This window comes from Sander lucioperca, chromosome 8 (assembly GCF_008315115.2).
Source record: "Sander lucioperca isolate FBNREF2018 chromosome 8, SLUC_FBN_1.2, whole genome shotgun sequence".
NCBI lineage: Eukaryota > Metazoa > Chordata > Actinopteri > Perciformes > Percidae > Sander > Sander lucioperca.
The window spans coordinates 32752128-32895545 of NC_050180.1; the positions used below are offsets into that span (position 1 = coordinate 32752128).

The window sequence follows — 143418 nt, forward strand, 5'->3', positions numbered from 1 at the left end:
CAGAAAAACAACCAGGCCCAAACTTTCGTGAAAAAAACTGCTCTCCGAGGATGATTTTACAGCAAACAGACTCTGAATCAGCACATATGCACGTAGTGCAAATGATGATTCAAATAGCAAATAAGTTAGAATTTTAAATATTAAAACCCACTGTGTAACGTTTTGGAGTAGAGACAAAAGTGTATCATAGCAATTTAAATTTGAATTACTCAATACAATTATGCTAACAAAAATTAAAACTGTTGCTGGCAGATTGTATCAGCTGCTGCTAGTTGCTAGCTAGATAATTAAGCTAACGTAGCCAGTGAGACGGATGGACACATAAAAAGCTAGCCGTTTTTGACCAACACACTGGCTATGTTAGCCTAATTAGCTAGCTAGCAACTAACTTCGACTTTTAAATGAAAAAAACTGCTATTTAATAACTTATTACTTTGGAGTATAAACAAAAGTGTATACAACACAACAGTTTAAATTTGATTCACTCGCTAAAGTTTTGCCAATGAAAATGATCAGCTTCTGCAAACTTGCTAATTAAGTAGACGTAGCCAGGCAGTCGGTTGGAAACAGAAAGTCAGCCAGAGAAAATGTTTTTAACCAACTCACTGGCTACGTTAACTTATTAGCTAGCTTGCAGCTAAGTTAGAATTTCAAATTTTTTTAAATACTTACTGTAAGCATTCATACTAAATATTATTTTGGAGTATAAAGAAAAGTGTATAACAGCAGTTTGAAACTTGACGCTATCAGGTAATCCAATAAAGTGCAGAGTTAGCCTACCTTTCATGACCGGCTTTAACATAGTGAGGAAATACTATACAATGTTTAGTGTTTAGCGTAACCTGTACCCCCACAAATTAGTGTAGAGAGTTAATGATATGCTTACTCTTGGCCATCGAAGTAGCGCTAAGTTTAGTTAAGGTCTAGTTAGGTGATAAGCTAGTTAGCCGGATATGCTAACGATTGCAGCTTACGTTAGCGCAGATAAACAGACTGTTAAATCTATTCGCTCTATGCAAAAGAAAAAAAGGCACCACACTCCAGAGAGGTGTTTCTGTTATTTAGCCTTTCCTCATATATTATATATAAATGGGGTGGACAAAATAATAGGAACACCTAAAGTTTAACAGCATAACAGCCTCCAAAATAATCATACAGTTGAATCAACACCTCTCTTAAACTTGAACATTATAACCTTCATTAAGGGAGGATTTATAGCAGGACAGTTGGATTAGGCTGCATTACTTTTAGCCAGGCGTACCAAATAAACTGGCAACTGTAGATGTCAGTACTCTTATCTCTCTAACAATGCAAAAGCTGCAGAACTCCTTATTCACAGCAAATTTAATAAGGAAACTAAATCTACTTTCTACTAGTTCACCTGAGGAGAGCAGCTTCCTGCAGCAGTCAGAGTGAGCGTTCAAGGCAGCCAGGTGGAGAGGGAACATGTCATGGACTCCTCGTCTTTAGAGAAAGATACAGAAAGGAAACAGTCTCTTTTAAATCGGTACCTTGTTGTTGTAATAATTTAGCACAAATGTCTCAACAGGTGAACAAACAAACTTTGTGCAGTCTGCTCCGCTGGTGATAAGCGTGTTGATGAGGAGTTCATGACCGTAACGGGCAGCAATGTGGAGAGGGGTGTTGCCGTCCTTGTCCACACTGTCAATCTCCCCACCTGAAATAAAATGTAAATTTATTTATAGGGAGAATATGCAACAAGGCGTAGCTTTAAGAGACAAAAACGAGCATTAGGGGTCTTACCATTCTGGATGAGGGTCTGGGAGCGAGTAAAGCGTCCGTGAACTGCCGTCATGTGAAGAGGACTCTTCCCGTCACGACTCTGAAGAAGGTGGAAAAAGAAATAAAAACAACAGACTTCAGGTTTTATGCGAAACATAGATTTAGTTTTTAAAAATACAAGCAACAATAATAACCCTTGTGAGGGATATCAATTCTCTCCAATATGGTCTTACTTCTTAACATATTACCTTACATAATTGCAAATGCATTGTAAAATGCTAATGTTTAGCAATTCAACAAGCTAGCATTATCATGTCGACATGCTTACCCTTAGCATGATAACACGCTAATGTGTAGCAATTTAAAAAGGTATTTAGCTTACAGTTAGCTACTATTTAGCTTGTTAGCATGCTGACGTTCTTATGTTATCTCCAAACCTGTATTGCTTTTTTTGGGCAAATTGGAGTTAGCACAACAAGCTGTAAACATATCTCCTTATAAAAATTTTAATAGCGAACATATTAGCAAACAGTTGCCTATTTACAAATGTAGCAAACAAAGCAAAATTAGTCCAATGTTCAAGTCCATTATTCACTCTTTTTTAGCTCTCTTTTGGTCTTTACCAACTCCAAAGTGGAGCATTTAGCAGCTACTGAGCCAGATATTTCCCTCAGGAGTTGGTGGAGACCAAAAATAGAGCTAATAAAGAGTGAATATTGGACTTATATTCATCAGGTCGACACAAACACAACTCTAAATGAATGATAATGTTGCTGACGTTCAGCCGGTGTACCTGTACATTGACATCCGCCCCGTTGTTGACCAGGAACTCCAGACAGAGTGCTCCATGTGTGGAGGCGGCGGCAAAGTGCAGCGGGGTGAAGCCCTTGTTGTTAGCCTGGCTGACGTTGGCGCCGTAATCGATTAGCTCACTGACGACGGCGTCCTGACCATTAAAACAGGCCACGTGGAGCGCCGTGTTCCCAAATGCATTGGACTCATCTATCTGTTGTCAGGGTGAAACAAGACCGCTTTTATTTGGCCGAGAAAAGGTGTGTGTGTCAGTGTTGTTTGTACAGTGTGTACGTGTGTGTGTTGAGTTTGTGAATAGGTCCATAATAAGCCTTGGTATGTGGAGTATGTGTTCCTTCAAGTGTAAAACATACTGAGGTAGTCTGTCTGTCTGTGTGTCTGTCTGTCTGTCTGTCTGTGTGAGAAGTAAGAATTAGGTTTTTGTTTGTTGGGAATGCATTATTTCAATGAGGGTCTTTACAAGTATAGAAAGACAAACGTGTGTCCTGACCTCCACAGCTAGGTTGAGCAGGTGTTTGACCACAGCTATCTGCCCACTGGAGGCCGCCGCGTGGAGGGGAGTGTATCCCCGTTTGTCCTTACAGCTGATCTCCGCCCCCTCACTCACCAGCAGACAAACCACATCCAAATGTCCTGCAGGGGGTGCAGACAAGAGCACACAAAACATGGGCAAAAAAAAAAAAGGAATCAGCTGTTTAATGAAGTTCTTTATGGACCAGAAGCAACACTAGAGCGATAAACCCATTTTGTTTTTTGTTTTACAAACTGCACCTATTCTTTATTTTTTGTAGTAATTGATTCGTCAGAAAGCAGTTTAAAGTTTCATTATGTTACAGTATTCCAGAGCCCATGGTGAAGTCTTCGGGCTGCTTGTTTATTCTGACCAAAAGTCCCAAAATCTAAGAATTTCATTGCCAACGACCGCTTCTCTGTAATTTTTGTGTGCAATAATAATAATAATAATTAACTTAAACTTAATTCATGCTGTTGGATTTGTGTGATTATTTAAAGTTATCACTGGCTGGGAAATGAAATGATTACAAAATGATGTTATCTGGTCTTTGATAGCAAGTTTATTGTTCAACTGTAAAATATCCTGCCTAAGGACATGTTTTTGTCACAATTACTATTTTAGGAATCATTTAAAAATATTGGGGTTTTTAAGAGCTTGTGTAAATACAAAAAATACAAAAAAACACCGGTTTCAACCTACAGTATACCTAACTTTGTTTGCTGTAGTGTTTATGTAAATGCATGTTTCGTTCTCTCGTGATAACTTTGTAAAATGATATGTTGTGTCTTGTTTCAAGCTCTAATTTAATAGCTTTTCGGCTATTAGGTGACTCAGCGACTAAGCCACTGATTCTTTTTTTACAATGATCTATTTCCAGGAAATAAAAGACATGACGTGTGATACATCTCTAACAAACTCCGTCTTTGTCTCTTACCCATAAAAGCTGCCCAGTGCAGAGCCCGGCCATCTTTCTTATCAAAGGCGTTGATGTTGGCGCCTTTTGCGAGGAGGAGGTTCACCATCTGACAGATGGAGGAGAAGTTAGTGGGAAATATAAGATATATATACGTGTTTGTATATTTATATGTGTCAGTGTGAGGATGTGGGTGTAGGTGATGGTCTTTATATAACAGTATTCATCACTTTCACGCTCAGTTGTTGCTTAAACACTCTGGAGAGTGTGTGTTGGTCAGAAATAGAAGAAGTCCTTCATTCAGTTTGGCTTCAGAAATGTGCCGCCTCTCATTGTTAATTTTAGATTCAGCATATTTGTGAAAGGTTTCCCTATGAGACGAGGCGTGTTTCAAAATGAACAACCCACTCAATACTGTAACCACAATGACACAGCTGCACTGGCCTACCTGTTTCCTTTGACCAAGCTACATCACAGCTTGTTTATTAGTGAACTACACCAATATGCTGTAGCAGGAAAATGGGTTCAGTGCTGCAGAAAATGATTACATTTAAATGACAAAACAAGAAGCCAGTTTGTGTCTGCAGTACCTCAGTGTGGCCGTTGAGGGCAGCGTGATGCAGGGCGGTACGTCCGCCGCGGTCCGACACGTTGACGCTACTCAGCAGCGGGATGATGACCTCAGCGCATCGCAGCGCATTATTGGCTGCAGCCACGTGCAGCGGCGTCTGCCAGTTCTTGTCCCGCGCGTTCACGTCGGCCGAGTGGCGGATCAAAACTCTCACTGCCTCCTGAGGAAGAAAGTCAATAATCGGTTGAGATTATTTTTTATAGCTAAAAAAAAAAAATAAAGAGTAATAATTCTCTGATTCCAGCTTCTTAAATGTGAATATGTTCTAGTTTCTTCTCTCCTCTGTGACAGTAAACTGAATATCTTTGAGTTGTCGACAAAACAAGACATTTGAGGACGTCATCTTGGGCTTTGGGAAACACTGATCCACATTTTTCACTACTTTCTTTTTTGAGATTAACAATTTTTTATTTTGTATTCTTTCAAAAAAACATACAAGTTGCACCATGAACAAAACCCCCCCCCCCCCCCGCCTTCCGTCATCACCACACAACCAGACAAAAATCCACTCAACAAACATAGACAACAAACCATAAACCAAATAAACATATGTATAAATGACAACACCATAAGCCCGTCATACACGTCTCTCCCCAGCACAAAGCTTCTTAGAAGCCCTCCAGAAAGTTCAGGTACTCCTGGATTGACGGCACCCCTTCATTCTTCCATCCCCTTAAAATAATCTGTCTGGCTATCATCAAACTAGTCTGGACCCTGTGGCCGGGTTGGCTCAGTGGGTAGAGCAGTAGGGCTGTAATCTCCCAGTCGACTAGTCGATTTATTGGTCGATACGTTCTGGCTCGACCAAAATTCTGATTGGTCGATTTTTTGCCGTGTTAATTTCTTTCTTTTTTTTTAGAATGTATTTTTATTATTATTTTTTGCCGTGTTAATTTCATCAGGTGGAACTGTTTCACAGGTAACAGTCTGTCTTCAGAACGCCCCCCTTGTTTTCACTTTTTGGATCAGCCCAACCCACTGGAGACAGAATGAAGAAAGTACTAGAAGGCCTTGGTCTGGTGGTTTGCTGAATATTTATTTAATCGTGAGCGTTTAATTTATAGTCAGTCCTCCTCTACCATGTCAAAGACATCGGCAGTGTGGCAGCATTTTACAAAAATAGATAATGGAAAAAAAGTCGAATGCAAAGTTTGCAAGCAACAGTTTGCATATCACAGCTCAACTACAAACATGGCGTATCACCTAAAAACGGTAAGCTAACTTGTCTGCGTTAGGTTGCCCCGTCTGTTTTGAGTAGGCTATATGAACATATCAGAATTGGCATATTTCAATGTTTTAGTCTAATAATCGTTTTATAACTGCAGGCACACCCGCCCCGCAACTACGGTAGCATCCCCCAGGGTTAGCCGCGAAGCTGAGCTCCTATGTTCAGCCTCGCTCTGTGCAAGGACATGCACAGAGCTACTGAAATGATAGTGTCTGTCAGTTATTATAACATATGACAAAAACAATTGTCTTATTGTATATTATTGTATAGTATTATGTTGCATATTCCTCAACAGTTCTTGTGCTGATATCACTAGTAGACATAGTACTATATTCGAAAATCATAGGCTATGATATTGCGCAGGTGCACGTGATGCAACGCTGTCAGAGCTGACAGACAGACTCGAGTGTGTCATTTCAGTGCAAAATAATTAGGTTAAAAAACGATTTAATATACTGCAAATAGCCTACTAGTTTTTTATGTTTATTTATAATTCATTTAGGCGGACAAGGCTACCAAGTACTGCGCAGCTAATTAATCTAATGCTTTTTTTTTTTCTCCCCCCCCGCAGTCGTTGAAATTTCAGGACTTCAGTCGACCAAGATTTTCTTTGGTTGATTACAGCCCTATAGAGCAGGCGTACATAAACATAGATTTATGCCTCGACGCAGAGGATCCGAAGCCAACCTGTGACGATTTCCTGCATGTCTTCCCCCTCTCTCACCTAGCTGTCCTATCCATTAAAAGGCGGAAAAGCCCAAAAAAATAATCTAAAAAAAAAAAACTCATCTGGACCCAGCTTCTTATGTGCGTATCCATCCCGCTTAGGATTGACTCATCTCCTTTTTCACCATTTTCTGACATTTTATAGACCAAACTACTAATCAGTTAATCAAGAAAATAATCAACAGATTAATCAACTATTAAATAATTGTTAGTTGCAGCCCTAAACTACAGTTGTGGGAATAAATGAATTAAGAATGAAAAATGATTTCAGACACAGACTTCAACTCTTTAAAATATTCCTACAATGCAAACGGCCCTGAATGTATATGAAACCTTGGCACCACTAAAGTTCATCCTCCAGCTATTTCAGCCATGTTGAATTACCTGTTTGGGCACTGGGAGTGATGGCGATTGATTTATTGCTTTGACCCAGATTCTTGATGCTTGCAAAGGTAAAGCTGCCCGATGTGTTCTGAGAACATTGTGTGAAATGTGCCGGGAGAGGCTGGAAAATGATGAGTGTGTGTCGGACTGTTTTGAGGTAAATATCAGTTCCCTACCAGTAAATACCAGCAGTTCTGCTGGAGGAGTTGTTGTTTTGGAAGTGTAAGTAAGTGCAAGTGCAAGTGCAAGTGCAAGTGTAAGTGTGAGTCTGTCTGTGTGTGTGTGTGTGTGTGTGTGTGTGTGTGTGTTCACCTCGCTCCGAGATGCCACAGCACGATGGAGGGGGGTGAGCCACATATTATCTTTGGCGTTGACCCGAGCCCCTGCAACAACAAAAAAAAAGGAGCACACAAGGCAGAAAGAGGAGGTGTAACGTCAACTTTACCAACCAAACACTCATAGCATAACAGTTGCAAATTGTATCTACTAACATTTAAGACCTTGAAAGAACTTTTTAATGTCAAATAGAAAAAAATGAAGAATTAGTGAAAAAGTATATGCTGACATAGTAAAAGGCCTGTGGGACTAGTTTAAATTTAAATAGCAAGAACAGCGCTCTAAGGGTTTAAACACTTTGAAATTTGAAAGACTTAATTTAAGATGCAAATCCATTCTTTAAAAGGAAAATATTTTTTTTTCAATATATCCCATGAAAAGACCAAAAACAAGTATTGTCTGTGTATTGAAACTCTGACAAAGCTTATTCTTTTGTGCCACAGAGCTGCATTGTTGTCCAGAAAATATGTAAATAATAAATCAATGAGACACAGTTGGCACTGGATGGCATGTTCTACGAACACACACTGTAGTTTATTTTAAGACAACCCTGCATACACCGCCCTGCTGCTGTAAAAACTCACTATTACACCAAGTGTGTATTAATCTGTGGCTGAAAATAGTCCCCAACAAATGCACTACCTACTTCTGTTTGAGTAATGTTTGCAAAGAACTACAGCCACCAGCTGTTTCAGAACCACTTTAAATCCAAGAACCATAACTGCACTTAATGCTACTTAAAGGAGAATTCCGGCCAATTTTTACGTTAATCCTGATCGCTATAAATATGCGTGTACTTTCGTTTGAAAAAAAACCGACCCGAATCGGTGCAGGCAACATGGAGTAGCTGCAGCTACATGTACAAGCTTCCACTGAGCTAAAATGTCAGTTGTCGGAGCAAGTTTTAGAGTGCCTTTGTGCCTCTTAACAGACACAAAATGCAATTAAAATGTCTGTGCAACATGAACAGGGCCCTTACATGACAACAATTATGTTTTCAACTCAGACATTGTTTTAATTCACCTACCCTGTCTTGATCCTGCTGGTAGCTAGCTGCTAGCTGTTAGCTGCTAGCTGCTAGCTGTTAGCAGGGCCCTGTTCATGTTGCACAGGCATTTTAATTGCATGTTGTGTCTGTTAAGAGGCACGATTCGTGTCGGGTTTTTTTTTTTCAAACTAAAGTACATGTATATTTATAGCGATCAAGATTAACGTAAAAATTGGCCGGAATTCTCCTTTAAGTTTTGAGTTTTAAGGATGAATCGTCTTGTTTGTGTGGTATGGCTGCGTTCTGTGTTTTTTCTTTTCTTTTTTAACAAAACACCTACCTCTTTTATCATTTTTAAAGTGACTTTAGAGGCTCTTTTTTATTTATTTATTCACCTGCTTTGCACTTTTGCTGATGTTTTGCACTGAAAGGACTGCATTCAATTTCATTGTACATGTACAATGACAATAAAGACTATTCTATTCTAAAGACTATATGTTTGTGAGACTACACGTTTTACTTCCTCTGGCCTTGAGGTTAAGTGCCACACACAAATTAGGGAAGTCAGAAAGTATTGAGTGACAGACTAACGCATTGATGAAGCTTTGGTAAAAGATGTGTTCTTAATTTCTGGACAAAACAAGACATTTGAGGACGTCATCTTGGGCTTTTGGAAACACTGATCCACATTTTTCACCATTTTCTGACATTTTATAGACCAAACAACTAACCGATTAATCCAGAAAAAAAATCAACAGATTAATCGACTATGAAAATAATCGTTAGTTGCAGCCCTAAAATGTTGTTATACACGCCCAACTGATTGCTCTTTATTGAAGTAATTCTCCAGCCTTCAACATTAAAAATCATCAAGATCTTGAATTTAGGCAATTTAACAGCAGACATGATACCCTTCTTGCAGATACACTATACTTTATATAATAGGTCATATATATCATTAAAAAGTAGCACATTTGCAGTTATTTTCAAAACAAGCCCTGCGTTCCAATACCCATACAACCTTGTTATTTAGTATGTCAGATAAAGATTAGTATGTATGTACCAAAAAAATAAAAACTATGTAATTTAGAACGCAACCAAGACCTTTGGAAACAAGAACAGCTGAAAGAAAGATGAACGTTTAAAACTCATAGAGACAGAAACAAAAGGAAGAAGGGAATATACTGTCTGTTACCAGAGAGGATGAGGAGCTCTGTGATTTCGGCATCGCCCAGGAAGGCCGCTGCATGCAGCGGGGTGCGCTTCTCTGCATCCTGAGGGAGGAAGACGGTCAGTTGGTACTTGTTGCTTGTAATATGAGAAAGGCACGGGGTGGTGAACATTAGGACATTTTTACACCTAATATGATGCAACACCTTTAGATTCCACAATTCCTAAATTAGAGCTGGAGCTCCCCTAGCCTGACAAGCCAGACCCACATCAAGATGTTGGGTGTGGGAACTCACCATTGACAGGGCTCAATCTGAGGGGCGGGATAAACAGTTGTCTTTCAAAATTCCCTCTGCACGCAGTAGGATAGAGCTACAACCAGGCAGAGCAACGAAGAAGGTAGCGAAGCTAGTTGATAGATTAAACTTTTGCCGTATCCGGTCTGCAAAACTCCGAACACATCTTCCTTTTTTTAAGAATGATTTCAGTGCCGTTCTTTGTTCTTTTCTCAAATAAAAGCTTAACTCCAAGTCTTCCAGAAGACCGCTGTTCCCAGCAGCAGCAGCCATAAGCCCGCCCACCGACTCTATACACGATGTGATTGGCCTGACTAGAGTTTGGTTTTTCCAGCTCGCAAGCCAACAGAGAGTTGCTAGACCCCCCTGGCTGCAAAATAAATTTGCTGCCGCTAGGGTGCGTCTAGATTTCTAGGCTAGAGCTCCTCTGCTCCTCAGACAGCCTGAGGGGCAGGGGCGAACATGCATGCAGCAAGTTTTATAGCATGTTGGGAAGCCAATAGGGCACTTTATTATGTTTCCTTGCACATTGGGCCACCTTGGAGGGCACTTTATCATTTTTTAGTTACCATAGGAGCATCTAAGAGGACACTTTTTCAAGTGGATTCTCACGATATCAAGAGAGAGCCGCAGGATTACATATGGCACGAAAATCAATCAGCGTCCGGTGAGGACCTAATGGCAGCTACGGGCGCGGTTAAGTTGTGTGTAATCTATATCCATGACGTTCCACTTCCGGGATTGATCCGTAGCCACCGAAAATTCCGCCGGATGCCCCTTATTTCGGCCGGATGTCCGTCACCTTCCTCTTTCTTTGTGTTGGCGGTGGATTTCTGAGGACTATGGTTAACTGCTCCTCAGATCTCTGCAGGGTAAATCCAGACAGCTAGCTAGACTACGTGACTGTGACGGCCGCGACGGTTTGTTCAAAACAGCAATGGCGGACGATGGTTCATCCAATCACCAGCTAGGTTTTTTGAAAGTACCGGCCCTTTCCCAAACAGTGTCCCAATGACGGCTTCTCAGATTTTGTGTTAACAAGCTATCTGGTGTGTCAGGTAAGGGCACCAGTGAGCTGGAATACATTTTTTCCTATAAAAGCCATACACACTCTTCAAAATCAGTTAATAACACAAGAAATCTGACCAAGCTTTCAGTAACTGAGTGTTTTTTTATATGTGGTGCTTGAAAATCAATTACAACAAAGTAGTTGTGTCTAGAGCTGCAAAGATTAATTGATTAGTTGTCAACTAGTACATTAATCGCCAACTATTTTGATAATCGATTTCTGTCATTTTTCTTTAGATTATTTTTTGGGGGCTTTTTTCCCTTTATTTCAGAGTGACAGTGGATAGACAGGAAAGGTGGGAGAGCGCTGGGGGATGACACGCAGCAAAGGGCTGCAGGTTGGATTCGAACCCGTGCCGCTGCAAAGGACTCAGCCTACATGGGGCGCACATTCTCACTGGGTGAGCTAGAGGTCGCCCCGATTTCTGTCATTTTTAATGAAAAACAAAGTAAGAATTCTCTGATTCCAGCTTCTTAAATGTGAATATGGTCTAGTTTCTTCTCTCCTTTGTGACAGTAAACTGAATATCTTTGAGTTGTGGACAAAACAAGACATTTGAGGACGTCATCTTGGGCTTTGGGAAACACTGAGCGACATTTTTCACATTTTATAGACCAAACAACTAATCGAATAATCGAGAAAATAATCAAAAGATTAATCAACTATGAAAATAATCGTTAGTTGCAGCCCTAGTCGTTCACAGCTAAATGTTTACAAGGCACCAAAAAAAAAAGTCCTGCCCTTTCACACATGCACTGCTGGCTGGAATGTTACATATTGGTGATCCATGAGTCCACCATGACACGGAACAGAGGAGGCTGTGATATCAGTTCACAGATGATGAGCTGAGGATCAGTGACAGGGAACATCAGTGTCAACACATCCATTGTTCCTCTCAGTCAGCCCAAGACCAGTCCAGACCACCACACATGTCCACGTGACTGGACCGAGTGCAGCCTCTCCAACAAAAACACACCTAAAGTGGACGACAATGACGGTGACGTGGGAATGACCATCGCCAGACACAGGAGACTAAATACAGCAGAGAGCCTACATCCTGTGCTGCTCGAGTACAAGCATGTGCTATGCATCTATACCCATATGATGTAAATAAACACAACACACGCTCTGAACCTTGGCTTCTCTCACTCCTGACCTGCGTCGCTCCTCCCCTCACCCTTGGGCGCATGCTCCAACAGGAAGTGGGGCCTGAAGACGACTTCCACTGAGCCAGGGTTTTATTTTAAAAACACATTTGTTTACAGTGCACAGTGGTGGAGGAAGTACCGAATCTCAGTACTTAAGTAAAAGTACAAATAACCACAAACATATTTACTTTAGTAAAAGTCGAAGTACCACAATGACAACCCTACTTAAGTAAAAGTAAAAAGTACCTGATTGTAAATGTACTTTAAGTATTGAAAGTAAAAGTACTTGCATAACGATTTATTCTCTTAATCTTATTTGCATATTACCATTTTAAAAATGGTAATATGCAAAAAAAAAGTATGCACAATTGATTCTACTTAAAAGGTGCAGTAGGTACGACTTATAAAACTAACTTTCTGTCATATTTGCTGAAACTGACCCTATGTTCCAGTAGAACTACATGAAGCAGGTCATTTAAAAAATAAATCCGGCTCCTCTGGCACCACCTACAGCCTGTAGTGAGATTTGCAAAAATCCACCGCTCCCTGTTCAGATGCACCAATCAGGGACGGGGTGTCTAACAGCGTGTCAATCCTACCTACGGCACCTTTAAGTAAAATACAGATACGTGAAAAATGTACTTAAGTACAGTACCACCACTGACAGTGCAGCAGTACAGTGGAAAAATCTGTCCACAAATCCGAAACTGAGCATTTCACTGAGCACGTTTAAAGTGGCCTTAAAGAAATGGTTACAAAGTATCATGTAGCATTTTCAATTTCAATTCTAGATGTTTTGACCTTTTATGAGCAAGAAAGAGAGAAGCACGTTGACATAGCTACCACACCACCTGATGTTATTTTGTTGATTGTATTGTCTGCAATTGTTGTCTGTTGTTGAGCGGTTTTGTCTTGTGGCGTGATAAGTGTTTTACTTACTACACAATGGAAATAAGCCTTCGGACTTTATTGCGTTTTTATGATCTGTGATTTTTAATATTGGCCTGTGCTGTGCAGTGCAGTGCAGTGCATTGGCCACTGCTGTGCAGTGCATGTGTTGCACGATGCATTGGTGAGTTGTGGCAGAAACATTATCTCGTAATATGACTTGTAATTTTGATTTAGCACAACCTGTCCAGTTCCGAGACGTGGATCAGGTAATTATGAGATATTTTCCCTCATCGTTCTATGTTACAGATACTGTAATTATGAGATGTTCAATTGAAATTACGAGGCAGAGACGTTGTGACTATGAGAAAACATTTAAAAAGGTACCCTGTGGAGTTTTTGACCACTAGTAGTACTATAGAGTATGTTCTTATTATGAGTGGGTTTTGTTTGTATTGTGCAAGGGGCTACAGATGTATGCATACAGCAAAGGAAGTGAAGAAGAGGAGCTACAATGCAGTATTTAAATCTCAGCTCTGCAGATGTTTTATAAGGAAGGAAGTGCACCCAGTACTTTTGTTAGACCTCGTTAACATAACTTTTGTGTGTTTACAGAATGCAGTGCACTTCTGTAAAAATCAAACAAGAGATTAAGAACTTTCTTGGGCTCATCTAAATATATTTTAACAAGATTTTAATAACAAACTGGAAGAAATTTGCAAGAGGAATAGTGAAAAACTGGTTGGCAAAACAAAAATTCTAAATGCATTTGAAGTACCGGCTGTTAGAGGAGGTTTGGTGGACAGATGAGGGAATGGGCTATAGTTTAAGTTTAAAAAGGTAAGGTTGCAGATAGAAACCAACTGAATACCCCTCCGCTCACCCCTCCCTTTCCCAAGCGTGTAGTAGAACTTGAATGGTTTATAAGGAAGTGCACCCAGTACGTTTGTTAGACCTCGTAAACATGACTTGTATGTGTTTACAGAATGCAGAAGAACTGTCTTGGGTTAATCTAAATATATTTTAACAAGATTTTTTTTTAGGATTGTAGGACCTCTTAAAGAAGCAGTGTGTAGGATTTTATGGCATATTGCAGTGAGGCTGCAGGTTGCCCTTTCCCAAGCGTGTAGCAGACCCTGCGGTGGCCTCCAGGTAAAAACAGGTAAAAACACGAATAGGCCCTCTCTAGAGCCGGTGTTTGTCCGTTCTGTGCTACTGTAGAAACATGATGGTGCAACATGGCGGGCTCCGTGGAAGAGCACCTGCTCCCTACAGTATGTAAATATGAAGAGTTCATTTTAAGCTAACGAAAACACAACAATTCTAGTTTCAGGTGTTTATACACCCATGATAAATTAGTTATGAGTAAGTTAGTTATTATATTTTGTTTCTGCCAATAGATCACACCTGTGTGTGTGTGTGTGTGTGTGTGTGTGTGTGTGTGTGTGTGTGTGTGTGTGTGTGTGTGTGTGTGTGTGTGTGTGTGTGTGTGTGTGTGTTTGTGTCCTCACCAGAGCATTGATATCTTCCGACTTATATATGAGCATACGAATCTCTTCAGGGTCTCCGCTGAAGATCGCCTGGATGAGAGGAGGCTGACAACAAGACAGAAGAAAGAAGATTCAACACATGACCAGAGCCAACATGTCAGACTCTAACAGATAAATACACAGGATCGATTTAAACAGCGATAGGGAATTCATCGGGAGTGAAGCGACATGACAAAATCACAAATATTTCCTGGACGTTACACAAGAGCATGATCCTTCCCACGGTATATAACTCTTTGTGTGTGTGTGTGTGTGTGTGTGTGTGTGTGTGTGTGTGTGTGTGTGTGTGTGTGTGTGTGTGTGTGTGTGTGTGTGCGTGTGAGCAGCTGCTTAACTTTAAGCTGCTGTGTTTATAAAAGCTGGAGCTACTACGAGACTGTAGCCTCTTATACACAGTATACAAAAATGTTCTTTAATACCAACAGGACGTTTCTTTTTCTTTTACAGTGAATCTCTAACTCTCTCTCTAACTATAAAAAAGACAGGAGCGGAATATTTATTTTCCTCCATACAGAGAAACTATTGTTGTAGAAGATTCTTTGTAGATGCAAATCATAAAAATAAAATGTCTGTGCAGAGAAAAGGCTTTAATGAAGGGCATCGTGTGGAGGTCATGTCTGTAAAGCCCTTATTTTCTTTACCAGATCACAGATATGAGGTAAATAGAGGCCGTAAAAACACACACACACACACACACACACACACACAGTGTCAATCAGCACTATACTGTGGATTTTAGAGTAAACAGAAGCAGGCGTGGGTAAAGAAAAAAGCCTGCCAACATGCCAGCAATGGTGGAATTTAACTAAGTACATTTACAGTACAAGTACTGTACTTAAGTAAAAAAAAAAAAAGGCAAAAGGTACAAGACTGTGTACAGAAACTCATCATCACAGACTTCAGTGGTAACAGCTCGCAAGCTGTTCACAGGTTTGCGGGTGCAGTAAACGTTTCCATGGTAACAACAAGCCCACCAATCAGAGATGGCGCTGTTACGCTTAGGTTTGTGGGTACTATAGTATTTCTCCGTGACATTGCGAATAAAAAAAAAAAAAAAACTTAAAACAAGGTTGATTTCATACAGACTTGTGGCTTCTACACAGGGACATAACCCTTTGTTTCACAACCTCACAGCTCGTGGTCAGTCCACCTTGAATGGTTTAGACATGATGGCTAATAATCAAAATCCTTACGGAGAAAATGAATAGGGGTTTTACTGTCAGAACCACACTGTTGAGCTCTATATGGAAATCTAATCTAGAAAGACCACACTGATCATTTAAAAACACTAAAAGTCGACGTGACGGCCTCTGCAGAGACAGAAACGTAAGCTGCAGGTTCAATGCGTTACTGATGAATCACGTCTAACAGAGGAAGGCCTCACTTCACTTCCTGTGTGTTTTTCTGCCGCCTCCTGCCTCACTTCCTGTTGCACAGTCTCTCCTTCTCAGAAACGAGAGCGAGAGGAACCACGGAGCAGCGTTTCACTTCTGCTTTAGAAAACTGAGCACACGTGTTCAAACAAAATGATACCACTTCCTCATCGGACCTGTTTTCTTTTTTGTTTTTGTTTTTCTCCCTTGAATTGAATTCTGGTGAAATGCCACATCATCATCATCATCATCATCATCATCATCATGACATCACAGGTTACCCAGGTAACCATTAGGCCAGGAAGGTGTTTGAAATGTTCCCCCACAGTGTGGACCTGGCGTTCTAATAATACGCCGTTTCTCTGAATGTTAAACTGATGTTTTCTTCTTTCAAGCCACCTTACAAACCAGAACGCAACTCGCCTTCCTCACTGTTTTTTCTCCTGGTGATAAGCCACATTTTCACACAAGCTCAAAGCTGTTAAGCACTGATTCAGGGTTTACTTGAGGCAGAGTGATAAGAGTTGGAGGGAGGAAGGACACATTTAGGGTCGAGAGACAGAGAGAGAGAGAGAGAGAGAGAGAGAGAGAAAGAGAGAGAGAGAAGTGTACGAGGCCCCAGCTGGAGAGCAGAAAAGTGGGGGGCTGTGCCTTTAAAGAAGCAGCCAACGCTTGGCAGCATATGGCCTCTTTAGCTATGCATTTCTTTCTAAGTGCTTCACATGCGCTCACACACACACACATTCCCGTCTTCAGCAGTAACACTCAGCTGGCAGCGGCCCCTTGTCACAGAGCTGTGATCGCTGTGGGGACTCGGGGAGACGGATGCTGGCACAAGAAAGGAAAAGCAGATTTAGGGAGTGTAAGCATGAATGAAAACATTTCCTTTAAAACGCATAACAGTGTTTTTAAGGTCTGTATGAATATTTTAGAATTATAAAAATTGGAATTCATCAGCCAGTATTGGTTTTGGCGTTAACATTTGACGAAGATCTATCAAAAGACTTTTAAGACATAATAAAAATATGCTTGGGGATCAAAACGTATGAAAATAAATTACAGTAATTGTTGAGCAATACTGTATTTGTAACTGACACTTAGCAACTTAACAAGAGATTACAACTACTATTGAAAAATATAAATGAAATTATTAAATCTAGATCAAGAAAATGGTCAAATATTCATACAAAATCCAGCCTATTAAAAGGTCCTATGACATGCTGCTTTTTGGATGCTTTTATATAGGCCTTAGTGGTCCTCTAATACTGTATCTGAAGTCTCTTTATATAGACCTTAGTGGTCCTCTAATACTGTATCTGAAGTCTCTTTATATAGGCCTTAGTGGTCCTCTAATACTGTATCTGAAGTCTCTTTATATAGACCTTAGTGGTCCCCTAATACTGTATCTGAAGTCTCTTTTATATAGACCTTAGTGGTCCCCTAATACTGTATCTGAAGTCTCTTTTATATAGACCTTAGTGGTCCCCTAATACTGTATCTGAAGTCTCTTTTATATAGGCCTTAGTGGTCCTCTAATACTGTATCTGAAGTCTCTTTATATAGACCTTAGTGGTCCCCTAATACTGTATCTGAAGTCTCTTTTATATAGACCTTAGTGGTCCTCTAATACTGTATCTGAAGTCTCTTTTATATAGACCTTAGTGGTCCCCTAATACTGTATCTGAAGTCTCTTTTATATAGACCTTAGTGGTCCCCTAATACTGTATCTGAAGTCTCTTTTATATAGACCTTAGTGGTCCCCTAATACTGTATCTGAAGTCTCTTTTATATAGGCCTTAGTGGTCCCCTAATACTGTATCTGAAGTCTCTTTCCTGAAATTCAGCCTTGGTGCAGAATTACAGCCACTAGAGCCAGTCCCACAATGAGCTTTCCTTAGGATGTGTCATTTCTGTGTCTGTAGCTTTAAATGCTATTGAGGAGGAGAGAGGGGGGGCAAGGTGGAGGGGGGGGGTGTGGCCTTCACCAACTGCCATGCTTCGCTCATTTTCAAGCCATGATGTCTCTCTCTTTCTCATGGGTGGGCCAAATTCTCTGGGCGGGCAAAGCAGAGAAAGGGGAGGTAACCTTTCCCCTTATGACATCATAAAGGGAAGATTCCAGATCGGCCCATCTGATCTTTCATTTTCTCAAAGGCAGAGCAGGATACCCAGGGCTCGGTTTACACCTATCACCATTTCTAGCCACTGGGGGACCAAAGGCAGGCTGGGGGAACTCATATTAATGTTAAAAAAAAACTCATAAAGTGACATTTTAACGCCATGGGACCTTTAAACCCACATTTCTGTGATAAGCAAATGCTAAAACCTACCCCCAAAACAGAGTGTGTACAATCATAGCTTAGCAACCGTAAATAGGCACGACAGGTCAGTCAAGATTTTTGTTCCTTATTATGAATGTGAATTTGGATGGTGGTATCCTTTTTTAGCCTTAACAAAACCAAAAACACACGAACAAAAGTGTGACAAAAATGTTAAACTGTAATTTGTCTGTTCTAAATGATTCTGTTAAGTAACCAAGCGTTACTTCTCTCCTCTTTTCTGTCATTTTCCTGCTCTTTCATAACCTGACTCCGCCAGATGGATTGCTTCACATTTGCTCGGCATATCCATCTGGGAACTTTCCGTTGGAGAACTTTTGGGAAGGGGCGAAAATACTGGTTAGCTGATTGGATAAACCATCTGTCTATCACCACCTATGTTGGTGATAGACGGGCCAAATCAACCAATCAGGACAACGATATATCAAACTCTTGCTGAAACCAGTCGGGAGAAGAGCAAAAACATTTTTTCCTCCGAGAAAAGCCTCCAGTGCTGTTTTTTGCTCTTCTTTCAATGAAGGAATACTTTCTAATTCGGATAAAACTTGCGCGATAGCTACGCTCATCCGTGGAAGCCCCCATGTTGTTTAGACTGAACATTCGCTTCTCGTTGCGTCACACCTAAACCCGTCTCAAAACCAACGCTGATTGGTCGGTCGTTTGGCGAACGGCTCCAAATTTTCTCTGTCTCAACATGCCAGACTGATCTGCGAGATGAAAACTGGAGCTCGCGAGATCAGGACGGTCTCACCAGGCTAGCTCTTTCATAAAAGCAATGAAAGCCCTAAAAAATATCTTTAAAAAAATCCCAAAACTCAAGTCAAGTACTGCAAAATTGTACCAAAGTACAATGGTAGTAGTTGTAGTGCTAGTGAAGGAAAACGTTGCCCAGGACCCCACTTTGAAAACCACTGCTCTAAGGAACTGATTCAGGGTCTCAAAAGAACATACAGTGATCTTTTCTTCTTATCCTACACAAACTTCCTCCATCACATAACCTCTATATTCATCTCACACACACACACACACACACACACACAGGCTAACCTGCAACACATAAACGTCATGTCCAACGCACAAACACATTGTGTACGTCCTGTCTTGTGTCTCCCTCCATCTCTTCCTCAGATGCCGGAGGCGACTGTGGGGCTGCCCTCGATTTAGTCGATTGGTCGACAAATCGGTCGTTTTGGTCTTTGCCAACTACGATTCATTTAGGAGATTAGTCTTTTTTTATGCTTTTTTCATGCTGAATAACTTATTTCCTACACACCTATGAGCCCATCTCTGGTAAACAGAAGATTTAAAGTGGCGCTTTTGCATGATTCTTTGAGGAGAAACTCAGTTTTACAGATCTGTCGATTAAATCAACTAATCTATTAGTCAACAAAATCGTCCGAGTGTTGGTCGACTAATAATTTATTTAGTCGAGGATAGCCTTAGTTGACTGAGGCCTCTAACGGGCTCATCTCCTTCCCCTCGGGGTCAACATCACATTTCGGATGTCCTAACAGTGAAGCGCCAAATCAAAACTCCACTATTTCTGCAAGTCATTATTCCCCTCAGTCCCTCTCTCAAACTCTGAACGTTTCACCTGCCTTAAACAGCCACAGGAGACAATAGAGGAAGCCAATGTCAAAAACCAGAAATAAGGAGAAAAAAACACAGGAAATCTGATAAGCGTACATGCGCACATCCACTACAGAGACACGCTCGCGTCCGGAAAGTCAAAAGTCAACAACTTCCTGTGCTTCCTTTGTATTCTGTTTGGTGGGAAGATGACGTCTCTCTGCATGCATACATTACTGACATAAAAATAGGAGAAAATAAAGAAGCGATCAGATATTTTACTTAAGTAAAAGTAGCAGCAATAGTGTAGAGATACTTTGTCCTTTCATTTAAGTAAAAGTACATAAGTATTAGCATCAAAATGTACTCAAAGTACTAAAAGAATATCAGGTCAGCTGAGTCAGCGGTCTCCTTTAAGTCCCTTCTTAAAAGATTATTATAAAAGTACTCATTATGCAGAATGATGTTTATATGTTACTGGATTATAATTATTGATGCTTTATTGTGTTCATCACTTTACAGCTGCAGTGGGTAGAAAGCAAAAAAATGCCACAGTTTAAAGTAGAGTGAGAGCTCTTCCTGCATCTCTCCCTCTCCCCTCTCTGTCGCACGGACAACACATGCGCAGAACAGCCAATAGGAACGCTCTCTCTCTCTCTCTCTGAAATGACCTGTGATTGGCCAAAAATCGGTTAAAAATCAATATGTGTAAAAATAACTTAAAGCTTTAGCACGTAACTTTTTGATATTAATAAACGTTCGCTACATTCAAGCCATTGCCAAATGAGTTGCTACAAAGCTAATTAAAGGCCCTGACGCATACCAACCCAACGGCCGACCGTCGGCAGAAAAGGCAGTCGGACTGATCAGTCGGCTCCCCGAGGTCCAAAAAGTGCCTCGGAACACACCGAAGCGGCGCGTACGTTCTGCGCGTGCGCGAGACGTAATACGTCTCCATAACAGCAGGTGGCGCTAATCTGTATTGTCGATCAAAAAAAATTAAAACCAGAAATGACGAACGCGTCACGTGGGTCTGGCTTCTCCAGCCGAACACCAACCCTTGTTCGAAATACGATCTCATATTTTACTAAAAGTTCCCTGAAACGTGTTTCTGAAAACATTTTAAGCGAGGAATAGGCCGCGCAGTTGCTGAATCCGTCTTCATTTCAGATCGACAAAGGTCAGTTTAAAAAGATTTTCGTCAGATTTTGAGAGGCGTCAGTCACTCATCCCGCTCGTCATTTCCAGGTAAGCACTCCACCAATCAGATTGGTCATTGAGTCCGACTGCCCGCCCACCAACCCAGCAAGTCAGGTCGGCCAAAACGAAGGCCGACGGCCCCTCCGACGGCACGTAACACAACAAACAGACTTGAGTCACTGACCTCGCCAGACTGTCCGACGGCCGATTATCGGGTAGGTGTGTCAGGGCCTTTAGACTATCAGCTCCACACAACTCTCTCTGTATTTCTCAGTATGACTATGTTCAGAAGATTGTGGCGTCCGGTGACTTTCCCGTGCAGAAACTTGAGTGAAGATAATGACCTCTTCTGAAGAGTCCATCATGTTTTTTTAATCCTCCGTGTCCTCCTTGGCTACTAGCAACTGTGTGGAGGGAGGGGGGGGGGGGGGGCAGTGTGCGATCACAGAAGGCTTGTATCATGTGTCATTACTTAGAATTCTTCATGGGGGAGACAGAAACTACGCACTATAGCTTTAACTAAAGTATTTTTTTATTTATTATGTCACATGACAAGTACGACGGGGCAACGAAGCATTTAACTGTACAACGTAGAGATATGTTGAGTATTTATTTATTAGCTGATGTATATTTTGTGCTGATAATCAAAATCTGCAAAGTAACTAAAAGCCTTAAAATAAATGTGGAGGAGTAAAAAGTACAATATTTGCACCCAAAATGAAGTGGAGTAGAAGTATAATCCAGTGTAGAAAAAAAAACTTCTATTGTCCCTCGAATAATTGTCCGAAATCTGCCATTTTAAGTTGGATATATCCATCCGTTTATTTTTTACATTATAACAAAACTATAATCTAAACAAAATAACTCAAACACATTCTCACGTTCGTTTCGACCTCGATGCGTGCAACACACCTGTCACAATTACTCCACACTTAAGTAAACTGGGCTACCCCCAGCGTCACACACTGGAGGCCAATGAAATAGCTCCAACAGAAATACTCAAGCATAGTACAAGAACCTCAGAATTGTACTTAAGTACAGTACTTGAGTAAATGCAGCTCAAGCAGCAACGTGTGCTTATTTAAAAAGACTGAAGACATCAGAGCTGCACAAAAAACCCACTTAGACCTTTACATCTATTTTTTACCAGATTGATCTCTGGAAAACATCTGTACCTGCAAAACGTCTCCCTGTACCAGGACAAACAAGCTGAGCATAATTTACTATCGTAGGTTAAATTCAAATTTTAAGATAAGATTTTCATTTCCATGTGACCCGCTCTTGATCAGCACATGATGAAAGACAGCGAGAGAAAAAAAAAAACTCTATACCATGCCTGCTGAGCTGTCTGCTGAGCTGAGGCATCCAGTTATCATCATCATCAGCGTGTTGTCTGAAAATAACAGGAAGTCCCACAGTTCTGAGTTACATAAAAAAAAAAAAAAACTGTTCTTCCCCTACTCGAAGTTAACGACAGATCTGATAAATACTGTATGGACTGAGGAGGCTGCGTCGGATCAGGGATTTCTACCAGTACGTCTTCTTTCTCTTCAGATGTCAGCTACAGTTCTGTACTAAAGTACAATTTTGAGGCATTTGTACTTTACTTGAGTTTTTTTTTCATTTTCTGCAACTTTATACATCTACTCCACTACATCTCAAAGGGAATGATTGTACTTTTTACTCCACTACATTTGTCTGACAGCTTTAGTTTCTTTACAGATGACAGTTTTTCATCCCCTTCCTGTCCAGTGAAAAACAAGTCCTCCAAACCATACGACGATATGAGTCGTTTGTTCCCTATCCTAGAGCTGAAGATCTTTGCTCGATTGATAGAAATTGAGATCTGTCGGGTTCGGGTCTTCATTTCTATCATTTTACACTTGCGCTCCGGGTTGCGCGGTAAATGAGCGGTCAGGTGATGCGTTTCGATTAGCGCGAAAATGGATGATGAGGAGGTGAAACGGAGGCTGGCCTCTGGAGGACTTATTTTATTTCTTTGTTCCAACTTCCAAGTGGCCTATAGCCTACGTTAGTCATGAATAAATGATGTTAAAAAATTTATAAATCTCATTCTTGAGAAAAGGCACAAAAAAAAAAGCTGTGTGCGTGCACACATTTGAAAAAAAACATTTAAAAAGCTGTCAATCAAAATTTACTTGTCGGGCTCGGGCCGAATTCTGTCGCTGCTACGTCACCCGGATCGTTGGTCTGATTGGTTGAAGGACTATCCAATTGCGTACAGAGTCATTTGAACTATGCCCGTTGATCACGCCTCTTGTGCAGTAGAAAATACAGAGCAGACTCCTCAGACTAATGTTCAATCTTAAAAGATTGAGCTTGGTCTGGTGATAGCCACTTCGTCACCTTACTTCCTCCTTTGCTCCCATCAGAACTACTACAGGCGCCAGAGGGCGCTGCCACTAGAAACGTAAATATAGGTCGTAATTGCTGCTTGAACAAACGACGTCTGGGAGCGTTTTTCAGGGGAGGACAGTCTTAAAACCATGTATCTCCAGATGTGTTGATGTTGAATGTTTGCGATAAACTGAGAAAATCCTCCGACTTCTTAAGCTAAATAAAGTCTTTAAAAAGCCTCTCGGATCAGCTGAAAAACGTGTCATCACAAAGCTGAAAACCTTCTACAAAAACATCTACAGCAGTAAAATGCAACATCCACATGAATGCAGCAGGAATATAAATTCAGAAACATCAGATAGACGAGGAAAACACTGACAGGGAACATTTTACTTTTGCGTTTAGTAAATTTTGCTAAAACATACTTTTACTTGAGTAAGGGTTTGAATGCTTTTACTTGTAATGAAGTCTATTCAGTTTGGTATTAGCAATTTTACTTCAGGAAAGGATCATAACCTTACCTAAAAAGTCATGGCATTGTAGAGCAAATTAAAGCTGCAACGATTAATCGGTTAGTCGATTTTTCACTATTTTCTGATATATTATACACCAAGCATTTCTTTGATTAATAGAAATGGGAATCTGTGAGTAGATGAAAAATGAAAAATGAGTTGCAGCTCTAGAACAAATCTAAACCCTTTCAGATATGTGAGCATGAAGGTTCACTCTTGACCTTGACTAAAGATCCATTTAGTAGCTGATCTGGAGCTTTCCACCAGCTTTCTTCCTCAGCATACACCAAAGATGTACATGTTCAAATCTCAATTTCTGTGCACACTTTAAAGACCATTTGTCTATGTTTAAGTGTAAAAGTGAGATTGAAACTCTGCTGAGGAGCTTTACTACCAAAAGCTCCAGAGCTGCAACTCAATAGACCTTGAGGTGAGATTGTTTCTCAAATATGTCTCCTTGGCATGAAATCTTATCAGAAATTGATTCTTTTTTTATGCATTTGTTGGTCCTTCACATGAAACACTAATTTGTGCACCACATTTCAGCCCTGATGGAGACATAAACCTGCATTTAGCTGCAGATAAATCTTGATTATTGAGGATATTTTGCGGTTTGCAGCGTTGATGCTTTGCGGAAAAAGACAGAGCAGGAAGTGTAAGTGAAGTGGGCTGTCCTAATTTTAACAGAGCACCGAAAATGATACCGACAAAATCAGGACATTAACGACGTGCAGTTTTGTGCAGCTTTATGAATGTGTTCTGTGCTCGGTTTGCAGGAGAGAAATGTGCTTTATGTTCTCTCAATTGTGCCTAAAGTGGCGACACAAAGACATTAAAAATAAATTTCTACCAAACAGCAGTGGGATGAAGCGTCAAATATGTTGCCTGTTTAGATGCTAAGCTAACAGCTAGCACGTCTACCTGGTCGGCCAGTTTGAGGACAGCCATCTCTGGGTCAGCTCCGGCTGTTCATCCACTCCCTCCGACACCGCAGCACCATGCACGGTGCGATGCTGCGCCCCGCTCCTCCTCCTTATCCTCCTCTCCTTCCTCCGGACTTCCTGCTGGACTTGTAGCTGTAGCAGATTGTAGCAGGCTTCTCGTAGCTCTGTAGCAGACACACAAGCGGCGGGTGATGGTGATGAAGGCCGGGTGCGAGCACCAGGGGCCAGCAGCCCGGCTCCACTCACGCTATCTGAGGCGACGCTGCGGAGCAGAGGCGGCCGCTCGGGAGTCGCAGGGAGGCGGGGAAGCAGGAACGGTTTGACCCAAAACAATCCACATGTATGGCCGCTGCTACTGCTGCTAACGTTTCTGCTGATGCTGGTGATGCACAGAGCTCCCAGGCGTTTCTCCGAGCCATACACTACCCACAGAAGCCTCCCTCCTGCCCGGTCAGTAAAGCCACAACCCTCCCGGAGAAGCAGCCAGGCTGAATTCAGCTGAACGGAGATCACACAGGAAGTCGGAGCCTGTCTCTCCTCCCGCCTCCTCCTCCTCCTCCTCTCAGATGCAGAAGTGGAGGAGCTGCTTCCTCAGCATCAACAACCAGCACCTCCTCGCTGCTGCCCTCCATTGGACACAGAGGGAACAACACATTTTCGACAGCAGCCTCCAAAAGTAATAAATCAAGGTGCATGAAATTCGACGGTGTTTCCCAACCCAGGGTACTTGTATTCCGGGGGTAACGTTACGTACGGTATTTTATTAGAGCTTTTATTGTGACTTCCTCTTAACCTTCAACTGAGAGGTTACACAATAAAATACCTTACACTTGGAAAGATTGTGGAGCAGAATTTGAAAGAATAATTCAATTCAATTTTTCAATTCAATTTTATTTATAGTATCAAATCATAACAATAGTTATCTCAGGACACTTTACAGATAGAGTAGGTCTAGACCACACTCTATAATTTACAAAGACCCAACAATTCCAGTGATTCCCCCAAGAGCATGCATAAGTGCGTAAATGCGACAGTGGCAAGGAAAAACTTCCTTTAGGAAGAAACCTCGGACAGACCCAGGCTCTTGGTAGGCGGTGTCTGATGGTGCCAGTTGGGGGTGTGATGGACAATGGCAATAGTAGTCACGATAAAGATAATGACTAGAAATAGTAGTTGTAGTAGTTCATGGTGTTGCAGGGCACTGCAGGGTGCTACAGGGCGTAGCAGGGCACAGCAGGGCGTGGCAGGATGTGGCAGAGCGTAGAAGGGTGTAATAGGGCACAGCAGGGCGTAGAGCAGGACCACAGCGACAGCTGCCACCATGATTTAGGTGCCATCCTGATCCAAGGAAACATACTGTGCGAAAAAAAAACATAAGGACTCCGGGGAATAAGCTCCCCAGAGCTAGGTTAGTAACAAGCATTGGGACATGGATACACACAGATGGAAAGAGAGAGGAGAGAGAAGCTCAGTGTGTCAAAGGAGGTACCCCGGCAGGCTAAAACTATAACCGCATAAGAGCTGCAGAGAAGCAGCTAGGGAGGCTGCGAGCCGTGACTGTGGCTACACACCCTCCCCCGCCAGTCTAGGCGAACGCTGCGACTCCTTACTCCCTAAATATACGTAAGCTTTCTATGGGGAGAAGCAGAGATAGGGAGGGGGAGCGCCATGACTGTGGATACACACCCTCCCCCGCCGGTCTAGGCGAACGCTGCAACTCCTCACTCCCTAACTATAAGCTTTATCGAAGAGGAGAGTTTTAAGTTTACTCTTAAAGTGGTGACAGTGTCTGCCCCCCCGAAACCAGATTGGGAGCTGGTTCCACAGGAGAGGAGCCTGATAGCTGAAAGCTAGAAATAATTATTTGAGTAAAATATCAGCTCTAGCACCTGGACACTGGCATTTTAAACAGGTAGCTAAGTATAATCAACTGAAATGGTTAGTTAAAATTATTGACTAAACGGTTCAAATAGTTAGCTAAAACTACTGACTAAACAGTTCTAATAGTTAGCTAAAACTACTGACTAAACAGTCCAAATAGTTAGCTAAAACTACTGACTAAACAGTCCAAATAGTTAGCTAAAACTACTGACTAAACAGTCCAAATAGTTAGCGAAAACTACTGACTAAACAGTCCAAATAGTTAGCTAAAACTACTGACTAAACAGTCCAAATAGTTAGCGAAAACTATTGACTAAACAGTCCAAATAGTTAACTAAAACTACTGACTAGATAAACAGTTCAAATATTTAACGTTAGCTAAAAGTAATGGAAAAATGGTTGAAACACTCAGCTTCACTCCCAAGTAGTAGTAGTACAATGTTGACCAAACCAACCTTAACATTGAATTGTATGAAAAAAGTAATAATATCCGCTTTTATATAGCTAATAGTGTTATTTGGAACACATTGGGAATCAATGAAGGGGTACAGGAGATCATCTAACAGGACTGGGGGGGTACATCAGACCAAAAAGGTTGGGAACCACTAATATAAGAGACTAGTGTGATGTAGGTTATATGAGGATTAGATCAGGGGCATATCACGGTTCAGGCCCTTAAAGGACAATTCCGGCGCAAAACGAATCTAGGGGTTATTAACAGATGTGTACCCACTCTGTCGCTCTCTGGGACATGTTTTCATGCTAATCGAATGAGTTTGGAGCTTGAAAGACGCTAGCGCGGACCGCTGATTAGCTTACAACGCTAGTATTCGGGGCACAGGGAACGTAAAAACAAATCGCTATTTATACCACTAAAAAGGCTCAAAATATCACCAAACTTCAACGGTAGCATAATGAGGGTCCCTAAATGTTAACCGAAGCACTGAGAACTTTGTAAGTGTACAGACAATTTATTGAACGAAGAGCTGCGGGAGCTCCGTGAAAGGGCTACGAGAGAGAGAGAGCTACCGGTAGTCAATGCAGCAACACAGCCTCATACTTCGGGAAACTGGTGGTGTACCTGCGGACATTGTGCTATGGCCACCGAACAGGAGTGTCTGTGTTGCAAGGAGTGGGACCTGTTGCGTCGCAACACCCAAGAGACGCAGTGTTTTGTACAGTCTGAAGATTTCCCCTCTCTGATAAACAGGGCTGTACTACCGGTCTGGCGACCCAGGCCGGAGGGACCAGATGGACAGTTATCCACTGAGTAAGTACACTAGACAAGTTATGCGAGTGCGATTATTTCAGATATATTGAGCAAATTGCTTTTGATTTTAGCTTGCATCGCCAGCTGTAAGTCATAATGTAAACATGAACGCGAGTGTCTTTATAATCTATCTTTTCAATAAACTGTCTGTACACTTTCAAAGTTCTCAATGCTTCGGTTAACATTTAGGGACCCTCATTATGCTACTGTTGAAGTTTGGTGATATTTTGAGCCTTTTTAGTGGTATAAATAGCGATTTGTTTTTACGTTCCCTGTGCCCCGAATACTAGCGTTGTAAGCTAATCAGCGGTCCGCGCTAGCGTCTTTCAAGCTCCAAACTCATTCGATTAGCATGAAAACATGTCCCAGAGAGCGACAGAGTGGGTACACATCTGTTAATAACCCCTAGGTTCGTTCTGCGCCGGAATTGTCCTTTAAAGGCTCAATCTGTTATTTTTGGAGTGATTTAATCTGCCCTCCATACATCTCCAGAGTCAAGAAATGTGCAGGGAAATCCCAAGTTCAGACCCATCACACATCAACTTCTACTCTCTGCTGGTACACTAAAACAACCAGCCACAGTTTCTTTTCACATGCCATCACCCTGATGAACAGTTAAATCAGTGATATAGTGTCAGAAAACAATCCCTGTGCAATGACACTAAAACTTTCACTAAAGCACTAAAGGATTTTCTTTTGTGACCCAAGTTGTTAATGAAATTATTTGTTTTTTGGGAGGTAATGAGAATTAATGCCATTGTATCCACCTCTCTTCAAAGTCACCAAACTCCTTTGACAAAAACAGTAATTTTAACTCGCAGAACACGAGAGTTGCTGGTCTACCGCTGCCTCCATCGGTTAGTTTGTTTGTGTTTTTGTGTGACTTTAGTGTTTTAAAGGGTTAGTTCAGATTTACCGAAGTAACACAATAACACAATAAAACAATACAGCAATAAAGCAAACGTCATCAAGGCAGTGGTAGACCAGCAACTCCCGTGTTCTGCGAGGTAAATTACTGTTGTCAAAAGAGTCTGGGGGCTTTGAAGACAGCAGAGATAACGGCTTCAGTTCCCTGCCGTAAAGGCTGTCTGACAGCAAGGTAAAGTGGTGAAAATATCCTAAATATAGCGTACACTTAAACTGATATTGTTTTTTTTTTTATCAGCTTCCGTCGGTACTCCTGTCTGTTTCTCCAAACTGGGGCGTGCCGACCGCCATCTTTTGTAGCTAATACACTATGAGAAGTAGCTACATACAAGCCAACTTCAAAACATCCAAACTATCCCTTTGAGCTACATGACAATAAGTCTTTGGAAACGTTCCACCATCACAAACCCACAACCTTCTTTTTATGAAATTATTGTTGTAAATGATCAAGATTTTCATACAGAACTTAATGGATGCTAAACGCTGCTGGTAAGGGAATGAAAACATGTAAAACAATAAGTTCTTACAAGTCATTCATAGTACAATATATTTATGAGATTTTGAGCAAATGGTTTAAAACCTGCAAAATCACAAGAATGGTCCTTAAAAAAAAGAAAACACAAACTTGTAAGCTTTTTAAAGTTTGTTGTTTTGCGTCTACAATCTCAGATTATTATCCTACTACATTACTGCTCGTGTCATTTCATGTACACAATGTTTCACTGGAAATATTTGTAATCACAGTCATCTCCCCCAGGGGCAGGTTACCTCCCAGTGTTGACACACACACACACACACACACACACACACACACACACACACACACACACACACACGAGACACCACCATCTATTCTTCATGGAGATGCATTCCAAAGGTTCTAAAGGGAAGGAAACTGAAGAGGCTCTTTATTGTGTCTCGAACATAATAAAAAAAGACATAAACTCCACCACCACAAGTCCACTGAAGTATATTTCTAGAATAAAGCCTGACATGTTTTGCCGTTCTCAAAATCACTTCACTTTGGCAAACAACAACCTTCAAGCTAGCAAGCCACACGCTGAAAATGGCAGGTTTTGAAGAAAATTTGGATCGTGCAACAGCGTAGGTCTGCTTGGTTCTTTCTGTGAATGATTGTAAAGATTTACAAAGAATATGTTTATGTCATTGAGAGCATGCTGACGTTAGCATTTAGAGCAGCCTTACAGGGCCACAATCATCACATGGTTTGATTTGATTTATTGGGATCTCCATTAGCTGGGGGCCATAGCCACAGCTATTCTTCCTAGAGTGCACCCAAAACTTGTGCAGCTATACATTGCCGTGCATAATTACATTAAAAACAACCACCAAACCAAACATTCAATACATCACAGAAAGAAAAACAACCAAAATAATAAGACATAACAACATTCAACTCAACACCACACAACACAAGACCTAGTTTAAATTATTCACAGAATGTAGAGATGAGATTATGACATTAATCACTTGAAACATGATAAATGATACATGATCAAATGCATGCATTCAACCAATTAGCCTCAAAGCAACCAACCACACAGCAGCAGGGGTATTTGACCTGGGTAAGATAAGCTGCTGCTCAACCAAATGTGAATGATTGTGAGCCATAAATAAGTACCAACTGTACAGGCCTTCTATTTATCAAATGGGCACACACATATATACACATTTGCCTCTAGTTTTCAAGGGATATCCCTCTGCTACAGCCTCTCTCTCTCTCACACACACACACACACAGGCTTCCGTCTCAGTCTGCCAGGGAATCTGGGTCAAAGCACATAAAACTGGCTGTGAGGGTGAGGGAGGGGGTGTTTTGTTTTTTTTTCCATTGTGTGTCTATGAGCTGTCATGCATACTTGTTTTTTTTTACTGCAAGTGAATTCCCAATTTGTACCTCAGCTATATGACTGTGGAGCGACACTGCCAGTGGCCCCTGCAATATTAAAGCTGGGGATGGCAGTCATTGGGCAAAACCCATAATAACCTTTCAGCATATTGTTACTCAAATGGTCTGAGAGAAAACTAAACTTCTGCACCTCATCTTGGCTCCGTTATTAGGCTTTAGAAAATCTTGCCGGTAACGGGAGACTTTGGCCAGTCACAGGTTATTTAAGAGAGAGAGCATTTCTACTGGCTGTTCTACAACTGCAGATGCTCGTGCACATCCCTTCAGATGGTGAAAGCCCGATTCAGTGGAGAAATATCCTGCAGAAGATGCTACACTGCCAGATATTTTCAGAATGGTATTTCAGAAAGAGATTAGTCTCTAAAGTCAACACATCAATAATATCTGATGTGATAGGATGTCGAATTCCTACTGACCCGATTGTTTTGTTACTTAATGACGACTCTAAATTAAACCTGCTTGGGAGACAGAAGAAAGTTTGGCTAGCCGGCTCAACCGCAACCAAGAAAATGATAGCTCAGCGCTAGCTCCACCCCACTCGCTTTGTATAAAACAGTGGTTGGCGTATTTTCTAGAGTTATGCTCGAGCTCTCTACAGCAAGGATTAACAAAGCCAGGTCATCGACTATAGACCTATGGAAAACCGCAGCAGCACAAGTACCAGTCCTAATGACCTCAGAATCAAACGCATTAGAAGTGTGACTAGGCAAGGTGTGATCTGTTTGGTTTTTGTATATTGGTATTTGTTTTCCTCGAGACCACAGGGGGGTGGGGGGTGGGAGAGGGTTTTGGTTCTTGCTCCGAGTGCATTTATTTGTTCTGTATGTTAAAAATATTTTAAAAAATTGATCATAAAAAAATAACATTGTATTTCAGCCACACCTTATGAAAGCCATTTTTGGCATAGGAGAGAACAATAATAATCCTTTAATTACTCTCAAAATTTGTCACTTTGTTATGGAGCGTAAAACTTATCCACTGGAAGAGACTTCCTCCACTGAGCTGGATGTTATTTATCTGCTCTAGCTTTTCCAACGTTTTAGACACAGATATAGTAATAATAATGGTTCAAATTGTGAAATTACATGTTTAATTGAAAAATTTTATATTTTCTTCAGTGCGGGCCCCTAACCCCCCCCCCCACCAAATACATGAACTTAAGTCATCCACAAACCTAGGGAAAACACTGGCTACAATTCGTGTGTATTAATGTCCATATTCACACACAGTTCAAGTTGTATGAAGAAAATAAAACAAAAAAAAAAACTCGATACACAGAAATTGGAGTTTTATACACAAAATTTTTTATTCGGTTAAATAAAGCAACAATCGAATAAGAACAGAGGTGGGAAACGTGGAGAAGGTGTGTAAAGGCAGCAGCCTGTACCGAGGCCTATCAATACACACAAACAAAAAAATAAACCAAATATTTAAAACATTGTGATGACTTGCTCAGCATTTTTCGTATCAAGGCTCTTCTGACCTCGGCCATTTCTTACAGGTTACACTCAGTAAAAATTAAAAAAAAAAAAAAATTACATACACACTCTACAATGTTCCTCTTATTTCTCCTAGTTACATGCTCATTTTTCAATTCAGTGTCAATAAAGTGGCACCAAACAGAGGCTCATTGTGGCCCGTGTTGGACTGTTTTACCCAGGGAAACATCACAGTTGCTAAATAAAAAGTTACTCAGTCCTAGACCGAGATTAGAGACGGCAATGTAGAGTGAAAGTTTAGGGGAGGAGAAAAGTGGCGAGCGCATGAATTCATATTTACAAGACGTAATCTAGTTCGTAGCGGACGTACATGTTTTTCTCGTCGTTGTAGACTTGTGGGTAGTGAGCGATGAGGGCGTCCTGTGAGCCAATGTAGATGGAGTTGTAAATCTTCCAGTAGACGTCTCGCACCTTCCTGGCCGGATGGAACAAGCCCTGGAGATACAAGCAACACAGTAATGAGAGGCTTATTCACAGTGACGTTGAACTTTAGTTATCCAACACATTCAATTAAAGAGTTTGCTCCCTGATAATCAAAAATGTTTCACTGTTGCAACACATTTCTTCCTCAGAGCATTATTCTATAAGTGGTACCAGTTGTGCCGTCGCCATCCTGTGTATTTCTTTATCCACAAAACTCAATTCCAAAAACGTGTTACCTACTTTAACAGTTATTGGACCAGAAGTACAATATCTGTACTCGTGCCAGCTGGTTTTTACGACCACAACTAAAATATCTATTAACGATAAGTCTGGATTATTTTTAACTAATCAATTGTTAATTTTATACCACAAATAATGACATAAGTGACCAGTGCTCGAAGTGACATCTACAAATTGGTTATTTTGTCCAATCAAGTAGCACAAAATGCTAATTTTATTGGCCAATTTTAATGATATGAAATGGAGAAAAAAAAATGCAAATTCTCAAATATCAGATCCCATGACAATAAAGTGTGTAGTATTTTAAAAAATAATCAGTTGTATGTTAAAAAATTGCTATCAAAAAAAAAAAAAAAAAAAAAAATCAACTTAATATTTTCATAAAATATACAGATACATTTGTTTGTATTTTTAAAAATGAATTCCTTCAAAATGTAAAAAGGTTTTTTGTCATCAGTCACTGACGAATTATCATTAACTTCAATTTCTGGCCTATTTATTCTTTGCAAACTTTTTCCATCTAAGCTCTATCAGGTGTCCCATCTTTACCACTGGAGCTGACCCCTTTCAATGTGCTGGTGGTCCTCACCTGTAAGCAGTACTGCAGCATGCGGCAGGGCCCGATGGCGACCCTCAGCCCCTCCAGGGCGCCCATAACCGCCTGGATCACGTGAGGTGACGTCTCAAACACGTTGGGCCACACGTAGTTCAGCAAGTGGTTGAGGGAGTCTTCACAGCCGAAACCGTAGACGCCCAGAGACATGTGCTGGACTACAGCGCTGGCCGTCTGTCGGTGGACCAGGTCTCTGCAGGAGGACACCAGCACACGGCCAACAGTTATTGGTGGAAATTATAAACCAGAAGTAACATGTTCATTTACGTCATACATTTTAACTATCACTCTCTTGTGTTTTTACAACGTCCATGTGACAAGTATAGAGTGAAAGCTAAAGCAGGACGGTCCCGCGGAGGCTCCACGCAGAGCTTTCGTCGTAGCCTACGTAAGTGGCCTGAAGTTTATACTTGTGCGTTGGTGTGTGCGTCGATCTCTTTAAGAATAGCAGGGCCTGTGTGTGTGTGTGTGTGTGTGTGTGTGTGTGTGTGTGTGTGTGTGTGTGATTAGCTTCAAAGTGAGTAGCGACTCTAGAGGCATAGTGAGAGAAACAAAGTGTCTCCCCTGTGCTTTCTGACCACGGTCAGTAATCTGTAGCAGGAAAAGTTAACCCTCTCCTTGATTTCATGTTTGTTTATATTTATGGAGAACAATAACCAGGAAATGAGTCGGGGCAAATGCAACGGTACCAAGCCACAGCCGAGCGGACCAATCACAGTTGTTGCGGTCTGCGTCGCCGTGACGTGTAGTTACATTTTTTTTTTTTTTGAGAGCTGCACGTCAGGCCACGGCGTAGGGTTCGTATCTCCACGTAGCTACGGACGTACCCACGGCGTCGACTTAACGCAGAAGCATAAATTGGCCTTTAAGGGAAACTGACGACACAAACCCTCGTCTTCAGAACTCACCTGTCCATGAGCGCGTCCTCCAGCAGCGGCGTGACGGCGTAGATGTAGTCCTTGCCCATCTCTCCGATGTACTCGAACAGGAAGGAGAGGGACTTGAGCACGCCGTTCTGCACATTGAGCTCAGGCACGCGGTATTCGTTCATGAGCGCCGGCAGCACAGTGAACGGTGAACAGGTCTCGGCGACGATGGCGATGGCCACAGTCGTGCAGACTCTGTTCTGACGCTCCTGGACCTTCAGGTTATTGAGCAGCGTGGCCAAGACATCGTGGGGGCTGAGAGGAAGGAGAAAGGAGGAGGAAAGTGGTGGTTAAGAATACATTTGTAAAAAGAAAGTAAAAAAAGGCTCCATTTAAAAAAAAATAATAATTTTATAAATAAATTAATATTATATATATATATATATATATATATATATATATATTAATATTATATATATTAATATTATATATATTAATATTATATATATATATATATATATATATATATATATATATATATATATATATATATATATATATATATATATATATATATATATATATATATATATATAAATAAAAACACTGACAATTAGAGGGTTTTTGAGAGCTTCACCAAGTTAAATTTAAGACATTTAATAGCACATAAAATGCACTTAAATAGAACTTTCACTCTCATACAAAGTATGAAAGTTTGATGGAATACCAGACCTAGAATCCCTTATTATTTAACTTTTTTCAGTACTTTTAAGCAGTATGCAGTAGGGCTGGGCGATATGGAGAAAATCAGATATCACGATATTTTTGACCAAATACCTCGATATCGATACCGCAACGATATTGTAGTGTTGACTATTGGTGCTTTCACAAAATATTTACACAATGAGATTTGTGATAAATAATCATCAGTAATGTGGATATAATGATTAAGTGGGTAAAGGCAAATAATAGAACAGTTACAACAGTCTGGTGAGTTCAGAAAATGACATCACTTTACTGTAATGCAGCCTTTAAAACCAGGAAAAGACAACACTTATGTCATATTACGATATCCGAAATCTAAGATGATATCTAGTCTCATATCACGATATCTCGATATATTGCCCAGCTCTAGTATGCAATGAATAATTCCTTTTAGACTTCTGAAAATGAGTGAATTTGTACATCAAATTAAGGAAATTAAATCCAATGCTGCACATTCCCTGAACAGAGAAAATGAAACGAACATAAATACAAACACGTTTGGTATTCATGAAGTTCTCGACGGCGCTCACCCGATGGCTTTGGCGATGTAGCCAAACGTGTTGACAGTAGCTCTGCGGATGGCCTTTTTGTGAGCCTTCAGCAGCTCCAGCAGTTCGAAACAAATCCTCATCCACTCCCTGGCCGACACATATTCAGCACCCCTAAAATACACACGACAAGTTAGGACACATGTACTAGCAATGCACCACAATCAGATCCATAGGGTGTCAGTCTGGAGGTTTTATTCGACCCACCTGTCAGCGATCCTGCCCACCAGGTCGATACAGTTCTCCTGCACTTTCTCGTGTCTGTTCTTCAGGATGGGAGTCAAACGAGGAAGCAGGTCTTTGATTGGCGGAGTCATCTTGTGCATACCTGAAATGAGAAGAAACATTATCCAACAGCTATCCAAAAGTTTCCTTCTCTAAACCCTGAATTAAAGCTAAAAAAAAAAAAAAATGGGGTTATCCTTGAAAATGCGCCGATCGTTGATGCAATGAGGAGACATACCGATGACGTTGACGATGGCCTTCAATGCTCCCAGGATGCTACCCAACACCTCCGGGTACTCCTCTCCCAGGTACTCGTACAGCACCACACCCAAGTGACCCATCAGCTTTTCCTGCAGTGACGGACAAACGGAACAGCCATTAGTTTCTAAAATACGTTTTCTGGTTGTGTCTCCGAGTCTGCGTGTGTCTTCGTAGTTTACCTCCTGGCAAGTCTTCATGACCACGGCTGTACGGGAGATCAGGTCGGCAGCCTGCTGACGGACTTTGGCGGACTTGTTGTTGAGACGCCACAGCACCGTACCACAGATCTGAGGCAGGTAGGGTTTCACGCGCTTCCCGAGGGCGTTCACCACTGTGCCGAAACCATTCAGCATCACGGAGTCCTGGAGGAAACCGAGAAGGGGTGAAATTAACAAAACAGAAACACTCCGAGAAGACAGGCTTCATCTTGTGCTCGAAAATTGCGACATTGTTTGTTTGTTTGTTTGTTTGTATCTATCTATCTATCTATCTATCTATCTATCTATCTATCTCCTCCCTCTCACCTCCGTTGTCTGTTCCTGGAAGGCATACAGGATACCGTCGATCAACTGCTCCTCCAGCTTGTGGTCGATGTCAGCTGCACCCAGGTTGCCCATGATCTTCTCGATGGTCTCCATCACCATCTTTCTGTACTGCTCTGCCTCGTCTTTCAGGTCATCAACGATGCGAGAAATGATCTCTGCTGCTCCCACTTTGTTGGCCAGCTCCACTGTGGTGTCCACCAACTGTTGGGGGGAGAGACGGTTGAAAATCATGTGTGGGAGGTGTGCAAACGCTATAGAAAATCCCATACACCCCACAAACACACAGAAAAAAAAGATCACAACATTTCTTGTTTAAAGAGCTCTGGTGAGGACAACGGTAAAATTCCTACAGTACGGTAAAACAATTTTTATACTTGCAAGTTTTGAGTTTAGGCAAAATATATAATGCCACACAACTGCACAAAACAGTTGATATTTTGTGTAGTTAGCTCAGGCTCTTGACATTAGGTGAAGCGGCACACATCAAACCACAACATTTTAAATGACATCATTTGCATCACGTTTTGGGACATGATGCAAATTCATACGAATGTCTGATTGTAACCAACGGGTGCAGGTTGAGAACAGACGAGGAATAAACATCAGGTCTGATAGCTCTCGTGTTGGTGTTCATCTAGCGAACGACTAGCCCTGATCTGAACCACGGACTGGTTGAACAGGCGAGAATAGTTCGCAGGAAGCAGCCTTCATCTTAATCTAATAAAGACAGGCAGTGGCATATAGTAAGTTCTGCTGAACGCAAGTTTTTTTTTCTTTTTTATTAAACATCTGTGAATATATACTTCAGGATTTAAAATCACATGTAAAAAGGTAATTATATTGACCTAGTGTCACAGACACAAATGTGTCATAGGAATGGATAGTTGAGTTAAACACAAACTTCTGTTTGCTAACCTGTCTGTAGTTGCGTCTGTCCAGAGCCATCCTGTGCTGCCAGAAGTGCTTGAAGAAGGGGGGCAGGATCTCCGTCTTAATGTAGTTGGCTTCTACACCGTCAGTGCCACAACACTGCTTCACCACCTATGAGACAAAAGCACAGATGCAGGTCAGAGAAGGACGCTGAGGACGTCAACAAGGTTGCAGTGTTTCTTTGGACCTCTTGCATTCGAGTTCAGACACAATGCCGATTAGTCCGGTGTAACCAACGGGTGCAGGGTGAGAACAGAGTAGACGCAGTTATCCGCTCTGCCAATTCTCATGCTGGTGTTCATCTAGCGACATACTAGCCCCGACGCAACCATGTAGTGGCTGAACAGGCGAGAATGAGTCGCAGGAAGTCAGCCAACGTTTATAGAAGCGTGTTTTTTTTGGGCTACAGAAGTATGCAAGACAAGTTATTCTTCCCCTCGCTTACCTTGAGTACAATCTTCTTCATCTCCTCGTCGGGGGACTGGAACTCTCTGATGAGGATCAGCATCACCTCTCTGGTGTAGTAGTTTGCATACTCGGCGTCCATCAGTGGGATCAGGTAACCGATAGCTTTCAGGAAAGCAGCCAGACCCTGGCGACAAAGAGTGACAAAAGTATTGTGAATACAAACTCCGCTTACGACTTGCATATTAATAAACAATGCATTTGTCTGATGCTCCCGATGAGACTTTATGGCAAGCAAATATCCACCCTGTTCTTCCCTCCAAAAACTTGACTTCTTACCTTTCCTCTGTGCTGTCTGATACCCTTCCAGAGCGGCTTGAGGACCGAGTCAAAGGATTCGATACCGTAGGGCGTAGCAGCTTCAGCGAGGGCAGCTATAGCCAGGGCACTGATGGTCCTCACCTTCTGCTGCTCGTCCACCAGACCTGTGGCGTCACACGGTGAAAAACAGTCAGAGGTTGAACACATTTAATTCGCGACATTATGACGATGTTTATGAAACTGTATCTGCAGGTTTCGCACAACTTAAAGTACTTTTTAAATCCATTTTAGGGTTCAGATTAGGGTTTATATTTTTAGTGAGTAGTTATAGTTAGCATTTATTAGGGCTGAACGATTAATTGCATTTGCAATTATATCGCGATATGTTAAAACGTGATTTCCTAATCGCGAAGGCTGCGATTTGATCACGTGACTCGCGAGAGCAAATCAGTCTGAACTCAGAGAAAGCATCAACTTAGCACGCTAACGCTACGCCGTACCTTGAGCAGATTGCAGCCATTCAAACATGGAGGAGAGGGGTAACAACCACACTCGGATAAATGACGTTGGGGGAGCTTTCACAGCAGCGTGGCTGCGTTGTTTCAACGGTTTTATTAGTGCAGTTAATGTCACAACAAGACCAGCAGCAACATGCTACTACTAACGTAAAGATAGCCTCTCTGAGAAAGTACAATGTTGTGACGCTGTCATGCACACTGGACGCAACTTCATGAGGGGAGGGAGGGGCTGGAGGCAGCTCCTCTGTGTGCACTGTAAAAAATACACCATTTCATATATATATTTTTTTACTTATTTAACTGTCTAGTTCAAAGACAGTATTTCAAATGTGCAATCAACTAAATACTAAGTGTGGTAAAGCCACATATTTGTTTTTATATTTCTGCAATCAGCACTTGAATGCGATTTGTTTCTGACTTTCATATGAATGTTTACACCAGGCTTGGTCAGTGCTCAATAAACTACTGTGACTGAAGTAGTTAAATAAAAGATGTCATTCATATAAATTCATGCATCACCTAATTTCATCATCACACCCAGGCCTGGCCTCCAGGAAAGAACAGTTTGATTAATCTATCTAATCTTGTGTTGTTCATACTACAATGATTTATTGCTCGTCTTTGTTGAATAATACAGAAGACAAAGAGCTTAAAAAACAATCGCATATTGAATCGCTATCGCAATATTTAAAAAAAAAAAAAAAAAACGATTATTTTTAGATTATTTTCAAAAATCGTTCAGCCCTAGTATTTATTCATGTAACAATTAAAAAAAACAAAAACAAAAAAACAACAACAAACAGTAAACTGGCATTAACAAAACAATTACATTACATATATTGTATATACATTTTGGATTCCACCTTATTAATATTTCACTTGCACTCTTTCTACTTTGTACTGCAACCTTTGCACAACAATTTCTGGGATAAATAAAGTTCTATACCAGAGGATCGTTTTAAAATACACAAATGTATCATGAATGGTAACAAACACGCCCTCATTTTAAAAGTAGACCAATGGACTTTGGGGAGGGGGGATCAAATTGAGATTTTCGAAATAATAATTTGTGAAAATAAAACCTAAAAAAAAGGCTGTAATGAACTGCATTTAAGACGTTAAAAAGGAAAAAAAAAAATAATCAAGTCTGCAAGGACCTGCAAACACCATTAAATGCAAACATGACTGACCGTGTTCGATGATCTCCACCAAGCTGCGCAGGTGGGGCAGAATGGCGCAGCCCATGAGGATGGCGATCTGCTGCACGATCTTGATGCCCGTGTGCCTGGCCTGCCAGGACTTCTTGCTTTTACACACAGCTTTGAGAAACGGCAGGAGAGAGGGAATACCAAGAGCTGAGGCCACCACGGCGAAGGCTCGGGCTGTGGTGTTTCTGACGTACTCGTCCATGTTGTCGATATCGGGTCGCATTGTGGAGATCATCGTGGCCAGACCGGCCGCCTGAGGCAGACAGAAGGAGACGAACGTCAAATATCTGACTCAGATCTCCAGACATTTAGTGACCAATTGAAATCAGAGACACAAAATGGCTTTCTTAAAAAAACAAACAAAAAAAAACTAGATATTTTCATAATAAAACTTCAATAATGTTTGGGGATGACACTTGGCTAAAGTGGCAATTAATATGAAAATAAAAAAAGTTCAGCTATCTTACGATTCACGTAAATTCTGCTGATCAGAAATGACAAAACACAGGAATAACTAATATAACCCATGACGGCACCAGTCAGCAGACTTACAACTTAAACAGAGTGAGTACTTGCTAAAATTAAAATTCAAAAAGTCTGCATAAATTCAACAGCGGCAACCAATAATAATAATAATAAAAATAAAAAAAAAAAAAAAATTCTGTCAATTGAATATCTGATTGTAACCAACGGGTGCAGGTTGAGAACAGACGAGGAATAAACATCAGGTCTGATAGCTCTCGTGTTGGTGTTCATCTAGCGAACGACTAGCCCTGATCTGAACCACGGACTGGTTGAACAGGCGAGAATAGTTCGCAGGAAGCAAGAGTGGGCATAAAAAAAATTAAATAAAAAAAAATAAAGTGCCCCACATTACCTTTGCCAAGTTGGAGATGATTTCTCGGCCTTCTACTCTGGCATAGTAGTCCTCATCAATCAGCAGGGGCTCAATCACCACCAGGATCTGGACACAAAGAGGACGGTTAGTGAAGTTGGTAAAGTTCCTCACGTACAATCTACAAAAAACAAGCGCACACCTTTTTCACACGGAGCCTACCTTGTGTACGTAGGGTCGAACCAGGTCATCCAGTTTGTAGAGAATGCGGTCAATGACTTTAACCAGCAGATGGCGCTCCTGGTCCTCCAGGGTGGGCGACATGAGTAATGGCAGGATCTGATTGAACAGGGGGCCTGCTCCAAATTCACGAGCTTTATCTGTGATCTGACGCAGAGCGGCCTGGAGACGAGAGAGGGAAGAGGATTAATCACGGACTTGACCGACCGACGGACTTCAGTCTTAACAGATCGGGTGATTTCTGTCCACAGCTCCCAGCAGCATGGTGGTCAACACTTAAACCTCTGCTGAAAGCTGCAGCTCCTCTGAGGGGAGATTCTTTAGCAAGCAAATATTCACACTGCAGCCACATACAGGCTCAGTGCTGGGTGTTGATCTTGCATAGGTGCCGTTGTTGTGCTTAGATTAGAAGTTCTGGAGGAACTCAAAGGAGAATAAAGGACATTTGGGGACCGTTTTTAATAAAAAGGGACACTGGAAATCACAGCGACAAACCTTTCTCATGGGCGGTGTTCCATTTTTAATTTTCAGCAGCAACTTCATGATCTTCCTCTCTTTCTGCTCCTCAGGGCTCAGCGTGGATTCGTCCACCTCAACCTAACACAAAACATGCAGAGCTAGCCATTAACACGTTTAAATTCAGACAGAACAAACATCCCAGCTGGGTTTTTTTTTTTTTTTTTTTTTAACACGTGTGCACAAATTTGATGCTCACCAGCAGTTTGTCAAAATACTGGATGTCATCCGGTTTGAGGAAGGGGAGGTTTCCGGAAGGCTGGTCATTCATCTGTTTTGTGGTGCGGTCCTCCACTTGCATGTGGAAGCCCGTCATGCCTCCAATGGGCGTGGGCGTGGCCGACAGCTTACGGGCCGGAGTTCGGATCGGCACGTAGCCTGCTGGTGGAGGCAAGACCTGTGGAGAAGATCAAGAATCTGTCAGTTACGTGACCACTTTGAAATTTATATTTACTCATGCTTTTGTCACTAGAGAATTTATAAAAGGGGGGGGGGACCTTGTATCCCTCTGGGAACATGGCATCAAGCTCGTCGTCTGTGAGAGGCCGGTTCCTCTCATCAATCTCCCTCTCCCACCTCCACGCCTGCAGCTGCTCTGGAGTCATGCTCATCAGGTGACCTGACGGAAACAGAAGAGGAAACGGATTTTAAAAACACAGTTAAACCATCAAGGGGCTTGAGGATCCTTGTCACTACAATATAGCTTCTGCAAATGTGGTTCCTTCTTTTTTTTAACTCTCTGAATACAAACAAAGACTACAAGGATGGTAGACATTAAAAGTTAGTCACGTACAAGAAATAAAGAAGCAAAACAGAAAATGATAATGCACCAAAAATGTTAAGGCTTACTTACCTGGTGTTGGGGTAGCCATGTTCATAGCTGGCGTGCCTATGGGCGTTTTTCCTGGGGTAAGTAGTGGTGTTGAGGATCCCATCTGACTGGCGGGGGTTTCATCCCACCGAGACTTCCTCTTACTGGCCCCTGGGGTCGGAGTCTCGCCCACGGACTCATCTCCTCTGTCGGTGCGAGGCGTTTCAGCCCAGCCACTCCCGTGTCCCGGGGTCTCCCTTTCTGTCTTCGGGGTTTCGTCCCAGCGGTTCTTGCGTACGCTTCCCGTGGCTCCACCGTGACCAGGCGTGGCATGGCCCGGCGTGTCCCTGCCAGGGGTGGCGGCGCCAGCAGGCGTGTGACTGGGAGTGGGGTCCCACATGCGGGTACTGGGAGTGGCTCCCGGGGTGTCGCTGCCTTTAGGGCGGCCGGGCGTTTCATCCCATCGGGTGCTTGAAGGCGTGTGTGCGGGGGTGTGTCCTGGGGTGTGTCCTGGAGTCTACGAAGGACCAGAAACAAAGAAAATATGAGATTTAAAAACGTGCGTGAGAGAATCTACAACTTGTCCTACATTACTGGATTCCCTCTTGTTACCAAGTTACGTTATACTGGAGTACGTATGAGGAATTAACTAGAATATCTTTAGCCACTACAAGGCGCCTATGGTATCCACCAAGCAGTAAGAGGCTGAAACTTGAGTGGCTCACCTCAGAAGAGGAGTCGGCCTGGTCCCAGGTGGAAATCTTTTTGGGTGTAGTATTACCGGTAGTTGGGGTTTGGTCAGCTGTCTGGTCCCAGCGGCGCTTACGCTTTGCGGCGGCGGCGGCAGCAGCTTGTGAGGCAGCAGACCCGTTGACAGCTTTCAGGTCCCCAGATTTGGCCTTCTCTGCCAGCTGCTGACGAATCTCTCTCTACAAGTAAAAATGCTCAAAACGTCAGAAAAATAAACGATAACTGTGCTGCAACAAACCACAGGACTCTATATCTGACAACTTTATTTATTTATTTATTTATTTATTTATTTATTTATTTATTTATTTATTTATTTATTTATATATATATATATATATATATAGAAAACTGAGTGGCTGCTCACCTCCTCTTTTGACAGGTTCTGCTCCAACATGACGTCCACGTACGACCTGACTTGCAGCTTGGGGTCCGGCGTTTTGCCCCCTGCGCGAAAGAGCACGAACAAGAACAAAGGACACTCATCAGTATACACTCTAGGGACCCAAGTTACTACAAACACAGCAAGCACAACACAGCCAGCTAACCCAGACTCTCTTTACCAACAGATTAACTTACGTTCCTGTTTTTTTTTTTTTTATAAACAGCTGATTCACAAATCATTCCTAGTGAATTACATACAAATTTACATACATTTGTTCTTTCTTACATACAGTCATATCATTCTAATGAAAAACAAGCAGATACATAGAGAGAAGAGCTGAAGTTGCGGTGCTTTCTTAAAGTGGATTAAGAAGTTATAGCCATCACTGATGCAGGGGGTCCTGGGCTGTGCTCTTCAGAATACGTACACTTTCAGTGCCAAGGGTCCCTCTGCAGTCTGACTTCAACCGGCAGAAAAGAAGCCTAGAAAATTTCTCTTTACCATTAGTAACACTTTGGAAAAGGGTTTGAACTCACACACAACAGTATACCACCTGTGTTGCATTGATTTACAGCACTCAAAAAAAACAAGGCATCTTCTTGGGGTATAACCACAAAACTAGAAAAAGAAATCATATGGCGAGCATGTGGCCCAGTTCCCAATTATTAATACTAGCATATAAAAACGAAGTAAAGAATTTGAGGCCACATCTAGGAATGACATTTGCACTCATCACACATCATTTTCAGGACAAAGGCGACTGATAAAATATGTAGTCAATTATTTGGGCGGTCGTTTTCCATCATGAATGCATGGGATTTCTTTTAAATCTAAATTTGTATGAAATTGATAAGCCAAATAATAAAAAACTGAAAAAAAGGCTCTTGGGGTGTGAGGTTTGTTGTAGCTGGGCTGGGATTCCCCTCAGAGGCCCCAAACAAGCAGCCAGTGGACCCTGACCAAACTGACAAGTGCACAGTTCTCTGTGTTCCCCATAACCTACACAGGATGAGTTGCTGCACCCTTAACAGAGTGCAGTACAGGACTGGCAAAGCAGTACTGCTGTAGGAGAGAAATTAAGGACAGTTAGTATGGGCCTGTGGTATTGTGGTACACAATTTTCTTGATAACATATTTCTATTTTACAGAGAGAGTTGTAAAATAAAAATATATTTACACAACAACTTTGCACAAAGAGCTCTCTCTACATGCAGGCTTCAGACAAGCCCTACCTAGACCAAACCTGAAGCACTCGGGCCATTTAAGCTCATATTGTCGGCGAATGTGAAGATGCAATAAAAATGGAAAGAAAGATTAACTAGCTGGGTCAGGCTCTTGCATGTGTCTACTCGCACAATGCTATTTCCACGCACAGTTTTTACGTCTATTTATTATAAACAATTATAAATTAATTAGCCTAAATCTTCAGGTCTATAAGAAAAGCTGGCTACACTTGGCTATAACTAACTTGTCGCCTTGCATATCTACCAAGTTTGACAAGCCAACAGAGGCGGTTACTGTAAGTAACCACAAGACTCTTAAATTACAGCCCAGACAAAGAGACACTGGGAAGACAAATTAGACCGGATTTTGACCCGATATATATGATCCTAAGTTGACTACGCCAAGGGACCAAGCATTTTTCTCTTCACTGCCTGCCTTGGGACCTAAAACGGTCTATGAGGGAGCAGGTTGTTGTCGTTTTTAAAGTTACAGAGCTTGGCATGGCATAGCACATGGCATGGCATTGGCAGGTTAATTACACCTTAGCTGACCCTCAAACTTAAAATTCCTCATCCTCATATGCTACGACAAAAAGGACACTGCCCTTTCCCATCATTATTTAGGCTGAAGCCAACACGGGATCGTTAACCCTTCGACTCACATACAACCTATCTGCGACCCACGTTTGTTAGGTGTGAATTAATTAATTGAACATTGAAGAACCTAACCACCTCTCCCACTGAAAATGCATGGTAACCCTACAGTCGGTTTCAATTTATTTTATTGCACGCACCAGGATAAAACTGATTTTTTTTTTTTTTTTTTTTTTGCACATCATGGAAATATTTTTCCAAACCAGAATACTTAAGAGAAACTCTGAGCCCACACTGACATTTGTTGCAAAGTTGAAAGTCGATACATATGTAGATCATATTAGGAAGAAAAACGTACAAGGAGACAAAATGTTCTTGGACCACAGAGGACGACCACGGGGAAGGCATCAAGTCTGGGAAGCAAGCTATTGCATTGTGGTCGAAGGGTTAAAAACAGCAAAACTATGGGTGTGAAACCATTGGTAGTCATGGGGGGCCACAAAAAAGTGAACCGTGAAAAAAGGGGAGAACAAATAGGGAAGATGTAATGAAGTCAAAAAATATAAAAATTTACCATCTGCAAAAGGGTCGAGACGCTCAGGTGAGATGATCATCTGTCTGCGCCGGGCTTTGTATTCATCTTCCCGCTCCGCGATCTTTGGTGGACGATGCTCTGCAAATGGGTCGTACTGCAAAACAAAGGCGGCGTATAGAGTGTAAGTATATTTCTAAACTGAAAAGTAAAAGACCCTTTTCAGGGACCAAAAAAGAAAAGAAAAAAAAGAAACTGCTTGAATTCTGCTTTATTCTATGATATCACATTCATAGCAAGAACACAGGGATGAAACCATGATGTTTAAGACACAACAAATCGACACATACTTGCTCGTCTGACTGAGGAATGGCATTGAGTATCGCCACTGGTGCATGGTACCCTGGCTTCTTCTGTCCCAACAAGCTTGTTGTTGAATCCTCTTCATCATCCTGAGGAAAGAAAGAGAAACAAGAGTCTAGTCAAATCTCACCAAAAAGGCAAGACTCTCCTAGCTCATATGCAACAAGCAAAGCGGAGCAGTCAAGCTCCACAAAAAAAAAAAAAAAAAAAAAAACTGTGGAATTGGGATAGAATAAGGTAACAGCCAAAAGTAACAGTATTATAACGGTATTTAGATACAAAGGAAGATCTGTAGTTTACATTAAAAGACTTTGCAACTACTGTGGATAAATATTTATATGAAATAGATATGAAAATACTTACTTCCTCCTGTTCATTGGCAGCGATTGAAGTGACATAACCGGCAAAACGGCTGTCGCTGCCTCCGTAGATCTCCTGGTCATAAAAGCCAGTGGAGTCCAGGCCCACCCCCTGATCTCCCTCCTCCAGCAGGGTAGCCTTCATCCCCTGGATCTCCAGGATCTGGGCCTCGATGTCTACAGGGAAATCAAGAAAACAAACGAGAGGGTGAGAAATTGCATAATTAACCAACAAATCTGACTCTGCGGTACAAACATGTTTAAGACCAATTACCTACGAGCAGTGGTGGAATGCAACTAAATTACAATTACTTAAGTACAAATGTGAGCTACTTTTGATTTTTTTTTTTTCCATTACACTTTCTACTTCTACACCACTACATCACAGAGGGAAACATTGTACTTTACTACTCCACTACATTTATCTGACAGTTTAGTTACTTTACATTATTAAAATTAAGATTTTTGAACACAAAGCAAATGAAGATACTGTAAAATATGTTTTGTTATAAATTAAACTACGCAACGGATTATACAAGTACACCTGAAACAATTAGCTGGTTAATCAATTAGTAGTACATTGGAAACTATTTTGATCATTAGGGTGGGTGGGTGTATGTATGTATGCATGCATGTATGTGTATATATGACCGCAGGTCAGAGTCGAACCCACAGCCGCTGCATCGAGGAGTAAACCTCTATGGGCGCCTGCTCTACCAGGTGAGCTACCCAGGCACCCATTTCTTTCTTTTTTTTTTAACAAAGCAACAATCAATCGATTAATGGATTAAAAAAAAAAAAAAAAAAAAAAAAAAAAAAATCAGCAAATTAATCCAAAATGAAAATCATTAGTTGCAGTCTGATTCAAAATGAGCTCAGCTCAACCAACTGCAACTGTAAAATCCTGCTTTTACATTATTAATGCATGAGTAACAATAATCTAATGATATAATATACAATAGTATAACAGTCACAGGGGACATTATTCTGCATCGAGTCATTCTTCATAATATTTCCCGATTATAATTATACTTTTACTAAAGTAAGGTCGGAGGACGTTTTTTGTAACAGTATTTTTCCAATGTAGTTTTGGTACTTTTACTTAAGTAAAAAAATCTTCCTCCACCATTTCTTTTACTGAAGTGTTTAAATTAAGTAATTGTACTTGTAGTGGAGTCTTTACCGAGTGTACTTTGTAGACCAACGTTACTTTACTAAAGTAAGGATCTGAAGGTCTTCCACCACTTCTTTTGTTTGAATGAAGTACTTTTACTTGTAACGTTAGTGGAGTATTCTCAGTGTGTATCAGTAACGTTACTTTTAACGAAGTAAAGGATCTGAATAGTTTTTCCATCGCTGATTACAAGATACAGAGGCAATAACAGTTAACGTGACGCAAATAGCTTACCACTTGGATGCATGTAACATTATGTCTAACGTGTGGTCGAGTGTTGTGGTTCTATGAAGCTATTGCTAACTGGGATAGCCAAACGAGACCCATATTCGCATTTAAACGACAATAATAGTGATTAGGTAATGTACTAGTCATACAATAAAACATGTGCTTGGATATTAATCTGATCACGTCGACGAGTCTGGTGGCGAAGTTGCATATAAATATCCATAAAGAGGCAACTCTTGCACATTGACGGTAACTAACTAGCTAGCTAGCTAGTAGCTAAGCTACAAAGCTATCAACCAGCGCCATTATCTCAGACGTCCGCGTTGCGTCCTTCCACGGCCTGCTGCTTATCGCGTTTGAAAACAACACATTCATACATGGAAATGTGCTCTAAACACTGCAACATTTACTACATCATTCCGTGACACATCATAGCATGAAAAGTAATCGGAAACTGAAGCTATTTAGTGTTATTTTGCAAATAATTTACCTTCGTGCGTTTTGGCGATCTTCGCCATTTTGGTGGTGGTTGTTCGAGTCTGAAACCGGAAGTGTGTTAATCCAGAGTTCCCGTTACCAAGAATAAACCATGCCCCCTTTTATAAAAGAAGGAAAATAAAACATATCTGTATATATCCTTCACATTTATATTTCTACAAATGTATAGATATTGAAAACGAATTTAATTTTTGCAATAATAAACCAGAATCTGCAACGCATTTATTTTACCATTGTATTCATTCAGTTAGGCTACTTTTTGGACACATAACATATATTATGTAAAATTAATCATAACAAAAATATATATAATTCTATATTTTTAACATGAGAAATATAACATTTTAATTCATTGAAAAACTATTGGTTTTATTTGGTAAATTTTACTACGGCCTGTTTTGTGAATATATTAAGACTCTCAAACTTATAAACACTAAAGTAACAAAATTGCATGCCTTACTATACATTCGTATTAACGAAGTTTATTTATCTCCATTATACGTTTTTATTAACACTATTTTTTTTAAATTTATTTTAACCCTTGTGTTGACTTCGGGTCACATGGGCCCGTTTTAAATGTTTGTTTTATATCAGAAAATTGGACATTGGACGAATATTGGACGTAGAAATAAGCGCTGAAAATGTGTAGAAGAAAATTTAAAAATTTAAAACGTTGGAAAAAGCAAAAACAAATTGTAAAAATAGGCGTCACAAATGTCAGAAAGGTTGAAAGTTGAAAGGAAGACAACACAAGGGTTAAGTCATATTCTTTTTTCTCTGGCTCATGATATTGAGCAATGAAATGTATCATTGAATGTTGTTTTTTTCAATAAAGATGTTTAAAAATAATAAGAGCTCAAATGAATACATCAGGAATTACATATACCAGCTTTAACTCACAGCCCACAGCAATATTCTTTGCTTTATGGAGAAATGAATTGGCAAGAAATCTGCCAAGGTCTTATAAACAAAGTTAAAAAGGTTTCCTCTAAACAATTTTAGATTTAGACTTGATATTGAATATTCTTGCACTTTCTCTGAACTGCAAGAAGAGACAACCTGTCATTTATTTTATCATTTTGTATACCAGAATATTTTTGGGTTGATGATCAACATTCAAGGAATGTTGTTTTGTCCAGAAAAACAGTCATGTGTCATCTACTCAAGTACTGTATACTTAAAATTCGAGGTAGCCCACTTAGGCCTACTTTACTTGAGTATCTCCATTTTATGTAACCTTATACTTTTACTCCACTACATGCAGTACCTAATATTGTACCTTTTAGCCCACTTCATTTGCCAGCTTTACGATTACAATTTTCATCCCCTCTCTGTCCAGTGAAACCAGACGCATTTTACTGCCCAACTTTTTAGTTTTGATACTTTAAGTCCATTTGCTGATGAATACCTTTACTTAACTAACATTTTGAATGCAGGACTGCATTTTCACAGTGAAGTGGGATCTGAATACTTCTTCCACTGATCCAAACGAATAAACTACGGTAAATTGAACTATAATACGTATATAATTAGCCTAATTCCCTAAATAATATCTGAAAAGACCACACAGTGGGCGTGTGTATGTGCGTGTGTAACCTTAAAAAGTACACTGAACTTAAGTGTAAAGGTAACACAGGGCAACAGAAGAGAAACATGAGCCCGCATCTCGTGACATTCCTGCAAAACACAAACGTCAGTAATGGCAGGTGACGAACAACAGAACTGGCCAATAAAAAACGCTCAGTGGATACGGGTCAGCCAATGGCATTCCGACATTCGCAGAGTGCGTGGCGTAAGGGGGCGGGGTATATCTGTGGTTGCTACTAGCCTTTCAGCCTGGAGAGAAATCCGTCAAAGACAGAGAAGATGGCGAGAGGTAGTCGTAGCCTGAGAAAAGTAGCTGAGTGTATGAAAAATATACCTTCGACAGCCAGCCGGGAAATACAAACTAGGAACAACGTAAGGTAAAGTATTTGATCTTGTAAATCTCGACTGAAACCGGAAAGTGAAAGGAAAAGATACACCTCTGACAATAACAAATAACGTTAGTTAGCTAGTAGCGTTAGCACCAAAGATAGTCGGTTACAAATTAATTTGTTGAGTGGTAACGTTAACGTTGTTGGCTTTAATGTTACGGCTTTAACGTTACAGCTTTAACTTGTAATTTTTAAGTGTGCAAACTAACTACCTTTTTGTCCTGCATCTGCACCCTTTTGGGGTATAATGTGGCCAGTACACTGTCCTTTACTCTTAAGTCCCAGTTTCTCAAACACCTCTCCATATCTGCACCCATACACATGCATACACTTGCATGGACTTGGCAGTTTAAAGTCAGTGCCATGTGTCAGCTGCATCACATTTCAGGTAGTAGTGAAAGGGATTTCTTCTAAGTGACCAGCAGGCCAGTAATGGAACAGAAATGCAAAGCAGCACGTCATGAGCAGCACAGAATAGGTTTCATTGGTTTAGGCTAATGATGACATTGATATTGTCACATCACATTAAGTGGTGACATAACATCTAAATGCATGCCCTGAGAGCTGTGCCAGGGACATTGTGGAACAGGCTGCCACAGGCATAGCTTCTGTGGAGGTTACAAGCCAGTTTTTTCCATCCAAGATTAGAGTCCTCCCATTCATGGTGTCAGCAGGGGCTCAGGGCCATTGTCCGCTTGATCCCACTGATCACATACTAATCAGTTTAGCATTGATGTGGAAAATGGATTAGAACTGCAACTAATTGTTATTTTGATGATGGATTAGTGGTTTTGTTGATGGAAATAGAGACACACAAGTAGGCCTTTTTTTACATTTATTTCTTACTTTTTCAAACTAAATGAATGTTTAGGATTGTTATATATCACTGTTATGTCACCCAGATACGAAGTAAGTAAACCACGCCTTATCATAAAACATTGTATTTTTTGCTTTAAATGAATGAAAAAAAATGAAAGAACATTTATTTCGTCAATTACAAACAAAGCATTAATTATAAACAAAAACTTTGTGTTTAATTTCTCTGGCTTTAGACGGCTAACCATAGATATAGAACTATATCTATGCGGCTAACAGCCCATGATGTTTGGAGTTGCTATGGCAACAAGTGAAAGCTGCCAACAGTCCCACCAATAATCACTTACATAATTACAATTTGGCACATCTAAACAAAATCAACAATTACTATCAATGGTCCCTTAGGACCTTAGCAGAAGTTAGCAAACAAGCTGTTCTGTACAGATTAGAAAAATAAAAGCACAAATCCCAGTGGCCTCTTCCCGACCAAGTAGTTACATTAATGTAGTTATAGGAATAGTCCACTTCTAAACAGTTCTACTAACTACTCTCCCCCAAAACCGGTTTTACCATTTGCATTCACACTGCCCAAGTGGCCATAGGAACTGACCTTTTGTTATTATAATCACAGCCATCTAACCACCACTATGCGGAAAAGGGAAAAGACCCTGCCCTGAAGTAGGAGCTGAAAGAGTTACAGGAACTGTGGTCAGAGGAACTTAATAATCCCCAAATTGGTTTACAGTTCCTTGGAACATTATGTTCTAGGAACTGTAAAAATCCCTCCGGTCGGAAAGCGGCTATTAGCTAAGTTAGTATAATGCTAATGAATGACGGCCATTTCCACTACAGCGTCGTCATTTATGGTAACGTTACTAATTTAACAAAGCACCGTAGTAGATTAAACACCACAGACGGACTAACTACATTACTTAAACACATGCTTTGGTGGATTTTTAACGTTTCGAAAGCCGACGGGTCTTGCAACTGCGGGTGGGGCTTCTTCTGGTAGGAATCATAGTATCATAGGCTAGCTAACGTTACTGTTAGGTGAGGCTACGCCGGTATTGCAAACGCATTTGATGGATCCAAACAATAGCGTGACCAATCTCATTTAAAAAAAATGCTCCAATGCTTTAATTGCGGTTATACAAAATAACTGCGATAATGTTAAAAAAAAAAAAAAGGTTGTGGTTAGACAATTATTTAATAATTGTTACAAGCCTACACACAGGTTCCCATCACCCAAGGTGTCCTCTTCAAATTGCTCATTTAGTCTGATCAACTGTACGAAATCCAAGTACCAAGTATTTTCACTTAACTAATATATCAAACAGAAATCCAAATCAGCAAATCTCTACATTTTAGAAGCTAGACCAAGAAAATGTTTGGCTGTTTTGTGTTTTAGGTCTCCAAAGCTAAAGTGAGTGCCCTTGACTTTGTTCCCGTGTTATGTACTGGCGTCTGTGAGCCATTTAATTTGAATGGCAAATTCTTGGCGTGTTGATGGAAGGCTTTCCATGTAAAGTATCCTGTTCTCCAGGAATAAAAGCTTCTGTTGCTTTTGTTCTTGATTTACAGGTATTCTGGGCTAATTAGCACCGGGCCTTTTGTTGATGTAATTCAAGAGAAATCAATGTTCTCTGGAGAGTTTCCTGTCACACTCATTCATCTGAGTCCAGAAAGAAAACAACAAGAAGGAAGAACAGACTTTTTAAATCAATTGTGGTACCATCAAAACAGAATTCAGAGTGTGTTGGCTCTGTCCTGTTTATAAAACTTGATTCGTACCCCTACCTTTTTTTTTTTTACCCGGTTTGTGTGAATTTTGTGCTCAGATACCTGTCGTCATGTGGGATCCTGATGACTCGTCTACCTCCCCTGCTGGGTGGAGCCATGCCGGGGCGTGGCGTCGTGTTACCAGCCCGCAGCTTCTTCAACCTGGCCGATTCCTTCTCCAAGAGGAAGGAGTACTCGGAGAGACGCATCATTGGGTGAGTTTTTTTAAGAGAGTTGTTCTATTATATGATCTTCACTGTCTTTTCTTTCCTCCCTTGTAGGGCTGCACGATATTAGGAAAATATCTAATTGCGATTATTTTGACTGATATTGCGATTGCGATATGATTCACGATATTGGATGGAATGATCGTTTTTGTATCCTTAGTCTCATTTCCATTGAAAAAAAAAAAAAATTAAAAAAAAATATATATATAAAAATGATTGAAGTGTGATTTTTTTTTTTTTTTTTTTTTTTTTTTTTTTTTTTGCGAGGATCTGTACCAAACAAAGATGTTTTTCTTTAGTCTGTAGGATAGGAGTTGTAGGCCGGGACATCTCTGCAGCACCACAATACTTTAATTTAGAATGGTTTGACACATATTTTGCCTTTTAACAAATATTGCGCCCCCCCCCCCCCCCCCCCGCGATTTGGATATTGCACTAGTCCATATTTTGATAAAATTGCGATTAATTGTGCAGCCCTACTCCCTTGGCATTTCATGAGACACACTCTGCACATATTTAGGTTTAATTTGAGCTCAAAATGTCCTTGTTACATTAATAATAACGATAGTCTCAATACACTTTACAGAAAGCATGTTACATCTTAGTGTTGTGTTCCCAATCACAGCCCTCATAAATCATATTTGTTTTAATGCCGGTGCCCTATCTGAGGCTCTACATATGGGTTTCTGTATGACGCACTAAATGTCCTCCTGTGTTCCGTAGGGAGGTCATAATCACTAAATCTGGTTGTATAAATAGACGCAGGCTGCTGCAGCTATTTTCCCTCAGCTGGGCTGAGGCAGTTAATACAACGGCGGTGTGTGGGGTAACCGTCTCCATCTGTGTCTCAGTCACTGCATCTTACCTTTTTATTTTGTTTATTTCATTACTTTTTAATCTCCTCTCTTGTGCTCTTTTTGCCTCTCGTTCTTCTCTCTCCCCTCCCCCCTCTCTCTCTCTGTTTCTCATTGACCTGCTGTATACTTAACTTGGGAGCGTGCCTATGTTCGCACAGCCCACAGTTCCCACCTTTCTAAGATTTTTTTTTTCCAAAATTAGGCCCTATGTTCCCACATTTCCTTTTTCATGTATTTGTATCATATTTGATCCCCCTTTCTCCCAATTTGGTTGCCAATTACACCCAACCTATTATCCAGTAGCAATGGACTACAGAGGAAATGTAACCCTAACCCTAGCATAGGGCCTAATTTTAAGACAAATCTTAGAAATGTGGGAACAATGGGCTGTGGGAACAATGGGCTGTGGGAACAATGGGCTGTGGGACCATTGGGCTGACCCTCTTGTACCGTGCAAGCCTTGTTTAGTGTGTATATTGTGACACAGTTGCTGAGCTTCACCTGCTTCCTGTGGTGCAGACTTCATGGCTCTTTCCCTCTCCATCCTTGACTTCAGGCATTCCATGCAGGAGATATATGAGGTGGTGGCCGGAGTGGAAAACTACTGCGTCTTTGTTCCCTGGTGTAAGAAGTCTGATGTGGTGTTCAAGCGAGCCGGATTCTGCAAGGCCAAACTAGGCGTGGGCTTCCCACCTGTGATGGAAAACTACACCTCTCTTGTTACTTCAGTACGCCCCCACCTGGTCAAGGTAAGGCACTGTTTGCTAACTGCAAGCTTGTATTCTTATCCTAAACTTATCTTACTTTTTTTTTCTCCTGTGGGGTTAGCTCGTATGAGTGTTTCAAGTCAGATTCCCCAAACTCTGTTAACTGCGCAGGCTTGTGGTGAATCGCATAATCTCCGTCCCTAAAATGACCATATAAACAACTAAAACAGGAAAGTATGAGGAATTTAGATTGATAAAATAATATAAAGAAGAACAGAAGCAGGGCCGGGTTGGGAAAGAAAATCATAACTAGACACGCATAGTTAAATGCACTTAAGAGGTATAAATATGCGCACGAACATACACACACATACGAATTATGAATTAACAATGGATTTAAATTGTAGATGTATACCAATTATTGTTATGTAAAAATATTTTGTTATTCATTCATGCACGGCCCTGCTTTTTCTTAGTGTTTTTGGTAGACTAACTGATAAATGAATGAATGAACTAAGTTATTGTGTGTTAAGCTATTGTGTGTATTAACTTATTTTTATATATATATATATATATATATATATATATATATATATATATATATATATATATATATATATATATATATATATATATATATATACATACATGCATACATGCATGCATACATGCATGCATGCATGCATGCATGCATGCATGCATACATACAAATCAACTTCTATGTTTCTTAGGTAAAAGTTTGGGAGTGTATGCATATATTGTATGTGTATATGTACATATGTGTATAGATGTATGTATGTGTGTGTGTATATATATGTGTATATGCTTATACATAGATATAGTTCCTATTTTTCTTTTGCTATGAGGGTTGCTTTTGTGATTTTATTATTATTATTATCAGCACTGGGTGGACTACATAGATATGTACATACATATAAAATATAAAAAGGAATTGCAATAAAAGTATAAAAAATAAAAAAGACCATATAAGCTGCCTGTTCCACTCAGTTTGTTTGTTTCATTCACACAAACGTTGAGCAAATGAGTAAACGCCGGGGAGCTTCACGTCCTGCTGTCGGAAATCAGCAGACAACAAGTTTAGCAGAGTCAGTAGTCGTATTAGGGGATCCAAAGCAGTTAGAAAATATTAGCAGTATAGTTGATAACAATGTGATTTATTTAATTTTTTTACACATTTCCCCCAAATTCAGCCTCAGATATTTGGTATCTTTGACTGATCCACCAAGTTTAACCCTCCTGTTGTCTTCGGGTCTAATTTGACCCATTTTCAAAAAGGTTTTTTTTTTTTTTTATTTGGGTTTCTTTCAACCAAATTGTCAAAGAAAATAACGTGGATGCTTCCATACGACGCTCTTCACAAGTAAGTACACTCTTCATTGAATTTGGGTGTTTTATTCTATTTTATAGCATTTGAAAAAGAAAAAAAAAAAAAAAAAGACAAAAGAACATTTAAAAAAGTGACAGAAATGTCAGAAAAAGCTTCAAAAATTGGAGGGGAAAAAATGGACAAAAACCATCGGGAAAAGTGACAAAAAAAATGTGGAAAAATGGACAAAACATCAGAAAAAGTGACAAATGTCGGAAGAAGTGTCGAAAACAAAAACAAACGTTTTTTTTATTTATTTAAACGACGGGAAGACAACACAAGGGTTAAAAAGGTTATACATGCTGATAAAGTAAAATCAGTTAGTACCTATTAGATTAGAAATTCATAAATGTTCCCCTAATTTTCTTTTGCAATTTTGTTGCAGCAAACTAATTGCAAATAATGTGTGTTATGTTGCTTGTCAGGCGTCCTGTTCAGACGGCAGGCTGTTCAACCACTTGGAGACGGTTTGGCGGTTCAGCCCTGGCCTCCCGGGATATCCTCGTACCTGCACTGTGGATTTTTCTGTAAGTAGACGCCAACTGTAGCAGTCCAACATGCTGAAACATGTTTATAAAAAAAAAAAAAAAGAAGAAAAAGAGTCAAAGATTGTGGTTTACCCTTTGCTCTGTATGTGTTTTTCCACACGTCTGAGCTTGAGTTATGTTTCTCATCAGATCAGTTCAAAACTCTGAGACTAATGTACAGGATGCAACTCAGCTGCTAACCTTCTCCTCTCTCCTCTCCTCAGATCTCCTTCGAGTTTCGCTCCCTCCTCCACTCGCATCTAGCCCACGTCTTCTTCGACGAGGTGGTGAAGCAAATGGTTTCGGCGTTTGAGCGTCGCGCCTCCAATGTATACGGCGCCGAGACGGCCATCCCTCGCGAGCTCATGTTCCACGAGGTTCACAGCACGTAGCGCTGCACCAACACCGATACACAAACAAACACAACGCCCACTGCTGATGTCAGAGGGAAAGATAAGATAAGATAAGAGAGGAGGAGTGTAGACAGGCTACCTTGTTCTAACTGAAAACTGCAGTGCCTTTCTCACAGCAACGACCAAGTTTATTCTCAACAGTTTCCAATCTCTTTTTTTTATTTTTATTTTGTATATACATACTATATGACTGATGTGGATCCACCAGCTCATTTTCATGTTGGTGCTAAAAAAAAAAAAAATGACTTCATTTCAATTCATTTCATTATCAGAACTGAACAAGCTGTTCCTGGTTGTGAAACTTGAGTTCACAGGTTAAAATGAGTGTGTTTGGCCTAGCAGGGCTGCCAGTCAGGCTTGGTTCAAGCAAGTATGTCATTTTTACGTTTTTGGTGGAGCTGTTTGTTTAATAGTCAACTCGGAAGAAAGCCAACGTTTTGACGATAAACTACATCAACGCAACAGTATGCAGAGTTCAACTGGACGGGCCCAATAACCTCTGAATAGTTCTACTTGTCATTAAATTGCAACACATTTTGTCGGCAGGATAATTTAAAAGGCAACCGCGACTACATTGTGCGTCTGACCTATTTCTGATACCGTGGCGGCAGAAATTTTGCCATGGCGGGCCGCCACGACAAAATCAACATAGAGGAAAACACTGTTAACAATAGCTTCACTCAATAGTTAACTACACTGCTTTGACTGCCATTTTTGCGACCACAGTTACAAACCGTAATTCAAAAAGCTGCTTTAGGAAGACACTTTACAACTACACGTCTTCCAAAAAAACAGATTTCAGGATGTAGAGTAGACAATATTGCAAATCACCTGTGTCAGAGTACACCCAACAAATAAGACAACAATGCAGATGAGGCTGTTCAAAGTTGTAGGAGAGAAAGGACCGTTTAAGATGTCGTTAGTGAGAATACCTTGTTTATTACAATGGGAATGAACACAGTTTGTGAAAAATTCAAGATGAAGAAAGGTTCCAGTTCCCAGTTGAAATGGGTCATTACTTGTTGATCATGTTACAGAGATTAGAGTTAAGGGCAACCCATCTTTTGTTAGCTACAGAGGATATAAGCCGCAGGGCCCAGATGGTTTTACAACCTTAATGCTTTTCTGGGATGAATTGAGCGTGAAGGGCACAAAGCAACTAAAGAAAGTAATGTTTAAACTCATGCAAAATGAACTCCAAGCCATGCAGCTGATGGACAGTAACCTATTAAACGTCCACCTCCACAACTGTATATTATAAGAATATATTTTAAGAATAAAGGGCTAGGCAGGCGAGACACTGTGTCACTGGAATCATGCAGTGAGGATTGTGTACAAAGGACTACATGTACAAAATGTACTGTAAACTATCAGGAACACATGCACCTTTCAAAGGGCGCTGAACTTTTATTTTTGCTTTAGTAGGTTTACGGCTGGGTGATAAGGCTGAAATATTCTATCGCGAAGTAGATCATTTCATATTTTCATAACGATATATATATCTCAAGATGGAGCATGTTTTCTGGTAATTGCATAAATAAATATTCCACACGGTAAAGCTTATTTTTGTATGCTCTTTGAATTAAATACTTTTAAACTTCTTTATTTTATCATTTATTCTTATCAAGTGTAAAATGAACCTAACGTGCAATGATCAGAACGTAAAGCGGCGTCCAAATGGTGTAAATATTGCCGTAACGCAGTTCGGCACCTTTTTTTTTTTTTTTTTTTGACATCGCGATAGAAATAATATAAAAATATAGAATTTTTTTTGAATATAACATTTTATATCGTTTTGACAATGTATATCGTCCTGTCGCCCAGCCCTAGTAGGAAACAGTGATTTTTTTTTTCTTCTCTTTATGTTACATATATTATGCTCTCGTCTTTATTAAGGGAGCTATGCTGGCCATAAGAGTTAAAGCTACATTATACAGCAAAGTGTGCAATATTGGCAGTATATAGGTGTTAACTTTTAACTCTTATTGAATGTGAAACTGTATGTTTGTCTTGTACGCCTACACTTTTCTTGGCCAGGTCGCCGTTGCAAATGAGAACCTGTTCTCAACGGCCTACCTGGTTAAATAAAGGTTAAATAAAAAAAAATAAAAAATCTTAAGCAAGCATGTATACACACCGTTGATACAAAGGGCCCAAACTGGCCGGTTAGGCAGAGGCCAGGTCACAAATGTTCAGTGGCGCCCTGGAACCGTCACGATTCCAACTGTCCGACCCGCACCGCTCACAGAGTGCCTCCTGAACAACTGGCAGCATATTTCTCTTTTTATTTTTGAAATATTATACTCATTCTTTAATATTTATTACTTGAGTTTAAGTGTAAATATTGGTTTGAAGATCATGTAAGAAAGACGTCTGTGCTGCTTTTAAAGAAAATGGTTGTGTGTTTCAAGGGATTGGGGAAAAGGACTTGTGTAAATGTTTTTGTTTAATGACTTTAGAAAGATGTATCCACTGCATGATTTATAAACTTATTTTTACAACAAAAAAAACCTGACTGATGTTCATTTATTTCATCAACACTGCTACAGAAGTGGCCACGGGTTGATTGGACAGAAATAGGGTCATCATGTGAGTGGTAAAAATAGACTGGTGTGAAGCATGGCAGCATCGGAACAGTCATAAGGTTTGGAAATGTCACTGCTGCCGAAGGGCAAAGTTAGTTTTTTTTGGGCTTTTATCGACAAGATAGCTTTAAGACAAGAAAGGGGGGGGACACACACACGACATGCAGGAAAGGGCCGCGGGTCGGATTCGAACCCGGGCCGCTGCCAATGACTCTACATGGGACGCACACGAGAGGTCACCCCAAAAAGGGGCAAAACCTACTCTGTCTAACTACTCCTGGGGCGTGAGTCCGATTAGCATGAAAACTGGCATATAGACTCGGAGGACCCTCGTGACAAAAATTTATGAAAAGAATTTTAATAGCTAAAACAATGCGCAAGTTACAGAGGACCAACTTCCTGTAGGTGGGTGTCGCAACAGGAACGGTTGTATCTTGCACACGGCTATTCCGATGGACACAAAACTTAAGAGATTTGTTCCTCGTGTGCCATTGAGGCTGTGTGCCAAATATGGCGTCAATCGGCCTTTAGATGGCGCTGTTTTCATTTTTTTTTTATTAATTAGCAAATTCGCTTTGAGCAAAACCTTTTTTTTTTTTTTTAACTCCTCCTACAGCGTGAGTTCCATCTGCACAAAAATGTACACGTAGACTTGGTGGACCCTCATGACAAAAAGTTATCAAAAGAATTTTGATAGCTAACACAATGAGCAAGTTACAGAGGACCAACTTCCTGTAGGGGGCTGTTGAAACAGGAAGTTGCGTATCTTACCAAGATTTATTCCGATTGACACCAAACATGACACAGTTGTTCGGTATAGGGGCTTGAGCATCCATGCCAAATTTAGAGTGAACCGGCCATTAGATGGCGCTGTTAGAATTGTTCTTATTAATTAGCCACATCGTGATATATGGGAAACATACTTTGTCTAACTCCTCCTGGGCCGTGAGTCCAATCTGCACGAAGTTTTATTTGAACTCTTAAGGCTTCTGTGACCTTTGACCTGCACCGCTGAAGCTACTCCATGAAGAGTTAAAGTCATGCATTCAAAGCCTTAAGTTACTATGAACAGTAAAAGTACTCGGTGCAGTAAAAGGTTACCTGTCAGTGTTATCCTGTTATATCTGATGTTTCTGGATTGATATTACGTTGAACTTTGGATCTCAGCTAATGAACACGTCAAAAAGTGTTCATTTAGCCTCAAGGCGCACAGATGTGATATGAACAGACTTAAACAGAGGGTAACACTTTACTTAAAGGTACAGTTGTGTTCAAAATAATTGCAGTCCAACATCACTACCCTGATAAATCAATTTTTTTGGTAGAAGTGATATTTCTACATGGCAAATAATTTACTAGTAAGTGTTGTAGAGTCAGAAAACCAACAGACCCAACAGTCATGACATGCATGCTGCTCATGCTGCTCAGAAAAAACCGCGTTTGGCCCTATAACTCCCAAACCGTACATCGCACATTCAAAAACCATATATCTTCGCGTTCCCTGGATCCAGCTGAATCTCCTGATATAGGTCACGCCCATTTCCGCCCAGACTTTTATGATTATAGATATTAGCATGAAAACTGGCATATAGACTCGGAGGACCCTCGTGACAAAAATTTATGAAAAGAATTTTAATAGCTAAAACAATGCGCAAGTTACAGAGGACCAACTTCCTGTAGGTGGGTGTCGAAACAGGAACGGTTGTATCTTGCACACGGCTATTCCGATGGACACAAAACTTAAGAGATTTGTTCCTCGTGTGCCATTGAGGCTGTGTGCCAAATATGGCGTCAATCGGCCTTTAGATGGCGCTGTTTTCATTTTTTTTATTAATTAGCAAATTCGCTTTGAGCAAAACCTTTTTTTTTTTTTTTTAACTCCTCCTACAGCGTGAGTTCCAAAAGCAGTTAATTAGCCACATCGTGATATATGGGAAACATACTTTGTCTAACTCTTCCTGGGCCGTGAGTCCAATCTGCACGAAAACTTGGATATAGACTCGGTGCACCCTCGTGACTGAAAGTTATCAAAAGAATTTTGATAGCTAAAACAATGCGCAAGTTATGGAGGAACAACTTCCTGTAGGTGGCTGTTAAAACATGAACGGTTGTATTTTGGCAAAAGTTATTCCGATTTACATGAAACTTACAATGTGTGGTCTACATGTGATGTTGTGTCTGCCAGTACCCCCAACTGCAAGAAGGCGAGGGCCTGTTCATCGCTGCTTGCAGCTTTAATTGAATCTGTAATTGAAAGGGGCATGTTCAAAACAATAGCAGTGTTGTGTTCAATCAGTGAGGTGATTGATTCTGTGAAGAAACAGGTATCAATTATGGCCCTTATTTAAGGAAGGAAGGAAGCAAATGTTGTGCATGCTGGTTATAGTGCATTTCACACTGAAATACTCAGCAAAATGGGTCGTTCCAGACATTGCTCTGAGGAACAGTGGACTTTGATTAAAAAGTTGATTGGAGAGGGGAAAACTATAAAAAAAAATGTATAGGCTGCTCAGCCAAAATGATTTAAAATGCCTTGAAATGGCATCCAAAGCATGAACGATGTGGGAGAAAACGGTCAACTACCATTCGAATGGATCGAAGAATAGCCAAAATGACAAAGGCTCAACCAATGATCAGCTCCAGGAAAATCAGAGAAGACTTAAAGGCCAAATGCATTTTTTCTGCTATAGCGCCACCAGGTGGTGGAAGTGGGTGAATTGTTGCGCCTGAGGTCCTATCACACTATGCTCAGGAAAGCAAATATTTGAGTTACAACATAATCTATATCCACGACGTTCCATTTCCAGGATTGCTTCGTTGCCGCCCGAAATTCCGCCGGATTTCACTTATTTAGGCCGGATATCCGTTGCTTTGGGCTTTCTTTGTGTTGGCGTTCTAACCTCTGGTGGATTTCTGAGGACTGGTTAACTGCTCCTCAGATCTCTGCAGGGTAAATCCAGACAGCTAGCTAGACTATCTGTCCAATCTGAGTTTTCTGTTGCACGACTAAAACAACCTTTGACCGTACACGTGTTCCACCAAAACAAGTTCCTTCTCCTGCTTTAACGTCATTATTGGCACTTCAGTGATGCTTGGAGACATCAGCGCAGTGACGTTATAGCACACCCTCCTGTGTAATAACACTTAATTATACACGTAAGTCAATACAGTACATTTTAATGAGACTCAAAAACTGTGGATGCAAGTCCAATATTCTCTCCCATTTAGCTCCGTTTTTGGTCTTCACCAACTCCTAATATGTCTCTTTAGCTCCTAAATTTTAAAACAAAATTTTAAAAAAGTTTTCACCAGCTAGTCTCTAACTGTGCCTGTCTGCTGTTTGCTGCTGAGTAGGTAGTGTACGGTGGCTTTAAAAAGCACTGTTTGCAAACAAGTTCAACTTAAAGATGATGATATGTCAATGTTGTGTTCACAACTTGATTCCGCTGCCCCCAAGTGGCCAGAAAAATTAGTTGTTGCAGGTTTAAGTTAAATCCTAACGTGTTGGTGCCTCAAAATTAAATGTCGTATAACTTAAATTCCTGCTGAGTGAGAGGTTACGTGACAAAGTCCTGATCTGACAACAAAATAGTAGACTTTACCTCGGAGGGTTCGTCCTGGTTTCGACTGGACACCACGCAGAGACCTCACAGGTTTTCCTCAACATGTCAAACTTCACACATGATCCTGTCGTAATCCCTGCAGAAAGAAAACAAACAGTCCTGCATTTAAACTCGCCTGATTCTGTCACAACTGAGTTTGAAAAGTCGCAGGTTTGATTTCTGCAGCAGCTGATGTGAGGTGACAACAGCGTCAACTGTAACTCAAATCTAGACTAGTAGCAGAGAGCTGAGAGCTTTTGGCTGAAGCTAAAACTGCAACACATGAATGACACATTCCTCTGCTTCTTGTGGAAACAGGTGTCAACTAACCCACTCAGGACAAGGTAGGTGTTGCTGTAGTGAGTCCATCCAAAACCGATAAACTGAAGAAGAAAAATACATTTTTAAAGATTTTTTTTTGGGCTTTTTTGCCTTTAATTCATAGGACAGCTATAGACAGGAAAGGGGGAAGAGAGAGGGGAGACGACTTGCAGCAAAGGGCTGCGGGTTGGAATTGAACTAGGGCCACTGCGGTAAGGACTGAGCCTTGGTACATGGGGCACACATTCAACCAGATGACCCGTATCACAATAAAGTCAGTAAAGCTTCCAAAAAAAGGCTTGAGGTATGGAAGTAATCTGGTTACAGATCTGCTGCGTACAGTATACAAGGATTTACAGTAACCAGGTAACTATAAATAGGACTACATGTAAACCTGGTTTCTTGTGTGCGTGTAAATGTACTGAAGGAGAAGTGAGCGTACCGTGGCTCTGCTGATCCCAGCCTCCTTTCTCACAGTCCTTAATCTGTGCGACACAATTTGCCTTTAAGGGGAACCTGGAATATAAACACTGCTGCATAATAACAAAGGTTTGCCAACTTTACATGTGAGTCAATGTACCATTAGCAGCACTGAAACATTATACCACTTTAATAGATAAACGAATATTAATAATGATGATGAAGGAGCACCTCTGGCCATTTCTTCTGCTTCTGATTCTTCATCACAATGACATTGGTCACCACAAAGAAGGAGTTTTTGTCCTGAAAACAAAATCACATCATTTTTTGTTGTCCTCTTGGCTAAATACCCAAAACCCAGAGGACTGAGGCTATCTGTGGGGGTCTGCTGTAGTCCACCACATCCCAGACCTCATCCCCGACCCCAGGCAGCTGGGTCTGAGCTATACCCTGGGACAGGCTATACAAGGGACCTTATTTATGATATTTAGTGTCCCAAAAATTGGTTTTAGTACAGAATACAATTCCCAGTTGTTGGTATAGTTACTTCAAAAAAGTTGCAGTTGACTTTTACCGTAGTAACAGAATTGTTGTCACGTTTCTTTGAGTAAAACACTGGTCCGTCTCTATATGTCAGTCAGGGCCAGACTTGGTGGATGGATACAGAACCTGGATGTTTTTAAGGATGATGTCAGGACTAATTATCTCTTTATCTTCTTCTCCAGCCTCGTCTTCTTCTCCTTCCTCTTCACCAGTGGTAGACTGAATATACTCAAATACTAAAGTATAATTTTGAGTTGTTGCACCTTAGTATTTTCATTTTATGACACTTTGTTCCTCCATTACATTGCATTTCAAAGTGACATATTGTCCTTTCTTTACTCAACTACAGCTTTAGTTATTAGTTACTCTCAGATTAAGAATTTTCATACAAAACAGGATAATTTTATAATACATTGTTGTAAATTAACACAATGAGCTGTCAGGAAGGAGGATCAGAACTCAGGCGCAGTCTGGAGTAGGTGGTAAAGAATCTTATTTTATTGAAGCTGTGAGTGTGGGCTGGCAGAGGGGGTGCTGGGTCTGAAGTTGGCTGGACTGGCAGAGGGGGTGCTGGGTCCGAAGTTGGCCGGACTGGCAGAGGGGGTGCTGGGTCCGAAGTTGGCCGGACTGGCAGAGGGGGTGCTGGGTCCGAAGTTGGCCGGACTGGCAGAGGGGGTGCTGGGTCCGAAGTTGGCCGGACTGGCAGAGGGGGTGCTGGGTCCGAAGTTGGCCGGACTGGCAGAGGGGGTGCTGGGTCCGAAGTTGGCCAGACTGGCAGAGGGGGTGCTGGGTCCGAAGTTGGCTGGACTGGCAGAGGGGGTGCTGGGTCCGAAGATGGCTGGACTGGCAGAGGGGGTGCTGGGTCCGAAGATGGCTGGACTGGCAGAGGGGGTGCTGGGTCCGAAGATGGCTGGACTGGCAGAGGGGGTGCTGGGTCCGAAGATGGCTGGACTGGCAGAGGGGGTGCTGGGTCCGAAGATGGCTGGACTGGCAGAGAGGGTGCTGGGTCCGAAGTTGGCCGGACTGGCAGAGGGGGTGCTGGGCTGTGTTCCTCAGTGGGGCTGCAGACTTGATGTTCCAGTGCGCTATTGGCAGCAGAGGATTCCAAAGGTGGGTTATTTCTGAGAACAGAGATCTTCCAGTTAGTAACATCAGGGAGCGGAGCAGACAGGTAGGTACAAAAACAAGAAACTAGACTAGATACAAATCTCAAAGGCTGGTGAAAAAGCATACTCAGTGGTAAGCAACAATCCGGCAGGGAGAGGAAAGTCCGACTGGCATTTGAAGGCAGATGATGGAGCAGGATGAGTAGCAGGTGCGCTGATTGGAGTTGGTACCAGGTGTGGGGAGAATCAACAGGGGGGGCGTGTCCTCACTCTGTGGAAAATGTAGGCGGGAACAGAAACACAGACAGACAGACAAAAAAAAACACACACACACACTCACACACACACACACACACACACACACACACCAAACACACGGCAGGCATAACAAAATGACACACACACACACACACACACACTAGACTGTCACCGTGCAGAAGTCACGGCAGGCGGGGGTGTGACATGAGCTGCCTCTCGACTAGCTACAACAATACAATGCTGCTTACTCACCATCTGCAATAATAATTCACTTTCATAATGTATCATATATTGTCAACTTTTTATGAGTACTTTTACTTTTAATGGAGTATTTTTACACTGTGGTATTGCTACTTTAAAGGCATACTATGTAACTTTTCCCTCTTCGGTCCTCCTACAGGTTGTCTCATTAGAACTACAGCTCACTCGGCTGTAGTTCTAATGAGACAACCTGTAGGAGGACTGAAGAGGGAGAAGTTACATAGTATGCCTTTAACTTAAAAGATAAGTATAAAAAGCTCAATCAATGCAATGAAACAATGAAATGGGTTAGGCTGTTTACCTGTTATCATCATCATCATGAAGCATGAACCAAAAAAAGGAACATTCAGCAGCAGCAGGTGGGCTGGAACAGAGGCTCCTGTAGCGCCTCCTGGAGGGCACTCACCTTAGCAGATGCTGAAAAACTGGTTCATGCCTTTGTCTCCTCCAGACTGGATTACTGTAACGCACTTCTCATCGGAATCCCTAACAAAAGCCTGCAGAGACTACACTATGTTCAGAATAGTGCTGCAAGGATCTAGCCTGGTCCTACCAGACTCTCTCAAGTGTTAACTTCCTTGAAGGCAGGTACTCTGTTGAAGTTTAAAACTATTGGATCTGCCCAGAGCCACTCTGGTAGCCTGGCCCCGCCCTCCTACGTACTGTCTGGGACCAGGCTAACAAGAGGGGAGACGACAACAACAATCGGCTTAGCATCGCTAGCGTTAGCCTTAGCCAACTCCTTCACCACTAACAGAGCGAGCTGGAAAATCAAACATTTCCCGAAACCCCGTGCAGAGGAGGGCCACAACGTCATGGCCACCAACAAAACTCAGCAAAGATTATTCTTGCTCGGGCTTTAACTTCTGGATATTCGGCAGCATTGCCACAACAAACTCGCCGAAGGTTACTGAACCTCAACGTCATCGTTCTCAGCCACTCCCTCTGTTCGCTGATTGGACCTGTTAAAATTTGATCGGAGAAAACCCAAAAATATACTGCAAACCCAGACGTAGTACTGAAGGAAAATGAAAATTGAGCGGAAGTCGTAGGAGGGCGGAGCCAGGCTAGCAAGGATCCTGGTGAGAGTGTGAAAATAAGACCACATCACACCCATTCTCCAGTCACTTCACTGGCTTCCTGGTTCTGCCAGGATTGAATATAATCCTTACCCTCCAGTGCATCTATGGAAATGCCCCCCCCCCCATCTGAAAGAACTACTCACCCCTCTAAATACAACTCGATCCCTCCGTTCAACAAACTCAAACCGCCTCCTTCTCCCCAAGACTGAGCTCAGCACCGTGGGTGATCGGGCTTTCTGTTCTGCCGCTCCTCGGATTTGGAACGCCCTCCCCGACCATCTGAGAGCACCTCAAACTATTGAGACTTTTAAAAAACGACTAAAAACATTTCTATTTAGCAGAACTTTTGAGTTTTAATTAACCCCGCAAGACGCTGCGCTGTCTATTTGTATTTTATATTGATGTTTTTACCATGCTTTTATGATCTTAACTGTAGCACTTTGAGATTTGCTCCAAAAGTAAAGTGTATTACAAATAAAATATATTATTAAATCTATTATTAAGTCTCCTCGGGACTCAGGAGCTAGTCCACCTGTGATCCACTACTCTAATCCAGTGTTTCTCAAATGGGGGTACTTTGGAGAACTGCAGGGGGCACGTGACATTTTTTGCAAAATGTTTTTCAGTTACAAGACTGTAGTTACTTCTACTGTCTTTTTTTTTTACAAGTTTGTCGCTTTTTTCTAAGTTTTTGTCGCTGTTTCTGAAGTTTGTCACCTTTTTTTTGAAGGTTTTGTCGCTTGTTTTGACCTATTCTTGCCTTTCTTCCTTTACTTTTTTCTACTGTCTTTTTTTCTTTGAAGTTATTTTTTAAAGATTATTTTTGGGTCATTTTCAGCCTTTATTTCTACAGGACAGCTGAAGACATGAAAGGGGAGAGAGAGGGGGAATGACATGCAGCAAAGGGCTGCAGGTCGGAGTCAAACCCAGGCCTGCCGCCTCTTTACTTCAGTTTTGTCAAATCTGAAATGTTTGCCGTCTCCCTCAATTACCTCTCTCTGTTTGATGCCATTTTTTTGATTGCTCTCATATTCTCTTAAATGATATATGTTAACAAATCTGAGTTTGGGTGACCTGACTGGCATTGGCCCGTAGCCAAGATTTAACATATCTGGGCTATCTGAGTTGCAGCATAACTCAGAGATATTCTCCATCTTCTTCACATCTATTTCCTTCCTCTCTACCTTCAGTCTTTGCTTCCTCACTTCCTTCTCCACCTTAAATTCTTGTCTGCGTTTGTACAAGATCAGGTCCCTCCTTTGGTCAAGCAGCTGTTCTTTTTCTGCCATTTCCTTTGGATTTATGAGGGGACCTGTAACCAACAGCATATGAAAGGTTAAGTCTGGAGTCCAGTTGTACACTCGCACCCCTCCCAAAAGGAAATAGGCAACATATTTGTTTTGTTGCAAGTTGTTAAAAATATATGTTGGCCTGGCGCCATAAGTGAGATAAGAGCTATCTTAGCTTAACTGAGTATGTTTCCTTTGTCCTCTGATGATAATTAAATAAGATAAATAAATTAGTTTTTACATAGTGGTGTTGGACCTTTTACTAGTGAAGAAATTCAATACTTGTTCCACCACTGATCTACTGTGATCAAAAGGAGGCTATACATATACCTGTATGACATTTTATGTGACAAAACGTAAGTTTACTTTCTTACCATGACGCAGGAGGTAGCACTCATCCACATGGGTTGATTGGATTTTCCTGGCAAGGCGATCTATCTTGCGATTGAGCCTCCAAATGTATATTCTTGAAAGCAGACCAAACGTTTTCGTCTCCTTCTCCTGGTTCTTTCTCTTCATCTTTTCACATCTCTCTCTTTCTCTTTTTAAACCATCCTTCTCCAAACGCTGCTTTTCTCTTTCAATGATCTTCCTCTCCTTTCTCACACTCAGATTGATAGATAAAGGGCTCTCAGCCCTTCTTTCTTGCTGCCGCCTTGGAGTAGAAGGCTGCTTGTCTTCAGAGGATGAAGACGGAGGGCTCTCAAACCTTCGTACTCGCTGTCTGGTGGAAGAAGGCTGGTCGTCTTCAGAAGATGAAGACGGAGGGCTCTCACCTCTCCATGCTTGCTTCCGCCTTGGAGTAGAAGGCTGCTTGTCTTCAGAGGATGAAGAGGAAGGGCTCTCACCCCTTCGTATTTGCTGCCTGGTGGTAGAGGGCTTGTTTTCTGCACAAGACAAAGGGCTCTCACCCTTTCGCCTGTGCTCCTTCCTGTTGGTGCCTACGTAGAACAAAGAGCTCACATCCTTTCGCTTGTGCTCCTTCATGTTGGTGCCTACGTAGAACAAAGAGCTCACATCCTTTCGTTCTTGCTGCCTGGTGGAAGAAGGCTGGTCGTCTTCAGAAGATGAAGACGGGAGGCTCTCACCTCTCCATGCTTGCTTCCGCCTTGGAGTAGAAGGCTGCTTGTCTTCAGAGGATGAAGAGGAAGGGCTCTCAAACCTTCGTACTCGCTGTCTGGTGGAAGAAGGCTGGTCATCTTCAGAAGATGACGACGGAGGGCTCTCACCTCTCCATGCTTGCTTCCGCCTTGGAGTAGAAGGCTGCTTGTCTTCAGAGGATGAAGAGGAAGGGCTCTCACCCCTTCGTATTTGCTGCCTGGTGGTAGAGGGCTTGTTTTCTGCACAAGACAAAGGGCTCTCACCCTTTTGCCTGTGCTCCTTCATGATGGTAGAAGGGTTGGTGCCCACGCTGAACAAAGAGCTCACATCCCTTCGTTCTTGCTGCCTGGTGATAGAGGGCTTGTTTTCTGCACAAGACAAAGGGCTCTCACCCTTTTGCCTGCGCTCCTTCATGATGGTAGAAGGGTTGGTGCCTCCACTAGACGAAGGTCTCTCACCCCTTCGTCCGTGCTCCCTCAAGATGGTGGGAGGGTTGAGGTCTTCAGGAGACGAAGGTCTCTCACTCCTTCGTTTGGACTTCTTCTTCGAAGAGTCCATATCTCCTGAAGACCGAGGTCTTGCAAAGAATTTTAGTCCAAAAATGGATCTAAACATTTTCTCGATGATTTCTCGTTTGTATACTGGCGTTGTGAAACTGCAAGTACAAACACACAAACACACACAGCAGTTACTTCACTGATCACATTATTGTTTCAAGCAGCACACTAAGCAGGTTATTTCACTTAACTAAACCTTCTAACTGAACTTAAATAAACTGAGAAATATGTATCTGGTCACACATCATTATTGCACTGTGCTTGATAAAAGAAATTGCAAAAAGTCTGCCACAAATATCACTTAGAATAATAATAATAATAATAATAATAATAATAATAATAATATTATTATTATTATTATTATTATTATTATTATTATTATTATTATAATTATACTTATATTATATAGACTTCAGACTACAGTAATGTACTTTCAAATAAATCAATCAAGTATTAATGTATGTCTGACACATATACAGTACATATATCCATTGACATACTATAGCTGCAGCTAGCAGGCTACAGCAGTGACGGACTGGGATCAAAAAGCGGGCCTGGCATTTGCAACACACAGCCCTCTTTTCAAACCACACCAACCCATAGAAATAAAAATGGATAGAAAGGCCATTTCTAATCAAATCAACGTAGCAGAAAGGTGTACCATTAAAATAGTAACGTATAAACTTCAATAAACAGTGGAGTCGTAACGTTACGAGGCAGAGAGCCAGCCGCTAAATGAGTCAAATTAACTTCATGCCATTTTATTTCTATGCACAAATGTCATAAAACATACCAAAAAAACCCCATAAAAAGCAAAAATGTGCCGACAACAGTTTAACATCTTAAAGCATCTGCAGACCACTAGGTGGCGGTGCTACGACATGGCCCGCTCCACTAAAGGCACAGCCACCACAAATACACCGGCTCGACGTTAAAGCACAGTAGCTAGCTAGCTAACTAGCGACATCATACAACAGCTCCACCAAAACACGGAAAGAGCAATGCACGGCCACAGTTCAACAGTTTCACCAAAATATGCAGCTGCTAACGTTAATATTAGCTAGCTGTAGCAACACACTCTTTTTGTTTGGAAAATAAATCACTTAATTTAACATATTTTTCACCGGAAGCCAACCGTGCTATCTTTGTTTTCTCTCTCTTTTTCTCTTTCATTTTCAAAAACATTTTGAAACTATCATAGACTTTTATTGTAGTTGCTCGCTCTCGCCGTTCACGGGTACATGGTACTGTAAACATTTCCATGGCAACAGTGACTTGGACCAAACAATGACGTCGTTGTAACGCTTAGGATTGTGGGTAGTGTCGTTTTTCTCCATATGATCGCGAATAAAAATAACTTTTTGAAAAATAACAAGACAAATTATTGTTGTTATTTGATTCAAATAATAACAATAATATATATATTATATATATATATATATATTCATATATATATATTCATCAGTAGCGGCCCATAGTGGCCCATAGAGACAATATTTCTACTATTAGTAAGAATAATAAAAATAATAAAAACACTACAGTGAAAGCTGTGTTTTCTACGACTAGCTCAAAAGACACCTTCACTGTAACACAACAAGACATTTCTGTTTTACATCAACAACCCACAGATAATTTTAAAACAGGACGTATTTAGTCATACCTTTGAGAAATAATCTTTAATTCACATGTGATCTGTGATAGAAGCTGCAGAATGTCACAAGTGCTGGGACTGCAAACCTCTTAGTCAATTTAAAGTGTCCTCGAGGGCAAGGAAACACTACACATGCAGTCAATCTTGTGCACATGCAATTTAGGCAACACGTAATGCAACATTTAATAATTAAAATTGTTTTGTGCAAGAGACAAAGTACATTTGCAGCTTCTGATCACAGACAGCACATCTGATAGCTGGAATATAACTGATAAAAAAAGATATTTATTTGACAGAAACATGTGAGGAAAGCAAATGTACTCCTTCCCCAACACAATACGGCTCTACTAAACAGAAAGAGTTGAGTAAAAAAGTAGTTTTAGCTCTGCTGTAAAGTGCGACTTACCTTTCCAAAGGGTTGTGTGGAAAAGGACTGGAACTCTGTGTGCTGCTGTAGAATAGACTAGGCGTTCTAGTTCTGTTGTTTTGTTTTTGTTTTTAAATAAAAGCAGAGGTTGAGTCTACCGTTGCGCAAAGTCTACGTTCAGTTACGCGTTCTGATTCGTCGACTGACCGTAGACTCCCCCAATTAAATCGCTCCGTTTGTCTGTAGACTACCAATTGGAAACGTAGGATTGCCGACCGCAGACTACCAATCACACGCCGACATTCAAAGCTGAACCTGCCGCTGCGGTCAACGGAGGTCTCCGGTGAACGAACATAGCCTTCAGTAGATCTGGTAAGTGTGAATGAAATAATTCTTAATAACACTCACGGCTTATATTTTTACTAAGCCTGAAATAATTAATTCTTCATTACACTCACTGTTTGTACTGCCCAGTTGATTTTTTTGATCGTTTGGGAAAGCTAATGGTATCAACTAAAGCTAGCTATAAGTTAACTAAAAGTCCCGTTGACAAGGTAACGTTAACGTTAAAGTTACCGCTAATCGTTAATTAAAATATTCTCAGCTGAGTCATTTTAAGTAATACATTCAATTGTATTTGTTGTGTATCCACTACGGAATAATAGCGTACGCCGGTTACCTTAACGCAGGGGTGGCGAACCTGTGGCTCTTGAGCCGTATGCGGCTCTTTGCCTGCTCCTGTGAGGCTCTCACTGTGTGGCTGGGGGATGTGTCATTGGTTGATTGTTGTTTTTAACTTTTCTGAAACATACAGTATTTCAGATAAGTAAAAAAAAAAACACATTTGAATGCATCTGCCAATACATTTGCCAATTATTTTAAAATGGAAAATAATGCAGCAGAGTTTTGAGGACAGATTCTGCAACCTGAGGATAAACAGCAGCCACAGATCACCTTCCTCGTTAACCCTTTCACTGCTGAATCTGACTGTTTGAAAGCCCCTTTAGTAACAGATGAGTGAGAGAGTTGCTTCGAGTGGCCACAACCGAGTTCTAGCAAGACCTGAAAGGGATTGTGGATAACAAAGACTGTCAGGTTTCTCACTGAGTCAATCTAAGTGAGAAAAAAAACTATGAAAACTGCTATGTATTATGACTGTCATCAGATCTGGAAGACACTGTTGCTGTTGTAGTGTGGACGTGCATGTGTTGTGTGGCTTTTTGCTATGGTGCGTTTTTTTTTTGTGGCTCTTTATGCTGAACTGGTTGGCCACCCCTGCCTTAACGGTACTGCTAACGTTAGTTAGCTAAATGTCAGTGTCTCGGTCAAATCTCTGTCCTCGGCCTACGTTAACGTAACTCGGAGGCCTTTTAAATTAGGCTAGTGTATTTGTTAAACACTAACGTTACGACAATATTTCTATCGAATAACGTTACAGTAGACCGGGGGCGACCCTCCTCAGATACCTTCAGATTTCATTCATCATTCATTACCGTTACAGTAACGTTAACGTTACTAACTTGTCATGACAGACAAACCATAGTGGAAAAATCATGTTGTAGAGTAAAGTTGTTGTTGCTGTCACAACACTATTTACTAAAGAAAGAATCCCTCATTATACACTACACTACACAAAGCTGTAGTCAGCCTAGTTGTCATTAAATTCCATAACTACTGGTTGAAAAATCATGTTGTAGAGTAAAGTTATTGTTGCTGTAATTATTTGAGTTATTGTTGCTTTCACAAAACATTAACTTTTTACATATTACTAACCTAATTCATGTTTCTGTTCATGCTGTAACAGCATGTGCCATCTCAGGAATGCATTTCATCAAATAGAAATTGTCAGATAGACATGTTTTACTGGCAACTTTTGGGGCAAAGGATTTTTTAACTGATTTTGAGTGTAAATATGGCATACAAACTTTTGCCAGAGGGAAATGGGCTGAAAAGTGGATAACATGTATTGTAATAACATTCAGAAGTTATATGAACTCTACCTCAAAGTTATCTTGATCTGAAGAGCTGTAATCAGGGTTGAGCAGTTGTCATCCTGCTCTGACACTTCCTCCTCGCTGTGTGATAAAAGGGTATCAATGACCTTTTGTACACTAACATGCATTGTCATATTAGAAACTGAATACATAATATAAAATAATGTTAAAATAAAACTAATAGTGTTGTGCTGTTACTGTGTCTAAGTGTATTTCAGCATCTGTAAGTGAAGATGGCAACCCCAGTAATCCGCGTCGTCAACCCAGAGGCCCCTGCACACCGTCAACAGGCCGTACTGATGGCGACTATCTTCCAGGACAGCGCCCTGACACACGCAGAGAAGCTCCTTCGAGCAGAGGGCATCCTGCACCATGGCGTCAGCTGTGCCGGGGAAAGCTGCTAGTCCCTTTTGGCCAGTATGACAATGCACCCTTCCACTGGCTTGTCGCAAATGATGTGGGATACATGAAGTAGTAAGCATATTATATTCAATACCATTGTTGGCTGTGCATTTTTTTGATTGCATGTTTAAAATAAATATCTGTTTAACACAAAACTACTTTATTCAGTGTTTATTATATATAAGTAGGGTATAAGTACCATACAAACCCACAACAAACTATTCATTCTACTATTCAAATACCGTTTTTTACTGTGTAGATGTTTAACCTACTTGTCACATAAGTAGAACTTTTTAATGTAAGCCAATCAGATTTGTCAATATGAAGTTGTTGAAGCACATGTATGACATGTGCCTGCTGATACCAAGGTGCAATAAAACTGAAGATATATCTTAAAATATTACTTAAGAACTACTTTTTCTTTTGAAATCAAACTGAGTTTCAGCATGCGAGCAAACAGGCCACATGCTCTATCATTACAGTCGCTGCACAGTGTGGTTCATACGTGTTTACAGGGAGGGAACAATGTGAAATCTCTCATTTCTGCAATGTTCACACACTACAAATGAGTGAGCACAACAGCAATTAATTACATAAATATATATATATATATAACAGACAATACAATTTCAAATCACGCCACAATTATACCAACAACAAAAAGAAGACTCAGGTATTTGTATAGATCACACAGGGGCAAATAGCTCAGTCAAAGCATTTACAACCTGATGTGCCCTTCTGCAACACCTTCAACGTACTTTTGAAAACATTTAAAGAGAAGTCCCAGCAGCAGCAAACATAGAAGCCTTTCTTTTGCATTTCAAGACGGACATTGAGGACAGAGAGATAGAGTAAGTCTTGCGAATATGTCACAGAGTGGAGACAGGAGCCTCCAGCATTTTTCAGATGGATAAATGTACATAGATATGAAGGAAGCAAGAATTGCCTTTTAAATAAGGCAAGGCCAGCGATTAAGTTTCCTGATTGACAAAGCCGGCCGACCAGCACCAGCACACAGGGAGCAATGGTGAGTTAGGGCCTGAGATTTAAGATAAACCTTAGTGCTCCATGGTATCTAAGGAGTGAAGCCATTAATAAGATGCATACATATGTTAAAACATCGCCGTAGTCAATCACAGACAAAAAGTAGCAGCAACAAGCTTAGAAAGAAAAGCATGACTATTTCTGCAATAAAAACCAAGCCTCGCATTACAAGGCATGTTGGAAGTTTACCTTTTTTATGCATTAATAACAAAGCAAAAAAGCTGGTCACTTTTTCAAATGCCATTTATGAAATGAATGTGAAAACAGATATAAATTGGTTATAAACACCGAGACATTAGACTTTCATTACACCTAAAATGTTCTCACTTTAACTGGGGCAGTATAGATTAAACATCTGAAAAAGTCCAGTCATTTTATGAAAAAAGGTAGAACAAACAGAAGCAAACTCAACTGATTTTGTATCCTCAATATGTCCTGAGTAAGGGAAAAAAAGGCCTGAAGAATCCCATTAGGGGAAAGTTTCGAAAAAAAGACCCAAATATAGCCTATTCATACGCCTATTCCTTCTTTTTCTCATGTGAATAGGGTAAAAACTTTAACCTTTAGATATCACCATGAAAATTACTGAGTTGATTACTTACATCAAGACAAACAAAAAGTGTATTACAAGTTTTTTGAAATTGTTTGTTGACATAGGCAAACGGTGCATAATCTAATTACGTCCAAGTAATGTTACAGAAAGTGTGAATTCAACCAAAAGGGTTTTGTGAAGTTTTGCCTTTCCAAATATAGAAACAAAGACTTATAGTTACGACTATATTTTAAAATAAAAGTACTTTTTCAACGCCAGAATGGGTGGCAAACAGAGTAAGACACACGTCCCAGGGGGACCAATAGTGGATGTGATGATTATTATTTTTTTCTTTTTTTTTCTCACCAAAATGCAAAAGTCAACGAAATTGTTGTGCAGACGAGGACAGGAATTGAAGTGTTTTTGTGTATTATTTTACTTTTATGGTTCCAGATTTCATTGTGTGGGTTTTACTAAGAAACCAGCCTTTTACGAATACGTACATGAATACATAGAGGCAGAAGGAAGTACTTTAAAGCAGCGTTTATTAATTATTATTGCAGAGATGGGGTTTGGGGCTGGGTCTGTGGGACTGTTTCTGGGGGATGAGTCTGAAGGAAGAACAGGAGACAAGGGTAAGGAGAATGCAGAAGACACAAGGTAGGTAAAATAAAAAGTGGCTGGATCAAGCAATCAAATTACGTACACAATGCACCACTAGAGAATCTCATCTTCATTGAATCCATGCAGGAGAAACAAAAGAAAATCTTTCTTACCTGAGTGACAGCTTAGTGACAGTTGATTGACAGTTGAGTGGACCTTGAATGAATGACTGAATCTGTGCCCCTTATGGTGACATTTGTTTGCCTCTATAGTCTTTTACTGTAAGATGTCAACAAGATTATACAAGACATTTTCACCTGGCTATATCCAATGTTTAGATATGTTGTGGTATTTATGCAAATTAGCGCATACATTATTATGCACCGTTTGCTCATGTTATCAAAAATTTCAAAAAACTTGTACTACATTTTTTGTTTGTCTTGATGTAAGTAATCAACTCAGTAATTTTCATGGTGATATCTAAAGGTTAAAGTTTTTACCCTATTCACGTGAGAAAAAGAAGGAATAGGCGGATGAATAGGCTATATTTGGGTCTTTTTCGAAACTTTCCCCTAATGGGATTCTTCGGGGCCTTTTTTTCCTTACTCAGGACATATTGAGGATACAAAATCAGTTGAGTTTGCTTCTGTTGCAATTTGTTCTTGGTTGACCCCCATTTTGGCTTAAAATGACTGGACTAAAAAGCGATGTTGGTGGGCTTAATAAGCACATTTACACTGTATAATTTGAGCGTGCTTGACAAGCGCCAGTCAGAGGTCGCAAACCCACATTGTAAGGGAGAGGTGGGGAACCGGTGGGTGAAAGACCTCCTCGCTGAATACACTGAGAGCTTCCCACAAATCTCCTCACCTCGAAGCCAACATCAACAGGTGCATCTACGGCCAAAGAGGGTTCGAGGATCGCACCTTCCAGGAGATGTGGGAGCTCTACAGTCAGTACAATAAACAAAAAGACAGGCCAGGCGACTACAGCGAGGAGCAGAGGGAGGTAATACAAAAGGCCTCCAATTCTGTGAGGAGATGGCTCAACACACCAGTCACCCACATCACCAGCGTGCAGATGAAGAGGTTCCAGAAATACAAGAAATACATCAGGGACAAAGAACAAGTAAGTGTTGATTTGACTATTTATTTGTCATGAAAGAAGAAGAGCGGGATAGCTAATGACTACAATTTGTTAATTTTTTATGATATTTTAAGCAATTGGATAAATGTGTATGTTTGCTTTTGGTATTTAAAAACTAGTAAATCATAACATTACATTTGTGGTCCAGCAACCGCAGGCAAGCTCCTCCAAGAAGGATCGTTCCTTATGGCCAGGTGATGAGACTGAACTGTTAGCTGTAAGCCAGGCTGTGGAAGGTAAGTGAGATCAAAGTCAAAGTATCTTTATTAGTCTCTCCAAGGAGAAATTTGTTTTGGACACTGGGAGAAATTGCTGCGAGAGTTACCACAGAAACACACAACAAGCACAGGGTTAAAACAATTAAAAGACAAATGTACAGTAAACATTTGGGCTACTCAAAGAGCTATGCAAATTGCAAATTACCATTTTCTATACTTGTGCAAAAAAGCCATCCTTCCTACATTCTTCTGTTCTCCCATACATGCCTTACAAACACTCATTCCTACGTCCATAAGCATCCATGCATTCAGTCATAAATAAACATTCATTTATCCATTCATAAATATCCATACATTCAGTTACAGTATAAATATGCCTTCAATCCTCTGTTCATATCCATACATACATTCAGTCACAGATATACATTAATGAATTCATAGTCATATGTTCATCACTGCTCATTAATGAGCTTGACTGAGAGAGGAAGAAATGAGTGCTTATACCTGTTATATTTGCCCAGAGGAACCCTGTACCTCTTTCCTGAGTTCAATAGCTCAAACTCTGAAGACAACACGTGAGAGTTATCAGATAGAATGGTCTTAGCCTGCCTAATTGTTGCCTGATCAAAAAGCTCCTGCGGGTTGAGAGGTGCAGGTGTTCCCATAATTTTGCCTGCCATCTTAACCAGATTGAAAATCTGAGTTTTGGATTTGACTGTCAAATTCCCAAACCAGCTGGTAATACCATACCGAAGAACTGACTCTATTGTGCTCTATAGAAGATTAACATGATATTTTTACAGACCCCAAACACTATAAGTCTGCGCAGGAAGTGGAGACGCTGATGAGTTCTGGCGCAGACATTTGTTACAGGTGTGCGCCAGCTCAGGTCATTATCAATATAAACTCCTAGATATTTAAAGGAGGACACCTGCTTGATGTCATAACCATGGATGACCACAGGGCTCTGATGGGCCCGGTTTTTCAAAAGTAATCCAGTGGGATTTAGAATCACGAATTGGATCAGATCTTGGAAATGGGTTTTTCAAAAGCAAAAGAGGGATTCCGAACAAGATCAGATCATGTAATCCGATCTTACATTTTGATCTGGATCAAACCTGCCCTTTGGGTTTTTAAAAACTTGGAACTCAGTTTGGGATCTATTTGGTCCAAAAAAACAGGATTATCCTGATCCCATCAGAAGGGTGGATTCAGTTGTGATTTTTCGAACTAAATAAAATCAGAGCGTTTTTTTTGTGTGAATTATCATAAACTAAAGGTTTGCTGATGATATATACATTTCTCATATTTGAAGCATATATGAAGCATGTCACATCTAATGAGATATGGACTATTGGATAGTATTGTTTTTGTTTTGTTATTTAACATTATAACAAAATAAGGAATGTAAAATGTTTCTGTTTATTACAGTGTTTCTGTTTCTTAAAATTAAAACAAACTATGGCTATTTGTGGCCACCAGTATTTTGCCTACCTGTTGTTCTTTGCTAAGCCAGTAGTCTACACTGTTGGTTCCATTTAAGGCTCTGGTAAACAGGATTTGGTAATCCTGAAATTTGGTATTTGGATCACAGTGATCCAATCCAATGTTCCTTTAAAAAACTGTCATAAGAGTAAGGTGGATCGGGTGATCCTGAAGAGCAAAACATGGGATTTCCAAATCAGCATCAATTTGATCCAGATAAAATGTTTTGAAAAACTGGGCCCAGCTGATCTGGGGTCTACCTAGCCTGGTCCGGTAAAATGAGGAAATGGCTTAGACCTTAGAGGGTAAAGTACTGTATAGTACAAAATTGAGATGTACTTGTACTTTACTTGAGTATTTTCTTCTCATGTCACTTCCTACATCTCCTCCACTACATTTAAAAAATATATTGTACTCTACTTTTTTAACTCATCAGAAGATCCATAAATCTTACAAATTAAAAATGATGTTTGATGATAATAAAAGTTAAAGAATCACACAACTGGCACCAAAGATTTTGATACAGTAGATACTGATTTATATACTGTATATATATATATATACAGTTGTGTTCAAAATAATAGCAGTCCAACATCACTAACCTCATAAATCAAATTTTTTGGTAGAAGTGATATTTCTACATGGCAAATAATTTACTAGTAAGTGTTGTAGAGTCATAGAAAACCAACAGACCCAACAGTCATGACATGCATGCTGCTCATTCTGTGTAATTGAATCTGTAATTGAAAGGGGCATTTTCAAAACAATAGCAGTGTTGTGTTCAATTAGTGAGGTGATTGATTCTGTGAAGAAACAGGTGTCGGTTATGGCCCATATTTAAGGAAGGAAGGAAGCAAATGTTGTGCATGCTGGTTATAGTGCATTTCACACTGAAATACTCAGCAAAATGGGTCGTTCCAGACATTGCTCTGGGACTTTGATTAAAAAGTTGATTGGAGAGGGGAAAACATATAAAGAAGTGCAGAAAATGATAGGCTGCTCAGCCAAAATGATTTCAAATGCCTTGAAATGGCATCCAAAGCCTGAACGACGTGGGAAAAAACGGTCAACTACCATTCGAATGGATCGAAGAATAGCCAAAATGGTAAAGGCTCAACCAATGATCAGCTCCAGGAAAATAAAAGAAGACTTAAAGTTACGTGTGAGTACTGTTACGATCAGAAGAAGGCTATGTGAAGCAAAGCTATCAGCTAGAAGCCCCCGCAAAGTCCCATTGCTGAAAAAAAGACATGTACTGAATAGGTTGAAATTTGGGCACAGGACACATTGACTGGCCAAAGGAGAAATGGGGCAACATTCTGTGGACTGATGAGAGCAAAATCTTTCTTTTTGAATCAAGGGGCCGCAGACAGTTTGTCTGACGACCCCCATGCACTGAATTCAAGCCACAGTACACTGTGAAGACAGTAAAGCATGGTGGTGCAAAAATCATGTTATGGGGATGTTTCTCATACTGTGGTGTTGGGCCTATTTATCGCATACCAGGGATCATGGATCAGTTTCAATACATCAAAATACTTGATGAGTAAAGACTGATGTTATGGAGTGGCCAGCCCAATCCCCAGACCTTAATCCCATAGAAAACTTGCGGGGTGACATAAAAAATGCTGTTTCTGAGGCAAAACCCAGTAATGCAGAGGAATTGTGGAATGTAGTTCAATGGTCCTGGGCTGGAATACCTGTTCACAGGTGCCAGAAGTTGGTCGACTCCATGCAACACAGATGTGAAGCAGTTCTCAGAAATAATGGTTATGCAACTAAATATTAGTGCAGTGATTCACAGTAAAGCCAACCCTTGAGACATTTTTCAGTTCATACAGTAAATGTTTGAGTTTGTGAAGAAAAATGCAAATACTATTTTTTTTGAACAGCCTAATATTCCTTTTTCTTCACTTTCTGTAAAGGTATAACACAAACCTGATCAATTTTGGTCATGTTTTGATTTGGAATTGAATGTGCAGTGTTCCCAATGCATTGATATTATGGAATTAAAAGCTATTCTAAGGATTTTGAGCATTATTCACTTTTTTAAAAACACTGCTATTATTTACTATTATATACTGTATCTACGTAAGAGTGACATGATACTGTCATGACACATGGATGTATTAAGAGAACTTTCATGACACATGAACCCTAACTTGTCATGCAAAAAACTAAACGTTTGACTTGTTTAGGTTTATGACACGTTCATGACAGTGTCATGTCACTCTTATGTAGATACCTTCAAGTAAAGTGTAGCCAAACAGACTAAAGTGTTTAAAAAGAACTTCGGTAACCAACAAATCTGAACAATTGAATTTATTAAATAAAAAAAAGAAAAGAAAATCACCATCAATCATTGTCTACATTGTACAAAACAGAAGTCGAATGATCACTGCTATTTGCCGTTTTGCAAAGGACTAATATCCTGTGTTCTGTCAGTAAAATATCTAGGTAGTTACAGTAGTTTTCTGGCTTCGTAGTTAAAGCAGAGCGTATGAGGGGAGAAATGAAGGTCAATGTTTAACAGCACACGTTTTCACGTTTAGACTTTTGTAGCTAAGACCTTGAATGGTCCAAAAACTGCTTTGTAAGCTGAGCCGCACCTCTCACATTCAATCAGCCATTTCTTATGAAAATCAATCAACCGACCCCGCGAAGATCATCGACGACGTAAAGGATGATGATCTGAAAAAAAACTCACAACGCTGCATGCATGAAAACGACAACCACAGACATCTCCGTAAACATTATTTAAACAGGCCCCTGGTGATACTCCCGACTCTGGTAATTTAGGCACTCTTCCCCCCAATTGTGGTCACGTACAAGGACATGCAAAGTAACGTCACTTCACTTCAGAGACAGAAAATCCTCAACAGCTCTGTAAGAAAATTGGTTTAATTAAATCAAATGACAGATTTTAACTCACATAATGTTAGCTGGGGAGGGGGGGGACAAAAACAGATTAATATATATATAAAAAAAACAAAAGAATTAACAAAATACTATGACAAAAGTGAAAGGACACTGACACAATCCTGGCTAGGCATCTTTTCTCGAGCTCACAGTAATGCAGAGCATCAACAATATGTTTACTATGTTCTTAGACCACTTTAATAATCACTTTACAGAGATCACAACTGTATGTAAATCTGGATAAACATCTTTCTGTCGGCTGTTTCAGCCGTTAGAGTGGAGCAGAGGTGTAGTAACTGGGTTTGATGGGCTCTCATTCGCAGTTTTTTTTCTTTGAGTCGGGCGAGGCCGACTCCTCCAGAAACCCTGGACGAAGAGATGGGAGGCGTGTGAAGTCGTAGAAGGGCGAGGGGGGAGGGGGGTGAGGGGCATCAAACATTTGCAGCTCCAACATACTCGTCATGGCCAGTCAGTTTGGGCAAAGCTTGGTGGAGGTGGGTGCAGTTTTCTTGTAGGACTTCTCCTCAGACACCCCCCCCCCCCAAGCACCACTCTGCCTACATAAGTCTGTACAGGAAGTCAGGAGGATTGGCTTAGAAACCCATGCCTCCCATACCGCCCATGCCTCCCATGCCTCCCATGCCGCCCGCTGGCATCTCCTTCTCTTCCTTGGGCAACTCTGTGACGACGCACTCGGCAGTGGAGAGCAGGGAGGCGACTCCCGCGGCGTCCATCAGGGCCGTCCTCACCACCTGTACAGGGAGGAGACCAGACGTTAACAGCACGTCAATGCACGTTTGGCACAGCTGCAGTCGAGTTTGCATATAATTAGGGCTGCAACCAACGATCGTTTCACTCATTGATTAATCCGTCTTATTACATAACATCAATTATTCGTGTACGTTTTTACAATAAATAAGAGGCCATGAAAAGAGTGTCTTCAAACATTTTGTTTTGTCCAGCCAACAGTCTAAAAATAGTTGCATTGTAATGTTACGAGACATTATGTAGTGAAGAGGATTAAGATTTTGAAAAAAAGAGATATTGAACATAGTTAGGGCTGCAAAGTTATGATCATTTCATAATCAATTATTGGATTGTGGTGTATTAAAAAAAAAAAAAAAAAAAAAAAAGAGTGAAATGTGCCCATCACAGTTTCCTGGAGCCCAAGGTGAAATGTCTTCAAAATGTCTTGTTTTGTCTGACCAACTCAAAAGATATTCAGTTTAAAATGATATAAAAACAGAGAAAAGCCACAAATTCACGCGTCTGAGAAGCTGGAACCAGAAAATATTTGGATTTTTTTCTTCTTAATATATGAAAATAGTTTCTGTCCACTGACTGACTCAACTAATTGCCTTGGCACAAAATACGATAACTTTGTACTAGACCTTAGATCGGCCCAAAAAAAAAAAAAAAAATCAAGCCCGAACCTACCCGAGCCCGTTGCGTCCGAGCCCAGCCCGACACATTAACTGTAATTATGAGCCCGAGCCCGATTTAAACCCGACAATGTTTTAATACGTGGGCCGTTATAACTGACGTTCTCAACTACAGTTCAGAGTTGTTGGAACTACAGAAATCTGTTTAGAATAATACAACAAGGACGAAGCTGTAAACTGCTGTTTATTCAGAATGGAACGGATCACAAATGGATCTGAATGAAGAAACGTAAAAAAAAAGAAACAATGATGAACAACATATTGTTGTCACTGCCCACGACTTGTTTAAACTGCTTCCATACCTCCGACTTTCCTCCACACTTGCTCAAAAGGTAATTCTGTTTTTCTTTTTTTCTTTACATCTTCAAGCTCCCGGTGTGATGCGTGCGAGAGGAGGAGACTCATTTGTAGACATTTGTTACTTTTATATAGCTTATATATACATATTTATAATATTTCTGATTATGGCATAGCTTTCTCCCCACCCAAATAGGATAATAAGGTAATGGATAAAAAAAATAAATAAATAAAAAATTACTTGATCAAGGGTCCGGCCCGGGCCCGGCCCGAGGATGCGGCGGAAAATAACGGCCCGAGCCCGACCCGAGGTCCGGTCTGGCTCGGGCCGAGAATCTAAACTCTACTTTGTACCTAGATTGCAGCACTCCGTCTGAGCCAAATATCACAACTCAAAATCATTTTCCACCTTCTCAGAACCTCTTAACCACTAAGTGGCAGTAGTGATCCGGTTTAGAGCTTCGATTAAAGGACAAATCCGGCGCAAAATGAATGTACAGACAGTTTATTAAAAAGACTGTCTGAAAATAAACTGTCTGTACACTTACAAAGTTCTCAATGCTTCTGTTTACATGTAGGGACCCTCATTATGCTACCGTGGAAGTGTGGTGCTATTTTGAGCCTTGTTAGTGGTATAGAAATAGCGATTTCATTTAACTTTACCCGTGCCCCGACGACTAGCGTTATAAGGTAATTAGCGGTTTGTGATAAAACTGGTCACATTCGATTAGCATGAAAACATATCCCAGAGAACGGTCGACTCGGTACACGTGCTATTAACCCCTAGGTTGATTCTGCTCCGGATTTGTCCTTTAAGCTACAAATGAAGAATCGGTGTGATGTGTACGGGGACATTCGCGGCCTCTCGTCCACAATCAATGAGTGCTGTACCTTGGTGGGGTCGATGATGCCCTTCTCCACCATGTTGACGTATTCTCCCAGCATGGCGTCGTAGCCGAGCTCAGCTGACCCCCGCAGGATCGTCTCCACCACCAGTGAACCCTCCACACCCGCATTTTTAGCGATGGTCATGGCGGGGATACGGAGCGCCCGTCTGATGATCTCCACACCTGGTCCGGAAGAAAAGGAAATCAGATTTATGAAAATAATGAAAGCTGTGTCTGTTAAACCATATTACATAGGACTACAGTTTCTTTTTAGTACATTTGAGCCTGTGTGTGTGTGTGTGTGTATTACTAACCAATCTTCTGGTCAGCATTGACAGTTTTGACGGTGTCAAGGCATGGGATGCAGCGCAGCAGGGCGCAGCCTCCGCCTGGCACGATGCCCTCCTCCACTGCTGCCCGTGTGGCGTTCAGAGCGTCCGTCACGCGGTCCTTCTTCTCGTTCACCTCCACGTCACTCGTTCCTCCGATCTGAGATGGAGAGCACGCGTCACAGCTTTGCTTTTCTAGCGCAGAACTACAATGACCAGCGATTAGTACCGTCTGTCTGTTTCAGTTTGAGACGTACCTTGAGTACCGCCACTCCGTCCGACAGCTTGGCCAGCCTCTCGTTGAGCTTCTCCTTCTCGTAGTCACTGGTGGTGCTCTCCAGCAGCTCCACGATCTCTGCCGCACGCTTGTCGACCTCAGCGGGGCTGCCGCCTCCCCTCAGCAGCAGGGTGTCATCTTTGGTAATCTGCACCTCACCGATCTTACCAAAGTCGTGAGCCTGGATGTCTTCAAGAGCCAGGCCTACTGCATCATCTCCAAACACCTGGGGAAAGAGAGAGAGAAATAAAAGGAACATTTAGAAATCAAGTCATACACCCGAGATATTACATTTAACTTGAGCTTCATGCAATTTAGCAGTGGTGAAAAGAGCACTCAGATCTTTTTGCCTTGTACCGCAGTGTAGAAATACTCTGCTACAAGTAATACCCCCGGCTCAAAATACTGGCATCAAAATATACTAAAAGTACCAAAAGTAAAAAAAGGTGGAGCTGAACTTAACTACTTCATATACTTTTATCTGCTGGGCAGCTTGTGAATTTCCTCCCGGAGTTCAATAAAGTTTTAACTCAATCTATAACATTACATCATACTTAAAAGGACAATTCCGGCGCAAAATGAACCTAGGGGTTAATAACACGATTACCGAGGCGACCGTTCTCTGGGATATGTTTCCATGCTAAATCAAATGTGATCAGTTTCATCGCAAACCGCTAATTAGCTTATATTCACGTATACAGGCGGGCCCCATCTTGGGAAAACCGTCACAACCAGTCGAACGACGAACGGCGTGCAACCAGTAACATAGCTCAAGTACGGCGTTCGACTGGTTGTGACTGTTTTCCCAAGATGGGGCCTGCCTGTATATGTGAACGGTACTGTCTTTCTAAACTATCTTTTTAATAAACTGTCTGTACACTTACAAAGTTCTCAATGCTTCGGTTTACATGTAGGGACCCTCATTATGCTACCGTGGAAGTGTGGTGCTATTTTGAGCCTTGTTAGTGGTATAGAAATAGCGATTTCTTTTTACTTTACCCTCTGCCCCGACGACTAGCTTCATAAGCTAATTAGCGGTTTGGGCTAAAACTGGTCACATTCGATTACCATGAAAACATATCCCAGAGAACGGTCGACTCGGTACACGTGTGTTATTAACCCCTAGGTTCATTTTGCGCTGGATTTGTCCTTTAATTTGTTGGTGTTATTGTGTATTATTAATGTGACTAGTAGAGTATTTAAGCACAGAAGTTCTTGTTTGTTGAGAGTGAGAAGTGGACTTACAGTGCCCCCGGTGGCGACGGCCATGTCCCTTAGCTGATTCTTCCGGTTGTCGCCGAATCCTGGAGCTTTAACAGCCACCACCTGAAGCCCAACCTTGAGCCTGCAAATTAAGTTGTTGAATATGCGCTACTTTTAGTTCTCTTCTTTTTTAATGATGATTTATATATATTTTTTTTCCAAAACAGCACAGTAGCTCTCGTATGTACCTGTTGAGAACCAAGGTGCTGAGGGCCTCTCCGTCCACATCCTCAGCCACAATAACCAGCGGTTTACGGTGCTGGTTGGCGATCTCCAGGGCTGGCACGATGCTCTGGACGCTGGAGATCTTCTTCTCGCTCAGCAGCAGGTAGGCGTCCTGGAACTCAACCTTCTGACCTGGAAACAGAGACAACTGATTTTAGCAATGCGTTTCTTTCATAGGCAACAGACAGATGACGTTATACGAGCCAGTGTGAGCTCCCTTACCTTTGGCAGTGTTGATGAAGTAAGGGGAGATGTAACCACGGTCAAACTTCATACCCTCAATGATCTCCAGCTCATCGTGCAGGGTCTTCCCATCCTGAGACGAAGAGCAGGTATTGATTAGGTCACAGACTCTAATAACAGACTATTTAAGCAATCATAATAGCAGTAAATAAGTCTTTTAATACCGGTGTGTGAAGTTCTAATACTAACCTTGACGGTGATGACTCCCTTGCGGCCAACTTTCTTCATGGCGTTGGAAATTAGGGTACCAATCTCCACGTCTCCGTTGGCTGAGATTGTGGCAACCTTAAAAAGACAAATGACATTATTAAAGCATTTTATAATACTCCACAAGTAAAACTCCTGCATTCAAAACCTTAAGTAGAAAGTATTATCAGCACAAATTTACTTTAAGTATCAAAAGTAGTCATTGTGCAGTAAAGCTGCAGACACACAGACCAGACGGCCGACCCTCGGCAGAAAAGGCAGTCGGACTGATCGGTCTCCCCGAGTTGGTCCAAAAAGTGCCTCGGAACACACCGAAGAGACGAGACGTAGTACGTCTCCATAGCAGCAGGCGGCGCTAATCTGTATTGTCGCCCAAAAAATGAAAACCGGCAGCTGATTGGACGAACGCGTCACGTGGGTCCGGTTTCTCCGGAAATTCAAAGCCAGACTGTCATGGCGGCTCGTTCAGAATACGATCTCATATTGTGATAACATAGTTCACCGAAACGTGTTTCTGAAAACATTTTAAGAGAGAAATGGGCCGTGCAGTTGCTGAATCTGTCTTCATTTCAGATCAACAAAGGTCAGTTTAAAAGATTTTCGTCAGATTTTGAGAGACTCTAGTCACGCTCATTCTGCTCCCCGTTTCCGGGTTAGCACTCCACCAATCAGATGGGTCATTTGAGTCTGACTGCCGGCAGTGCTCGCCGTCCCGATTATACATGTCAAATCGTCTTAAATGAAGGCCGGAACACACCGAACAGACTCGAGTCACTGACCTCGGCAGACTGTCCAACGGCCGATTATCGGCTCTGTGTGTCCGGGCCTTAAAACGTTCCCCGTCAGTGTTTTACCATTTTAAATTATGTTTTTGGATTACTGCTTTATTAATGTGTCTGTTGCAATGTACTTGAGTAAATGTACTTAGTTACATTCCCCCGCTGCGTAGCGACTCATCATTTCTATGAATTTACCACTGATCCCGTTTACCTGTGCGATCTCCTCGGGGGTCGTGACTGGCTTGGAGAGATTTTTCAGCTCTTTGATGACAGTTTCTACGGCCATCATGACTCCCCGGCGGATCTCCACGGGGTTGGCGCCTTTGCTGATGGTGTCGAAGCCCTCCTTGGCGATGGCCCGAGCCAGCACTGTGGCGGTGGTAGTGCCGTCGCCGGCCTCCTCGTTGGTGTTGTTGGCCACGTCCTGCACCAGCTTGGCACCGATGTTCTTGTACTTGTCCTTCAGGTCGATGCTCTTGGCCACCGTCACGCCGTCCTTGGTGACCTTGGGGCTGCCCCAGCTCTGCTCGATGATGACATTGCGACCCTGGAATGCAGACAGGAAGTGGTGAGGTAAAGGGGTCTGTAACGTTGGGGCAAGTGAGCTCCGAATGACAAAAGTGAGTAATAACCATAGACCGTAATAAATAATGGACGTAGCAGCAACAACGTCACCCTCTGGTTTGTGGACTGCCGTTTTGAAGCCTTTAGTTTGGCATTTGGCCGCCGCGGATTCTTTTGAACGGACGAAACACATTTGGAACGAGAGGGTGGAGCTGGGGAGGATGCCGTCGGCTATGGTTTCAATGGTGCTGCACTAAGCTAAACGCTAGTGAGGGACACTTGCCGATTTCCAACCGGCTGAAGAGAGTCATACAGCGGCGTTTTTTGCCAGTGGGTAAACGCGGCTCTCGGGGCACTGGCGCTGTTCATAGCTAGCTTGGTTGGCAGAACAAGACATTTTTAGGCGACCACAATTTTCCAATTTAAGTGAAAAACACAGTGAAAGGGTCAAAGTTTAAAATGAAAACACAAACACCCAAAAACAAGTTCACGGCTATTTTAATGTACACAGTGCAGTCCATGGTTAGCATTGCTAAGCCTCTCTCCTGATTCACAGGGTGGCGTGTAGCCACCCCCCTAAAGCATCCCCTGCTTCATCGTCTATTTAAAAATAAATGGGACCGTGATTTACTAAATGAACATCATCAAATTAAGATAGAATGCAGGTCTGAAAAGTGAAGGCAATGTGGAAGTGCTTTAAACCTATAGGGCTGGGCTATATATATATTGATATTATATCGATATACGAGGCTAGATATCGTCTTAAATTTTGGATATTGTAATATGACACAAGTGTTGTCTTTTCCTGGTTTTAAAGGTTGTATTACAGTGAAGTGATGTCATTTTCTGAACACACCGGACTGTTCTAGCTATTCTATATTTGCCTTTACCCACAGTTATTATATCAACATAACTGATGATTATTTCTCAAAAATCTCACTGTGTGCATATTTTGTGAAAGCACCTATTGTCAACCCTACAATATCGCCACGATATCGATATATTTGGTCAAAAATATTGGGATATTTGATTTCCTCCAGATCGCCCAGCTCTAGTAATAACCCAGCCAGTGGATTGAATACTAGACATCAAAGATTACCTTTGGGCCCATGGTGACAGCCACAGCGTCAGCCAGCAGGTCCACTCCCTGCAGCATCAGGGCACGAGCATCCGCTCCAAACTTCACATCCTTGGCGTAGGCTCGTGTGAGGTGAGGCGCCAGCGCCCTGCACACAGGCCTCACCTGCTTCATGACGGTTGGTAAACGAAACATCTCTGTGGGAAGAAAAGAGAGGGGAAGTTAAGCAGCACGTCTGAGACCAACGATCACCGGTGAACCAGAGGGGTCCACATCAAATCTGCCAAGTTACTGAGTCGTCACAGGAATCTTACATACACTGAAAATAGATGTGATGAGTGGAGCCAAAGTACACCTAAATACAACTAAGTATATTTACTCAAGCGCTGTACTTAAGTACAATTTTCAAGGTACATAAAGGAGCTTCCATTTTCGACTTCCCTACATCTCAGATGCAGTACTTTTTATTCCACTACGTCATGTATTCGATAGTCTCGCTTTGCCAGACCCTCCTCCAAAGCGCGCTGAAGGAGGGTCTGGCTACTCCACATAGCTTTCGGGGATGGGAGGAAAACGTGCTCTGGTTTATTGGCGTTTCTTTAAACCAATCAGAATCGTCTTGGGTGGTGCTAAACTCCGCACAGAGCCGCTGCAAAATACTCGTGCGAGAGAAAACTCAGATTGGACAGATAGTCTAGCTAGCTGTCTGGATTTACCCTGCAGAGATCTGAGGAGCAGTTAACCATAGTCCAGTTAACCATAATGCCAACAGAAAGAAAGCGGAAGGAAACGGAAAAGAAATTCCCTGCAGCACCGGAGCAATCCTGGAAGAGGAACGCAAAAAGATATAAACTATGTATTCGATAACTTTAGTTACTTTCCAGATACAGTAAAAATACTAAAACATAACTCAACATATAAATAATCGCCGCAAAAAAATTCACAAGCTTTCCAGCAGAGCATAGTGATAAATTAAAATGAGCTCTCCCTTTACCAGCTGCAACATTATAAGTGATGGAAATGCATCAATAATTAGAATCCAATATTATAACATTTATATTATAAATATTTGCAAAATTAATACTTTTAAGTATATTCTGATGCCAAAACTTAATACTTGTACTAAAAGTAAAATTAAATATACTGTGATATTACTCTTAAATAAAAGATGTGAGTACCTCTTCCACCACTGCCTAAACTGTGACAGGAGGACAGATTATGTGTTACAAAGGTCAACTGCGCCCCTCGTGGTCAATAGTGGCATGACACCAGTGAATGAATGACTCTCCACTTATGGGATGGTGAAACATTTTCAAAGCTCTCCATGGTGAAACCATAACCAAAGAAAATGTCACAGCAAAGCTTATGTTTGCAGGGAGAGATATGATTTCACAACAGCACACTGAGTTGACCTCAAATGTATGAATTAGTTTGTTTTAAATGCAACTATTTTATTTTTTTTTATTACAATGAGACCAGATATTCAACTACAATTAGGGCCGCAACTATTTTGTATTAACAGTTTGTCGTCAAGTTTTGCTCAATTATTCAAAGCATTGTTTAGTCAATGATGTCATAAAACTGGGGAAATGCTCATCACAATTTTGGGGCCATCTTCATATTGTTTGTTTGTCTCTAATATATTCAATAGACGTTCATATAAAAACACATTTACATTTAAGAAGCTGGAAGAATGAGACTGAGTGGCATTTGTGCTTGATCAATATATCTAATGATGGTTGAATGATAATAACAATTGTTCTGATGTTGATTAGAAAATCAATATTAAAAAGAAATTGCCTGGAGACATGCCCCTTCAGGAAAAAACATATAGGTTGGTTTATTTCAGTGGTGGAAAAAGTATTCAGATCTTTTACTTCATTAAAAGTAAACATACCACGCTGTGGAAATACTCCACAAAGAGTCCTGCATTCAAAACCTTACTTCAAAAAGACAGTACCAGCACAATTTACCCCAAAGTAAATAAACGTAAATGTTCCCCGTCAGTGTTTTTCTCTTCTGATGTTTCTGGATTAATATTCCTGCTGCATTCATGTGTATGTTGCATTTTCCTGCTGTAGATGTTTAAGGTTGTGCTCATTTTAACTCCTTCATATACTGTTGGGTAGTTTAATCTACAGCAATGCATCATATTCTATAAGATGATCATGTTTGTAGCGTCGCTGTCCTGTGAGAACCACGTATCCCTAAAGAGTTTTTCATGGTGGCAGAAAAACAGCCGTTTTCAGCTTTGTGACGTTGCTTTTTCCAGGTGATCTGAGAGACTTTTAAAAAATTATTTAGCTTAAGAAGTAGGAGGATTATTCAACACATAAAGAAACTTTATCCTTCAGTTTATCACAAACATTCAACATCAACACACCTGGAGATACGTGGTTTACACTGGACAGGAAGGGGATAAAAAAAATACCTGTCATCTGAAAAGTAACTAAAGCTGTCAGACAAATGTAGTGGAGTAAAAACTACAATATTTCCCTCTGAGATGTAGTGGAGTAGAAATATAACGTTGCATATATTTTAAATATTCAAGCAAAGTACCTCAAAACTGTACTTAATTACAGTAAATGTGCTTCAACATGCTTGGAAATCACGTTTTCCTACTTGGCAAAACATTCTTTAAATGTATACATCAATAATAAAGAATCAGACTTGTATTTATATTGGCCTTAATCGTGACTAATTATGAAATGTATTCACCCAAAACCACTTCCTGGTTACCCCCGCACGTGTGCTCTTCAGGTCGTGCGTCACAAGGTCAAATTGTAAAAACGACATGTGCGGAACTACCTCACCATCTCTGCTCGTGCTCAGCCTTAATATAATGAGTGGCCATCACACTGTCAGAGCCAGTAATTGCTCAACATTTGTGTAACTGACGACAAATGTTAACACAGCTTAATAAGACACCTCCTGCATTGCCAGTCAAATTGTGCACAGCATTATGGAGGAGGGACGTTAAGGAAAGGTTTCATCATATCAGACACGAGACGTTCCTGATGAAATAGTAATCATTATCCGGCTAAAATAAATATGTGGCTTAAAGAGCTGTAGTAGTAACAGTTTAGCGTGTATGTCCTTGCAATTACGAACAGAAATGTTAGCTAGGAGTATTTAAGCCTAACGTTACCTCTCAGCTGGTGCAAAATCTACAATGAAAAGTCAGCGTTTTAAAAAGCATTTCGCTCACAATATTAGCCTCGTTAGCTTGTATGACTTAATACATAAACATACAACACACAAATGTGAAAATGTCAGCACTTACTTGTGAGGTAAGAGGCTTGTTGCTGCTACAAGATGCACGTCTGCGAGACGGAATGATACTGGAGGTAAAAGGACAAGCCGTGTGGAGAGCTCCTGAGACGGGACTGCACATGGCTTATCACATCCGGGTGATTTACCGGCGCGCCCCTAACCATGAATAACGACAGAACTAGTTTAGATAACTGATTTAAGATGTTTATTTTTTTCTATCTTCTGCACTGAGTACGTATGCTTTTGATACTTTAAGTACATATTGCTGATAATAAGTGCATGTAAGTTATACGTACACTTAATCACAATTGTATGATTTAGAATATATGTAAATGCTCGTTCCGGGGCTGGCGTTTCCAGAATTTTCTTGTGCGCAATTGGAGGAAAAAAATAAAGGTCAAAGTGGACATTGTGCAATATTGCTCCGGCTTGAAATGTACGAATAAGAGAGAAAACACTACAAAAACAGTTTTAAAACGCATTTGAATCTCATTAAATAACATTTATGGACGTAAAACGTGTTTTGCTTTTTTCGTTAGGTGTTCTAGAATATTCTGGAAGGCAAAGAATCTGCACCAAAGTTCCGAGCAGGTAGTGCGCATGCGCTGGATATTTCACGTGGAGAGAGCAGAGATTCCCCCCTCCAGTGTGTCAGATCAAGAAGAAACCGGGGTGCAGCAGCTTCACGTCGACTACCAGACCTCTCACACATCCAGAAATGGTAAGATACTTTGTCCCAAAACTGTCGGTATTTATAATTAACGCCAAAGACAGACAGATATTAAAATACAGGATAAAGCAGCAGGCTGCATACGACTGCTACGTTATCGTTAGCAGATAGCTAATGTTGTGTAAGCTGTAACATCGAATCACAAGGTCAAGCACTTGTGAGACAAGTGAGAAGGAAACATTTGCTAAACACAGCCATGTTTATCTTTATCATACACTGTAGACCGTCAGAGGAGACAAACGAGCGTTAATTAAACGTGTGCGTGTGCAGCTAACGTTACAAACTGATTGTCAGCTAACACATATCTCTGCTCCCTTGCTTAGTTGGTTTTTGTATCATTAAACGCGACACCTGGGATCCTGTGTAGAGAATGTAATAGTGTAACGTTAGCTAACCAATCAACTAATCCTGACATTCATTCATTCATTCATTCATTAATTACTGGAGCAGCAGCAGACACATGTGGATGGATGAAGTGTCTGATCGCACAGGCTGCCCAATATTACCACTAATTCGGTGTTATCATCTTTTAAACTGTCTTATTATGACCCGTTCGTAAGATTCATCTGTCATATTGCACTATGCATGCCCTTGGTCGGTGAAAAACATGAATTGCATGCTCGTTTAAACCATTTCCTGCTTCCGTTACGTAGACTCTGACCTCACGCCCTCTCAGTGCACGCTATAGGTTAGATTAGACGTTCAACTTTATTGTCATTTGAGTACAAGTACTAAGACAACGACATGCTGTTTACCATAAAACAAAAGTGCAAAAAGCAGTATTGTACAGAATAACCAATAGTAAAATATAGAGTAAACATGAAGTAGTAGTAGTAGAATATACAGTAAGGGATATATATATACACACACACACACACACACACACACATGCATACATACACGTAGAATTTGTGCAGCAGTTAGAGAAGGCAGTACAGGTATAAGTAAAAAAAGATATATAGTGCAGGTGTGAATAAAAGAAAATTAATGCTAATAAGACATAGTTGTAAGTATGATATGAGCACTGTTTATACACTCTAGATCCGATATGTACAGTATGAGACCCTCTTAACTAGGGCTGGGTATCAACAATGATTTCCCGAATCTATTTAATTCCAAATCGCAAGGTCCAGATTCGTTTACATTACTATCAATTAGGTTAACGACATTTCAGTTACAATATCAATTTAGCTTGGATACAAAAGAGATTCTCAGAGAACTTATGCTGTAAATTGTACAAGCAAAAAGCAACCCTCAAATAACGCACCAGGTAATGTTTACAGTAAGAACAGACCACCACCCCAAAAAAGTTTGCAAAGTAGTTTTTACCTAACAGGATTAACATGAGAGATACATCCATGTCACTTAAATAAAGATTGATTTTAATTGGAGAATTGATTATTTTAACCCAGCCCTCTTAACATAGCAGCAGTCTTTTTATAGTAACTTATTTGTGCAAAGACAAACTGTACTGTACATGCTAATGAGGATAAGATTTGCAAAATATCCTGGTTTTATTACAGTGATGTTGTGGGGAATTTGGACTCTTACAGCACTAGAGGCACCACTAAAAATACAGACAGTGAATATAATAGCAGAATATTATATGGATTAAAAAAAGCCCCAACAGCTGGCAGTTCATTACGTACATCTAGCAAAAAACGCTCTGTGAAAATCCTACTCTTAATGAATGTTATAATGTGCAGCTTTTAAATAAAATAATAAAAAAAAAAAAACTGCAGTTTGTGGTGCTCAATAAATTATAACCCTCATTGATATAAATATGGTGAAACACTGCGGTTTGATAATTAGCTGGCAGTTAAATCTTATGCAACCTCATAAAATACTGTAGAGAGAACCTTCTGGAAGACTGGAGAACTTGACCTTCATGTTAAAAACCTGGAGGACGTTTTCATCACCAGTCAAGGCTTTCATCACAGTTTAGTGTTAGTTTGTAACTGGATTTACCAGCTGTGGCTGATTCCCCTAAACATCCCAATGCCTCTACATTGGCGTCAAAGTATTTCATCCTTGTCCTCCCCTGCCTCGGGTTAAACTGTCACAATGAATACGTAACTCTACCCCCTTTGACCATCTACCGACTGATCCTTCAACAAACTGTCCTTAACCCCACCCCACCCCCCCCCCCTTACCCTCCCTCCACCACCACCACCTCGTTCCCATAACAACCTTCACGCAAGGTCACTCATGCATCTGCTGCTATCAGACATGTTGGCAGCTGGTGTTTGAAATGTTCGTGTCCTCCCTCATTCAGCTGCTACTTGTTGCTTGTTCTTTTCCTGGAATATTTAAACATGATGAAGAAATGCTGACTTTGGTTACACTTGAGTTTCGCAATAATTGACTTTACAAAGGTTGCCTCTGTGGAGGAGCTTCTAATTCATTGGTTAGACACAGTCTTTAATTAAGCTCTCTGTAGACTTATCTCACCCCCCCCTCTCTTTACCTTCCTCCCCCTTTACCAACAGATCAGCCACAACTGCTGATTAATCATTCCTGTATTTTAACCAGACTTTTTTTGTATTTAAAAACATTTTAACTAAACCCTGAGCTTGTAAAAAGTTTTTCAACTGTAGTTGATTAGATTCAACTTTATTGTCATTGTGCAGAGTACAAGTACAAAGACAGCGAAATGCAGTTTGCGTCCAACCAGAAGTGCAAAACAGCAGAAAAGTGCAATGTGATATTCAAGTATTAGACAGGTGGTGCATAGGCAGGACAATACATATATTGCAGTGTTATATGTGGTAACATTAGTGAGTAAGAGTTGTCATACCGTATGCTTTGCTATTAGGCTGCATGAAATCACATAGAGATCGTATTTCATCAGCATGTGCTTGTTGCAAAACCCCACTTTAAATTCAGTGGGGGTCCAGGGTCCACTGTCTTTAGGTTTGTCTAACACAAGCTCGGACAGCCCCCTTGTGGTATTAGTGGGTTCTTGCAGCAAATAAAGGCTTTATTCGGTGGTGGTAGTGTAACAAAAGTAAAATATTATTCGATAGTAATTAGGGCTGGATCTGGATATTTGACTGTTCGGATATTCATTGGTTGGGTAGGTATTTGGGTTTCAATTTTGGGATTTGAATATTCTTTTTTTTAATTTAGATGTAATAAAGTTGCGACAGATTAAACTGATGGAGAAACGCCATCCGACGTCACGCTGCGATGGTCTGTCATATAACCGGAGATCAGACTTGTCGGTGTGTTTTGAGGCGGTGTGAGAGTCCCGTACAGGAAACGGGGAAACATCACTGCTCCTTTCGCTGCCACGAGATAGTTTTAAAACACCAAACGAAAGCACCGAACTGCCCAGGAGTTTGTGGAACAGCTGACTGTGTCCTCGGTCCCTCTTTTCTTTCTCTTTCTCCGTGAAATGAAGCTGCCTTCACGTGCGGTCGGGAATGTCAAGATCTACAAATGACCTGACAAAAAACAATAATTGTGAAGTCTACTTGTGCGACATTGGGGCAGTTAAAGAACACGACAGGACGTCGCACAAATAAAGCCATTTAAGTGACGCTCCCACCGCAGCTCAACCCTAATAATAATTGATTGTATTTGCTGATATTTTTCCTCTCTTTTTGGTCACTGACAGGCCTTCAGAAAATTCCTTCCCTTGTTCGACCGGGTGCTGGTGGAGCGCTTAGTCGCGGAGACGGTAACAAAGGGCGGCATCATGCTGCCAGAGAAGGCTCAAGGCAAAGTGCTGCAGGCCACAGTGGTGGCAGTAGGTCCTGGCTCTGTCACTCAGGTAAGATTACCTCAGCCTGGTATTAGCACGGGGGGTCGGACTGGGGGTGGAAAGGGGACTGAGTACCCAAAAAGTACCCAAAAAGATGCTAGAATGAATAGCTGTGGATGTGGGTAGGGGCCCATAGAGAATGCCTTTCTACAGGGCCCAGAATTTTGTGCTACGTCCCTGGGTATTGGAGCTTATTTTCTGGCTAAAACATTAGAGATACTGGCACATCTGCTATGAGGAATGTGGGGTTTTATAGTTTTTTTGTGGTATTAAGCTCTAAGGGCTGTTGTGTAACTTTTAAAAAAATTTGTTTTTCTTTTTCTAGAAAGGGAACGTGCTGCCAGTCAGTGTGAAGGTTGGAGAGAAAGTACTCCTACCAGAGTACGGTGGAACTAAAGTCAGTCTGGACGACAAGGTGCAGTAGCTTTTCATCTGAATCCGTTGAGATTGGTTTCCTCTTGTACCTTCCTTGTGTAATTTTGTTATTCTATCCTCTAGGACTACTTCCTGTTCCGGGATGGAGATATCCTCGGTAAATACGTGGAATGAGTCTTCATTTTTGTCGTTGCTGTAGATCATGTCAAGTCCCTGTCATCCATACCTGGAGAGAAGGAATTAAGTTGCTTCTTTCATGTCTGTTTTTCTTTCCTTTTTTCTATTGCAATTGTAAATAATTCTAATCACATTTGGTAACAATAATAAAAAGTGAACTGTTGATTTTTGTCTCATGATTTCTGCTTTAGCAGTTTAGATTGAGTATACTTGTAATTAAATATGCTAAAGTAAAGATTCACTTACTAGCTTTTTCTGTAGCCCTTGACTGTATCTCAGCCGTCTTCAGGGAATGAAACGTAGTCCCTTATACTACTCTTAAGACTTACGAGAGATCTCTCAAACAGAAGCGGACGTGACTTGTGCTAGGCCAAATTAAATCTGGGGATTTAGTGCAAGATAAACCCACTTGATCTCACTTAATCTTTCCAATTTAAAAAAGAACTTAAACTAAAGGCTGACAAAAGTGTTAAGCTAAACTTGTACTATGAGATATAGGGCAAATTTGATGACAATTTGATTTTGTGCAGAGGATCGTTAATGCTGTACTACTGATTATATTCTAGTACTCAAATACAAGTAAAATACATTCAAACTCGTATTCAGAATCAGAAAAAGCTTTATTGCCATGTACGTTTTTTACACATACAAGGAATTTGTTTTGGTGTTGTAGGTGCATGTCACACATTGTCTAAATATAACAAGGTTAAGAAAATCAAGTAATAGAATATAAACAATATAAGTATAAATATATATACACAGTATGTATTAAAAATAAAAAGAGCAGTACAGCAGAGTAAGTACAGTGGCATGTAGAGGTGGAGAGAGTCAGGGTGGGTTCCGGGTCTTGTTGATAAGGCCTGTCGGAGGGGAAAAACTGTTGTTGTGGCGTGAGGTTTTGGTCCTGATGGACCTCAGCCTCCTGCCAGAGGGGAGTGACTCAAATAGACTTAAATTTTGTCAACTTATGTACATGAATTACCAAAGTAAGAGAAACTTGTATTGATCCCCAGATGGGAAATAAAGCTGTTGCAGCAGCATGGCAGCATGAGGACCGTGATAAATACAGATTAATAGAGAAAGTAAAACAAATAAGCGCTATATAAAACTAAAATAAGAATAGAAATAGACATTAAACAAGAGCATATGGAGACAAAAATAAAGTGACAGTAGTGTGATTAATAGCAGAAGAGTCACAAGTCATGTTACCAGACTGATTTATAAGTAATGGTATTGAGTGTCTGGAATAACATAGAAAAGTAATATAAATATAATAGAAGATGATGCAAAAATCAGAGAAACATGAGCATAACAGCGTTTTCCATACCATTATAAAGCTCAGGTGCACCACCTAAGCTGACTGAATGTAAAATCAATATAAGCATCAAAACTACATGACTTAGCTCAGATCTAATTATTGTAGTGTAAGCTTTTTGGAGTGTTATTTATTTATCATCTTCTTTAGCTTTTCCAACATTTTAGACACATATATGGTAATAATACTGGTCCAAAAATGAAGTCAAATTGCATCTTTCTTTTTATTAAAAAAGCGTTTCAAGTCTTCCTCTCTGTGTATATATACTGTCTGTTTATATGAGGGTGTTTATAGTGTAAATATGTTTGTATTATTATTATAACATTCTATTTTTTTCTATTTCTTATAATACTTTCTGTATATTTAATGTGTATTTGTGTTATTCTGATGTGTGTACATTTTTTTCTTTTGAGCTGCTGTAGCACAGGAATTTTCCCCAGTGTGGGATTAATAAAGTCTAATTTATTTTTATCACAAACCTAGGGAAAACAGCAATATAACAATATAATATCAAATATAAAAACAATAGTGTAGGTATCATATAAGAATAGAATAGAATGCCTTTTAATGTCACTATACACATGTACAATGAGATTAAAAGCAACTCCTTTTCCAGTGCCAACATAATATATAATATAGATATATAACAGAATATATAAAAATATTAGATTAGATTTTTTAATTTTTATTTCAGGTTCTCATTTGCAGCGGCGACCTGGCCAAGAAAAGCATACGCGTACAAGACAACATACAGTTTCACATTCATACAATACAGGAATACAGAATACAATAGGCTACATAAAGTGCAAATTAGGTTGGCATTACAAAGCTGGCGCGAAGGGAGGTGTAAGTAAATCGGAGGATATGCAAAAGTGAATAAGGTAATAACAACACAATATACATGAATAGACAGTCTATAACACTGCTGAAATGTAGTGAAGAGTCAATATACAGTTAGTGCAAATAGTGGTCTAGGTGCTAATGTACATCAGGAATAATGTAAATATGAATTGACATACTAGATAGATATACTAGATAGACTTTATTGATCCCTAAATTGCGAAATGTCAGTGGCAATAGCAAATATAAGTATATATACATACTTATACTTAAAATATACTTGTGTGAGGTATATAATAATCCAACAATACCTGTTATAAATGACTTTCATATACTGTCATATATGTATTATGTTGGTGATTTTACTGACGCACTCATGTTGAAGCAGTATTTAATGTTGCAGCTGGTTAAAGTGGAGCTAATTTGAACTATTTACTTAACTAACAGTCGTGGACAGATTAACCTGTTTGGAGCCCCCAGGGCAAAAACCTTCTGTTAGGCTCCTTTTTTATTGAACCAGTGGGGTTTGGTGTTGTATTGGTTATTACTGAAGCTGCCTCTGGGGTCTGTTAATTCTATCAAAGACAGTTAAGAAAGCAGAAGCTCCATGTTAATACAAAGTGTGTCATTATCTCAATACACAGGGGAATGACATAGACCTTTTTCACGGCAGACATGTTGACATGTCATAGTAGGAAAAGCACAGGTGTATTCAAAACCATTAATGATGGCTGCATTCCACTTAGGAGAGGTCCTGGTGTTGTACATGCTGACTCACTGAAATAGCTCACTGGGACACTTGATGGAACTGAGCCATTAAGGTTATCAATTTCAGCTGTGCTTTTCCTACTATGACAAGTCAAAATGTCTGCTGTGAGAAAGGTCCATTGTGTAAGAACAAATACAGTACTGTTTGGAAGTAAAGGGGGAAATAAATGCAACACTGTAATACTATTTGCATTTATTTACTCAAGTACTGTACTTAATAGTTCAAAATGAGCTCCAGCTCAAGCACCTGCAACAGTAAAATCCTGCTTTTACATGAATGAATGAATAATAATAATCTAATGATATCATGTAGGCCTATAGTATAACACAGGGGACAGTTTTCTGCATTGAGTACTTTCACTTTACTTTGAATACTTTAAGTACATTTCCTTATTATAGGCCTACACATACTTTTACTTAAGTAATATTTTAAAGGAAGGACTTTTTGGCTAAATATATATATATTAATATATAATAATAGCCCATTTCCACCAATGTGATGAAAAGAAAAACTGATCCTGCAAGTCAATTATAATAAGAAACGTTTCAAAATAATGATTTAGTTTCGCAAAATAATGACTTATTTCGCAAAATAATAAGAAACTTTCGCAAAATAATGAGAAATTTTCGCAAAATAATGAGAAACTTTCGCAAAATAAAGATTTAGTATCTGAAAATAATGACTTAGTATCTAGAGAGACTATCATTATTTTTGAAAATAAAAATCTCATTATTTTGAGATACTAAATCATTATTTTGAGAAAGTTTCTCATCAAAATTACTTACAGGATCTTTTTTAAATCAAATTGGCGGAAATGGGCTTTAATAATATTCAATATCAAGTCTTTTCTTCGTGTTCATATCAGACTGTAACGTTATATCAAGAGGTTCCTATCTCTCGTATCCTAGTCCGCTGCTACAACACAGCGGCTGACGAACATCCGGGTATTCTGTCGAGATGGTCATGGCGGAGGGTACTGCAGTTCTCAGGAGGAATCGGCCTGGAACCAAGGCAAAGGTGCGTTTTCACGCCGCAGGAACACTTAACCATTACTGCAAAAATGTCCGCACGACTCTGCGATGCTGTCTCCTTTAAATCGCGTTGTTTAACTTAACGTGTTTTGTCGACAACTTAGGTCGCAGACAACATATAGGAAAAGGGGCCTGACCTAGAAATGGCCAGCTAGCTAACGTTAGCTGTTGCTTCCGTCTAGTTCCTGGAGTAACGTTAACTTAAATGGGGGCTTGCTCTACATTTCGGAGCTCCCTGTGATAGTCGTTGTTGCTTAAATAATAAGACAGTCAATTTGTTAAATGGAGTTTGCACAAGATTCTCAATCATGGCTAACTTATCACCTAGCGTAAATGCTCTCTAGCTAGCTAGCTAGCTAGCTGTTGCAGGAAGCAGTCGCACCCCAGCTGACGTTATCCAACTAGCTAGCGTCAGGTTAGCTTCGTAGCTGTGTAATAATGTAGAAAAACGTATGGCTGCTTATTTTGGCAATAAGGTATTCTCAGAGCAGAGCTTTGTTAGTAACCAAACTTTAGACTTCAGCTAGCCAGCGTTACCTTCTCTGCCGGCATACGTCAGATGACAGCTATGTAGTTAGCATTTTTATGCTACAATGTCCACTTTGGAATGTAGACTAAAATGATCCTCCCTCCGTGTATAGGATTTCTACAACTGGCCGGATGAATCATTTGAGGAGATGGACAGCACCCTGGCTGTCCAACAGGTGCGTGTGTGTGTGTGTGCGTGTCCATGTGTGTGCATGTCCATGTGTGCTGTGGGTGAGTGCTGGTCTCAACTAAAATCTGTTGTGTGATGGTTCTGTTTCAGTATATTCAGCAGAACATTAGATCAGATTGCTCCAATATCGACAAAATCCTGGAGCCTCCGGAGGGTCAGGATGAGGGGGTGTGGAAGTATGAACACCTCAGGTATGTTGAAAAAGTTTAACACAAAATACTTTGGGCACATAAAACCAACAATATAATAAAAGAAAAACATATGTTACTAGCCCTCAATTGTTGTGCTCTTGTTCTGTCCTTGCTGTAGGCAGTTCTGCCTGGAGCTCAATGGACTAGCCGTAAAACTGCAGGTAAGTGATCTAACTCACAAGATATACAAACTATTTTTTTTAATTATTTTTTTATTTACTGATTTTAAGGTTGCTTAGATTAAATGATTTTATCTGTCTTGTACCGAAAGCGAAGATCTGAATAAGATGCAATTCAAAGTTTTAAAGGAACACACATTTTGAAAAAAGATCCATTGTTTTACCTCTTTATAAAAGGAACATACACCAAAATCATTGACATTTCTTGAGCAGATTAATTAGTACGTTTCAGCGTTTGTAGATTGAATCAAATTGCTATAGTCCAAGGTATCATGTCCGATATCACAAATGATGAAATAGTGAAATGAACGGGTACGTCCTTCCTTTTGAAGTGGCTTAAAGGTATGTTCAATTTGACTTTGTATCAACGTAACGTCAGCTGTAGTGATGCCTGTCTCTCCTCTTTTAGAGTGAGTGCCACCCAGACACCTGTACCCAGATGACCGCCACAGAGCAGTGGATCTTTTTATGTGCTGCCCACAAGACACCCAAAGAGGTGAGTCGGGACTGTGGTTTACTCAAAGCTTACTTGTGTGACATTAACGGTTTTAAGCTGAATTTTTCTCATCCCCTCTCTATGTAGGAATCCCTAAGCATGATTTATTTGTCTCTGCCTTTGTGCAAAGTCAAACAGAAACTTATGTGTGTTTTGTGCTGCTGCATCCACAGTGCCCTGCCATTGATTACACCAGGCACACGCTGGACGGAGCTGCCTGTCTTCTCAATAGCAACAAATACTTTCCCAGCAGGTCAGTCATCTTCCTTAAACCTGCAATAACCAAACAAATGGTTGCCACTTGGGGTCAGTGGAAACAAAGTGTAAACACGACATAAGCAACACAGATACAGAGCAACAGTCGTGTTTGTGTCCACCTGATGAGTGTAAGTCCATTATTCGATCCCCGACTCTGTTTTTTACTCTCTACCAACTCCTGAGGGAAACCCCTGTCTCGTTAGCTGCCAAATGCTCCACTAAGTTCATCAGCTAGTCTCGTAACTGTGTCTCTCTGCTGTACAGTGGGCTTTTAGAGCTTTTTCTCTGAAAACCGCTGCCGGCTGCAGCCGAAAATGTCATGAGAGCAGTGAGAGTGAACCAAAACAGTAAATCCATGGACCTGACAGATCAACAATGAGCTGAAACTCACAATAAAGCTCCGTAAAGTCGCGAAAAGCTGCGGATTCAGCTGACAATTCTTTGTAGGTTCATCCCTACGAGCGAACACTTTCACATTGTGTGCTCTCCACCAACTCCTGAGGGAAATATGTCTCTTTAGCTGCTAAATGCTCCACTATGTTCACCAGCTAGTCTCTGTGTCTGTCTGCTGTTTGCTGCTCAGCAGCTAGAGTACAGTGGGTTTTTAGAGCTTTTTCTCTGAAAAAGTCAATATGAGAGCACTGAGAGTCAACCAGAACAGCTAAGCAATGAGCCGGCTCTCATTATAAAGCTCTGTAAAGCCGATGGGAGCTGCAGATTCTCTGTAAATTCATCACTGCAAGTGCTCACGATGACAAGCTTGCTGTCAATCCGACCTGTGACGGTTTTACTGCATGTCTTCACCCCTCTCTCTCCCCTTTCATGTCTCAGCTTTCCTGTCCAATAAAGGCAGAAATGCCCCCCCCAAAAAAAAGTGAGTGCCGACTAACAACAAATCGTACGAATGAAAATAGGGTTGCACTCTTTTGGAGGCATCCATGGTGTTGCACTCAGTTGTTCACATGAAAAGTGACTGAAATAGTTGTTAAAATGAAAGAAGAGAGCTTGAGAGAAGTTCAATTCCTGCATACCTTGTCATCTCCCTACACGCTACTCGGTGATCCATGAACAAGAAGAAACGTTATTTGAAACAAACTGGCGATGCCTTTATTGCCGTCATGGCTGGCATGGTTTTTTTTTTAATTGCTATTAGGAAGCACTGCACTGTTGCCTTTCATTAATTATATTTTCACACAGCTTCCTTTGTCTGATTTGTCTTTGTAGGGTGAGCATCAAGGAGTCATCAGTGGCCAAACTAGGCTCCGTCTGTCGTCGCATCTATAGGATATTTTCTCATGCCTACTTCCATCACCGCCAGATATTTGACAAGTATGAGGTAAGTTTCACTGGAAATATCTTATGAACCAATTACATGTAAAATGCTTTTATCTGTATTTTGGTGTGTATTCCTGATTGATTTAAAGTGCTCATATTATGCTTTTTGGCTTTTTCCATTTCCTTTATTGTGTTATATATCTTTTTTTGTGCATGTTATAGGTTTACAAAGTGAAAAAGCCCAAAGTCCACCCCAAAGGGACTTACCATCTCCAACAGAAAACACTGTTCACAAACTGCTCCAAACAGCTCTATTGTAGTCCAGCCTTTACTTCAGAGACAAACGTGGTCACTTTGTAACACACGTTATAATGCTCGCCTAGCTGCTAGCATGGCACGCCCTCATACTCTGCTTCTGACTGGCTAGTAGTCCTTACCTAGCTACTGTCAGGGCACGCCCTCATACTCTGCTTCTGACTGGCTAGTAGTCCTTACCTAGGTGCTGTCAGGGCACGCCCTCATACTCTGCTTCTGACTGGCTAGTAGTCCTTACCTAGCTACTGAGCATGTGTGACTCCCAACAAAGATGGAACAGAAGTGAGAGGTCTCACTCTGTAGCTAAAACAGAGAGCTCAACACACAGGGTGAAAAGAGGAGCTGCAGCAATGTGCAGTTCAACTAAAATATGGTGTTTTTTGAAAATAAAACCATGTAAACCTATTCTGATATAACCTCTAAATAAAATTATGAACCTGAAAATGAGCATAATATGAGCACTTTAAGGCAGAGGCGGAGCGGGAGGGTGGCTTCTGGGGCTTTACTCCCAAAGGTTTTCTCAAAAGCCCTGAATCTTTTAGGGTTTTAAAACAACTTCAACTTTGTGTCGTTTTCCCTCAGTCTCTCTGACTGGAGCGTCTAGTCAATGGCGCTGAAGTTCTATTACTGTGGCAAATATTGTGTGAACAACTCCTAAAAAAAGGGTTTCAAAATTCCTGCCCTATCTACACTACGTAACTTAAAAATAGTAACATTGGACGATTCTTGCCTCACTTTAGGTGGCAGGAGTGAAAATAAGTCCTCAACATTTGTTGTGTTCTGGTTTCACAATGATGAAACCGTTTAGCTGACAATTAGATCCAAAACAGGATGTCGGCTCTACAGGATAATTCATTCTCTTGGCAACTATCATCTCCCCCCCCCCCCCCCCTCCCCAAAACAATGTATAGATTTTTAGGCATTCTTTTATGAAATGGCTTGGAAAAAAAAAAAAGTGCAAATAGCTGCTGTAAATAGAGCACGCCCCCTGACCGCCTTAGGTTTGGGCTGAGCCCTAAATGTTCACAATGTCTGGCTCCGCCCCAGTCGTCAGGTACAATTACTCTCTTAAATCGCAAACTCTATAATAAGGACTATAATTGTCATGCTAGTAAATACTATCCCCCAACACACATTAAACAGCCAATGTCGGGGATGATTTTCTGAACTAGATCTTTATGTAACTTGCCTGTAACTCTCTTAACCTTCCTTAGAACCGGGATGCAGGAGTTAATTTGTCGTGACGTGTTTTTCTGTGTTCAGAACGAAACGTTCCTTTGTCACCGGTTCACACGCTTCGTAATGAAGTACAACCTGATGTCCAAGGACAACCTGATCGTGCCCATTCTGGAGGAGGAAGTGCAGAACACCTCGTCAGCTGGGGAGAGCGAGGCCTAAAGACACAAGCTGCTGCCATAAAGGGAGACCCCTACGTAAAACACAAGTTTACACACGACAGAGGCGACACACACACACACACACACACACACACACACACACACTCTACAGTGTATTACGGCTCCTGTCTAGTAACACTGTCCATGTCCCCTCCACCCTTGTCACCTGTGTCTGTCTCAAAGGAAGTAAGGGTTAAAGAATAGCGGGAGCAGAGTTCAGCCATGCCTGCAGGACAAGATGACGTTTTCTATCCTATTTACACTCTGTGTTTATTCAGATTCACACCGTGTGTCTCTGGATACAGCCCCCGCTCTCACACTACTCCTTTTAGGGGAAACCCCTTTTCCTTTTTAGTCTTCTTTAAGCAGCTGGATTTGCAAAAAAAAAAAATGTAATCATGGTGACCGGTATTGTTGACAAAGGCACACACTGACAGCCTCCCCCCTCCCTCTGTATATAAACCCCTTAATTCACTATCATGTTTTCTGATGGTGCTTCACTTTTTTTGTGTCTGCTTCTGTTCTCTCTATTCGCTTTGTTTGTGTTGCCTGTTTTTGGGGGGGTTGTCCCATGAAATGGATCACTAAATTAGCCTGCTGACTTAGTAATGCTATTTAAACACAAATGTAGGTGTGTGGCTTGCGTGGTAGTGAACAAAGACAAACTTAATCTCTAGCTTTGTGAGTGTACTAGCAGTCAGATATTCTTTCTCTTTGGCCTCTGAAATTATGTCTCAGAGTATTTAGAAAAGGCTTGTTGGCTAACTCTGATCCTGCTTTGTGACATGCCCCTATTTTAATGCTGTGTAGAATGTGCCTGATGTTCCCTTTTTCCTTGACATGATAGAAACCACGACTTTCTGTGACTGTGCTGCTTTAAGCCGGTTTTTACTTAAACATTTGATGAGTAAATACAAGGAAAAGATGAAGTATCAGCTACATTTACGTATCGGAGCACAACCTCCCTTCTTTTACCCTCCCCCTCATTAAGTTATTCTGTGGGAGGAGTCTTGTCAATCCAAACCCACTTTTTTTTTTTTTAAATGGACTAAAAAATTTTGTTACTGTCGACATTTTCATGATGTCTGTTAATAAAAAAGACCTATTATTCAGCTGGTTGTGTGGACATTTTAATGTTATTCAGTGTTTCTTGCCAACTGTGGTGTGAAACTTAACACTTATGTTTGTCAGGATTAATTAGGACTGGAATGAGTCCTACGCTGCATCTCACGTCACCAAAATTGCCTCCTCGAGTCCTCAATTTGCCTCCCTTCCTCACTTCTTAGCCCCTCCCACAGAGGAATAGGATTGGGCATCGAGAACTGATTCCTACTTGGAAAATTACAATTCCAGTACAATCGTTTCTTTATTGGAATCGTTTAGAGGATTTGGTTTCAAATCCTATCATCGCTTCCCAATTTAATAAGCGCAGGTTTTGGTTTCCGTAGCAGCCAGGCGCTTGTTGTGCCTCCAGGAAGGCTGCTCTCGTGTATCCTTGCACATAGCTCCTCGGTGATCCCTCCTCGCTCCTCGGGGCAGAAATGAGAGCTTTGAGATGGCCTTCACCGAGGAGGGACAGAACAACTTCCGGTTTAGTCGAGGAGATATCAAACAAGGGTGATGAGATTCACCGCTAGACGGTGCTCACACCTGGCATTAATGTGTGTCTTTGGTGATCCGATCACAAGTGGACAGCTCCAAGTACGCCTGTTCACTTCAGCAGTAGAATGTGTGAATGGATCTCACTTCCCCACTCTACATGCAAATAAAACGCATACATCATTTCCGTTTGCATATACCGGTAGATAGCCTACATATTTTAATGAACTTTTAATAAACAATTGTTTGTTATGTGTGTACATTTTAGTCGTTACTCATAAATCATCAATTATTCCAGAAACGTTTGATGGCTAATGAAAAAGCGCTGCCTACAGTCTTTGTGCACAGAAGGACTTCACTGCCTGGTGGTGGAATGTGTGTAATATGTTCAGATTTTTTAGGTTAACTTTATTATCCTAAAAATAACGTTATCTGTCTGGCAGTCCCTGGGGACCTCAGTACCGTCGACACAGCCATTTTTGCCAGGCAACTGGGGCGCACAGAGCTCCGGGGAGTCGGGGATGAGAGCAGTCGGGCGGGTGTCAGATCTGTGCAGAGCCACAGAACAATAACAGACAGCAAAAACACATGACTGACAGTATGATAATATCCAACACACAATATTCACTCACTGTGGTTTCTGTGTAATGAGAAATACTTTTGTTTAAAAATAGAAAGGTAGCCAAAATACACAGAGCTACCTATAATGTCCTTAATGTGGCCCATGACACATACGCTATGGTGTACACACTACTTAAAGAATGTGGCCATATGCGGCCCAGACTGCCTCCGAATGTGAGTGATCAAATCTTGTACAGGGGTTGTACGGAAGCGTATGGTTGAGATCTTCACTTTTGAGCAAAATTGAAATTTTGACCATATCAAACATTTCATTTCCTGCAACAATTTTGTGCCTTTTCTGCATCCATTTATGGTGCAAATGTCTTTAATTATGTAAAGGAAAATGATTATTTGATAATCGGGGGGGCTGCACTGACCAGTTTTGATTATGGGGGGGGGGGGGGGGGAGAACCGCCCTCCTTCCTGTAAATTACGCCCATGAACAGGGCCATAATGAACACTGTAGAAAATGCTATTAATGTTACATGACTTTCAAACCATGGGAAATAACTGTTTAATACAATAAAAGAGGAAGCAAAATGTACAACTCTCCAAAAAAAGGAAAGGTTGGAATATTAATACTGACATTTAGTAAACCCTGATGGGGAATTTGTGGAGCTAAATACATTTAAAACATGTATGATTCAAAATGTGGGCGGTGTATACATCACTGGACATCGAACTATACTTTCGGCACATTTGATCCCGTTCCTTCCCCCAAAATGCAAAATAACATGCATCACAATTAGCAGGATCCCAAATTTGCACAATTTTAAAAAAAAAACTAAACTATGACTAACATCTAAGATAAATACAACAGCATTGTCCTCTTAAAAAACAAACTGTATGCCTTTCGTAGCATTGAAAGAGGACTCCACCGATTTAACGTTTGCACTCCTACAACATTTTCAGACTCTTAGCGGAACGTTTCATAAAAGTATAAAATTCGATGCAGCAGAACCAGATATAGTCCTTTTTTTATTCAGCATATTCTTCTTTTCCTTGTCAAAACCTGGCACCTACATTACCCACAATCCAACCCGACCGCTGACGGTTGGGTCACAGATTCAGGTGCGTTATTACGCAAGGACCAGCAAATGTAGCCTGCAGCAGAGACGAGCAGATGTCTCCAGATTTCTTTCTGAATCCTCAAACTTGTAGTCTTCAGAACAAACCGATCCTTTATACAACCTTTTTTCACATATGCGGTAATACTTCCTAAAGACCTGCACACAGACTTTGATGTGTAAAATCGGTGGAGTTCCCCTTTAAATAAAAAAAAAAAATACAGTCATCATTGTTTCAATGTAATTACGTCTCTGAAGAACTTAATCCATAACAGAGAGAGTAGCAGGTGTATTGCCAGTACCATGTAACCTGTAAAGCAGCAATTTGCAGTTTTGACCGAAGAAAATCTGAACGCATATCGTGGCTGATCAAATATAAATAACACTTTAAAATGTATGCATGATGAGACACAGCCATTTCCAGAATGATTATGAAATGACACCAGTCAGATTAAACATCAACAGGGTCAACACACTGATATGAAATAATGTCTCCAAGTTAATCACAGCCCCTAGCACCAGAACTCTAAAAATCCCCCAGACCCTCCCTCAGAGAAATACTGTCATCTGTACAAATGTGCGTGTGTCTCCGGCAGTACTATTGTCAGTACCAAAGTACACAGGGAAACTGTGACAGTCTCCCTGATAAGTATTCCCATCCTGCTTCGGTCTGTGCGAGAGGAGAGAGGAGCTTTGACTTTGACACACGAGAAGGCGAGAGTGACGTGAAAGGTGTTGAAACACCTCGGGAGGGGAAAGTAAAAGGGGTTGAGGAGAGATAAGGGGAAATTAAAATGTGTTCAACTGTGAAAGAATCCAAATTGAAAGAGACTTGTGAGCTGGGTCGTAAAAGAAAGTAAGAGCCCCTTTCCCTCATTTCACCACCAGTGTTGTTTCCAAAATGTGCAGAAATCTGTGTTTGTGCGGTACCACTTTACTTGACCAAAGTGTAACATTGACATGGTAACGTATAAACTTCTGATAATGAGCTGACTTCCGGCAAGTCTAACCCTAACCCTAACCCCCTAACCCTAACTTGTCATGACAAAAACCGAATGACACTTAATGACAGAAGTGTTGTCATAAACGTTCATGACTTGTTTATAACGTTCATGACAGTGTCATGTCACTCTTATGTAGATACCTTCAAGTAAAGTGGAACCGATTGTGCTTTATAGTATTGTGACAATTTCCCATAAGCGCCTGAACCGAACAGAGGGTGGAAATCCCTTGAAAAGATATGGATTTAAATATGTGTAACGTGTCTCCCATGGACTCCCGTCTCCCTTGTTGTCTAAACAATACCTCATTCTCATTATGGCTTCATTAAAAAACATTTTTTTTTGAAAGTGCCGAGTTCTTCTACATTAAAGTCTCTGTTAAAAAGAAGGGTGTCACGAACATGATGGCCCGATGAACGAGTCTGTGGACGTTCCTTCTGTAATCCGACAAAGTTTTTAACTCTTAACTGTAGTTCTGCTCCCGTCCGGCTCACATACAGGTGACTTCAGCTTTCCCCTCTTCCTGCTCAAAGCCGCCTTCCTCCAGGTGGGACAGGGCGCTGGGATACCCCCCTCCGAACACCGGGAAGCCCCCGATGCCTCCGGCGGTCGGAGACAGCTCCTCTGGAGGGACGGGGCTGCTGACCGCCCGACTCACAGAGCGACTGGACACGTCGCTGTGCACGGATAAAGCCTGGAGGACAGGGACGGACACAGGGACAGGCGGTAGATTACATCAAGTAGGGCTAGGTACCGAATTCAATACTTTTTAGGCACCGACCGAATTGCCCTGCAAGTATCAAGAATCGGAAAAAAAATAAGACTTGTCATTCAGTACCAAATTTCTAGCCTGGTTGACACCAGACCCTTCTCAGTTGTAACTGAGAGTGGGTCTGGGAAAGGTTCATTGACAGCTCATTTCCAAAGGGGCGTCACCAACGGACGCCGCTCAAATGCCTCTGGGCGCAAGGGATAGTCCTTCAACCAATCAGACCAACGATCCGGGTGACGCTGCTCTTCGGTAGCCGTCATGTTGAATGTAAACAAAAAGGTGCTCGCTGTCACTGCGCTATCATTGTCGCACAAAGCCCGCCTCAACGGTTGTGATTGGTGTAAAGCCCGCCTCAGCGGTTGTGATTGGTGCCTCGATTTCGGGGACATTGGAAATGGGCTTGAATGGGCTCTTCGCCAGACTGACTTGCAGAGCAAATCTCAAATTTCCGGAAGTTCGTCAGGGGTTTTCCCAGGCTACCAAATTTCAATCCCTAAGGAGTAAATCTCATGAGCGTCAATGAGCCAATCAGCACGCAGCATGCGTCTAATAATGTCTGTGATTGGCTGTCTAACATTACAAAACTCTCACGTAATAGGAGCTGAAAATTTGTGCCATAATGTGTAATGTTGTAATTTCTTTTTGTTAAAACGGATTTTATAAAATTGGTATCGAAAAAAGTATCATTTAGGAACCGGTAGCGAAGTCACCGAATTGGTATCGGAATCAAACATTTTTGAACGATACCCAGCCCTACAATAAAGTGACAAGTAATAAAGAGCAAATTATATTTTGTATTGATCAGTAGAATTATTTTGCTGTTTTAAAACAGAGCAGAAGGAGAGTTTACGACACTAAATACATAACTACAAATATAAATGCATTTCAATTGTGCAAAGTTTCCTTCATTCCTGAAAGGATTCTTGATTTATTCCTTCACTACAGCTCAGAATAACAAGAGGCTTTGTGTTAATAATTGGAAATAAAAGAAGAAAAATAATCCACACTTAAATATATTCCCCAATGATTATCAATGCAACATTTTTGGTCAGGTAGACTTCATCAGGCATTCATCTCTTTTCTTCTAACCTTAGCTTTGGAAGCAGAAACATTACTTTTAACGTTTTTATGAGGAGATTCAAATAGTAAAGGCAACGACTCTTTATTAACCTTCATTAGGCCACAGCAAATTAACTGCAACCTCCACTCTGTCCACCAGGGTGCAGTGTAACCACTTAAATAACCTATCCCTGCAACTACAGTCAGACAGACACAATCTTTGACTTTTGATGCCGTAATGCCAGCCAATCGCTCCCAAAACGTCCCAGTTTTGAGTAAATGCCATAACATGTTCTTTGTAAATCTTTACAATCAACATATTATTTGTATATCTTTACAGTCATTCCCCAAAAGAACCAAGCAGGCCTGCCTTGTTACACGATCCAAAAAAAAAGGTGCTCATATTATGCTCATGTTCAGGTTCATAATTGTATTAAGAGGTTATATCAGGATAGGTTTACATGGTTTAATTTTCAAAAAACATCATATTGTTGTTGTACTGCACATTGCTGCAGCTCCTCTTTTCACCCTGTGTGTTGAGCTCTCTGTTTTAGCTACAGAGTGAGACATCTCACTTCTGTTCATCTTTGTTGGGAGTCACACATGCTCAGTACCTAGGTAAGGACTACTAGCCAGTCAGAAGCAGAGTATGAGGGCGTGCCCTGACAGTACCTAGGTAAGGACTACTAGCCAGTCAGAAGCAGAGTATGAGGGCGTGCCCTGACAGTACCTAGGTAAGGACTACTAGCCAGTCAGAAGCAGAGTATGAGGGCGTGCCACGCTAGCAGCTAGGTGAGCATTATAACATGTGTTACAAAGTGACCACGTTTGTCTCTGAAGTAAAGGCTGGACTACAATAGAGCTGTTTGGAGCAGTTTGTGAACAGTGTTTTCTGTTGGAGATGGTAAGTCCCTTTGGGGTGGACTTTGGGCTTTTTCATTTTGTAAACCTATAACGTGCACAAAAAAGATATATAACACAATAAAGGAAAGGGAAAAAGCCAAAAAGCATAATATGAGCACTTTAAAACATGACATTTTCAGCGTGTAACTTGCTAGCTCGAAATTTGTTGTTGTTTCCCGTAGCGAAGGGATTTTGAGAATGGCAACACACAGACTTCCATTGATCCAGACTATATAAAAAGGTGTAAAATAACTCAGTCACTCAGTCTACTCAGTCACGCCTCTCCTCCTCTCACCTGGTTCCTCGGTTGTCCTGCTGCCTGACTTCTGACTGGCCGCTGGAGAAACACAACCTGCTTTGTGGCCAGATTCCCATCACTGCACACACAAACACACACAAACAAACACAGGGTGAGCTTACAGAGCAGGCTTGAAAAAAGTACAGAGCAGACTGAGGCTGAGTTCCACGTCGCATACTATCCAACCGGATGCAGTCAGACATCCTGGAATTTTTTACATCCTATGTATTTTTTCTGGCATACTAAATAGTATGGTAGTATGGGTATTGGAGCGCAGACTGAATTAGTTATTACATCTACCTGTCGTGACGGATGATGGGAGTGGGCAGCACACATGTGAGCAGCCAACCAAACTCAGCCAGAGTGTGAAGCAGAGGCCCGTAGTCCGTTTTCACATTGGAGCCCTGAGTGTAAACACAACATCACCATATATAAGAGCTACTTTCAGATACGCCAGCAGTTGGAAGATACCGCAATGTGTGGCTTATAACCAGTCATAAATCTAGATAAAGTGAACCAAAGTACAGTTAGTGAACTAACCTGGCTTGGATTCATGTTTTTGGGGGAGCCAGTATTGTAAGACAATCAAAAAGGGTCAGTTTTCACAAAAACACACACAAAAAAGGTATTTTCGCCTAGTTAGCACTGCATGAAAAAAATGCAGCCTTCTCATTTATCTGAATGGAACTGGCCCACCGATGCAGTGGTGGTTAAAGATGGACCGTATAAAAGTAAAGCCAAAATATCCTGGATGCGGGCGCTGCCATCATGTCATTTTGGAGCCAGAGGATTAGAGTATTTCATTGTCTCACTCGTACAGTACCTTTAACAACATCTGAATCCACACTTTGCCCTAAGGTATCTACTGCAGCCATGCATAGAGACTGTTTGGTGAGGTTTTAAGATGTGTACATGAGAGGTGAATGAAAGTTGTTTGTGGTGTGACAGAGCTCTCAAAACCTCTCGAAATATTGTGTGTGAATAAACACATAGTTTAAGTAGGTTTTTTATGTGTAATTTGGGTGAACTGACCCTTTCCATAAGACTTACTGCCCTCTCACCCTTCAAGAAATTACACTGCTTGGCCGATATTGAATTTCATATCACGTTGCTTTCGTCAGAATGAGGTCATGCACGATCATTATAAGGCATTCTCACACACACACACACACACCTCGATGACAGTCCACTGCTCTACGACGATGGTGTCATTGGCCGGAGGAGAGGTGCTTCTCTCTTCATACACGAACAATCCCTCCAGTGATCTGGGCACTGGCTCGCCTGAAACACACACACACACACACACACACACACACACACACACACACACACACACACACACACACACACACACACACACACACACACACACACACACACACACACACACACACACAAAAATGTGAACAAAGGTTTATATTGTCATGTTTTTATCATTTTATATATATAATTCACATTTTTTAACACTGTCAGGTGGCACATTTTTTTAGTGCTGAAAGACGGCAAAGGAAACATGACAATGAGAGGATGTCATTGGTTGATAATGACCCAGTTTTTAGAAATAGGTTAAACTCTCTGTGTGGAGAGTTCTTGTTGCTGCCCGAGCATGAATGTCAGTGTGTGTGTGTGTGTGTGTGTGTATATATTATATTTAATTCAGGACTCAGAGGCCTACAGATGATGTCTGCTACTCCGCAGAGGAACAGGAAGTGAGGTCGCCCAGGTCGGGAAGACGGCTCCAAATATAGACGCAGCGGCAGAGAGAGGGGGACGGACCACAGCCAAAACAGGAAGTGACTGAGTTTGTGAGTATTTGCGAATCACTGTTTTATGAGAAAAGATATTAATGGAAAAAGGTAGAGGAAGAAGGGGAAACACAAGTTGCTCTTAACTCTTTCAACCTCTTTTTCTTCACTCCCTTCTTCAGATTTAAAATGTTGAAATAAAAACAAATCAAAGAAAGAAATACAATGAAATACACTTCGCCATATGGATTTCCTTTTCATGCATGCATGCACATAGCATCACATCAGCATTTAAGTACAACTTTAAAAGGTACTTTACTTGAGTATTTCCATTTTTATGCTACTTTATACTTATACTCCACTACATCTCAGAGGGAAATATTGTACTTTACTATTACTATTTATCTAACAGCTGAAGTCCCGTTTTACAAAAAAAACCACATGATTTGATGCCAGTAGTATACAACGAATCTCAAATTGGCTCCACATTGACGAACTACAATATAACAAATCTCTTTCATGTATTAAACAGAGAAACTAGTGACCATCTTGCGAGTTGCGATGGGATCGCACCAGCCGCGTCGCCAAATCAGGCCAGGGGCGTAAAGTGGGGGCGGCAATGGCCCCTTCCCTACTTCCTACCCCCTACTTCTGGCGCCCTTGCTTGGACCACACCGATCTTCGAACTGAGTCTTCATTTTGATCTAAACTACACACCCGTAAAGTTTCGTGACTCCATCTGGCAGTTTGAAAGGAGACATTCTGCACAGTGAGTACTTTTTCGATACCAAAATAGTACAAATTGCTTGACTGGTACCAGAAGGAGGGATCATATCCCCCCCGATATTGGCTTCTCTTCACTGGTTACCGGTCAAATATAGAATCGATTTTAAGGTAATGTTACTTGTTGTTAAGGCATTACATGGATTGGCCCCTTTATACTGTATATTGTTGATCTCCTTACCCTACATCACTCCTCCGGGAACCTTAGATGGTCTAGTCAGTTCCTTTTAGCTGTTCCACAGTCTCAGATGAAAACAAAGGGGGATCGGACTTCTCCGTTGTGGCCCCGAGACTCTGGAACAAACTTCCCATTCATATTAGGTCCTCCTCTGCTGCCGAGATCTTTAAGTCTCGTCTTAAAACACATTTTTACTCTTTGGCGTATGATTTAGTTTAGGGACATTTGTATAGAAGTGTGTTGTTTGTATGATGTTCATTGTGTCTATATTTTTATTGTCTTCCTTTGTAATAACATAATAATAACTTTGTAGAGCACTTTGTTCAGCCTAGGTTGGTTTTAAATGTGCTCTCTAAATAAATTGACTTGACTTGACTTATAACTCTTCTATACTTTTACTGAAGTAACATTTTAAATTCAGGACTTTTACTTGTACTTGAGTATTTTTAGACTACGGTATTTCAAGTAAAGGATCTGAGTACTTCTTCCATGACTGACTGTAGCTGTCCAGATTGGTAACGGTGGTTTAATCCAACATGAAATTAGTCTATATGAACAACGTTCGACTTCCGGGATTGTTCAAGTGCCACCGGAAATTCCGCCGGATGTTCCTCATTTCAGCCAGATGTCCGTCACCTTCCTCTTTCTCTGTGTTGGCGTTCTAACCTCTGGTGGATTTCTGAGGACTATGGTTAACTGCTCCTCAGATCTCTGCAGGGTAAATCCAGACAGCTAGCTAGACTATCTGTCCAATCTGAGTTTTCTGTTGCACGACTAAAACAACTTTTGAACGTACACATGTTCCACCAAAACAACTTCCTTCCCGAGGCTATTTTGTAGAGGCACCGTCATTGTAACCAGGGCTTAGCGCTGCCCATGACGATTGTGATTGGTTTAAAGAAATGTCAATAAACCAGAGCACGTTTTTCTCCCATCCCGGGATGCTGTGTGGACTAGCCAGACCATCCTCCACAGCGCTGTGGAGGAAGGTTTGGCGATGCGAGACTAACACGAAACCAACCTTTGGGTGTGTCCCAGTAGACGAAGGAGTCGACCAACGACCAGCCTTTGCGGTAGTAGGCGGCAGTCAGCTCCAGCCAATCAGCTTCCAGGGAGCTGACCACCTGACCCTTCCTGGAGACGCGCATGGAGAGCGCCCCCTGGTGGTACTGACAGGCCAGGGAGTCCAGAGGAGCACAGCCCGGGGCCCAGGAGTGGAAGAAGACCAGCAACCTCAAGTCTGGATGAGGGAGGATCAGGAGAAATACATTTGGTACTTTACTGTCTGAACTGTATCTGATTTTGTCTCATAACCACTCACACATACAAAGTCCACACATCCTCATTATATATATATATATTTATTTTTTATTTTATACCTTTGTTGTTTCATGTAGCCAACCTCATGCTTGTTTTATAATTCCTTGCTTACTTGTGTTTAATTTGTATATTTCAGGACTTTTGTATTTGCTCATTATACATATTTTTTCTCTTCCTTCTATAAGCCCCTAGGGTTTTTCTTAATCTCACCTGCACAATCTTTCATTCTTTTTTTCTAGTTGTGTTTCTGCTGCCTTGATATCATAGTGCAAATAAATAGATAACATACATTTGGAGGTACTTGTACTTTAGTATTAATAAATGAGTATAAATGGGAGTGTCTCACCAGGACTGTAGGTGTTTTCCTCCAGCTCTCTGTCTCCAGGCGGAGTACGCGGAGGGCTGCGTGGAGGCGAGCGGCAGCCCCTCTTCGGACTGTGCACTCGGCCGTTGGTGATCCCGCTCACCTGCTGGAGGACCGAGGCAACGAATCGAACGCCCCCCCGGGCACTGCTGTTCACCTGCCGGACAGACAAACAGAGTTAGACACACTGAAAACATCCAGCTCAACATTACAATGAAGGAACGCGGATGTTCTTAACACCACACAAGAGGTGGTAGTTTACATATTTTAGGGATTTTTAGAGGGCTGAAAAGGTGAACGCTTTTAGTATTGCACTTATTTTAACCAACTTTAAGTCTTGATAAAATGAAAATATCCTATATTTCACTTATTTTAAGAATTATAGAGGCTTAAATAGGTAAAAAAGTATCCAGTATTTAAATTATTATGTTTGGGATTTTTAGTGGCCTGAAAAGATACAAATATTCACTATTCCACTTATTTTAAGTAATTTTAGTGGCCTGAAAAGTGTTCAATATTTAACTTATTTTAGGTGTTTTTATATACTGGAAAATGTGAAAATATCCAATATCTTTACTTTTGTAAGGATTTTAGAGTTCTGCAAAACTGAAAGTATTCATTATTTCACTTATTTCAAGTTTCTTTCAAGCATCTTAGAGTCCTGAAAAGAGAAGCATATCCAGTATTTAACACATTAGAGGCCTTAAAATGTGTAAATAGACGCCTTAAGGAACGAAGGTATATAGATTATTTTTTTAATGCTTAAATCAATCATCTGGTAACCCTCTGATTTATCTTTGGATCCCCTTGGAGGCAGCAGCTGGCCCCCCTGGGTTGGGAACCACTGGACTAGAGAAACATTAAAATTAAGCTCCCTCGTGTATTTATGTATTTGAGGGGCGACTGAGTTCCAGTAAATATGACTGACCCTGTCGATGAGCGCTCTGACCGTATCGCCTGTCAGCGACTCTCCAGGTAACGGCCACTCCTCCACCTTCAACATCGGCACGCTGTAACACATGGACGCCATCTGCTTACTGAAAACACCACACACAGACAGAAGAAAACATCCATTAGACAGCCAGTGAGACATGTTGAGCAGTAACTGGGTTTGACGTTAACGCTCTTCAGGTCAGTGGGGAGTTTCTGGATGAGTGTCCAGCTGGAGGGTTCATAGTTCACTTGTAATTGTCACAGAGCTGCAGACGCCACCACATCAATCATTTAAAGGCTCAGCAGGAGGCAGCTAACACCTACTGTCACAGCAATTACTCAGAGGGTAAACAGCCATTGAAGAGATGACAGTTCGTAGACAACATACTGCATTTTAAACATGAAAGTAAGTTGAAGGAGAAATACTTCTTAGACTCAAGATTCCACTCAACTAAAAAGTACAAAGAATTTGTTGGGCAGAATGGTCCCTTTCAGTCAATAATAATCTTAATATCATATTATTGGAATATTATGATACATTTAGCATAATTTTAATTTACAGCTAGTGGAGGTGGAGCACATTTTAACTACTTTATATATTGTTGGATAGTTTAATCAACAGCACAAGACCATATTTTTTATAATTTAATCATATGTTTTGTTTATAAAATCTTAATCTGAAATGTAAGTACACCATTTCCCTCTGAGATGTGGTGGTGGTACTCTGTTACTTTCCATTACTGCATAAAGTATTTCCTTTTTTTATATTTTTTTATGAAAACACCATCATTAACATTATTAATTCACCTCTACTGCCATCTTATAAAATAAAAATGATCATGACAGTTACAGTATCCCAACCTATCAAACGTCAGAGATACTTCCTCTCCATTGGCTGCTGGGGGAGCCCTGTTGTTGGGTGGATTTCTAACCAATAGAAATCAGGGTAAACATAAAGTCAAACCACAACATAGTCTCCTCCAGACACGCCAGTCTGACCTCCTACTAGAGCTCTGCATTAAATATGCAGATGACTTCATTCATCATTCATCTTTTTACTAGACAGTATGGCGGTGAACATGTGGGCACAGTGGGAAGGCTTGTGTGCCACAGGCTGTATAAAGTCATCTTTATTGACCTCCCAAAGGCATTTGATACTTAATATCATTACTTAAAGCTATAGTGCGTAGTTTCTGTCTTCCCCATGAGGAATTCTAAGTAATGACAACAACATCCACATGATACAAGCCTTCCGTAACTGCGCACGCACCCCCACCCCTCCTCCGAGCAGTTGTTAGTAGCCGAGGACACGGAGGATTAAAAAAAACATGATGGACTCTTCAGAAGAGGTCATTATCTTCACTCAAGTTTCTGTGCGTGAAAGTCACCAGACGCCACAATCTTCTGAACATAGCCATACTGAGAAATCCAGAGAGAGTTGTCTGGAGCTGATAGTCTTAATTAGCTTTGTAGCAACTCATTTTGCAATGGCTTGAATGTAACGGACGTTCATTAATATCAAAAAATGTTACGCACTAAAGCTTTTAACTACAGTCTTTGGGTCAAGATGATCGATATCTATCTTACAGGAAGAACTCAGACTATTACCATCAGTAATGGGGTTCCACAGGTGTCAATTCTTGGTCCACTACCATTTAAATTATACTTACATAACATTATTCGTCCTAGTCAGTACTTTAAAGTTAATTTTTATGCAGATGATCCAGTTTGATATGTCCCTGGCTCCACGCAAATCCATCCATCCAAAAATACTTTACTTTTTGTTTTTTCAGAGTCCTACAAAAGTGAAAGTATTCAGTGTTTCACTACTTTTAAGCATCTTAGAGTCTTGACAAGATGAATGTATCCAGTATTGGATGTCTTTTAGAGACTTTAAAGGCTTTAAATTTGTGAAAATATCCAATATTTCATTTTTTTAAGGATTTTAGTCAATCAGTACTTCAATGTCCATTTTTTTTTTGCAGTGATACAGTTTTATATGCCCCAGACTCCAGTCCAACCCTGACTGATGTTCATCTTCAAGACTGCTGATTAAATAAAGTTTATAAATATGTGTGTCCACACTTACAGTGATGAAAAGAAGAAAAGCCTTCAAAAATAAGGGTTGTTTCAAAGGGGCAAGTATTAAAACCAGAGCTTTCTTTTAGGTTTAAGGTTTTAAAGAGGGTTAGGATTCGTTTACCTTGGTCTGGGACGGGCGAGGATGGCTCGGTAGAGCAGGCTGAAGGGCAGTGAACGGGTTCGGCCCACAGACAGGATGATGGGGTGCAGGGCGGCCAGGATGTAGCCTTGTGTGTAGTATGGCTGCAGGGCCTGAGGCAGCTCGGAAAGTGAAGCCACATACTGCACCGTAGGACGGCTACCTGCATGGACAGAGACATGATCGGTAGGAAACAAGTCAGTAAAAGGCATTCTAGCTGGTTTATAAAGGTTACACTATGTGGATAATGTTATAAAAGATTCAAAATGCTAAATACTTCCTCCAAAACACCAAAACTGTGCATTACAGGCATCATCAGATGAGTTTTTTTGTCAGACAAATGTTAAAATATATTTCTGATATGATATTTTTCAAATCAAAAATGCCAAAGATTTACTAGTTTCACCTTCTAAAATGGGAGCATTTGCTGTTTGTCGTGAAAAAAAACTATCAATTTGAAGACATAACTTTGGACTCTGGGAAAATGTGATAGAAACTTGTCACCTTGTTATTTTTTTTTTTTTTTTACATTTTATTGACAAAAGTAATCCAATAATTTGAAAAAATCAGCAATTTATTGACAATGAAAAATAATCATTAGTTACAGCCCCAATCACTGTTTTACAGTATGCTTTTAGACTTGTCTTGCAGCATAATTATTAAGATATGTCTATGATAACACCTCTATAATTTGATCAGCTATACTGACATATTAAATAGTTATTTTAATGTTGGGCTACACTGTCAGTGTTTTCTCACTTTGGCAGCCTATAAAAGCAGATTTTTTGTCAGTTAAGCGTTGATATATATAAGTTGATATATGTGAAAAAAGAAATGCAGAAAATCTAAATTTAAGAAGCTGGACCCAGCAAATGTATGGCATTTTTGCTTAAATGATTGACAAACAGAAAAACTGAAACCTCACATCAGGACCATTTACAATACAACACGAGACCAGTGTTTTTTATTAATGTAACCTGTCACACGGTCAACCATCCTTAACTCATGCACACTGTCTGGGAAAGTTTTCTTTCCTTTCCTGTATGATGACTTGAACATTACTTTTCTATGAAGGTAAATATGGTGCAAAAAGGGAGAGCTTGTAGAATACAATGTGAGAACTTGCAGAACAAAAAATCTGAACTTGTATGTTAAAATTTGCACTTGTAAAAATTTAATTTGCACTTGTAAAAAATATTCACACACATGTGATCTGAATTTGAAGTCATACAAAGAAAAAAAACATGAGAGCTTGTAAAAAAAATCTGAACTTGTAAGTTGAAATTTGCACTTGTAGAAAATGTTCACACACCTGTATTCTGAATGTGAAGTTACAGAAAAAATATTCACAAATGTGTAGATTGATATTTACATGAATACAATGACAGCTGCAAACTTATAATGCAACATTTACTCGTATACTTTTTTTTTTACTCTGGTTCATTTTCCATCACAACCACAACTCAGTGATTACAACCTCTGGAATCTGTCACTGCAACTTCACATATGTGCTCTCTCGCATCACAAAGTGGCCAATCTGCGCACCTCGACTTTCACAACACTCTTGACGATACATTTGGTGCAAAACTAATTTGTACCTGTGGACTTAGGCTGTGGAGCTCTGAGCTAACAGAACGGGAAAAGCAGGGTTTCTATCACCAGATGAGGGACAACTCTGTCCGGCTTATTTATGTAGCATGGAAACTTGGTGGAATAGCATGCTAGCGTTAGCTAACTAGCAGCCAGCCCGCTTCTAAAGAAATACCTTTTAATTATCTAAACACTTTTTAACAGTCAAACTAAAACACTGGCGGTGAGCTCCACGGCCTGCAGCCGCAGACGGACCGTCTTATGTTAACACATGTGGAACCACTTTTCAGACATACTTCCACTGGTCAAAACAAATTCTATGGTGTGAAATTGACATGTCACCACCGAGTCCTTTACATCAAGCCTCATGCAATATGAAGATGTATCTAGAAACTAAAAATATCTGCTGCTCCTGCTGCTTGGTCTGAGAGTCCTGAGTCCAGCTGTGTCTGATGGCTTCAAAAACTGATGACGGCCATAAAAATAACAACCACAAACCCAGGCATGTTGAGGGAAACACCACTTCACCACGCTCTTATGTAAAGGATATATATATATACACACATATATATACACTCTGTATGCATATTTTTAGTGCTGCTCCCCCAGCTGTGACGTCTGATGTGGTTTTCTGTCCATTACGAAGGGTGTGGCTCTAAACTGACGCACACAAATAAATAATAATAACAACTAGGGGTGTGCAAAATGGCTAGTGGCTAGTGAATGTTCAAATTTTACCAGCCACTCAATAGATTACCATAGTTTTTTTTGGCTGGTGAGTGATGCAATCTACCAGCTACTGGCATATTTTACCAGCATTTGGCTGGTGCTAATTTTGGACCATGATTTTTGACCATGTTGATATTTTGATGCTTTTTGTAAAACTCTTTGAGATGTACCTTTGAGATTTACAGACATATACGCACTTAAAAATGGATACCACAGCCATATATGTATCAATTTTTAAGCATTTTGCAAAAAAATCGATTCACATTCGAATCGCGATTCAAGCTCTACCCATTCAAAATCGATTCATAGAATTCCAAAAATCAATTCATATTTTTTTTTTGTATGTCTACTGCAATCACATGGGGGAAGTAACAAAATGTACATACTGTGAATTGTTTTTTTAATCGAGAATCGTTTTTGGATCGAAAATCGATTTTGAATCGAATCTTGAGCCTGAAAATCGATATCGAATCGTGACATTTTCTGAATCGTGCACCCCTAATAATAATAATAATAATCTTTATTTATAGAGCACTTTTCAAACTCCACGTTACAAAGGGCTTCGCAAAACAATAAAACAGACCAGTCATAAAAACATCAGGTTTTTAAAACAGAACAAATAAAAACTATTTGGTGTATAAAACCTGTACAGTTTAGGTAAGAATAGAAAAAACATTTTAAATGAATAAAAAGACTCAAAGCCCAAGCTCAAATAAAATCAGGAAAGGCTCTTGGATAAAAGTATGTTTTAAGAAGGGACTTAAAGGAGATACACAGAAAGTAGTAGAGTGTAATCTTCATGCTGCTGTGATATGATGTGTAATTGATTATTAAAAAGGTTGCAACTAATGATTCTTTTCATTATCCATTACTCTCTCGATCATCGTTTAGTCTATGAAATGTCTAGCCTGGTTCAAGACCTCTGGATCGCCACAGACTTTTCGGATTGATTCAGAAATTCAGAATGAAGTAAAACAAAAACAGAAATTTAGTCTGATTATCAGGCTATAACATGTAGGAAAATAGTTAAGAATGCCCATTACAGTTTCCCAGAAGAAGATTCCCCTTTAACTGTATTTCCGGATGCATTGTTGACAGGGTTCAAAATTAACTTTTTGTCCACCAGCCAAATGGCTAGTGAATGCTAATTTTGGACCATGATTGTTGACCATGTTGATATTTTGATGCTTTTTGTAAAACTCTTTGAGATGTCCCTTCTGTAATTGTTAATTGCCTTGAGATTTACAGACATATATGCACTTAAAAATGGATACCACAGCCATATATGTATCAATTTTTAAGCATTTTTACCTGACGAAGACCTGATTTTGTGGCGTAGAGTCCGTGTGCATTTTTGCATAATCAGCCTGTCTTTCACTGTGTGTATTTTGATACAGATCAAGATCTACATGCAACACCTTTAGAGGATTTTGCAGGCTTGAAGAAAGGATACACTCCCCCAGTGCTTTTAAAAAAAAAAAAAAAAAGATCACAAGGTTGGAAATGTCATCTAGTTTACCCATCTCTCATTTTGGTTCCCATGTTATCCATTTCCTCACCAGTTAGAGGTATAAAGAGTACGCAGGCAGCGTTCCAGGAGCGGTTGTTAGTTGAGTCTTGTGTTGTTTTTCTTGAAAACCCTGGCTGAAAATCCCTGTGACCGTCACCATACTTCCTGTGTCCACAAAGAGTGCCTGTTCACAGAGGGGCTTGGCTATGTGCCCCATGAAAAAGCATGCGCACACACACACACACACACACACACACACGCGCACACACGCGCACACACGCACGCACACATGCGCACACAGACACAGTCCATTTAACGCATTTCAAGTCGAGTGTGTGAGAGCATTCCTCACTACAACCCCCCACATTCTCACAGACAAACACCCCAGAGATGGAGGAGACCAGTCCACACAGCTGAGATCACTGCAGCCTCTGAATGGTTTGTCTGGCTGCCTCCATTATGAGACTAAAGACCACCAGAACCTCAGTGAAACCACTAAAGCAGGGCCCGGGCAAACACAGCTACAGTTTACTGGCATTCCTGTGGGTTTAATAAACCCCACTGACTCCAAACACTTGAGTTTATAATTTAACACGGGCATGTACATGTTGCAGCTGGTGGACAAAGTTGATGCTTCACTGTGGACAACTTTTAGGACAACTTTCTTTTTCTTTAAAGACGAAAAAGGACAAAACAGGGCCTGTTATGTTAAACGTGGATCACTCGCAACGTCTGGAGGGTTACCCCGAATAAACAGGCTTCCATGGTGCAGATAATGGCTCCCAGGAGGACCATGATGTCATGCACACACACCTCCAAGCAAGGCTTTTGTTGTAGCCTTTTTGCTCGTCTCCTCCCCTGCTTTCAGTCCTCACACCCCCCCTCCCATCCTGCCGCCACTCGCCCCTTCAACCCGCACACTGAGGCCTCTGTTCAATGCTGTGTGGGACAAAAAAATGAGGAGGAGAGGAAGAACGGAGGACTAGCAAATAGGGGGAAAAAAGGGGGTAAAAGAAGTAGAGGTGAGAGCTGGCAGGATGGAGGGAGAAAAGGGGGGGGGGAGGTGAATTTAGGGGCTTGAGAGGAGATGAGCAACAACTCAGAGGTGACAGAGCTGAGAGAATGGGAGGCGAAGGAGGGAGGAAAGAGGAAAACAGCATTTACAAGATGGATTTTACAGGCCCGCATGTTAAACGGAGAGAAGGTGTGAAAAGGAGAAAGCTGCCTGGCAACAAGGAGCAGAGAAAACACAAAGAGTAACACTAGATGGAAAAACAAGCATCTCTGTGAGGCTGCTTTGAGCTAAATGCTACCCACAATGATAAGTTTTGCAGGTATAATGCAACATTCACACAGTCATATCTATTAGACTTCAATTAGCTAACTAAATCGGAAAAAAACATTCACGTCAGCCTCCGAGTTGTATAATATTTGGAATTTCTGATTCCCAAAATGGCCGTAAAGCTTCCAACACTCGGTTACTATCTATTTATTAGTTATAGTTACTAGTTATTAGTCTATTAGTTATCTAAATGAAGTCAATTCAGCTAATTTTGAAGAGCATATACGCAGTTTGTATCTGGCTTCAGTTGTTAACGTGCCGCTCCAAATCCGTAACCTCACAAAAGTAACTGATTTAAATATTTAAATATTTAAATAATGGGATTAAAAAGACAGTGGTGGAGGTAACCCTCCATGAACACTTCCAAGTTGGAATAACAGGAAGTTTTTTTGTTCTTCCCATTTCTTGCATCATTAGTTCTATGGGTCATTTAGTGACACATTTGATAATGGCGAACCGTTGACACATCAAAACCTTTTAATTTGATAAGTGAACTTCCAATATTCTCTCTCTTTTATCTCTGTTTTTGGTCTCTACCAACTCCAAAAGGTAGCCTGGCTCCGCCCTCCTACATACTTCCGCTCAATTTTAATTTTCCTTCAGTACTACGTCTGGGTTTGCGGTATATTTGCGGGTTTTCTCCGGCCAAATCTTAACCGGTCCAATCAGTGAACAGAGGGAGTGGCTGAGAACGATGATGTTGAGGTTGTGCGCTAGTTTGAGTTGTAGTTCCGTAATGGCGGCGGAGAAAGATGCGAGCGAAGCCATTCGGTCCGTTGTGGCAATGCTGCCGAATATCCAGAAGTTAAAGCCCGAGCAAGAACAATCTTTGCTGAGTTGTGTTGGTGGCCATGATGTTGTGGCCCTCCTCCCCACGGGGTTTGGGAAAAGTTCGATTTTCCAGCTCGCTCCATTAGTGGTGAAGGAGTTGGCTAAGGCGAACACTAGCAATGCTAAGCCAACGTCACGCCCAAACGTTAGCGATTGGTTATCGCAGATCCAGAGTGGCTCTGGGCAGATCCAATAGTTTTAAACTTCAACAGAGTACCCGCCTTCAAGGAAGTTAACACTTGTCAATGGAGAGTGGCCAAACTCTCTTTACAAATGAAATGTACCAGAGTCTGGTAGGACCAGGCTACTCCAAAGGGGAAGTATCTGTCTCTTTAGCTGCTAAATGCTCCACTATGTTCACCAGCTAGTCTCTAACTGTGACTGTCTGCAGTTTGCTGCTGAATAGGTAGAGTACAGTGGGTTTTTATATATCTTTTTCCTCTGATAACGATGCTACGAGAGCGCTGAGAGTGAACCAGAACAGTCAAGTTGTCGGGCTGGACAGACAAACAATGACCTGAAACTCAAACCGACCAATCCAGTGATGATTAGAGATGATTAGACATGATTAGAGAAGGCATTTAACCCACTAATTTGGCCATCTCAGCTCAGCATTAGTCACATTATGCCAATCAAGACCTCTTCTGAAGTAAGACACAGACTGGAATCAAAGATAATTGATTATTAAGTGTGGGATGCCAGGTTTGTGCAGCCTTGCACTGACTGCCCTTAAAATCTCCTCTAAATTTAATAATGAAAGTACTGCCTTTAATCTGAAACAATCCAGATGCCCAGATTACAGAAAAGAGAGATTACAGAAAATTGCACTTATCCGTGGAAATGATGACAAATACTGGCAGGCAGAGCAATAACCTTTTTAAAACCAGGACAGTGAATCGATTTCTAGGTCAAACCACATCTGAACAAATCAGTCGCCATCTCTCGACAGATTGTAATGTTTCAGTTCATTCCACATTCGTTCATCCAACCAACCAGCGATGAATACACGTCACCTCAGGTTAAGCCATCTCTCCACCCGCAAATCCCTCTGTATGGTCTCATTTGTTCATCTCGTCCTGACATGCCATCGCTGTGCTGTGCACCCTTCACGTCATTCTCTGATCCTTGATCCCCTTCATAGTCCACTTCAAGTCTTTGCATGACGCGGCTACATGTGTGGGGAAGTAGAAGCGTGTCGGGATGGCCTCCAGCCTCAGGCTTCATGCAGGAAGTCGTTTGTCTCAAGAGGAAACAGGAGATTTTTGTTGTCTGTACAGAAAAAAAAGCTATATACTTTACTTCCACATAGAGCTACAAAGATGAATCGATTAGCTGTCAACTATTAAATTAATCGCCAACTATTTTGATAATCGACTTATTGGTTTAAGTCATCGTTTATGAGAAAGAAAAGTCAAACTTGTGTGATGTCGGCTTGTTAAATGTGAATATTGTTCTAGTTTCTTCTCTCCTCTGTGACAGTAAACTGAATATCTTTGAGGTGTGGACAAAACAAGACATTTGAGGACGTCATCTTGGGCTTTGGGAAACACTGATTAACACTTTTCACCATTTTCAGACATTTTATAGACCAAACGACTAATATAAACAATCGAAAATAATCGACAGATTAATCCAAAAATGTGTTGCAGCCCTAGATTCTTGTGTGACCTCTTGAACTCAACAAACAGCTTGTTTACTGGACTGAGCTTTAAAAGTAAGAAACACAATGAGCGGTTTGCAATGAAAAGATCAATAACTATATAAAGACCTCTTCAGAGTCCACATCATTTCTCGCTCAGTCATCAGTAATGAGGCTCAGGGAAGTATGAGCCATTAGGTACTTTGATGTGCTGCCTCTGGCTCCAGGCCTGACGTCCAGTCTGTAGTAAAAACGAGGCCAAGCTGACTGGGAGCACTGCTGCTACTGGGCACAGCAATGGGAGATACACTGGGGGATGCTGATGCGTGCGTGTGTGTGTGTGTGTGTGTGTGTGTGTGTGTGAGAAAGACAGATAAAAGTGAGAGTTGTGGCAGTAAGTCGGTGTGTGTCCCAGAAACGCTTCATCGTTTCAAGGAGAAGCAAGGCCAGTGAAGGGCGGAGTGGTGTGTGGGGACGATTCTCACAATGGCGTCCTGCTCATAGGCGTCGATTTCGGTGGGGACGGTGGGTACGCGTAACTATCAGATTTCGTCACGAGTCATTTTGTACCCACCACAAAAAATAAAATTCGTAACACATAATTCTTGAGCGACAGATGCCAACAAATCCACAAAAATCTCTATCTCCACAGGGCAGGCACAGACACAGCCGCTCTGCTGCCGCGCTGGCTACTCGCTTCTCTGTTCACAACACTGCAACAGCTGTGTAACATTGGGATGCGTTCTAGGTTGGGGAAGGGGTGGGTGGCACGTGTTTGCCAAATGGAACTTGTTACTTTGTCAAAGCTTTCTTCTTCATAAAACGTGTCGGACATCATCACATTTTTGTATACATTTTTTATTCATTTACATTAGTAAGCTACAGGACAGCGTCTTTCAAACCATGAGATGCGTCATTGTACCCAACACTTCTGAAAATTCACACTTCCGAATGCGTCTCTGTCCCCAGCACATTTCAAACCAAACTGACGCCCGTGATCCTGCTTACAATAAACTACAGGGATCAGAGTCTCTGCAGAGTCTGCTTCTTTAAATACATCTGCGCAAATGTTTTGGTGAAAAAGGGTGGTCCACGTGGGTGAACATGCCTGAACAAAAAACATTACAGAAAAGCAGTTCAACAAGATACGCAGCAGATGATATATAGACGTCTCCCAAACTGTGAGGCATCTGTCGGCCAGGTGCTCGTCTGGAATGGCATGTACTGACAGATGTGTTGCTTGCACAACATCCAAGACTACTGACTCCTTCTACACCTCCAATCAGACAAATAAAGCTGGAAAGACACCGCAAAGATATTAATCTTGTATGTTGTGTTAACTCTAGGGTGGGGGAAAAAAAATCGATACAGCATAGTATCGCGATATTTTCCGTGGCAATACTGTATTGATACACAGACGCAAAGTATCAATGTATTATTACATATGTGTTGGTGAGTTTGTCTGCTTGACAATCCCATTTTACAGCAATAACATTGAAGTGAGTATTGCTATCTTGAGGTGGCGGAAAGTGATCGCGCCATTGACCAACAAAAACCTGGTCTAAAGTCAGGGAGTAGGTTTACATGCACATCAATAATCCACTATTATTCCGAATATGACAATATTCCGAATTTGATTCACTAAGTACAACCCTTTTGAACCATGCGCCTGGCCCATGGACCCTTTTTTCCGCCGTTAAACTAGCAAAAGTGGATTCATACACGCCCTAAACGCACCTGCGCCAGGCGCTTCACGCTGTGCGCTTAGATCGTTAAAATAGGGCCCTTAGTATTTCTAAATCTGCCTTTAGGCTCATTGATTAGAAATTTTATCAAACAAAAATACAAGAAGGCAGCATTGCTGTGCAATTCTATTAGAAACAGAAATAAAGAAGAATATGCAGTTGCAGGTGGATGAAGATGCAGACAGTGCGACCAGGAAAACGCACATTTAGTGGCACATTTTCAGCTCTCATTTGGCAAGAAACCAAGCCAGAGACTATCATTTTTTTTTAAAGCAAATCATAAAATAATGTGCTAATCACAGGTCTTGACCACCAGATCACCAGACTGCACATGACTACTAGGGACTGGAATCAGTCCAGTTTATCTGTAGCTGTTCCAAAAAAAAAAAAAAGGAGCCTTCCACTTTGAGAGAAATGTATATTTGCACATTTCAAGTCTGTGATGATTAAACAAATCCAGAAGACAATAAACCTGCATTTTGACCATTTACTCACATGTCACAAATGCTTTTAGAGTCTTGGATTCCTCTTTGTTTCCTAAACCAATCACATAACACACAGCGGTATATTCTGATCATATAAAAGGCTTCAATGACTCAAGCCACATGTGGAAGTATTCAGGGATGCAAGTGACCAAATCTAGGCCGCTGGTTTGATCATTTGCAGGTGAAAAAATCTCAGATTTGTAGAGCATGTCTGGTTGAGGACTCTCAAACAACTCGGACAACATGTTCAAGTTTATATCCCAACAATCCTATAATAATAATAATAATAATAATAATTTACTGAGTCATGGAAAGGGGTAGGATTAAATAAGTGTATACTTCTTCTTACTCCTTTTCAGACATGTCTAAGTTGGCCAATGTTACTTGTTTATTGAATGTTTTGCTTATTTGACTTATTAGCATATTTCTTTGATACTTTGATTTATTTTTGATATGTCTGAAATACATCTCTTCATTCATTCATTCATTCATTCAATCCTCCTCTCTAGCTGCACAACTGAGCACCAACCTACATTTCTTTAGAGAGAGAAGCATTTAAGATGTTTTCTGATTACTGATGTTTGTTTAAGGTTGATCCAGACACAATCTATGACTCACACCCTCTCTGAAGTTCTGTATTTATAAGTCTGTCTGAGAGCAGAACCCATGACTCCCTGCTGAGGACAGGCACAACGAATCAGGGCACTTCCGAAAAATTATCCAGGACAAAACCGCATTGCAGCAAAGGAGCCTTCACTAATCAAAGTTTTGGTGGCCCCTGATCCTGATCCAAGTCCTTCAAAATGGAGTATCTGCAGATGCAGAGTCCCATCTGATGCTTACATTTACCTAAATGTTGATTAAATTCACATCGGATACATAATAACAGCTTTAGGCCAAGGTTTGCTTCAAAAGTATTAAGTCTAAAAGCTTTCAGTTATTGATAGGATGTGAATGAAAGTCTTATGCCTACCATACACTAGAAGACTCTGAAAAGACTTTGAGAAGACTAAAGTCTGACACCATCTCACATCTAAAGACAATCCGTCATAATGTCACTGAGTTTTGAGTCACAGACTAGAAGATTTTGCAAAAGCAAACACGTTTGATTTTATCAGAACATCAAGACGGGAAAAGGACTGACTTAAGGCAGCTCGGACTGAGTCTTATGACCACCTTGCACCAAATGATTGAGACAGTGGAATCGCTTTAGAGTTTAGATTCTTGGCCTGAGCCCGACCCGACCCCGGGCCGTTATCTTCCGCCACTATCCTCGGGCCGGGCCGGGCCCTTGATCAAGCATTTGTGTTTTTTTAATCATTACTTTATTAGCCTAATTGGGTGGGGAGAAAGCTATGCCATAATCAGAAATATTATCTATATAGGCTACATTTAGGCCAAAGTAACAAATGTGTACAAAAAGTTACATGGGCAGTGACAACATATGTGTTGGCTTTGTCGAGTGCATTAGGCTAAGTGCGGCACGCTGCTCGCCTATGACAGCAAATAAAACGGGGACTTGGATGATGAACAGACACATGAAGCAGGCTCGCCGTGGCAGAAAAGATGATAGTCAGCCTTCAACGTCCTCTTTTGTTACTTCTCCAAGCATGAGGGCGAAGCAAGCCCTCACAGAGAAATGCGTTGAGTTCAAACAACTCTGAATTGTAGTTGAGAACGTCAGTTATAACGGCCCACATATTAAAAAAGTGTCGGGTTGAAATCGGGCTCGGGCTCATAATTCCAGTTAATGTGTTGGGCCGGGCTGGTCTCGGACACAATGTGCACGGGCTCGGGTTGGGTCGGGCTTGATTTTTTGGGGCAGATCTAAGCTCTATCGCTTGAAAAGTCGTTTGGTGTTGGGTCGACATTACTAAAGGCGTTGACACACCAACTCGATTATCGGCCGTCGGACAGTCTGGCGAGGTTGGTGACTCGAGTCTGTTCGGTGTGTTCCGTGCCGTCGTCAGTTGGAGGACCGGTCGGCCTTCATTTGGGCCGATTTGACTTGTTGAATCGGCCAGTAGGCAGTCGGACTCAGTGACCAATTACCGGAAATGACAAGCGGGATGAGCGTGACGAACGCCTCTCAAAATCTGACGAAAATCTTTTAAACTGACCTTTGTCGATCTGAAATGAAGACAGATTCAGCAACTGTATGGCCTATTTCTCTCTTAAAATGTTTTCAGAAACACGTTTCGGTGAACTGTTTTCGTAAAATACGAGATCGTATTCCAAACGAGCCGCCATTATGGTCGGGGAGAAGCCAGACCCACGTGACCCGGTCGTCCAATCAGCTGCCAGTTTTCATTTTTTGGGCGACAATACAGATTAGCACCGCCTGCTGTTATGGAGACGTATTACGCTTTGGTGTGTTCCGAGGCACTTTTTTGACCAACTCGGGGAGACTGATCAGTCCGACTGCCTTTTCTGCCGACGGTCGGCCATCGGGTTGGTGTGTCAGAGCCAAAATAATGTGAAAAAAAAAACGCAAAACTAGCACAAAGGGACCCAAACCGACTACAAAGGGATGCCTAATGGCCACAGAGACCCAAAAGAATCCCAAAGAAAACAAAAATGACCAAAAAGAGACATAACGTGGCCGGGTTGGTTCAGTGGGTAGTGCAGGCGCACATATACTGAGAGGTTTATGCTTCGACGTAGAGGTCCAGGGTTCGAGTCCGACCTGTGACGATTTCCTGCATGTCTTCCCCCTCTCTCTCCTTTCTCACCTAGCTGTACTGTCAAAAAAAGCCCAAAAAATAATCTTAAAAAGAAAAAAAAAAGAGACATAACATGACTACAAAGAGATGCAAAATGTAAGGGGGAAATTGCATTTTTCTTTTATTGAAAAAACTCACTTTTTCTTGAAATCCACGCACCTAATCTTCCACAAACCGAGGGAAAACACTGATATGATCTTTGGCTGAATTCAGACAGACACCGGCTACAGAGACCACTTTAACCGGACAACATTCATTTTGCGGTCTAACTTACTCAGGAAATTAAGACTAATTAGTGACAGCTGATGTGACTTGCTGCAGTAGTAAACAGTTCAAGCTTCTGGTTGTCATCCACGTTTGTTTTGGTACCCGAACACGCAACAACTGGCATTCTTGCATGACTTGCAGGTTGGTCTAAGCTCAGTCGTAAGGTTTATGCTCTTTCCTGACTGTCAAAACAATCTGTGCAAGTTGGTGGAAGTTAGGGCTGACTAGTCGATTAGTTGATTGAATCGACAGATCTGTAAAACTGAGTTTCTCCACAAAGAATCGTGCAAAAGCACCACTTTAAATCTTGTGTTTACCGTAGATGTGCTCATAACCTTCCTGATAATAAGTCATTCGGCATGAAAAAAAAGCATACACAATGAATAATTGACTAAAGAAATCTTAGTCGACTAAGAGCAAAATGACCGATTAGTCGACTAATCGACTAAGAGGGGGCAGCCCCAGTAGGTTTGTCCAGTCTTTGCAGGTTGGTCCCAGGCTTAAGTCTTCTATAACAGTAGATTAAATACCTTTTGGGTTTAAACAAGACATTCAAAGACGTCACCTTGGGCTCTGGACAGTTGTGCTATAGCCATTTCTACTATTTTCTGACATCTTATAGGCGAATGTGTAATGAAAATAACCGTTGAGCTGTGAGTCTACTACATCAGTGGTTCTCAAACTTTTTGACATCAAGGACCCCCAAACTAACAGAAACTAGACCATGGACCCCCATTTTATTAGATTTTGTCCAAGGGTCCCCATCTGATAGGATTTTAGCTTTAAGATGTTTTATTACAGAAAGTCTCTGAAAGCTATGACCAAAATATAAAATACATTCTGTCATTGTGTTAATTATGGATGGAATTATATTGCACTTTTTGCTGGGGACCCCCTGGAACCCCCTCAAGGACCCCTGGGGGTCCCTGGACCCCACTTTGAGAACTATTGTACTACATGATCGGATGTAATGCAGACGGGACTAGATGCACGTTGAGTGTTGGACAATCCTGAAGTCATTATGAACTTCCCTAACCTCCCTAATTTGGAAAGCAGCACTTTCCTCCATGATTCATTATGGTGCCGGCCTGCTGTTTACATGCTCGGCTCCCATTCAGAACTTAATCACCGTTTCCTTCCAAATAGGTCACAGTCACAACAGCCAGTCGGAGGACCAGATGAAGGGATTATCTCTGGAAAAATGGCAACCTCTCGGCCATCTGAGATTATCACACATGTTCAAATTAGATTCCATATCACAGCAGGTGGGGCTCTCTCTGCTGTGTGTGTGTGTGTGTGTGTGTGTGTGTGTGTGTATGCCAAGGGAAGAAGGCAGGAAAAAAACCTTGTGTGACCTATTTCTAGATAGGCTGAGCAGCTGAACAGCCCTGTTGCTAGGAAAAGTCCACAGTTAGATGCTGTAACGTTATAACATGTATAGTTTGAAAGGGCTTTAAAAATAAATATAAATTTCAAAAACACAGTCACTTTTATGTCGCTTTACAAGCATCACAGGAAAATACGGCCCCTGTGTGAGTAGTAAAGTTAAACTATGTTCAAATAAAACTACCATAAACAGGCTGTCTGCTATTTACGATCATTTTAAGGCCAACTACACAGAGAGGAATGTTTTAGTGAAAAGAAGGAACACCTTTAGGCCTTTTTAAGGTGATAAATGGTAAATACCATTCATGTTCCATTAAACTGTTGATTCTTTTGGTCTGTAAAATGTCAGAAAACATTAAACAACACAATCACAATGTCCCAAAGTCCAAATGTGACGTCTTTAAAGCCCTTAAACACAAACATATAGAACTTCAGTGACATAAAATTGATTTCCCACTTGAAAAGCCGGAACCAGCAAATATTTTTGAAATGACATTAATGACTATAAAGCAGCTTGAATTAGGTAGAGCTTCTTTGTTTGATCAATGACTTAACTGATTAATCAAATATGTTGCCAATTAATTTTCTGTCCATTGACTAAGTTTGATTAATTATTGTTTCAGCTATAGGCCTAACACTTGTTTGCACATCCAGGTGAGAAGTTCCCTCTTAGTAAACATATAAAAGGGAGTTTTATCTGTAGGATATGAGTAGAAATATTGATCGATTGATTTATCGATCATTAAACATGGTGGCATCATCGATTATCTCATCCTACCTTCCAGACTGAAGTCGAGCAGCACATACTCGTACACAGTCTCCGTTTTGGTCTCCACTTGTGGTCTCTTCAAGGTGGAGTAGATCTTCCCGGGGCTGCTGTCCTCCGGGTCTTCCAGTTTCCGCAAGCCGCAGCCCATGGCCTCCGAGGCGGGGGACAGCCGCTCGCTGAGCGCGGTGGGAGCACCGGAGGAGCCGCTCTGCTTGCCGCCGACACAGACAGATTCTCTGAAGCCTTCAACTTTAACAGGACCGCTGCATCACCTCCTCCGTCCTCCCGGTAAATCCCTGTGGTTGTGTTTACACTGATAATTACCGCGGGGAAAACCCTGAGCAACGGAAACCCGCCGGTTAACGAAGAGAAGATTATTTTCATGAAGCGGTAGTTTCTTGACAAAAAGTGTCCCGCTGATGTGGATGCAGGTCAGAAGCGTGGAGAGGAGGAGCCGCTCTCTCTGGAAAAGTTTCCTCCACAATCAAGCCAGCGATGGTAATACAACTTCCGTTAAGAATTTCAAAATAAAATACTGAAATAAACAACAATTTCTTGAAAACAGTATTGTATTGTGGAAATATTGGGCGCTACATCTGTACCATTGACATTTACAAAACATTTCCATTTTGAATCAGTCTCCCCTTAATTCCACCTAACCTAACCCTTTATACATACATCAAAGACTGCAAAGAAATTAGAAGAAATTAAATAATTAATAACAAAATAAATAGGCCTAAGTAATAAATAAATATAACACAAAATAGCATTAAGGTTTCCAGCGTTTTAAGCCTATAGCTTAAACACATGTGAGTTATGAGATTCTGTGCTTTATTTGGGGGGTTAAGAGATGTGTGGTTGCCAAAATAACTCTGTTTGTAACGAACGTGCGTTACTTTGTAACACGCGTTATAATGCTCGCCTAGCTGCTAGCATGGCACGCCCACTCTGCTTCTGACTGGCTAGTAGTCCTTACCTAGGTACTGTCAGGGCACGCCCTCATACTCTGCTTCTGACTGGCTAGTAGTCCTTACCTAGGTACTGAACATGTTTGACTCCCAACAAAGATAGAACAGAAGTGAGAGGTCTCACTCTGTAGCTAAAACAGAGAGCTCAACACACAGGGTGAAAAGAGGAGCTGCAGCAATGTGCAGTACAACTAAAATATGGTGTTTTTTGAAAATTAAACCATGTAAACCTATTCTGATACAACCTCTAAATACAATTATGAACCGGAAAATGAGCATAATATGAGCACTTTAATCACAAAAATAGTCCTTTAAATTTCTGGCTATAGCCTATACTTCTGTGAGCCATCTGCTCACTCTTCTCTTCACTAATTACCAGAGACTAATTCAATCAGTGATCATTTATCACAGTGGTCACACCAGACTGTGAGGATTTACTTTCTTCATTTGTGGTCTTTGTAACTTTAAACCTTTAAACGCTGCCTGTTTTTTTTTTAATGACCGTTCTCCTGTTATCTAATGAATCTGTAACGACATCCGGACCATGTGGCATCAAACAGTGAGGTCGAGCCAGTGACCCCGCACACACACACACACACACACACACACACACACACACACACACACACACACACACACATCATAATACTGCTGACCTCTGACCACTGTCACTCACTGACTTCCATTTAAGGCCATTAGAAGTGCAGAGTTCAACACTGACGCACAGCAGGCGGCCAAGTACACACTCCACCTGAAGTCCCTCGTTAGTGATGGAAAGGTGCACTCATAAAAGTGTAAAGCAGATCCCAGGTCTGTCACACCCAGTGACAGACTGGCCATCTGGAATTTGGGCAAATGCCAGAAGGGCCGCCCCCCTATGCACCCCTATGGGCCACTACTGATAATTTGTCTTAAGTTAAGTTAAGTAAGATAAGTTATTTTATGCATGCAGCCACAAATATTCAAGATTGTACTGCAGCAAAGTGCGTGGAAAGAGACACTCGGAAGGCAGAGTTACTAATTTCCAAACTAGGTTAAGCCAGGGCCGTTTTTTTACGGGGAGAATAATCGGGGAGAATAATCAAAACTGTTTTTTTTTTTGTTTCGCTTTCTTTTTAAGGTTTTCATTGCTTTTTCCGACATTTTTGCAGCTTTTTCTTTTAGTTTTTGTTGCTTTTTTCTGAGTTCTTGTCACCTTTTTTTAAGTTTCCTTTGGCTAATTCTTCTTAGTTTTTGTTGCCTTTTTTGGGATTTGTTTTTATGTTTTTGTCATCTTTTTCGAGGTTTTTACGACACTTCTTTTTTGAGTTTTGGTCGCCATTTTCAAGTTTTTTTGGACAATGTTTTCAACGTTTTTGTCACCTTCTTTTAGTTTTTTCCCGAAGTCATTAGTGCTTTTTCCGACATTTGTCGCCTTTTGAATTTTTTGTCCTTTTTTTTTGACAATTTTTTGGATGTTTTTGTTGCTTTTTTTAAATACATGCATACATGTCCTGGGACCTCCCTAGATAGTTGGAGATCTCTCACTGTTGAACCCAAAGTTACACCCTTGGAACGTGCAATTAAGTCCTTGTTTTTGTATTCTGAATGGTTGGTAAATTCATATGAAGTGCAAAATTACTAACATGTTGGTTCGGGAAAACATTTTTATCTGTGAGAATAAACGTATTGTTAAGAGATGTGTGGTTGCCAAAATAACTGTTTGTAACGAACGTGCGTTACTTTGTAACACGCGTTATAATGCTCGCCTAGCTGCTAGCATGGCACGCCCTCATACTCTGCTTCTGACTGGCTAGTAGTCCTTACCTAGGTACTGTCAGGGCACGCCCTCATACTCTGCTTCTGACTGGCTAGTCAGAATAAACGTATTGTTGAATCTCCACATTTCGTAATTTTTTTTCATAAATCAATGCTATTGGTCACCCTTTGAGTCTGTCTCGGGGTTTTGCAAATATTTAAACAGTGACAAGGCAATTTCCTCTGACTTTATCAGTTCAATATAAAGTTTTGGACATGCAAAGTTTTCACCTGACAGCGACAATATGTAAGTAAGTGAGTCACTTAATTTATATAACACCTTTCAAGTGCTTCACAAAAGAAATTACATAAATACAGACTTAGAAGAGCAAAACACTGCAAAATAGAAATTCCTTAAGATTAAAATAAACCCAAAAGCAGGTCTAAACAGGTGGGTCTTGAGTTCCTTTTCAAAGGTGTCCACAGACTTTAAGTCCAAAATGACAGAGTTTTAGGTGCTACAACCTTAAATCAATCAAATCATCACCTTCTAAGTTATATAAGCTACTACTAGTTACTGTAATATACTTGAAAGATTCTGCACTGATCTGACTAAATCTGTCCAAGTAACAAATGTATTTCCTTTGTTTACAGTTTCCATTTCACTGTTCGTCCAACTTTTTGGTACATTTTGTAGAGATAACCAGGTATAAATAAATGCTTGCTCTTGGGGGAATTAGTAGAATTGTTGGGACTTTATAAATTATAGAGTGTGGTCTAGACCTACTCTATCTGTAAAGTGTCTCGAGATAACTCTTGTTATGATTTGATACTATAAATAATATTGAATTGAATTGAATTATTATGAATTATTATACTTGTAATGAAAGGTGCTATAGAAATAACATTGACATTGACAAACAGGTCAGGACAACTAAAATATCATTGTCCTCCTTAATGCAAACAAAAACTGCGCCACAATAAAATAAAACAGTTATTCTCATATCTTCATTTCTAAAAGGAAATGGTAAGCTTTTTTTTAAAAAAAATCTCATTCACAGTGATGGGGGAACTAAACTGTCAGAGTGGCAGCTGAGGCTCTGAGCCAGTAACACCAGCTGCATAAGCTCATGCAAAAACCACACACACACACACACACACACACACACACACACACACACACACACACACACACACACACACACACACACACACACACACACACATGTTTTGTTTCACTATCTTTGTGGGGACCCGTCATTGACATAATGCATTCCCTAGCCCCTTACCCTAACCTTAACCATCACAACTAAATGCCTAACCTTAACCCTTACCCTCACCCTAACCATAACCTAATTCTAACCCTAATCCTAAAACCAAGTCTTAACCCTCAAACAGACCTTTAAACTTGTGGGGTCCAGCATTTGTCCAGTATACTGTATTCCCCGGTTTTTGGACCCCACAAATATAGTAAAACAAGCACACACACACACACACACACACACACACACACACACACACACACACACACACACACACACACACACAGCCATACAGACACACAGACACGCACGCACGCACACACACACACACACACACACACACACACACACACACACACACACACACACACACACACACACACACACACACACACACTTGGATCCATTTCAGCTCTTCACTAATTACTCATCTGGTCTCATTGTTGAGGACTTTAGAAAGTCACGTGTTGTCTAACTGGATCAGAGAACAAAATGACACAGACCTTTACACCACATCATGTTATTTTATGTAGATATTACAGTAATAATACAGATATGAATAATGATAAATGTTAAAAGGTTTTCATTAATAAAAATAAAAAACCCTCATTATTCTGTTGTGATTGATATAAGTTTTCCGGTGATGATTTCAGCCACTTTTTTCTTTTGTCTGACTCTGAATGAATGACAGGAAGGAGAGGAAGAGAGGAAGCAGCTGCTGGATGAGAGGCATTATTAGAGGAAAGGAGGACAACAGTGGAAATCCTAAAAATATTTACTGTGCATCAACTGTATATATAAATCTGTCTCTTTGTTAAACATGTCCCCCTCGCTGCTGTTCAGCTCAAACACCTGCATGTCTGTTTAATCCAATTCTTTCTTTAAGTCCTCCTATTTAGCATTCAGTATATAAACACATCATAAATAATAATAAAATAGTTTATAACACATATAAGGTCGTTTTTAAGCAGATATAATTCATCTTTTAACAATGATAACTCCTTCTGTGGGCAGCCAGAACTGGAAGCTGTTGTACAAACCGAGAAATGAATGACAATGACAATAACAATATAATAAACAGTTTTAATAACAGTTGTGATAATATAAAATATGTCTTTATAAGAGAAGTTATGTGCTGACAGATAACCTACTATACATTTATGAACACTTAAAGTATCCTTAAAGCTGAGTACATAATAATGTAATTCATTAAATGTTTGGATACTGTTTATAAAAGCTAATTAGGGGAATAGTAAAGTGTTAAATTCTGACAAATAAATAACTTACAGATGAGTCATAGCTCCATCTACATGCAGAGGTGAGAAGTAACTAAAGTTGAAAGTAAACTAAACTTTAAAACTTTACTAAAGTTTACTCAAGTATTGTTCTTTCTTCGAGGAACTTGTACTTTACCTCTGTAATTCCATTTTACTTTATACTTCTACTCCACTGCATTTTTTAGATATAACTTTAGTCACTTTGCATATTCAGTTTATTAACTCTTGTGTTGTCTTCCCGTTGACCATGAACTTGTTTTCCTTCTGGGGACAAAATTGAAAGTGAACTTTTTTTGGCGCTTTTTTTCAAACGTTTTTGTCCCTCTTTTCAACTTTTGTTTTTTAGACGTTTTTGTTGCCTTTTTGTCACCTTTTTTGTCGCCTTTTGTCGCCTTATTGTCGCCTTTTTTAGACGTTTTTGTTGCCTTTATTAGACGTTTTTGTCACCTTTTTTGTCACCTTTTGTTGCCTTATTGTCACCTTTATTAGACATTTTTGTCACTTTTTTTGTTGTCTTTTTTGTCACCTTTTTGTTGCCTTTTCTGTTGCCTTTTTGTCGCCTTTTGTGACGTTTTTGTCACCTTTTATTTTTTCATTTTTTTTTATTAATGGTCAATAGACCTAATTTAAATGACATTATACCAACTTTTTGAGTTTATAAAAAAGCAGATATTAGGAATTATTTGGACTAATAGTTAAGATCAGAGGATGTTGAGTGAATCACAGACCATTAAAAAAACCATTTTTTTCAAATGCTATGAAATTGAAACAACCAAAATTCAATGCAGGTAATCATTAATTTTACCTGCGAAGAATGTTGTATGGGTTGCATACAACGTACATGCATGCAT

The 143418-nt window shown here is 40.8% G+C and overlaps 8 protein-coding genes across 20 annotated transcripts in view; 2 read left to right on the forward strand and 6 right to left on the reverse strand.

The window, feature by feature from the left end:
- ankrd44 (ankyrin repeat domain 44) overlaps positions 1-24921 on the reverse strand; it is a 41839-nt gene extending 16918 nt beyond the window's left edge. For all 3 annotated transcript variants that reach the window (XM_031298907.2, XM_031298983.2, XM_031298824.2), the window contains exons 1-11: positions 24670-24921; positions 14359-14442; positions 9472-9550; positions 7265-7335; positions 4574-4774; positions 4005-4092; positions 3047-3189; positions 2537-2749; positions 1765-1843; positions 1564-1678; positions 1382-1464 (exon numbers count right to left, since the gene is read on the reverse strand). In XM_031298907.2, coding sequence (XP_031154767.1) covers positions 1382-1464; positions 1564-1678; positions 1765-1843; positions 2537-2749; positions 3047-3189; positions 4005-4092; positions 4574-4774; positions 7265-7335; positions 9472-9550; positions 14359-14442; positions 24670-24696 — 1183 coding nt within the window. In that variant the 5' untranslated portion in view covers positions 24697-24921. The remainder of the gene's footprint in view (positions 1-1381; positions 1465-1563; positions 1679-1764; positions 1844-2536; positions 2750-3046; positions 3190-4004; positions 4093-4573; positions 4775-7264; positions 7336-9471; positions 9551-14358; positions 14443-24669) is intronic.
- Positions 24922-31981: 7060 nt separating this feature from the next.
- Positions 31982-54948, reverse strand: sf3b1 (splicing factor 3b, subunit 1). Of its 8 annotated transcripts, none has more exons than XM_031298358.2 (24): positions 48565-48592; positions 46677-46849; positions 46301-46402; positions 45993-46107; positions 43584-43663; positions 43195-43398; positions 42512-42986; positions 42156-42277; positions 41858-42055; positions 41638-41739; positions 41125-41304; positions 40945-41031; positions 40050-40320; positions 38360-38505; positions 38061-38207; positions 37601-37726; positions 36665-36886; positions 36320-36502; positions 36118-36229; positions 35862-35982; positions 35637-35768; positions 34384-34656; positions 33452-33668; positions 31982-32634 (listed from the first exon to the last, which is right to left on the reverse strand). In XM_031298358.2, exons 1-24 carry the CDS (start codon positions 48590-48592, stop codon positions 32476-32478), a joined length of 3975 nt encoding a protein of 1324 aa, XP_031154218.1. In that variant the 3' UTR covers positions 31982-32475. The 8 variants fall into 8 exon arrangements, 6 of the variants coding, with proteins under 6 accessions (XP_031154218.1, XP_031154305.1, XP_035860189.1 ...); XM_031298445.2 differs by having other exon boundaries at positions 35862-35978; positions 36114-36229; XM_036004296.1 differs by lacking the exons at positions 45993-46107; positions 46301-46402; positions 46677-46849; positions 48565-48592 and adding an exon at positions 54938-54948 and having other exon boundaries at positions 32476-32634; positions 43584-45053.
- On the forward strand, positions 50378-59771 carry coq10b (coenzyme Q10B). Its single transcript, XM_031298179.2, has 5 exons — positions 50378-50536; positions 53203-53358; positions 54784-54976; positions 56747-56848; positions 57073-59771. Exons 1-5 carry the CDS (start codon positions 50439-50441, stop codon positions 57238-57240), a joined length of 717 nt encoding a protein of 238 aa, XP_031154039.1. The 5' UTR covers positions 50378-50438; the 3' UTR covers positions 57241-59771.
- Positions 59772-64563: 4792 nt separating this feature from the next.
- LOC116048934 (constitutive coactivator of peroxisome proliferator-activated receptor gamma-like) lies at positions 64564-66674 on the reverse strand. Its single transcript, XM_036004449.1, has 3 exons — positions 66659-66674; positions 65966-66103; positions 64564-65853 (listed from the first exon to the last, which is right to left on the reverse strand). The coding sequence occupies exons 1-3, from the start codon at positions 66672-66674 to the stop codon at positions 65225-65227; spliced, it is 783 nt and encodes a 260-aa protein (XP_035860342.1). The 3' UTR covers positions 64564-65224.
- Positions 66675-68292: 1618 nt separating this feature from the next.
- Positions 68293-72507, reverse strand: LOC116048794 (hepatoma-derived growth factor-related protein 2-like). Its single transcript, XM_031298068.2, has 4 exons — positions 72444-72507; positions 70047-70484; positions 69103-69764; positions 68293-68751 (listed from the first exon to the last, which is right to left on the reverse strand). Exons 2-4 carry the CDS (start codon positions 70442-70444, stop codon positions 68360-68362), a joined length of 1452 nt encoding a protein of 483 aa, XP_031153928.1. The 5' UTR covers positions 70445-70484; positions 72444-72507; the 3' UTR covers positions 68293-68359.
- Positions 72508-82135: 9628 nt separating this feature from the next.
- On the reverse strand, positions 82136-93761 carry hspd1 (heat shock 60 protein 1). 2 transcript variants are annotated; one of them, XM_031297606.2, is made up of 11 exons: positions 93622-93761; positions 90360-90535; positions 88908-89243; positions 87900-87995; positions 87690-87783; positions 87431-87599; positions 87225-87324; positions 85960-86205; positions 85688-85862; positions 85378-85556; positions 82136-83499 (listed from the first exon to the last, which is right to left on the reverse strand). In XM_031297606.2, exons 2-11 carry the CDS (start codon positions 90531-90533, stop codon positions 83341-83343), a joined length of 1728 nt encoding a protein of 575 aa, XP_031153466.1. In that variant the 5' UTR covers positions 90534-90535; positions 93622-93761; the 3' UTR covers positions 82136-83340. The 2 variants fall into 2 exon arrangements, with proteins under 2 accessions (XP_031153466.1, XP_035860190.1); XM_036004297.1 differs by having other exon boundaries at positions 90360-90542; positions 93624-93742.
- A 320-nt stretch (positions 93762-94081) lies between these two features.
- LOC116048608 (MOB-like protein phocein) lies at positions 94082-108555 on the forward strand. 3 transcript variants are annotated; one of them, XM_031297949.2, is made up of 9 exons: positions 94082-94332; positions 97961-98116; positions 103256-103318; positions 103423-103523; positions 103642-103684; positions 104112-104198; positions 104372-104451; positions 105681-105792; positions 107310-108555. In XM_031297949.2, exons 1-9 carry the CDS (start codon positions 94330-94332, stop codon positions 107442-107444), a joined length of 780 nt encoding a protein of 259 aa, XP_031153809.1. In that variant the 5' UTR covers positions 94082-94329; the 3' UTR covers positions 107445-108555. The 3 variants fall into 3 exon arrangements, with proteins under 3 accessions (XP_031153809.1, XP_031153743.1, XP_031153678.1); XM_031297818.2 differs by lacking the exons at positions 94082-94332; positions 97961-98116 and adding an exon at positions 102468-102600; XM_031297883.2 differs by lacking the exons at positions 103256-103318; positions 103423-103523; positions 103642-103684; ... (2 more) ...; positions 105681-105792; positions 107310-108555 and adding exons at positions 98433-98522; positions 98606-98835 and having other exon boundaries at positions 94132-94332.
- A 3521-nt stretch (positions 108556-112076) lies between these two features.
- On the reverse strand, positions 112077-137804 carry rftn2 (raftlin family member 2). The gene is made up of 9 exons (XM_031297700.2): positions 137333-137804; positions 122290-122470; positions 120082-120190; positions 119136-119310; positions 118491-118709; positions 115938-116044; positions 115064-115167; positions 114761-114842; positions 112077-112425 (listed from the first exon to the last, which is right to left on the reverse strand). The coding sequence occupies exons 1-9, from the start codon at positions 137469-137471 to the stop codon at positions 112222-112224; spliced, it is 1320 nt and encodes a 439-aa protein (XP_031153560.1). The 5' UTR covers positions 137472-137804; the 3' UTR covers positions 112077-112221.
- Positions 137805-143418: the final 5614 nt, after the last annotated feature.

What these genes read in the sequence shown, in the direction of transcription:
- rftn2 (XM_031297700.2), bottom strand. Translation starts at nt 137,471, where the DNA reads ATGGGCTGCGGCTTGCGGAAACTGGAAGACCCGGAGGACAGCAGCCCC. An exon ending in GCTCGACTTCAGTCTGGAAG is followed by an intron (nt 122,471 to 137,332) that starts GTAGGATGAGAT and finishes CTGTCCATGCAG; the next exon opens with GTAGCCGTCCTACGGTGCAG. An exon ending in GGAAAACACCTACAGTCCTG is followed by an intron (nt 118,710 to 119,135) that starts GTGAGACACTCC and finishes TCCCTCATCCAG; the next exon opens with ACTTGAGGTTGCTGGTCTTC.
- LOC116048608 (XM_031297949.2), top strand. An exon ending in GTCCTGGCTCTGTCACTCAG is followed by an intron (nt 98,117 to 103,255) that starts GTAAGATTACCT and finishes CTCCGTGTATAG; the next exon opens with GATTTCTACAACTGGCCGGA. An exon ending in GCACCCTGGCTGTCCAACAG is followed by an intron (nt 103,319 to 103,422) that starts GTGCGTGTGTGT and finishes GTTCTGTTTCAG; the next exon opens with TATATTCAGCAGAACATTAG.
- sf3b1 (XM_031298358.2), bottom strand. Translation starts at nt 48,592, where the DNA reads ATGGCGAAGATCGCCAAAACGCACGAAG. An exon ending in AGGCCGACTCCTCTTCTGAG is followed by an intron (nt 42,987 to 43,194) that starts GTGAGCCACTCA and finishes GGTCCTTCGTAG; the next exon opens with ACTCCAGGACACACCCCAGG. An exon ending in CATGGCTACCCCAACACCAG is followed by an intron (nt 42,278 to 42,511) that starts GTAAGTAAGCCT and finishes TGTTTCCGTCAG; the next exon opens with GTCACCTGATGAGCATGACT.
- LOC116048934 (XM_036004449.1), bottom strand. An exon ending in GGATTGTTGCTTACCACTGA is followed by an intron (nt 65,854 to 65,965) that starts GTATGCTTTTTC and finishes CTCTGTTCTCAG; the next exon opens with AAATAACCCACCTTTGGAAT.
- coq10b (XM_031298179.2), top strand. Translation starts at nt 50,439, where the DNA reads ATGGCGAGAGGTAGTCGTAGCCTGAGAAAAGTAGCTGAGTGTATGAAA. An exon ending in TACGCCCCCACCTGGTCAAG is followed by an intron (nt 54,977 to 56,746) that starts GTAAGGCACTGT and finishes GTTGCTTGTCAG; the next exon opens with GCGTCCTGTTCAGACGGCAG. An exon ending in CCTGCACTGTGGATTTTTCT is followed by an intron (nt 56,849 to 57,072) that starts GTAAGTAGACGC and finishes TCCTCTCCTCAG; the next exon opens with ATCTCCTTCGAGTTTCGCTC.
- LOC116048794 (XM_031298068.2), bottom strand. Translation starts at nt 70,444, where the DNA reads ATGTTTAGATCCATTTTTGGACTAAAATTCTTTGCAAGACCTCGGTCT. An exon ending in AACAAGCCCTCTACCACCAG is followed by an intron (nt 69,765 to 70,046) that starts GCAGCAAATACG and finishes TTCTTCCACCAG; the next exon opens with GCAGCAAGAACGAAAGGATG. An exon ending in GTGCTACCTCCTGCGTCATG is followed by an intron (nt 68,752 to 69,102) that starts GTAAGAAAGTAA and finishes TGTTGGTTACAG; the next exon opens with GTCCCCTCATAAATCCAAAG.
- hspd1 (XM_031297606.2), bottom strand. Translation starts at nt 90,533, where the DNA reads ATGTTTCGTTTACCAACCGTCATGAAGCAGGTGAGGCCTGTGTGCAGG. An exon ending in ACGGAGTGGCGGTACTCAAG is followed by an intron (nt 85,863 to 85,959) that starts GTACGTCTCAAA and finishes TCTCCATCTCAG; the next exon opens with ATCGGAGGAACGAGTGACGT. An exon ending in CAATGCTGACCAGAAGATTG is followed by an intron (nt 85,557 to 85,687) that starts GTTAGTAATACA and finishes CTTCCGGACCAG; the next exon opens with GTGTGGAGATCATCAGACGG.